General features: G+C 38.3%; 4 protein-coding genes and 1 long non-coding RNA gene across 7 annotated transcripts; 2 read left to right on the top strand and 3 right to left on the bottom strand.

Moving 5' to 3' along the window:
• Nucleotides 1-17496: 17496 nt before the first annotated feature.
• Spa17 (sperm autoantigenic protein 17) lies at nt 17497-28943 on the bottom strand. The gene is made up of 5 exons (XM_047518607.1): nt 28817-28943; nt 27557-27737; nt 22044-22114; nt 20188-20259; nt 17497-17813 (listed from the first exon to the last, which is right to left on the bottom strand). Exons 2-5 carry the CDS (start codon nt 27708-27710, stop codon nt 17673-17675), a joined length of 438 nt encoding a protein of 145 aa, XP_047374563.1. The 5' UTR covers nt 27711-27737; nt 28817-28943; the 3' UTR covers nt 17497-17672.
• Nucleotides 28944-29077: 134 nt separating this feature from the next.
• Nucleotides 29078-64013, top strand: Siae (sialic acid acetylesterase). 2 transcript variants are annotated; one of them, XM_047519591.1, is made up of 10 exons: nt 29078-29196; nt 32822-32983; nt 40338-40513; nt 44843-44981; nt 48713-48890; nt 50385-50494; nt 51168-51301; nt 58674-58831; nt 60171-60366; nt 61775-64013. In XM_047519591.1, the coding sequence occupies exons 1-10, from the start codon at nt 29130-29132 to the stop codon at nt 62006-62008; spliced, it is 1554 nt and encodes a 517-aa protein (XP_047375547.1). In that variant the 5' UTR covers nt 29078-29129; the 3' UTR covers nt 62009-64013. The 2 variants fall into 2 exon arrangements, with proteins under 2 accessions (XP_047375547.1, XP_047375548.1); XM_047519592.1 differs by lacking the exons at nt 29078-29196; nt 32822-32983 and adding an exon at nt 34608-34676.
• Nucleotides 64014-66462: 2449 nt separating this feature from the next.
• Tbrg1 (transforming growth factor beta regulator 1) lies at nt 66463-76157 on the bottom strand. 2 transcript variants are annotated; one of them, XM_047519260.1, is made up of 9 exons: nt 75790-76157; nt 74075-74145; nt 72972-73204; nt 71937-72073; nt 71514-71660; nt 68684-68781; nt 68337-68447; nt 67474-67616; nt 66463-66818 (listed from the first exon to the last, which is right to left on the bottom strand). In XM_047519260.1, the coding sequence occupies exons 1-9, from the start codon at nt 75937-75939 to the stop codon at nt 66673-66675; spliced, it is 1236 nt and encodes a 411-aa protein (XP_047375216.1). In that variant the 5' UTR covers nt 75940-76157; the 3' UTR covers nt 66463-66672. The 2 variants fall into 2 exon arrangements, with proteins under 2 accessions (XP_047375216.1, XP_047375218.1); XM_047519262.1 differs by lacking the exon at nt 66463-66818 and adding an exon at nt 66826-66987.
• Nucleotides 76158-80058: 3901 nt separating this feature from the next.
• On the bottom strand, nt 80059-87346 carry Panx3 (pannexin 3). The gene is made up of 4 exons (XM_047518099.1): nt 87166-87346; nt 85804-85946; nt 82403-82617; nt 80059-80698 (listed from the first exon to the last, which is right to left on the bottom strand). The coding sequence occupies exons 1-4, from the start codon at nt 87344-87346 to the stop codon at nt 80059-80061; spliced, it is 1179 nt and encodes a 392-aa protein (XP_047374055.1).
• LOC124959748 (uncharacterized) lies at nt 80106-86951 on the top strand. Its single transcript, XR_007103982.1, has 3 exons — nt 80106-80565; nt 82411-82575; nt 85772-86951. It is a non-coding gene; the product is annotated as an uncharacterized LOC124959748 (long non-coding RNA).
• Nucleotides 87347-102942: the final 15596 nt, after the last annotated feature.

The raw sequence follows: 102942 nt of genomic DNA, 5'->3' as shown, positions 1-102942 counted from the left end.
GAGGATTGCAAGTTCAAAGCCAGTGTCAACAACTTAGCGAGGCCCTAAGCAACTTTGTGAGACAGTGTCTCAAAATTAAAATAAAAAATACAAAGGACTGGGAATGTAGCTCAGTGGTTAAGTGCTCCTGGGTTCAATTCCTGGTACCAAACCAAACCAAACAACAACAAAACCACTATTTGGTACCCAATAAATATGTACAAGTTTATGTTCCTATGTAGAACTTAAAAAATAAAATAAAACTAAAAAAATCACTCTTGGATATCCAGGGAAGAGTGGCAATAACCATTAAGCTCTGCAGACATTTGACCAGTGATATGTCCTTTATTGGGGGTTCACTTCTCAATGTCATCTCAGCCACTGATGGCCTTGGCAGCAAATACTTACTTTAAAGCATTCAGACTCTCTGGGCATAGTGGAGCACACCTGTAATCCCAGTGACTCAGAGGATGAGGCAGGACTGCAAGTTCAAGACCAACCTCAGCAACTTAGCAAGATCCTAAGGACTTAGTGAGACCTTGTCTCAAAATAAAACATTTAGAAAGAGGTCTGGGGATGTGACTCAGTTATTAAGCAACAGAATACTACATTGGGTTTGGAGGGATGTGGTAGAAAAGCAAGTCTGTGTTCCCAATGCTAGTTATGTTGCTAGAGGACAGAAAACTCTGTACTTTGGGTGATTTTTCTAACTTAGGAGGATACTTCTGAGATCAGGAGTTTTGAAACAAGGCCATACAGAAATCTGTAAGCTGCTTAACTTTTTTGCAGACTAGATGGACTCACCTTCCTTTCTAGTATGGATACCATACCTCTTCTTTCAGTAAGATACTTTCCTTGACCATAGCTGTGCAAAATAATCCTTCTAGAGAATCTCTACCTGCCCCATTCTCTTTCTATTTGGTCAGTGCTGTCTGGTACAGTTAAAGGTGGCAGGAGAGCTTGCCAGGAGCTGTGACCAAGTCTTTTCCTGTTCTGCACCCACCTCAAAAATGACAGTCTTATTATGGGTTTCCTCATCAATGGGTAGAAGCAACACATTCTCATGTGGTATGTGTTGCTTCTAAAATCCAAAAAGTCTGGCCAAGAATTCTAGCTGTTTGGGACTGGGGTTATAGCTCAGTTGATAGAGTGCTTGCCTCTCAAGCATGAGGCCCTGGGTTCAATCCCCAGCACTGCAACAAACAAACAAAAACAGAATTATAGCTATTTTTTTTCTTTTTGTGGGTAGATACAATTTATTGTCTTTTACTTTAAAAAAATAATATGGCATGATCTAGATCACTAGACCCTTAGGACCTTCACTGTTGTGGTAAGCCTTTGAACTTTCTATCATGTTACCAATGAATGGACTAATGTGAAATTGCAAAGATTAACAGGACAATCGAGCTCTCTCCAGGCTATCATAGTACAAAGATCAGGAACATTGAGATAGGTGCAGGTATGAGAGTGAAGATATATTATTGTCCCTGCTACAAGTAGTCAATTTTCTTTTGATTATCTTTAGATATAGGAATGGGGGCAGTTGGGGAATTTATTTTTCTAGGCTAATATCTATGCGCCAGCTTCCAAGGGCTGCACTGTCTTGCTCCCCAGCATCACTACATCTGGAATCAGCCATGAATAGCACCCATGATTAAGTGTGTGATAATCTTCAGCTATTCTCCAAAACCATTCAGATTTTGCTGGAAAAAAGAAGGCAGCTAAATGTGGATGTGGATAGAATCATACCTCTGCCTCTATCAAGTTTTTCATGGTAGCACTGAGTCTGCAGTTCCTCTAGGGCTATGGGTTTGCTTTTGGGTTTCTGGTTTGGCAAGAGAGAGTGGGTTGGGATGGAGTGGTTCTAGGGGCTTCTACTTGCTACTTAGTACTCCCTTCTGGATATAGGCCTAACTCTGTGGGTAAAGGAACCAATATAAGGATTCTCCTAGTTACTAAGTACATATATATTCCAAATATACCTTCTGAGACTGGGAATCACAAAGTGGATCTATGATTCTATCAGACTTAGATCTAAACTTCATCATTTACCTGATTTTCATAAGCATACTCTAATTAGTGAACCGAGGTGGCATTTTGGGTTTTATCATTAGGATCAGTTCAATTCATTTCTTAATACTCGAAGAAGGGAGTATCCTCCTATCCTTCAAGGGAAATATGGCTAGGGAGTGGTTGATTAAGGTGCATATTTTAGATTCATTCTTATGTCCTTTAGCATTTAGACTTCTTTGTCATATGTCATATGCAACTTTACTGACTATAACTTAGTGTTGAAGTTGACTGTTAAGGCCAGTTCCCGAGTATACAAACCATGGTAGTAAACTCTGATTCCCCATTGTGCAAACGTTCCAATAAAATTTGGCTCAAGCAAATCTTAAGTTATATTCTTCTTGGTCTAACAACCTTAGAAACCATGTAAATAATGATCCCCAGATTACTGCTATAAGATAATGAAGTTTTGCAACTCTTTGTCATAAAGTCTATCTCCTCTAGCCTAGTTCTTGTACTTTACAATCTGGATTATGCTGACGCCTAATTCTCATGGGTCTGAAAGCAATGAGGGTTAGTGGAAGCAGTTCTGAAGAAAATCACAGCTCCTTGTAAGGCAAATTCCCAAGGCGCAGTCACAAAAAGATTTTATTCAGTGGAGATGGGATTATAGGATATAAACCTCCTTCCAGAGGTTTAGGAGTCTCATCCATGTCTGCACAGCTGTCTCCATCCCATATCTCAGTGATCTGCTACTTTCTCATTAGTACCCTTAGGTTATTGTAGGAGACAGAAACTAAAAGTTTTGATTATTCAATTGGGTTTGCAATTCTGCAACCACTGTAAGCATACTGTAGACCTGGTTTTCGTGGATATGAATCCAGTGAACAAAGGATGCCTCCTTCAGAGCTGCCATACTTTCTAATTTCACATCAGATTTTGAGTTGGGTATTCAAGACATTCAATATCTTTTTCCCCCTGTTTACTCTCTTTAGAGCCATCAAAGATTGTCAGCTTACTCTGCAATCTTTATAATCACTATGGTCACCATGGTGACTAAGTACCACAGTCATTTTATTTCCCTTGCCCTCCACCTGAATTTGTTTCTTGCTACCACCAATGATAAATTGAGTTGCTGTCATTTCACTGAATGCCATGAATTACCAGTGTTCCATTTCCTCCTGGTAAGGAGGTTAATTGTGTCTACTTAAATATATGAGCAGGATATATTTTGGGGATCTGTTTTCGTAGGCTCCTCCTGGTATCTATTTTCGAATCTATCTGTAGGATGGAATGCAGTCTGTGGCACACTCAAATAGTGGTAATTGAGGTGGATTTAATAAAGGAAATTTGTATAAAGTGCAACCAGGGGCAGAAGATTGAATAACTGACTTCAGTTCTTCACCCTCATATGTATCCATCACCTCTCATGCCCACATTATGGTGGTGTGTGCTTCCTGACTCATGTCTCTGAATGACTGTATGACTTGTTTTGGTCAATGGGAGTTGGAGGGAAGTGAATGTACCAGTTCCAAGCTTAGCTCTTAAGAGACATCACATACAGATCCTGACTTATGATAGGTTGACTTAGGATTTTTAAACTTTTTTGTGGTGCATGAGTGGTACACATTGGATAGAAACTATACTTCAAAATTAATTTTGATCTTTTCCCAGGCTAGAATAGTGTGGTACAATACTGTCTTGTGATGCTGGGCAGTGGCAGTGAGCTGCAGTCCCCAGTCCCTCACATGGTTAGGAGGGTTGACAACTGATACTCTATAGCAATACTATGTTGCCAGCATTTTTTTAAATACAGGTATTCAAAAAGTTGTTACAGGAGATATTCAACACTTATTTAAAATTGACTTTGTGTTAGATGGTTCTGCCCAACCATAGGCCAATGTAAGTGTTCTGAGTATGTTTAAAGCAGGTGGGGCCGTGGTGTCTGGTAGGTTAGGTTTATTAAATGCACTTTCAACTTATGAACATTTCAACTAATGAAGCTGGATACATTGAATGTAACTTCATAACAAGTTAAGGAGTGTTTTTGTTTGCTCTTACAGGCTCTCCCACTGCCAGGACAGAAGCACACTTGCCAGTCTAAGGAGGCTGAAAGATGGGAAGAGAGTTGCTCCAACCACTTGTAGCCCTTTAGTGGGAAGCATAGCTGTTTAGCTACTAAAGCACAAAGTAAAGATGTGCAACTGAGCCCAACATAAGCCAGCCAAGCTCTAACTGACCCACACTTCTATGAGAAAAAGATGGTTGCTCTGTAGCATTAGTGTTGCCATAGTTAATCGATACATTGGAATAGATAAAAACTCCAAGGAGCTGTTGATGAGAGGCCTAAAGGATCAAGGGGAGGAAGAAGTCACTGGAACCTGGAGAGAGTAGATGCATTAGAAGACTGTGTGACGAGAACTGTGGACATTTTATATAAATGGTATCATATTATATGTGGCCTTTTGTGTCTGTTTTCACTTAGCAGAATGTATTTAAGGTTCATCCATATGCTTGCAAGTATGAAGTATCACTTCATTCCTTTTTATGGTTGAATAATATTCCATTAAATACATGTTCTACATTTTGTTTATCCATTCGTCAATTGATAAAAATTTGGGTTCTTTCTACTCGGCTGTTTTAAATAATGCTAGTATATTGCCCAGACTGGCCTTGAGCTCCTGGACTCAAGTGATCTTCCTGCCTCAGCCTCATAAATAGCTGGGACTATAGGGGTGTACCCCCACACCCAACCTCTCCTATTTTCTATCTTTATCATTTTATTCTTCTTTCTGGGGAATTTTTCAATATTTTCCTAAAATCCTTCTATTGAGTTTTATTTCAATGACATGTTTAAATTGAGATATGCTTCACATAATATAAAATTCATCAGCATATGTTTATTTATTTTTAGACTTTTTTATTTTTATTAATACATTATTTAACTATTTTTAGTTTTTAGTTTTTTTTTTTTAGTGCTGGGGATTGAACCCAGGGCCTTGTGTATGTGAGGCAAGCACTCTACCAACTGAGCTATATCCCCAGCCCTATTTGGCTATTTGAAAACACTTTTCATACTCTTTTAATAGCATATTATTAGAAAATTATTTTTTCTACTATATCTAGATGATTAAGCAATTGTAGGCAAAAATTTTCCTATCCATTGACTCTTTTGAAAAAAAATTTGTTCTTTTTAGACATACATGAATGTATTTTGACATAATGAGTATAACTTATTTTAATTAGGGGTTTTCAGTATATTTATAATCAATGTTCGTATACAATGTTTTTATGTCAGCATTATGTTTTCAGGTCTCTTGGAGTATACCTTGAATACCACCAAGAATTGCTGGGTCATATGGTAATTCCATGTTTAACTGTATGAAGACTGCCAAACTCTTGTTTTTCATTTTTTGGTACTGGGGATTGAATCAGGGGTGCTTTACCACTGAGCTCCATCACCAGCACTCTTTATTTTTAATTTTGAGTCAGAGTCTTACTAAGTTATCTAGGCTGGCCTTGAACTCAGCCTTCTGCATTGCTGGGATTATATGCATGTGTCACCATACCTGAACAAACTCTAGTTTTAAAATTCTATTGGCAAGTTTTTATATCTCTGAGGACTTTTAAAAAATATTTTCTGCAGTTATATGAAAAAAATTGAATGTATCTCTCCTTCTTCTGATGATATTAGCAATACTTTCTGTTAAAGTTTTTATTCTTCTCTGTATAGTCTGTCTCACAGAGTTAACCTAATTTTAAAAATCTATTGCTGTTTTAATTAGTTTTTTTGCTGCTGTGACTAGAAGACTTGACAAGAACAATTTTAGAGGAGGAAAAGTTTATTTTGGGGTTCATGGCTTCAGAGGTTAAGTTCATAGATGACTGATTCCATTATTCTGGCCTGAGGCAAGGTAGAATATCATGGCAGAAGAGTGTGGTGGAGGAAAGTGACTCAGGACGTGATACCAGGAGCCAGAGATGGTGGGGGGGAGAGGGAGAGAGAGAGAGAGAGAGAGAGAGAGAGAGAGAGAGAGAGAGAGGGAGAGAGAGAGAGAGGGAGAGAGAGAAAGAGAAAGAAAGAGAGAGAGAGAGAGAAAGACACACACTAAGCTCAACTCAAAAATATATTCCCCAGGGGCTGGGGTTGTGACTCAGTGGTAGAGCACTTGCCTAGAATGTGTGAGGCGCTGGGTTCGATTCTCTGTACCACATATAAATAAATGAATAAAATAAAGGTCTATCAACATCTAAATATATGTAATATTATGTATATATAATATATATAATATATATGTATATATATATCCAAAGGCACATCCTCAATCACCCACCTCCTCCAGCCACACCCTACCAGCAAACAATCACCACTCAGTTAATTCCTGTCAGGGGATTAATCCACTGATTAGGTTAATGCTCTCATATCCCAATCATTTCAAAGCTAAGCCTTCTCACATTGTCTCACACATGAGTTTTGGGGGGACACCTAATATCTAAGCCATAATAGTTGTCTTTTGTCTAGAAATACCATCTTCCATAATTTGCCAAAATATGAAGATAGGGCTGAGGATATGGCTCACTGATGGAGCACTTGCTTAGCATGCACAGGGACCCTGAGTTCAATCATCAGTAACCCCTCCTGCCCCATGCACACTGACAAACAAAAAGGGAAAGGAGAGGCACTTGATACATGATCTTTAGGCCTTTTAGAAAACAAGGAGTTGTTCCTTTGGCCACATACATGTGAATCTACAAGTAAAATAATATTGTACACATCAAAAGAGTACATATTGATCAAAAAGGGATATCCCATGAGTATTACCAGGGCAAAACTGGAGAAACCTGTCATTTTACCCAGCATCTGTTGGCACCATTACAACAAACAAGGGCAAGATTCTTGTCAAGATTATATGCATATTGAGCATACGAAATACTCCAAGAGCTGAGATGGCTTCCTGGAATGTGTGAAGGAAAGTGATCAGAAAAAGGAAGTGCCAGATTGCTCTGTCCCCAGAGAAGTTCACCGTGTGAGCTCAGCAGCCTGAATCGCTGGACCCTCTTTCCTGTGAATTCAGGGCATAATAGGTGCTAACAACAACAGCAGAACTCAGGGCTGTATGAAATAACAAAAACAACCAACAAAACAAAACAAACCAAAAACCAAAAACTGAAAAACCTCTTGGTTTTCTGTTAGAGGCTTTCTCCTATTATCTCATAATCCTCTATGTATCAAGAGTGATTTTATTCAAGACTGAGGAACAAAAGCTGATTGGATCATGATCTTGACTGTGTGAGTGGTCCCATTGACTCTGAGTCAAAGTGATTTGATGGGATATTTGTTGAGAACTCTTAATGTCAGTTATTATCTTTAGATCAGATTTTTAGAGATGGACTTTCCAGTCTCTTTCTGGATGGTTAGGATCTTTCTATCGGTGATCTGGGGATGTCTGGGAAAGGGTTGGGAGTCTCTGTACTTATGATTCAGGATGTACTTGGGTCACTCTGTCTTCTTCTTTGTACTTGGGTCACTCTGTCTTCTTTGTGCATGGTATCTCTGTCCTCATCAGGGCCTGATATTGCCCAGTCTAGAAATTATTCTATTCTCTCTGGACTATTAACCTTCCAGATTTCTGCTAGGGTGGAAGAGTGACATGGAGTGGGAAAAGGAATCTAGGGATCTTACTGCTTCCCAAACAGTTTTTACTGTTTTCTTTCTTTCCTCCATTTTTTCATCTAGTTCTGGTGGTACCTGCACATTTTGTGAATTTTGTGGTGCAGTTGTGTTGATTTCCAGCCTTCCCCACTGTGGTTTTGGAATTTGCCTGCCTTTGTTTCTGATAGATAAATCTGTTTTCCAGCTTCACAATGTGTTGACATTGTCTCATTTCCTGTTGCCCTAACCACGTTTAGGTTTTTTTTTTTTTAATAAAATAATTTGTTGTTTTAATGGTGCTCAGTTTTCCATGTTAATTCAGAAGTTTCTAAGTAAAAAATATATTTTGATTCTCACTTAAATCAGTCACAGTCTAACCAGGGCTCAGAAACCACCATACTTATTTTAATACAGAGAATTGTTAATCAGGTAGAAAAAAAAAAAAAACAAAACTTTTAATACAGTGAGTAAAAATGCTAAGACAAAAAACTTAGCAGTTATGGACATAGAAACATAGGAAGCAACAACTATTTCTGGGTCTGAAGAGACAAAGGAAAGTTGGAGTTACTAAAACTTGGCCTGCTGGAGCTGAAATTCAAACCTCTGAGTACAAGCCTTGATGGGCTCAGTGCTGCCGTCTTGGATGAAGCCAAATGGGGCTGGCTTTGAGTGTTAGAAAACTGGATTCAAATTTGAATGTTCTGGACTGAATCAATCCTCTGGGGCAAGGAGAAAGCGACGTTGAGTGACACTGATGGGCAGAGAGCTAACGGAAAGGAAACAGGAGCACATGCCCCCCACCCCCAAGTCTTTTCTAAGGGGATCTATTGCCAGAGCCTAAAAGGGATTCAGGTAACAAAGGAGAAATGTGGTTTTCAGAGCCCAGCCCCAGCATCACAAAGCTGACTAGAAGGTGGCCTTGAAGCTGACAGATAATAGCTTACTAACTGGTAGAGTCCTCCCTTTAGGCTATTGGGGATCCATAGGCACTCTATAAATGTATTTGAATTTCCACAAAAAATCACAACATTAGCTTTGTTTCTGTGAACAAAGTTATTCTCACTTTCCCTTCAAATGAGGATACCCAGATTCCAAGCAGCAAATGTACTTATGTGGGGTAGGCAATCTCACTCTTTCTGGGCTGTAGTAATTACTGGTCAAATTCCACTCATTTTAATATTTTGTTTCTTTCTTTTCCCTTTTTTTTAAAGTTGTAGTTGGACACAATACCTTTATATTTTTAGATTTATTTTTATATGGTGCTGAGGTTTGTACCCCGTGCCTTGCAAGTGCTAGGGTGAGCGTCCTGCCACTGAGCCACAACCCCAGCCCAGTACTCTGTTTCTTAAACATTATCTTTTGACCATTCTTTTCCATCTTAGTTTTCCTCATCTGGTTCAGAATTTGGGTTGGATGGAAAAAGGGTGTTATATATCAACCCTCTTGCACCCCAAAGATATGATTACGCTTAAGTTTATGAGCTATTGTGCCCATTTATATTCCTAAGAGCAATATGAATGGGTTCCATTTGTTTCACATCATCTACTTAGTTATTGGCAGACTTTTTAATTTTGCCAGTCTATGAATGAGAAATTGTATCTCACTGTTGTTGAATTTATCTTTCCTTTATCAATGAGACTGAACATCATTTTTCCATATGTTTATTGGACTTGGGTTTTCTCTTCTGCTCGTGTTTTTGTCCAATTTTCCATTTTTTCCTTACTGATCTTCAAGAATTCTTATTTTTTTCTGAAACATACAAATAAGAATAGAGAATAACATGAAAAATGTCATGTTCCCACCACCTGATTTCATTAAATCTCAACATTGTCTTATTTGCCTCATTTCTTTAAAGTTTTTTTAGGGCCATGTCATGCTAGGCAATTGATTAACACTCAGCTATATCTTCAGTCCTGCCTGATTTTTTTTTAAAGAAATAAAACATTACGTTACATCTATACATATAGATGTATATGCATTTCCATATATATATACTTATATATATACATATCCTTTGCTCTCATTCCTCCATTTTAGCCTTCTCTATTCCATAATAATCACTACTGTGAACTTAGTATTTACCATACCCATGAAAAGTTTTTATACTGAGTAGGAGTTTATATTCTGGATAGTGATATTTTGTTAATTTTATGCATTTTGAATCACAATATCTCCTCTTACACTGTGCTGTGTTTTTCACTTTGCTTCTGGCGTTTTTTAATATATTAAAGTTTTAAATTTTAATGTGATCATATTTGTCAGATGTTTCTTGTGTGGTTTGTACTTTTGTGGTGTATATTAGAAACCCTTTTTCTATCTTTTCTGTGTACCTTTTGTGGAAGTGTGTCTTATCTCTTAGGGAATGTCTATGCTCCTCCACAAGGCTTATGTGGTGGGCAGTAGTGTGCTGTGTTTCTATGCATATCAACTGTAGTTGCTGCTCCTTCTAGCTGCTGTCTTGAATTCTTTCCTCCCTTTTTCTTCATCTCTACATTCCCTATTTTTTTTTTCCCCAGGATTTGCAGATTGAGAAGAAAGTGAACTACAACTCTTTTCTACAGGTTAAACTATTAAAAATAAAAGGAATTAATTGGCTCATACAAGTGAAAGTCGAAGGATATCAACTTTGATTCAGCAGGACACTAATGTAATCACAAAAGAAACAGATGTGGTGTCTTTCTTTTTACCCTACTTACTACTGAGTTAGACCTCTCCTAAAACTTGCTGTTCCTTGGAGCTACATGAAATTTTTATCCCCAATTCATATTTCTCAACCTGGTACTAGAGGCATTTGGGATGGATAGCTCCCTGTGGTGGTGATGGTTTTGTCCTGAGCACTGTAGGATGTTAAGCAGCATGCTGAGTCTACTCATAGCAAGTAATAATAGCATCCCCACTCCCCACCTTGAGCTATGACAACCAAAAGTATCCCCAGACCTTGTCAAGTGTCTCCTGAGGTGTGGAAACTCCCCTGGTTGAGTGTTTCTATCTTAGTTCATTTTCTGTTGCTATAACAGAATACATGAGACTGGGTAATTTATAAAGAAAAGAGTTTTATTTAGTTTTGGAGGTTGGAAGTCCAAAATTGTGTGACCTTTGGTGAGGACAAATGATATTCAAACCATAGCAGCTATTATCATAACTAGATGAACCTAAATTACACATTTAGTCCTGAAACAATCAGAGCCTGCTGCAGGATGGGAAGTGCTGATTGGCTTAAACCAATCTGGATTGATCTCCAGATTGGTCCAACTTCTGTTCTATGTCCCCGAAGGGTAGAAACCAAAGAGAAAAGCCATTTACTGTAGAAAGAAGAAAGGTGGAATTTATGTTGGATCACTTGGTCACCCTGGATGAATCTAATCTGAAGCTCAAAGTGGCAGCTAATGGAATATTATCACCCTTCTTTCATATTAATACCCAATAATCAATTGTAATCCATAATCTCTCAACATTCTCAAGCAGAAAGCTGGGATGAGTTTGCACAGTTGTTTCAATTTGAGGCGTATCAAGCCCTTGTAAGATAGCATTGAGTAGATGCGGCTGCCCCTAAGGAGGGTGCAACCTAAGGTACTGGAGTCCCTAAAGTTGAGGGCAATTCCTAGAAAGGAAGCCACCCTCAGTCTCAAAAGAGGCGGGACAGGGAGGCAGATCTGGGTAGCACAACACAGCATTCTCTATATTGCCAAAACGATCTGAAAGTCAGTGATTCTAAATTCATTCCGAGGGGAGTCACCACAGTGATCTTGCTTCCCTATCAGTGGCTTGTTAAGTCTTTAGGCAAGCATATTTTCTATTGTCTCCAACAATTCAAAAACAAGTTTTTCCAATAGCTTCCAAAACTGGGCTTAATGTCTGATTTAGCAAACAAGGTTCTTCTTCTTAGTAATCTAATTTCAACATAACAAGATGCTTCAGTTCTTGATTGAAAGCCTTCTGAGACAGGAGTGCGTCTTTAGGGGGAGAATGATGACAGATTTTCACACTTCACCATTACATCTCGACCCTCTTGGGATAGTGCATTTGTATTCTTTCTGTGGTGATCTGCTGTTCTTGGAGTATTGACAATCCTTTCTTAAGGTGTGTAGTAATGAGTGTGGTGACTCTGAAGATTTTATTTAGAATAACATTATTGCCCCGCAGTCTTTTAAATATCTTGGCTCTAAATAACAGAGGCTATTTGTTCCCAAGCATATTTCATTAACAAACACAATTTCACATTCTGAAATATTGTATTCTGTAGGTACAGTTTTCTTCTAAGAGCCTCACTGACATAATTGTCAATCCCAGTAGTCTTAGTTGTACAAAGCACTTCAGGTTGGAAATGAGTTTATCAACATCATGATATGACACGAAATGGGTAATCATTACATGTTCATCACAGACATATTCAGGAGAGGAAAATTAGGCATAAAAATGAAGTGATAAAAGTCTTAGTCTATGTTTATAATCCACTCTCTAGAAATATTCTCGAGCTAAGAGAAGGGCATGTAGGCAATTAGTACCTGGTTTCGTCCATACCTGCACCCACAAACAAACGAACAATCAAACAAAAACAGAAATGAAAAACTGAAAAATAAGAACTTGGAAAGAATTTCATGGGGAAAAAAACAAAATTTAAATTAAATATGGTAACTGCTGAAATGTTTCCAGGTGTTAGGAAGCTCAAGTTGTTTTGAAGTATAAAGGGAAACTGCTGAGTTAATTTTGAGACATTAGACAAGTCACTGTTTAGTTTGCTTTAGAACAATAGTGCATAATGTAATATGTTTAAGAGGCATAATGACAGTGACAATTTAGAACCTTATCCTGGGTTCATTCCTGAATCACAGATACTGATTGACTGAGTTCTGTATCACAGAGCAACAGAGCAGGTCCCTTTAGGTTATTATGGACCTACATTTAGTAAAAAGGACTGATTATAATCATGACAGAAGACTCCATTTCTATAGGTACAGTGTTCATAATGTTTTATAAGAAAAATTCATGTTGACAAACTCTCACACTTAGCTTCCCACAGAGCAGATTTTCCATGTATTTCTAAAACACTTTAAGTCATACGATTTTTCATTTTCTCCTAACTGGCAAAGCTTCTTTTGTGGAATTTTCTCTTGTTTGCATGACCCAACTCCAAGAAACACCCTTTCGTAATGCAATTTATGTGAAAAGATACCCAGATTTTCTTATTGCCATGGCTTGTTAACCTCTCATATGATGTTTTACATTTTTCCTTTCATTAACACTTCCCTAAACTTTGATTTTAATGACCATTTAATAAACCATGTGGTATAGCAGGAAGCCACGTGGTGGTTATCGTGGGATGTATTTGTTGTATGCTTGCCCAGAATTTACTGTCCCTTCTTCCCCAAACATGACTCTATTATCATTAGAGGCTTTTAAACTTGATACACCTCAGTCAGGTTTCTGGGGCAGAACTGACTTACTACTAGCAGGGGTGTGTTCTGATGGAGATAGGCACAAGACAATTAGCATATTCCTTTCTCAGGGCCTCAGTGATTGATTCAGAGATACATGTATAGCCCAATAGAAGTCAATTAGGTTAAAGGAGATACTTTGGCTCCTCCCACATGTGTATAAGCATCTAGAAATGACTAATGCTTTCCTGCTACATGTAACAAAGGCGCTAAGCAGCAAATAAAATACTGGGATCCTGACAGGACATGGATTTTACTAGGGGAAGTAGGCAATAAACAAGATACATGACATGGTGTTCAGAATTTAGAAGAAAAATTTAGAAGGAAAGGGGAAAGAGGAGTCCTTTTTTTGCAGGGGCGCTGTTTTAGATAGGGTGTCCCAGGCAAGAGCTCATCGACTTGTTCATTGGGTTAAGAGCAGAAGGAATGAGACGATGTCTGGTCAAAACCATTCCAGGCAGGGATGGAGGGAGTGACACATACAGGATCCCACATGAAAGCATGGTGGGGATGAGCAAGGAAAAACTTCAAGGTCAGTATGGTTGAAGCCCCATGAACAAGCAAGATGGGGTTGGAGATAGCAGGAGGAAAGATCTGCAGAGAGCTATGTAGACCATTCTGAAGACGTTAGCTCTTACTCTTAGAGAAATGAGAAGCTATTGGGGGGAGTGATAGGACTGCAATTATAATGGGATGCTCAGACTGGTATATTGAAAGGGGGAAAGAGTATGTGCTGGTTAATTTTATGTGATAATTTGACTGGGTTAACAAATGCCCAGATAGCTACAAAACATATGTATGGGTATTTCTGCAAGAGATTAGCATTTGAATTGGTATGCTGAGTAAAGATCTTGCCACACTGGGTAGAACTGAGGGTCTCAAGAGAATAAAAAGGCAGAGGAAGGGAGAGTTCTGTCTTCTGGAACTGGGACAAGTCCTCTTCTCTTGACCTTAGACATGAGAACTTAGACATGAGACTTAGACTTCTGAGGCTCTAGGACTTACATCAAAAGAATCTCCTCTAGCCTTGGCCTCAGAGTTACAATTTTGGCTCCCCTGGTTCCTAGACTTTCAGACTTAGATCAAATCATGCCACTGTATTTCTTGGTTCTCCTACTCACTGATGACCTATTGTGAACTTCTCAATCCCTGTGATTGCATAAGCCAATTCCCTGGTTACATATCTCTAAGTAGCCCACTGGCTCTGTTCCTTTGGAGAACCCTAAGACAGAGTGGAAGCAGGAGTACTGGTTGTGACAGAGGTTCTAGTATTGAAATAGTGATTTCAATTTTCCACTGTTCTTAATTGGGAGGTGGAGAGGAGAGAGAGAGAGAGAGAGAGAGAGAGAGAGAGAGAGAGAGAGAATCTTGAAAGAAATCGCAGGTACAGCTATAGCTCTTGTCCCATGGAGTTGACTGCAGCCAAATACATATAAAATCCATATAGTTTTAAAAAGAACTTTATTAGGAAAAGTACCACAACCAACTAAAAGAGACTTAGGCTGTGGTAGACATAAACAGACTCTTGGATTCTCAGTTTTCTATAGACGGGAATTAGTCTGAGAAAGCCACTTATCCACCAAAAAGGGCATATCTCTAATGGCAAAGGACCAAGGTAAGATGATGGAAAAATAATGATATCCTTGAGTATAGAACCAAAAGTTTTATGGAAGAGACTCAAGTCTTTTTTTTTTTTTTTCTTCTCTTTTTTTCAGTGCTAGAGACTGAAGGGTCAAATCCAGGACCTTATTATGAAACATTATTCCTCACCCCACCATATAAATTAAACTGACACTCTTCACTCAGTGGGATTTCATTGTTTCAGACCAGCAACTGCTATTTGCTATTTACTTTTTGAATCAGAGACCTTTCTATGATTATATTACCCATATTACATTATTTGTTGTATGTTGGGTATGTGAGAAAAAGGTATTTGCTTTTTAAATTCATAGGTTTCTATGATATAGGAGCTATATCTGGACCTGATGTAAACCATGAGTACCACACTTCAAAGATTTGATGGAATTTTTAGAGATTTTGGGATATTAGTGAGTATATTTTGCATGTGGGAAGGATATGAGTAATTATAAACAGGAGAGCGCACTATGGTAGATTGAATTATTGGTCCCTGTAGTTATGCACAGAAGAGGTCTTTGCTATGGTTGCATGAGGAGCAATTTCCTTACTCACTTGACTTTGGGCTTAGTCAGACAACTTTATTGGTCAATGGGATGAAAGAGTAAGTGATAAGAGCAAAATCTTGAATTCTTGCATGTTGGGTTTCCTGCATTTAGTTCTGTGACTACCATGAAAGGAGCTTGTCCTGGGTTATGTCTTTTGGCTTGGGTTCTAAATAGGACACATGGAGCACAGGCACTACTAATTGACTACTAGTTGAACCTTGGGTTCACAGCCTGAAGCATAACTTCTCTAGTAAACCCACAAACCCTCAGCTTAAAGGCATATCTGAACCTAACCTTGAGGCTGGGGTCCAGCCTAGTTCAGCTAAATTGCTGCTCACACAAATGTCCACGGGAAAAGACAATTGCTTCAAATCACTGACTTTGGGATGGATTGTGCAGCAGTAATGTGGCAATGATGGCCAATGTGAAGGTTAAACATTCATGAGAGAGATGATGGGAACTAGGAAGTGATGAGAGGTGTTTGGCTTCTGGGTATATTTTATACATAGAGCCAACAGGTTTTGTATGTGAAATGGAGGAGAAAAGAGTTAAGGATGAATTCAAGGCTTTTGGGAGGCAATATCAGGAGGTATTTTGGACATGTTCCTTTTGAGGGGAATAAATATTCAAATAGGGATTTAAGTAGGCAGTTGAACATGCAAGTTTGGAGGAGGAGGGGAGAAAAGTCTGGGAGTAATGAGTATGGAGATGGCTTATAAAGTCATGAGGTTGGATGAGATCAACAGGTAAATTTATAAAAAAGGGGTCCCAGGACTATTGGAGATCCTTTGGTGTTTACTGGTTGGAGAGTTGAAGAGTTACCAGCAAAGGAGATTGAGAAGGAGTAGCAGCTAGAGAGATAAGTGCTAACAAAATGTTATTGATATGTGTTCTTATTAAGACCACATCCATTGCTCCCCCATTTTCTCCTTTTTCTTTTCCTCCTTCATAAATATCATTATCACTAAATTGTGTGTGTGTGTGTGTGTGTGAACTGACTATATGGAAAGGACAGTATTAATTTCTTTACATTTATAACACAGAATTAATAAAAAAAAGCTAAATGGTATCTTTTCCTCACCTGTTATATATTCACTAAAGAAAAGTCTTTGCATTAATTCTGGGCTCCCTTTATAATTCTTTGAGTAGGATGACTTTGTTCAAGAAGGAAAGGTATTGAAAGTTGATGCTTTGAGTAGCATAATGGAATAAATAGCTGAAATCCTGGAGGAGAAATGATTTTTTTCCCATATCTAAGCCTGGAGGAGAGGGGATAAGGATGGGAGGAAGGGGTACGGTGGATATTAAGGATTGGGAGTTTAGGTAGCATGCTGTTCTCCAATGGCAGAAGGGAATTGCACTCTTTTTTTTGAATTGCACTCTTTGATCTAATCCCAAGTTTTTTGGACAAACAAGAGCAGTGAGGCATCAAAAAGGAGAGACTGAACTTTCTAAAAATAAGGTACTTAGGACTTGACTGGTTCACTGAAAAAATAACAGAGATAAAAACTTCTTATTTTGCAAAACATGTATTACCATTTATATATTAAAGATACTTGGGAAGTTTTACCTGAAGAAGGGAGTATGACATAATGATAGCTTTTGTTTTTTTCAAATACGATACTATTAGGCTAGTTCTGTGTGGTTTTAGAGAGCAAGACAATACCAAGCTGTCGGATGCATGAAGGAAAACATTTCACTATGAGATTTCAACACATGAATACATTTTTGATAAATGATTGAAAGCATGTATGACAAATGAAAACCAATGTAAAACTTATAAAGGAGGAAGATTTTTTTTACTTATCTTTCTAATAATTCAAGCTATTAAAAAATTAAGAGTCTCGAGATGTGGTTCAATAGTAGAGCACTTGTCTGGTAAGATCAAGGCCCTGGGTTTGATTCTCTTTCTCTCTCTCTCTCTCTCTCTCTCTCTCTCTCTCTCTCTCTCACACACACACACACACACACACACACACACACTCACTGAAAAGTATTTGAAGGGCAGTGGAATTCTTCATTACTAGAAGTGAAGCAGGGGCTAAAGAATCATTGTTTTTCAGCGATGCGATAGATTTATTCATTAGGTAATGGTTAGACCACACAACTTCTGACATCTCTGAAAACTCAGATACTCCAGTTCTATAGTTCTATAGCTGAATCCAAAGTGGTCTATACATAGACTTGGGGCAAGTATAAACAGTTCCCATGATCTTGGAGAAATCTTCAAGTGGAATGTTTCAATGGCATGTTTATTAAACAAATGCTCATGACAGATTTTCACAACAGCAACAAATGTTATTTCACAACATCAAATTTCCCTTACTAAGGAAAAAAAAAACCCCGATAATCCCAACAAGGTTGATGGATTTGGATTATTTTTTCAAGTTTTCTGGGGGGAAACCAGTGTCCTTACTCCATTTCGTCTTCTGTCTCATCTTTAACTTTATCTGATTTCATTTTCTTTACCTCTTCTCTGGCTACATGTCCCCGGAAGGCTGCTTGGATTTTGACAGCAGCAAATTCCTCTTTTTCTTTATCTTCGTTCAACTCCTTCATTGAAAGAAAAAGAGATTTTAAAAAGGTCTCATGTTTTTGATGCCATAAAAATAAGTGTATAAATTTAATCAATTTAGGGATACACTTTCAGAGATCTGTTGCTTCCTGAGGGAATTTTTATATATTGTCACATTGTGGATGTACTAAACAGCAAATGCCAAAATAGCAGACTTTTTGTTTTGTTGCTCTTTAATATGCCTCTGTAATAAAAGATCATTGCCAACTTTTGTTTTCCAAAATAGCTCCTATTTAACAGTTTTCCTGAGCAATAACATTTTTGGGGGTGGGGAATAAGTAAGAATCCTTGAAACATGGGTAAAAATGTTAAGAAGATTAGTAAAAGTATTTTTTTGAAATAATCATGATTACATAAGATGATTAAAATGTTAACTTTTTAATTTATAAATAATTAGATAATTAAAATCAGATATTTAAGAGTGGAGTGCCAAACATAAATTAATTGACTTACGTAATGTCAGGTTTATCATTGTTGGTTGCACTTTGGCATATTAAAAAAATTAGGTATAATTTACAGACAGCCAAATGCAGGATCCTAAGTGCACAATGGAATTGCCCTTAATATATTTTTCAATTATAAAAATTACATATACATATTTTAAATATCCAAATATCACTTTCAGTGAAAAGTTTTCTTCATTTTCCCAAATTCTTTCCTAATAGGTTAAGCATTATAATGATGGTGTGTGTGTGAGTGTGTATGCGCATATGTGTATCTTTCTAAAATTTCCCCATATACAAAAATGTTTATATGAAGATGTATATATATGTGTGTGTGTGTGTGTGTGTGTGTGTGTGTGCATGTGTATCTTGGTTCTCTTTTTCTATGGTATTATTATAAAACTTTGCCCATTCTTTTTTACTTTGATTTATTCTCTTTCTCATCTATTGATGGATTCTTTCCTGACCATCTCCATGGTCAAACAATGAGGCAAATGTAGCTATTAAATGAAAAAATGGTATAAAATCTTCTCAGATGGTGCCCCAAAATGTGCAAAAAAATTACTCTCAAGTTGGAAATTAATAAAATTCTAACTTGAACCCATGAAAACCTACATATAAGGACACCTGTGAAAGATGTAAGGAAATGACTCTCTTTCCTTCTTCCATGAATTCCCACTACACTGCTACCAATATTAGGCTTATTGGATTGCACTTATATAATTCTGGAATAATTTGTAAGTATTATAGGGAAAATCTGCTCCTCATTGTGTGAGAAGTAAGGTATTCCTTCAGGGGCATGTCAATTTTTAGGTGTCAATTATTGGATAACTCACTGGGACATCTGAACCTGAAAAGCAATTCGAAGTTTGGTCTTTGACATTATATAGAGTGGGTTCTTTCTCATAGGGTTTGGTCCTCCTGATTCTGGGCTTGAAGAATATAGACTGTGACATTCTGGTAAATGTTGAACAACTTGCTCTGCTCCTCAAAAAAAAAAAAAAAAAAAAAAAAAGAGCCCTGATTCCTAGTTTTTTTCCATAATCTTAGTATGCTCAAGTGGCTATTAAAATGATATTACTACTGGGCATGGTGAAGTATGCCTGCAATCCCAGCAACTTGGGAGGCTGAGGGAGAAGGATTGCAAGTTGGAGGGCAGCCTTAGCAATTTAGTGAGGCCCTAAGCAACTTAGTGAATCCTGTCTCAAAATAAAAATAAATAAAGGACTGGGGCTGTAGCTGAGTGGTAAAGTACCTTTGGTAGCAAAAAAAAAAAAAAAAAAAAAAAAAAAAAGGAAAAGAAAAGATATTATTGAATATGGAGTTAGGTAGAGATGTGCATAATCGTCTCTTGAGTGCTGGCTTTAGCATATATTTGAGTTATATTGAGGGCAAACGTCCCTTTGTCTCTGCACCTTGGTTGTAGGCTGTCCGGCGGGAAGGCATTTTGTAGAGGGCTATGCATGGAAGATGAGTAAGCCACATTGTGTGAGGTCATTTTATTTCCCTGTATGTAATTCTCTTTGAATTTCCTTTTGTAATCTCTGAACCTCTGCCATTGTGACATGGTGACAGTAACAATTAGTGAAAAATTCCCAAAGTGGAAGATGAGTCTGAAAGATCAAGATTGAAGTTCTAAGTCCTGTTTGCATTTCCCCACGGGAAGATTTTCTATCACTGGCAATCTTGGAAAATAAGATTATATTTTTAATAGGAAGAATGAGTTTTCCTTTATAAGAGGCATGGATGAAAATGATACACCAATTTATCACTGACATTAATCATCTAGAAAGCAAAATTATAATTTTAACAATATAGATAATAGACTGATTCATATTTGGAGTATAATTTTAAACTGAGTGATATCATTCTTTGTAGAAGTTGATAATAAATGGAAAATATTACATACTACGGCATTGCCTGGTATGTCTTCCCCTTTCACAGATGTCTGTGACTTTTCTTGAACAGATTGTTCTTGCTCCTAGAGAGATGGGAAAGGGTCAATATATATCTTTTATTAAATAAAAAAGGTAGAACAAGAAGAAATAAATGAAAGCTCTCAAGGGAATATGTATAAACAAATTTCAAAGACCAAGAATTTGGCAAAAATCCTGGCTCTTCTGCTTTTGGAATGAATTTGCCACTGATAAACATTAAAAACAAACCATTGTCTTATAGTAAAATTCAATAAAATGAGGTAATGAGTCCTGAAGAAAGTACAAAAAAGAGGTGCCAATGGTTTCTAAAATAGTCATAAATTAAATGCCATTGTGGTCCATAGTATGAAGTCAAATTGACTTAATGAAATTCATGGATTAAAAACTAAATCAAGAAAGTATGTTTCTCTGTGGAGAGTAATTTAAATATAAAAAGTGAAGCCAGCTCTGCCAATTTTTATATGGCTAATGAAGTGTTCTTTCAAAATAGAGGCTATGCTAATTCACCTCCTGTAGGAAGAACCTCTTTCACTTTAACCCATAAAACAGAAGATTGAGAATACATAAGCAAATCACATAAAGCTATTTGACACAAGGAAATAAATATTTTTCAATATTATCCCCTTTATTTCACAGAGAATCTAGTAAAATAAAAATAAATAGATCATTTGCAGGCACAAATGGATGGAACTTCACTTTTGAACTCAATGGAATAAATGACAGCTACTTCTGCAGGACATTTCCCATATCTACTGAAGAACATCATCAAAATTTGAACTTTGTTCATTCATTTTAATTCTAATCACTCAAAAGCCGGTGCTTTGTGGCTAGTGGTATTATCTCAGTTGTACAAAGTAGAGTTCTCAAATTATTATTATTGTTGTTGTTGATATAATTTTGAGAAAGGGTCTCACTATGTTGTCCAGGCTGACCCTGAACTTCTGGATTCAAGTGATCCTCTTGCATTGACCTCCTGAGTGGCTAGGACAACAAGTAGGCAACACCATACCCAGCTAGTATTCTCAAATTTTAATATATCTACAAATTACTTTGGGGTTCTTGTTAAAATAAAAACTCTGACTCGCAGAACTGGGGTAGAGGCTGAGACTATGAATTTCTATCAAATTCCCAGTTGATCCCAATAATCTTTCTCAATCATCCTTCCTCATCTGAACCACATAACACAGAGAATGTTTTGAGTGGTGGTTTTTCTTAGTTCTTCCAAAGATGGTACAAAACTAGAATCACATTAGATACAAAGGCAAGACACTGATTCTTTACATGTAATGGGTGCTTCAGTTTAGGGCTGAAGTTTTTTGAGGAACCTTGTTAAGAAAAGCTGTCTTTGAGAATACTGCTGAGAAGGGTTCAGATTCTGAAGAGATTAGTTTTATAGAGAAAACTTTATTCCGTTACCATCTTTAATTCTAATTAGTCTTTTGTAACATATAAGTGACAATGAAATAATTGAACTAGTGGTGTTTTACTTTATGAAATGTCATCCATTTATTCAACAAGTTATTTGTTTAGTACCTGCTCTTGCTAAGCATTGTGACATTCAATAAAATTTGAAGAATTAAAGATAGGATAATTTTTCTGTAACTTTCAAGCATCTTCTGCCTATTGATCATCTTTAAACTTAAGTTTAGTATCTATACTTGATTCAAATACTTCAGAAAAGAATTTCATTAGAAACAAATGCATAATTAAAAAGTTTTAATAAGTCATTTTTAATGCCTCACATAATTCTCACAATTTGGGGGAGAATTAATAATCTGTTTTCTGGATAGAATAAATAGCCAAATTCAACAGATACATAGATCTGTACCTTGAATGCATGGTTGTTATAGAAGCGGTCTTCAACCTTAGCCCCCCATTCTGCTGGATCGAAGTTGGTTTCTAAATAAGAAAAGAGAATAATTTCACTTATTTTGAGTTCATTAAAGTAAATCTTGAGTGGTAGCACAAAAAAGTTTCTTGTTCCAAGCCACAATTTCTTTACTGACAGTCAAAAGTCTTACTGACAATTCATATAGCCTAGTACTGCAGACACAACCAGTGATGATCAATTAAACACTAGATGAGCCCTTGGGAATATTTACATTAGCACTAAGAAACATACTTTCTGCCTTCACAGAATTTATAACAAAATGGGAGCGAGAGAACAAATGTTGATATTTAAATATGAATATAGGCACATATAAACATGTATTAGTAAATACAAAAAAGTATTTAAAAATAAATGCTAAGTAGTCAAGAAGTTTGGAAAAGTGAAGAATGGGAGAGTTTTTTTTTTTTTAAATGAGGCATGTTATTCAGACAATTGGTGTGATAGGGTGAGATATTTATATTTAAACAAATTTTTTTGAGCTTTCCACTATGAAAAATTTCAAAACCAGAAAGTAGAGAGAATAATATAACAACTCCCCATATGCACATTACCTAGATTCAACAATTATTAACTCATGATATATTTAATCAATAATCTTTTCTTCTGATTATTTTTAAGCCAAATCCAAGTACCCTATTATTTTATTTACAAATATTTGCATATGCATCTCTAAAAGATAAAGGATCTTTATCTTTGATATATAACCATACCATTATCATACCTAAATAGGAACTGTAATTTCTTAATATCTTCAACTACCTAGTCAACTATTCAAATTTCTCCCATTGTCTAGTATATTTTATTTATTTGATTGTTGATTCAAATTAAACCCCGCAAAATGGGGTTTTAACACAGCCTATTGTTATGTCTTCTAAATTGCTTTAATGGAACACCACCCAAACATTTTTTTCCTCGCAGCAATTTATTTGTTGATGGAATTGGGTCATTTTTCCTCTGGAATTTTCCACAGTTTGGATATTTATGACTCTATCTCCATGGTGGCTGTTAATAATTTCCTTTGCTTTTAAATGTCCTGTGGATCTATAGATCAGATTCAGGTTTGACTTTGGCAGGGCAAGGATACTTGATTGGTAGAGCAGTGTAATCCTGTCAGGAGATAAATAATATCTGCTTGTCTCTCTTTTTATAATTTTTATGGGTTCTTTGATGATAAATCACTTTAAGATCATTGCTTTAGGGGCTGCAAAATGGTAATGCCCTAACTTTCTCATTACCTCTTTATTTTCTGAAGAAACTCAATAAAGAAAGTGGTTGTTTTCTTCAACTATTTGATTACCCTGAAATACAGTTCTTACAGAAAAGAAAGTTTTTCTTTCCCTCTATCAAGTTTTCAAAGTAATCAGTTATTTCCTAGGATCCTCTTGAGGTGGCCAATGAGTGGTAGGTTTTGCTTTTAGAATTATGAACTTATGGATATTTAACAAACTAGATGAATTCCAATACTGATGCTGTAATTGCCCAAAATTTCGCCAGAAGGAGCTTAATTCAGGTGCTCATATTCTCCTGAGTCCTTTACAAACTCCTTTAGAAATCCTTGAGAGTGTTCTTGTTTTTTGGTATGACAAGATGGTCAGCCTCCTCTTCTGTATTTGCCCAGTGCCTAGAATTAGCTAGTTCTCCAAGAAGCGATGGGTCCTGGGAAAAGATATTCAGAGCTATCTAGGAACTAGGTGCCCCCTGGAACTGGACTGGTCATTGTTCTAAGGCTTTTTGAAGTATGAAGCTGAAAAAAACTTTCATTTTTCAAAAGAGAAAACATATCATGAGGTTACATTGATATTTTTTTCAATTAAAATTTAGGATTATATGGGGTCCTGTGGTACATGATGAAACCCCAGTGACTTGGGAGGCTGAGGCAGGAGGGGCGTACGTTTTAGGCCAGCCTCAGCATCTTAGCAAGACCCTCAGCAACTTAGAACTTTTTCAACATAAAAAATAAGAAATAAAGGACTGGGGATGTAGCTCAGTGGCAACACACTCCATGATTCAATCCCTAGTACCAATAAATATATAAAATAAAATAAAATATAGGATTACATAATTTTATAAACCTCTTTCATTTTAATAATTTTATGTCAATTTTCCTATACTAAAATTATTATTCCTCATAGCATAGTTGCTTACTTGCTTTATTCTATAATATATAAACAGGGTACAGAATAACACTCTATGTTAGTCAGCTTTCCACTACTATAACAAATACTCAAGATAAATAAACTTAAAAGAGGAAAGGTTTATTTTTGGCTCAAAATTTTGGAGGTTTCAGTCTATGACTAATTGGCTCCAGTGTTTGGGCCTATGGTTATATCACAGCAGGAGTGTGGAGGAGGTCTGTTTAACTCTTGGCCAACTATGAGAGACAAGAGTATCCCACAATTCCCTTCAAGGTCATGCCCCCAGTGATCTAAAGTTTCCCACTAGGCCCCACCTCTAAAAGATTCCACCATCTCCCAACTGTGCCACAAAACTGGGGACAAGCCTTAACACATGAACCTGTCAGGGACATTCCTGAAAACCATTATAGCATTCTACTATAATATTAGCAATGATTACTGAAAGCATTTTAAGATTTTTTTTGTTGTTGATTTTGGTTTTAGGATACACCTACCAGGTTTGTATAGTCAAATTACTATGTTATGTACTCACTTGAAATAATTCCCTTCTGTGTTGTGTCATCTACTTACTATTAGTTCATTTGTTTAACTTCACTTTTAAATTTTAGGAATTGCTTAACAATTTTTAAATGTAATTTTATTACTCTGCTAAATATTAATAAACCTAAATTTAAACTATATTTTATCTTACCTCTACCCTGTTTCCTTTTGCTAGAGGAAAATGATAATTTTAAAAGATTTATTCTTACATTAAAATAATGTATTCAAATCAACCTTTTTTTAGATAAATAGCATACTAAGCACACCTTCTCCCATCTTGTTTTTTTTTCCACTGATCCCTAAAGATCATTTCATAGCATTATCTAGAGATTGTCCTTATTCTTTTTAGAAGTTAAATATTATTCCATTTATTGATGTTTATTAAGTCAGTCCCTATTATGAGGGTTGAATATGTAGCTCAGTGATACAGAATTTGTCTAGCACGCATGAGGTCCTGAGATTGATTCCCAGCACCCCCCAAAAAATTTTCCATCATGGATTTTTAGGTTGTTTCCATAAATGATGCAAAGTGTAGAGGTAGAACTTTTGGGTCAAATGTTAAACACATATATAATTTTGGTAGATACTACTGAGTTCCTATCCTTGAGATTGTACCATTTTGCTTTTCCACAAGTAATGAATATGAGTGCATATCCCTCCAACCTTGCCCAGAGTATATTGGCAAACAGCATTTTGCCAGTTTGATGTAGGGGTGGTTGTTGCTAATAGTGTAGTTTTGATTTGGACTTCTGTTACTTACAGCATTTGAGTAGATTTTCAGGTTAAGGGCCATTTGCATTTATTTTAGTCTGAATTGTTCATATCTGTTGCTCATTTTTTCAGTAGGGTTGTCATTATAAATGAGTCATAAGACAGTTTTTACAAGTTCTTTATTAGGTTTATTAATCCACTGGGATAGAAATTACAAGTTTTTTTTTGTTTGTCACTTGCTGTTTTATTTTCTTTATGGTACTTTTTGTGATGTAAAAGTTTACTTTTATGACATCAATTCTATCAATCTGTTCATAATTGCATCTGGAGTTTGAAGCCATTAAAGCAACTTAGCAGTTTTCTTTCTTGTGTTGAGAAACTCATTCATATTTTTCTTAGTATTTACATGGCTTCTTTTTTAATATATGACTTTCCAACCAATTTGGAATTAATTTTGACATATGATGTATAAGGAACTGGTCTACTTTTATTTATTCCCTCTTTATCTCAATATCAATTCAAAAGAAGTCCTCTGTTTCCCTAGTGATTTGAGATACCACTTATACTATATACTGATAAGTTTTTTTGTCACAAAACAAATATTAAGACTAAAAATTACCTATGAGGAATGATAGTAAGGGAATTCTTACATTGTGTGGAATACTGAGCTGGAAGTCCATGATTTCTTTTGCCTTTTTGGAGATATATTTTGAAACTTGTATCAATTGGATAATTCACCTTTGGTTAACATGGGTGGAAGTGGGTGTGGTGCTTAAAATTTTTTCAAATAGTTTTACTGGTTGTTTATTACTGAGATAGTATCCCCAGGCCATTAATCTGAATAATCAATTGCTTTTGTTACTGTGATTTGGCAACGATGACTCAAATGTTTCTGTAATGGGATGTTTCTGAGTTCTAAAATTAAACAAATGACTAAAGACTTTTTACTGCATGAATTTGTAAAATGAATGTTATGATAACAAAATTAGTGTTCATAATTCACCTCTTTCCCCAAAGCATTTTTCTTACTTTTTCTCCCTAAATATAGTTTCTCAAATGTTTTTAGAGCAACTTAAAATTTCAGATTGAGCAACAAATATTCATCTTGACTGGAAATGGAAAAGACCAGCAATGGCCAGGAAATTGGCAGAGATTCCGAGCTTTACAAGGGCAGAACAAAGAGGGCAAGGGGTGGAGCTGTGCCATGCATGTGAATTGTTTGAATTCAAGCCTTGTGCTAAGTTTCCTCCTCCTGTAATGATTTGCAATAGAATGTCTGTGTGCTTGTGGCTATTTCTAGTTACCTTTACCTCTGTTGGAATACTGTCATTGACAATAACATAATTTATATGGAATGATTTTTCTAGTCAAGAATAGGTTTTTAGTACTAACTTGTAACTACTAATTCCCAATTTTCATTCTGAGTCAGGTTATGATAGTCATGAACCTTCAAGGTTGGGGATTTAGAAATTTTATTCACATTAGTGAAGGAACTTTGTTTTGGTTCTCAATCAAAGAGTTACTGTTAGAGTGGATCTTAGTCTCTATGTAGGAAGAGAGTTTTAGAGTATAAAGAATATAAATTACTTTCCCAAGTTCACTTTTCAAAACAGTTTGTCTCTGTGCCTTTATTAAAGAACAGTTTGATATACTCCAGTGAACACCAATTTATTTAATCTAAGGAGTGTTGATTATTTTTATAACACTTTCAATAATTTCAAGTGAGAAGAATCAAAATTTAAAGAAAATTGCTAATTACCCTCTCAGGAAGAATAGACAGTCAACTTTTGGGGAGGCGTTTTTGAACGTGGAGAGGAACACTTGTCTGACCTTTAGAGGTCCCCTTCCACACTGTGTGTCCATGAGAAATACAGTGAAGAAGGTCTGGATAATAAACTGGTAATCTTGAATAAGAGAACCAAGAGAAGGTTGTCAAAGAGGCACACAGTGTTTCAAATAACAAGAACTGTAACGTGAAGTCATCTGCTTCATTAAAGCTTTGCTGTAGAATGAAGATGGCCTTAAATAAGTTTTACCATAATGTCTATTTAAAAAAAAGCTTACTCTCTCTTTTCTCTAGAAGGTTCTCAAAATATGCTGCTGCAAAAGCTGGTATGTTTTCTGGTTGCTCCCTCAGAATCTCACGTGTCAGGCCTTCAAGAAGATTCCCAAATCCTTGTGGAATTCGGTAGTGGGTGTTGGAGAATGGAATCGACATCTCTTTGGGAGGAATTGCCTAGAGTACCTAGAGATTCATTAAAGAGCATTTATCTTTAAATTTGTCCGATGTTAGTTACATAATCACAACTATGACAAAATATTTCTGACACCCAAATTTCCTGAACTTCAACTCTTGTTTCTCTAAATATACTCCAAATCTATATATTTTTCCCCAGAGAATTTCAAATTCTTCATTCTGAATCAGAATAGTACAAATATAGACTCATTCAATTGACTAAATCATTTTTAAAAATTAAAAACCCCACAGTTTTTACTATGACACCAAATACTTTTTCTCTGTCTTCCTGTCGATGTGGGTAGTTTTTGCTATTCCACAAGTATTTAGAGAGAATGATTATTAAGAAAGCTAGTTTAACGGAATTCATTATCGATCACAGAGAAGACAGTGTTTAAAGTCAAAAATGAAAAAAAAAATTAAAGTAGGAATTAGGTACTGGTTCTAGTTACTGCAACTTGTTGAATTAAATTTCACACATTTTCTTAGTTGCCACTTCTGATGCTTGAAGCACCTCTGCATTCTTAAAAACAGGGTGGAGGAGGGGAAGAAGGTTTTTGGTTTTGAAATCCCAGGCTGCGAGGTTTTGGGATGCTTTTATTTTCTGGTTTTGGTTTGCCAGGCCTTCTCTTCCTGTCTTAGAATACAAGGGGGCTAGATTAAGGGAGCTGCCAAGCATTGGGTTGGACGGAGTTTGAAAAGACTATCCAGGGACCTGCCCTGTTTGTATGTGAGTCGGTGCTGAATAAGGGCGGAGGCCTTGGTAGGGGTCCAGGTTGGGAGACAAGAGGGTTTAACGAGGCCCGAGTCCTCCCCCTGCCCTTTTCAGGCTAAACAGGGGATGAGATCTTCATCCAGGGTTTGTGAAAAGGATCGGTGCGACCCTGACCCAGGCTGGGGAGCGAGGGCGGACGGTTTAAGAGGGACGTCGAGGACCTCGGATTTTAGACTCTCGAGGGAGGGGCTGCCTTGGCCCTCAATCTGATCCCGCCTCCCCAGGGCGTGTAGGGGATGCTGAGGGAATAAGAAAGACGAAGGTAAAAGGCGAGGTCTCGGTGTTGAACAGCGAGTTGGGGAAAGCGCCTCACCTCTGCTTTCTCCCCGAGCTGGTGCGGATGGTTCCGGTTGTTTTTTCTCGTTGCTGGGTAACCGTTTTTTTTCTCCTAAACTACGGCGGCCCGGAGGAAGAGAGGCGCGCCTCCCCCGAGGCCGCGGTTGGTGGCGCGAACTGAAGGTCCAGGGGAGGGCAGGGTCAACCTCACAGGCCCCGCCCCCGCCCCGCCCATTCACCGCCCGCCCCGCCCATTCCCCGCCCTGCCCCGCCCATTCCCCCGCCCCCGCCCCGCCCCCGCCGTGGTGCACTTCCCTAGTCCAGCGGTTTGCCGACCGACCCTCGCAAGCATGGTCGTCACGGGGTCTGCACTCGGGCTGGTGCTGCCATTAATCCTTTGGGCCGACAGAAGTGCAGGTGAGGCGGCCTGGCTCGATCGGACCTCTGCCCCTCAGACTGCGCCGGCTCCGAGGTCCCGATTCTCTTTGGGATCCCGATCTGCGCGGGCCCTCAAGGTCGGGGACCGAGCCCTTGGGCAGGAGCGGTCTTCTGCGACCCAGCCTGGCGTGCAGGTGTTTGCTGGACCCGAGCCCCAGCCCGTTGGCTTTCTCCACTCCCACCCACTGTCCTTAACTTGCGTGGAGGAGGGGAAAGAGTTGGGTTTATCAGAATGGGGAAGCTGAAATGTGCCCAGACCGAGGCCCTCAGGGGAGATAGGAGGGAAGGGGGCGAAGCTAAGTTAGAAACTATTTGGAAACAGGTGATTGAGTCATCCAAAACATTTCAGCAGCTTCCCCCTCAGTGGTGCCCTTGGGAGGCTGTGCATCAGGCTGTGTTCCTTGGGGGAATTAAATTTTACTCGTTTAAGTGGTTATTAGGGCTAAGAAATACAACCCCCTCACTCTCTCAGAATAATTTAAGGCTTAGCTTTGATTTCTGGTGCAGCTTGGAGATATTGGTGGTGGGATGATATACGTTGGGGGAGGAAAGTGACTGAAATTGGCCATTGTGCAGGTCAGAGCCTGTTGTCTGACTACCCTGGGCGACCCTGGGTCACAGCAAGAGACCAGAAAAGGGGATCTGTCTGCTAATACAAAGTAAAGTGATAGTGCTGAACTTTTTTCCTTCTTCAACCCACTCAAAGATTGAGTCCCAAAGATCTCTTTTAAATGGAAGTCGATATCGGAGAATTATATGACTGCTGCTCTACTAAAGCACCTGCAAAATACTCAGATTCACACCGGCAGCTACCCACAAATAATTTTTAGAGTTTAATTAGTAGCACTCTGCTTGTTGTTCCCTGACTCATCACCACTCGGTGACCATTGGGGACCATCACAAGTTGGGGAGAAAGTAAAGAAGAGTACAGCCATTATTTTATTAATTTTTTTCTGTTAAGGGTTATCTTTAGTATCAGTATTGATCTCCTTTCTGTTATATCATTACATAACCTTCACTAACATTGACTATATTTTTCATTCATTCATTCCCATGCTATAAATTTCCCTTCCTTCTTACTTGGTTTTATATTTTGCAGTCTTTCCTTTAAACCACCTAATCCTTTTTTGCCAATGTTTATCATGTAATATTTGAGGTGTAACAATGAATCAACGAAATGTCCCATGAACTCACCACTCAATTTGAGAACTAAAACACTGAGTTTTATTGAGCCAGTGTTGTCCTCCACAGTGCATCTGCCAGGTCCCCATGAGAGGTAACCACTAACCTAATTTTGTTAGTCCACTTGTAATGGTTTTCTGTCTATTCCCTGAAGCACTCATTCCTGTTTTTTTTTTTTAACTCCTGCTCCCAAATGAAGGGAGAAATTAAAGAAAAATAATCAAATGTTAAATGTGTATTATGTTTGACACAAGAGCAATTGCCAGTCTTGTTCCCTCATTTTTTAGTCCACTGCTCAATTCCTTGGTCTTTCATGTTCCACTTTCTAATCAGGTTGGAATTTGAACCTTGTAAGGACAGGGAATATGATTTTTCCTTGATTTACTATCATTATCTGTGGCAAAGTGGAAATTACATTAACTTTGGAATCAGGTGACTTAGTTTCTAGTAGTCCTCCCATAAACTACATTGTGATTTGAGTCCAGTTGTCAAAGATTAATATCTAGTGTCTTTAGCCCTGTGCTTGCCATAGTAAGCTCCCTACTAGAATGTCAGCTCCTTGCTGATAAGGATTTTTTAAATCTATTTTTTTCTTTTACTGTTATATCCCTAATTCTTAAAATAGTGCCTGGTGCATGGTAGGCATCAATCAATAAATATGTGTTGAATTAACGAATTTGCAAGTTATTTTTAAAAATTGCTTAATTTATTTAAGTCTTAGTCTCTTGGTCAGTACTTTTTGATCACTAAATACCATGATTATAAAGAGACTTTCTACCTCTAAAATTCTTTAGTCCAACATAATATAGCCATGCACAAAGATGTTCAGTAAGTGTATGTTGGTGAACACAGACTGCCTTGAAAAGGTACTTCCCCAGTCTATGGGCTACTGGCTGCATACTCAGATATGCAAATAGCAACCAGTTTTCTTCACTCCATTCTGCTACTCCTACCTTCTCTCTACTTAGCTCTTATTTATGCTTTTGATTTTTGGTTTTTGTTCCATGTGAAGTACCCACTCAAGACAGGGTCCTCCCACACATGTGCCTCCCCCTTCCCTTAGCAGGCTGCCAACCTGCTTATGCAATTCTGGGGTGTTGTGGTCTCTTAGAGTGTTTTGCTTATGGCAGCTGTTATTTGTAGCGTGTTAGGCCTTCTGGATGATCTCTGATTGTCACATAGGTATCATGATCAAGCTAGCTGGTGGGGGTGGGGGTGGGGAGCATGAGCGCTGGCTGAGGACTTTAGGACTGGGCTGTAATTCCAAAAGCTGTATAATAGGCCACCAAGGTTGTGTAGGAGACCCCATTAGCTGTACTGCTATTAAGTGTAGCCTAAGGGGCCTGTCATCATTTGTAGCTTCCAGGAAGGAAAATGTCAGCTTTGTTAATTCTGATTCTTTTTCCTGCCTATCATTTTTTGTTTAAAACCCTTAAATTTAATTTTGTCAATTATTTTCTTTTAGGGACTTTTTTTGGTCTTTTTTGTTCAGATGAATTGGGATATAAGTTTTATTATTTTCCATGTTAAAATTTTTGATGAGGAACTCACAGAGATCATTTGGATTTTATTAAAAAATACTTTGATATAGGCTGGAAGTTAAAAATAGAAGTGATCTTGTTAAAGTGAGTTATTCAGTTTTGTTAGAGACTCTCTAGAATAGAATCCACAGTTTCAGTTGTGCTTTCTCTTTTCTTTTTGTGTAATTTAGGTTGTGAAATGGGCAGATTGTAACAAAAGACCTTTCTTTAGACACTTTGACCTTTTGTCTCTCACTAACCTTATTTTTGTGTTTTGATTTATCTGAATTTACCTGAAAAAAAAGCAGACTTTTCAAAAATATTCATAAATACAGTACTGGGTTGTCAAAAAACCATAATAAGGGAAATTCTTTGAAGGAAATTAACATTGGTAAGAGATAAAAGGCGGTGGGGGGGTATTAGAGAAGCTGTGTTGGAGATAGGACTGCTTCTTTATTCCCAGCTACTAAAGGGTAGGTGTAGTAATGGAAAGTCAGGGAAAGAAGTGGATTATTTTTCTTATAAACATCATCTGTGAGGTACATTGAAAGGACCGTTTTAGTGATCTGGGGGGAGAAAGTAGTCAAGTATTAGGGCCTAGTCTGAGAGCAAAGGAAGATCAACAAGAACTCTGAAGGGGAGAGAAGGAAAAGAGGCTGTGGTACACTGGTTTCGTTAGAGGTCATCATGTATTATGATGTGATTGTTGGAAACTGTTCTTGTTTTATCACTTACTTAATTAAGATCTAGTTACTTAACTTACTTAAGATCTCGTTTTCGAAGATTAAAAGGTTTGAATATACTCGAATTCTTTGGTATAGACTGTATTTTCTTTGCTGTTTCACCAGATCTAATTGGTGCTGAATCTCCCAGATAACGTACCTGTCTGCTGGATTTTTTAGGTATTGGTTTTCGCTTTGCTTCATACATCGATAATTACATGGTGCTGCAGAAGGAGCCTGCAGGAGCAGTGATCTGGGGCTTTGGTATACCTGAAGCCATGGTGACAGTGACCTTGTACCAAGGTCAAGAAACCATTATGAAGAAAGTGACCCATGTGAAAGGTAAGGCAGCCTGTCTTCTGTTCAGCTATTGTCTTCTTCTGCCACCTGCTGGATTATCTGAAAATTAATGCTTATGCTCCTGCCCCCCAGGTCATCTATCTATCCATCAATCTTTCCATCCATCCATCCATCTATCCATTCATCCTTTCATCAGTGTTATTTGAGTATTTACTATGTGGTAGTAACTGAGAATACAGAGAAGAATAAGGCTCAAAGTCTCTGTGAAGAGCTTGTGGAACAATACAAATTGATACCAAGTCATATAGTGCTGTGATGAATGTTATGATGAAGATGTACATAGGACTGTCATGGAATATAGAAGAAAAACATCTAACTCTGGCACTATAGAGGTGTGGTTAAGAACTTTGGCTCTAGAATTTACTGGGTTTGGTTCTGATTGTTGTCATTTAACGACATGTTATTAAAAATCTGTGTCTTGGTTTCTTTAAATGTGAAATGGAGATAGTCATAATACTTATTGGATTATTTTGAGGATAAAATGAACTAACATATGTAAAGTACTTAGAACAGTGCCTGACACATAAGTACTGAATAAGTTTTAGCAGTCATTTTTGGTATTGTTACTACTACTACTATTATTATTTAGTTGGCACTCAACTATTTATTGAGTGTTCACTATGTGCCAGATACTGTGCTGAGTACTGGTGATAAAGTGATGAGCAAAACAGATATGGCTTCTCCCTTAATGAAGTCCTCTTCATATATTTAGGGGAGACAGGAAAATAATGTGTGATAAGTACTACAATGAGGAAGGACATAATGTATGGAAATGTTTATGGTAGTAGGGATAAAGAATTTGTTCTGAGGCTAGTCTTGAAAGATGGGTAGGACAGACCAGAAAGAGGGAGAAGTTGGGGCAAAAGCTTGGAGGCATGAGTGGAGGCAAGTCATTGGAGAAGTGCCAGGCAGGTAGGTAAGTGATTGGTGGAGGATAACAATAGGAGGTGAGGTTGGGAAGGTGAGGTGGGGAGGTAGGGAGGCTTGTTTGTCTTTACTAATTAGTAAATTCTCTATTTTGGATCAATCCATTTTAAGCAGCAAAATAACCTGATCAAATTGGTATGTTAGAAAGATCCCCTTGAAAGTACTGTGGAAAGTGGATTGGAGATCAGTAAGATAGGTAGCAGTGGTGGGACTTGTTAGCATGTTATTATATTATCCAGCCAATACAAGATGAGGGCTTGACCCAAAAGAGTAGCCATGAGGATTGATGGTCAAAAAGATGAGAACTAGCAGCTTTCATGAGCAGGGAGATATCATAAAGGGATCTCTTTCTAGAAGAGATGAAGATGTAGAAGATAGTGTGGATGAGGCAAAGCTAGAAGTTGCCAGATACAGAATGGTGTGCTCAGGGCTGGGTCATACGAGGTAGCCCTAGAACTTGGGAATGTGGAACTGACAGTGAGGCAAGTAAGAGACTACTGGGGGAGGAGGGTGTTGGAGTTAACATACGAATTGGTGGTTTTCAGCAATTAGAGTATACATGTGACAAGGAAGCTGGTGGAAATTTTCCTGGCCCCTAAAAACAAGGATGGCCTTGTTAGTTTTGTCAGAGTACAGAACTGATGATCTAATCCAGAGTCTTCCAGACCCAGTGATGTTGTTTTCATATTCCAGCAAATTTTCATTCAGCAAGCATTTGAAAATACTGCATGCCAGGCATAGATGCAAGGTAAGAACTTCTAACTCTTGGATTTTTAAGACTTTTTAAGGTAAGATTGTTGTTGGGTAGAATTAAGAGACCTGAAAGGGAAACTGAAGCTGATTGAGGCATGGTTGTCTGTTGATCTAAATGCTACTGGTAACACAGGATGTGCTGAAAATGAAGAATTCCAGGACTAGTGCTTTCTGTTTGTGCTGTGTTCCTCTTAGAAATGAGCAGCTTTGTGTGCAAAAAGTGGCCCTTTCAGTAAATGACATCGATTATAGAAATTTTCTATGGTTTAAAAATAAGAAATGGGGTTTTATTGGTGCTAATAATGTTACCAATAATTATCCAAGAGACAGAGACTGCATAATACTGTAGATAGATACAGAGAGCACATGGTATTAGATAGCGTTTCAGTTTTAAAGATTGTTCTTAGTGTTATTTTTAGAGTTTTTACCCCCTCTTGACTGTTTCAGGGTTAATATCTGAGGTGGGCAGAGATGAAGCTGGAGGGTAGGTGGTGATGGGAAGGCATCAAATGTAATCATTCAGAGATGAACTTCCTTTTTTATTTATAGTGATTGCAAACCTGCTAATTCATCTTAAGTTCAATTCTATAAACATCTATCAAGGGCGTAGTGCATATAAAACACTGTCACAGAAATCATAGGAAAATATAAAGAAGGATGAAAACAGTGCCCATCTCTCAGAAGCTCATTCTCTCATGTTGTCCTTTCATATTTAGTGGTTTAGGCTCAAATAATGCTCCAGTTGCCTCACTGTAAAGTGATATGTTCTTTGGAATTAAAATAACCAACAGACTTAAGGTAATCAAGTGATTCATGGACTGTTGATAATTTCACAGGAAAAGGGGTTGATGTTATTGGCAGTGGTGGTAGATCAATTTATCAGAATTCCCACATTTACTTGGTAAAGAATAAAGGTATTTTAGTTTATAGAGGTCAGAAAACCTACTTCTGTGGGCATCTTTCTCTGTTCTGCCCATGAATAAAAATGAATAAAACATTATTTGGAATAAGGAAGGTAGACATGTAAGAAAATTCATAGTGCAGACAAAAAATGCCCCTCAAAAGAGACACTCCAGGGGATATTGAACAGTTGGATTCTCTCTTAAATTTTGATGAGGACTCTGGGATTTTCTGTCAGACTATCTCAATATCCCACTTGGTCTACCTCTTAACTTTTACTTGTATTTGTTACCTGTAATCCTCTAGGGACCCAAAACATAGTGGAGTTTAACAACATGTAGGTTTTTGTCCAGCAGACTGACACTTAAGCATTGGGAAAATAAATACCTGAAAGATGATACAAATGTGGTCACTTACTGGGTCTGTTCAAACCTTGTTGTCAAGTAATGCAGACAGAAGGAATAAAGCTGGGGAGAATAGGTATCATCTCACTTTAACAAACCTAGCAGGGTGTGTGTGTGTGTGTGTGTGTGTGTGTGTGTGTGCGCGCGCATGTGTGTATGCAGATGGTCAAATGAGGGTGTTATCTGTCTGTATTTGTCATCATGATTGAGGAAAAAAGATTAATCTTCTCTTAGAGAAACACAAAAAACCTTGCATGCACAAGACCCTGGGTTCAATCCCCAGCACCACAAAAAAAAAAAGTATACAAGAGAAACACACAAAAATCCAAAACCTCTCCCCACCCCTGCTTGCACTGCTTGCAGTGGTAGCATGCATACTAGTTTTTTACATTACATAATAAATTACCATGGACTTAGGTCCTTTTAAAATAACACACCTTCATTCTCTCACAATTTCTGTATGTCCATGGCCTGGCCATGGTGGAGCTATGTTTTCAGCTCAGTTCTCACCAGGCTGAAGTCAAGATCAGGCTGTGTTCTTAGCTGGAGGTGTGACTGTTGAGTGATCCAGGTTCAAGCCCCCTAAGGTTGCTGGCAGAATTAATTTCCCTGAGGGGCAGACTTCATGGCAGCATCTCTGTGGCTTCAAATCTGACCTCTGAACCCTCTATTAAAAGGCCCACCTTGGTAAGTCAGGCCTACCCAGGATAATCTCCCCTTTTATTCACTGAAAGTTAACTGATTAGGGACTTTAATTACATCTGTAAACTCCCTTCACCTTTTCCATATAACATAACCTAATCACAAGAGTGACATCTCATCTTTGCTGTTTTCTTTTGGTTCGAAGCAAATCACAGATTCTTTTTGCTCTTGAAGGGAGGGGATAATGTAAGTCTGTGACTTTGGAGGTCACCGTAAGGGGTGTCTGCCACAGCCATGCTGTAGTTGAAGTAACTTGCATGAGCAATTTTATTGAAAGAAAAGTAATAAGGGATGGTTTAGGCAATAAACCTTCACCTTCAAGCCACTTCCCAAAACCACTGAACCACTTTGTAGTTGGTGAAAATCCAGGATTCTGTGAGGAGCAGTGAATAGGGCTGCTTCTTTCAGCTCTATGTTTTTCCTCTTGGGAAGGCAAAGGTCATGGATAATTTTTCTTTTTCTCTTTCTTGGCATCCGAGATTTTGGCACAATAACCTCCAAAATAATTAACATCTGATGTGAATAGCAAAAAGAAAAAGCAAGAAAGCACTTTATGACTAATCGTGTCTCTGAGCAAATTATTTTCATTTTTTTCCTTTGATTGTTTGCTGTTCTCATTTTGAAGTTGCAATTAATTGGGGAAATGGAGAGAAGATGGAGATTACATAGTTTTTCACTTATGTCCTTGGCTGGAATATGAAGAGCAACAGTAAGAAATAGGCCACAAAATATGCTGTTACACATGAAAACATAAAGCCCTAGTCAAATTGCATGGCTTTCTCATCAGTGTAACCCGGGACTGGGGTTTATTTTCTGACATTTACTTGATGGAGTGCCAGGCTTATGGTAAGCACTCTTAAGTAGCTGTATAATGAAGAAAGGAAATTAATCTTCCTAGATGGTAGAAGAAAGAATGCAAAGGAACAGAGATTTGCAACAAAAATTAGAATTTACAGACACCTGGGCCAGGATTGGTAAAAGGCATAACAAGATAGCAAGTGTTTGGATCCTGACAGAGGAACCAGTCCAACTAAGGCTCAGAAATCTTATCAGGATCAGCAGAAAACCAGCTGGATGGTGAACTTGGCATGTAATGATGGCGAACTCTTTGTGGTCAGTGGCTCAGTTTTATTATTTGTACTCAAAGTGGTGGGCTTGATAGTCAGCAGAGCTTCTAAAACCTCTTAACTGAACTTCACTGGCCTTTGGTCATCCAGTCTTGACCTGGTAATCCAAGGACCAGTCAGTTCCCTTTGAAACTCTGTGACTTTTACATAGAAGGAAGTCTTCTGGGGTCTTTGAAGATGTCAAAAGCAGGTTAAGACCTGGGCTCAGGTCTTAATGCTGTTTTCCCCTGAGGCTCTAGGCTCAACAGGGAGCCCACCTTCCAGCTGTATTAGATTGAAATTGCCATGTTTTACTCAAATTATTCATATTCCCACTCCCTTCTGGTCTTTTTATTCTTGGGCAGTAAAACTTTCCAGAAGTTCTGGTAAGGGTAGTTTTCTTCACCTGCCATGTGGCCTGGATTGAGGTCAAGGGTAAATCCCTAATTAACAGCAGTAACTAGGAATATGTTGTATAGTAGTGAAAGGCTAAGAAATAGTCCTATCCTGGATTTTCTGGGGGTTGACCCCATCACCTTATGTGAGTAATGTTGGTGGCAGAAGGACAGAGCTTTTAGTGAGATATGTCAGTACAGGAAGCCTGGAAAGACCTTGGCAAGACTATTAGGACAGATTGGAGCGTCTGCCTGCTCAGAAGTGTAAGCCATACGGAGCATATCACACCTGTGCGACACAATCTGTACTAGCTGCCCACTGTTTCCAAAACAGTGATTTTTCTGGTTTAGGTGACTTATACATTTAATATTTTGATGTCTCGCTATTGGTGATAGAAAAACAATTGTGAACATTTGGTTCTGGGCTTAATTGACCTCCTAGAGATGGCAGTTGCAAGCTCAGTGGATTATGCTTTCCAGAGGAGCAAATATGCATCCTTTCACTGATACCTCGTGGGTTTTTGGACATTTCCTCCAGGAAAGTCATCCTTTATGATTTAGGATTTTGCTAATCTCCTTATATGCATGTGGGCACCTTTTGTTTCTGCTTAGTTTTTGCTGATTAGAAAGAACTGCACAGTGTGTAGCACATAGTGTTACATAGTACTTGGATGGTATTTTTATAATTATTATTTCTCATGGGTTGGGTATAATAACTTCAGCATGCTGTTTCCAGTTTTTACCATTCTTTTCCTTCACATTAACATTGATCTGATGGGTATTATAAATCAGTTCATATTCTTTGAAAAAATATTTATTTTAACTTGTTCATTTCTCTATTTTTCTACTCTGATTTCTTCAACTTTGCTCATTGCTTCATCCTTTTAGGCATAATTTTATTATTTTGAAGGTATTTGCCTAAGTCTCTGAGTATGATGTTGGCAGTGGTGACCCCTGCAGTGTGTTTTAGAAGTAGGAAGATGTTGGTGATGGGTGTTTCTAAGGAAAAGGCTATGAATGTCTGAAATAGGGTTTTAGATAGCTTCTCAGTTTCCTAATTGAGTCCAAACATATTAAGTCTTGTGAAGGACTCTGAAAATATTTAATTGAATAAATCAAAATATTTTTTCATAGGTTAATTTGTGTCTTCTGCTTTCTTTCTTCTTGGTGCATTGTAATTATACATAATATTGGATTCATCGTGTCATTCATACTTGCGGGTAACATGATTTGATCTCTTTCACAATGTCTTCCCTTTCCCTCTTTGATCTGCTTGATCTATTCTATTGATCTCCCTTATATTATTATTGTTGTTTTAATTAATGCATTATAATTATATAGCTATATCTATTATATATGTGTATATATCTGTTATATATGTAATACATACATATATACATATATATATATATACATATATTATGTTACACATATATAAAATTCATTGTGGTAAATTCATACATGGACACAGCATAGTTTGGTAGATTTCATTCCATGCCCTTCCCTCCTCCCATCATCTCAATTCCCTTCCTCTACACTATTGGTCTCCTATTTTTGTCCCGCTGATTTTTGATGCATCAATTTCTTCATGCTCCTGTTTGCAGGAGAACCCAGCACTACTGGTGGTATTTATTGTTGTTAGGAACATGAGAGGAGGTGGAGGTTCATAACAAGGGTGATTGCACTCTCAGGGGAAGTTTCAGATTATAAGTGATTTTTCTCTAATCTGTGCTCACATTTGATTGGATGATTACAAGTTAGTTTGGGTGTACAGAGAAGATTAGATTATGTTAATATTGACAGTTGGATAGTGTAACAAGAATTTCTGTTTTTTTTTTTTTTTTTTTAGTAAATTCCCTTGAATTTTAATCTGTGTATATTTTTGTCTGTCCTCATTTAGGATTATAACTGGGCAACTTATTTTTCTTGTAAATGCTTCAGTTAAAAATAAGAAGGGATTGGTACAGATTAAGGATAAAAATGCTGCTTCTCTTGTCAGTTCCATCCCTTTTTCTGAAATATGGCCAATCTTTATAGCTTTGAATACAGTTTATCACAGAGGCTGGGAACAGCTATAAATGAGTATAATTGGGCTTTAATTTCATTTGAAGTGATTGATTAATTCCTTGGACACCTGTTGTTATTTCAGCACCCTCTAATACTTGGATGGTGGTACTGGATCCTATGAAGCCTGGTGGACCTTTTGAATTGATGGCACAACAGAATTCTGGGACAAGAAATATTACCTCGAAAGTCCATGATATCTTATTTGGAGATGTCTGGCTTTGCAGTGGGCAGAGTAATATGCAAATGACTGTATTACAGGTAATGGTTCAGAGTCTCTGCAATAATAAATAATGTTGATGATAAAGACAAAGAAGTTAAGAGAAGGGTACAACATGAGAAGGAAGGCTGTTTCTATTAAGTATTTACCATGTGCCAAGATCTGTTCTAAGTGCTTTCATGTGTTAATTAATTTAACAACCTTAATAGTTAAGTCACTGATTAAATTGGCAGTAATTGATTGGCACTAATATGTTTCTATGCTTTGTTTGCTTTAATGGATTTAGAACTTGGAAATGTTACTGTTTTCCCTAGCTCTTTCTCCAAATCTGAAGTTTTTTTTCCAGTTGATTTTTATTTTATTTTTTTACTTCCTTCATTATCCACTTTCGCATCTTTGAGAAATATTTAAATTTGAGGTTTAAAAATCTCTATAATTAGATCATGATCTCAATTCAGTTCTCTTTAAATTTTTTTTATATGAATCCTTTCAGATTAGAATTTCTTATTTTGCTTCTCTAGTTACTATTCCTTATAGTTTCTTCTTCCATAGCTTTTTTTTTTTTTTTTTAAAACCTATTACTAAATAATGCTACTAGAAAAGATCTTGCTTTGGACATATCTACTTTATATCATCATTAGTTTTCTAATTCAGACTCTAAATTCTCATATTTATATTTTCCTAACCAATATTTTATTTTTCTTACTCCTTGCCTTACTTAAATATATGGAAAACTTTGAATCAAAATGCTCATTGTGCTGAACTTTGGACTCTTTTAGTTTAGTTGAATGGACATAAAATTGAAGTTTTATTTCTTGATAGAAAGCCTGATTTTGTATAGAGGAATTGCTGTTAACTCACTGAGGAAAACAGTAATTTCCTTAATGCTCTAATTACAGTTCCATGTTTGCACAGAAAGGCATGGACCAGATCTGTTTGTATCTATATAGTCACTTTCTCAATAGCAGCCTATGCCAAGGAATTCCATCCCAATTTCTGTCAAGCTAAATGAGATCTTGATTGTTAGGAGTAAACACATTCTTTCTGCCTAGAATTTACTCTTAAGCATATTCTGTACTAAGCTAGGGCTGTGAGCTCTGAGATGTAGGGGAACAGAAAAAAGATTCCATCTGAAATATCCAAGTGTAAATTTTTTATTTTAAACCATGCACTTGGTTTGCAAGACAGAATTTAAGTGCTGATGGTATTGAAAGCCAAGTTTTCTAGTCTCTTAACAGTCTGTAGAATCTTATATTTTGATTAGAAGGATACATGATTCCCCTTTATTCCTTTTGCTTCTTTTCCCCCTACAGATCTCCCCGCCACAATCATGCACTCAAGCTTGCATCAGACACTGCGTATCTTTTCCTCCCTCCCATGTGACTTTTCTGAGGAGGTAAAATTCTCACTATAACATACACTTTTCACATTCAAAGAAGGAAATGGCAGATTGTATGCCCATCTTGTTAGGGTAAAGTGGAATTTTAAAATTGAATGTTATTTATAACACTGAGTGAGATGTTTATAAATGGAGAAAAATCTAAATGTTCATCTGTTGCCTCCTAAGTCAGGGTAGGTCTTAAGACTTGGCTATTTCTTGTTAGGTTTAGAAAAAGATGGCCATTGTCAGACAGGAAACCCATTTCTCCATAGCTTGGCACTCCCCATATTTTTACTTTACCAGTAGAGAAATTAAAATCCAGAAGGGAAGGGCTGGTATCATATCTCAATAAAAGATTCATAGGAGTTTTGATAACTGGCTTCTTTATAGTTATTATGTCAACTTTAGGATTACTATATTATGCTGTAGTAGAATATAAAGTAACTTACAGAATCTCCAAATTCTTTTAAGTCAGTAATTTTCTCTGTCCTTCATGTGCATTCATGTGTGTGCACATACACATTCACGTTTGCATGCTCTCACATGCATGCCTTGCTCCCACATGCAGACCCCATGCCAAGATTCTCTGAGGAAATAGATTCTTGACGCGTCTTCATTAATTCAAGAATGTGGTATAAAGGTTACAAAATGAACACCAGTGAGCAGCTGCTTTGATGGCGAACGGTCTGGTCCCTGGAGAGGCAGCAGTGCTCTCCCTCAGCCTCAGCAGCGTTAATGACTTCAAATACCTTGATCTTCATTTACATCCTCATTTAAATACTTGGTAGAAAAATAATTACACTGAGGTGTTTGATGAGATGAAATCTGATCTCAGCAGATGGAGTAAGGTTTCCCCTTTCATCAGCAGGGAAACCAAGTGTCATTTAAATGAAAATCTTCCTGAAATCTCTTTATTCCTAAGTTAGCTGCCAATATCCCTGAGGAAATGCTTCCATCAAAAAGGCCTAGTAATATTGGGAAAGGCTACCAGTTTCAGAAGTGATTGTCATCGGCTATAGCAGGAAAATTTTCCCCACCCCCATTTTTGTTAACACTTTCTGTGGTTTTCAAGTTCTGGCTTGAAATAATACAAAAGTGTGAGTTTGAAAATGGAAGTTTTCCAGGCAATGTTTTGGATCCAGTTCCATATGCTGGTAACAATACAGGAGAATGCCAGCCACTCTGACTCCGTTGGCCTGGCAGTACACTAATCGTTAGCAACGAGTCTAAAAGACAAGTAGCATGTTCTCCCATGCTGCCTCCCCAAGCTGGCATCTCATTGCCATGAGGCGCTTGAGTTCCCAGTCAGTGCGGAAGCTAGTGTGGGTGGAGAGGATGAAAGCAGTTTCATCCACTGTTTCCATGGAAGCAACATATGATCCTTCGTGCTTAGTGCAGAACTGAATTTCAAGGGAGGCGACTTTTTTACAGGTACTTACTTCTGAAAAATAATTTCCCTGCCAGAATGTACTGTGAGTGCATTAGCTTGTTTTTACTCTTGAATGTTTATTTCACATTAACCTTGCCAGGCAGGATCCTGAAGGAACAGGCTTGGATTTCCTGTGGAATTTTCCTGAGACCATGTATAATCTGTCCTGAAAGTGGAAAGAGCAGTAACCTGGACAGGCTGGAGCTGCTGCTACTCAGAAGGCATTTCAGGCCAGGGTTCCCACCGTGACCCAAAGAGCCATTTGATTTGCTTCTGGCCATCTCACTGGCCACAGCAGGCTCAGTGGCAAGTCAAAAGACGATTCTAGGGGCAGCACATTTCAATGAAATTCTCCGTGGGGGCACCCTGGCTGCTCCATCATTTCTTTTCCACTGTGGGCTGGAGGGCCAGCTGTATTCTCCATGGTGGGTGGGAGGGAGAGTGAGCCAGCTGCACACTCTGTGGCTGGAGGCCAATGGAAAGTATCCCAGCCTTCTGTCCTCCTTGCTGTGGCCATCCAGACTCAGCTGGAGCGCCTGTTCCCTGGGGCTAATGGTAACTGGGCTTCCTCACACTCCTTTGGCTCATTGTTTTGGGAGAAGCAGGACTGGTCCAGGGGGATGAGGAAGACTCAGAAGAAAATACATAACTAAAAAAGCAAAGCAAGATATTGCCGATCTGTTCTTTTTAAAATAAAGGAAAATCTTAACTAAAAAAAAATCAGGATTTAAGGAAATGGCATGTGTACCTCATAGAAGAATAGGGTTTAATAGGACTAATGAATAAACTACTCAATATAGTGCACATATTCTTGTCCAGAAAAGCCCTAAGCCACTCCTGTCATATTCTTGGTAACTGATGAGGATTCATAAATGATTTAGGAGAACCTGATATATCTTTGGACCACCTTCTTCTTTGTTTAAATTCTTGGGACTGTTCCAAATTGTTACCCTGAACACCGCCTTTCAGGTTGCCATGCACCCATGCTTTCCTCTGGTGATTTAGCAGGACAAGATGAGAAAGGAAAGGACTGTGAGATTGAGTCCAGTATGTTTCAGCTATCATTTCCTAGGTGTGTTTCTTTTGAATATACTTTTTTTGGATTATATGAATCTACTTCCCCATGGCCTTTTTGGCTCCACATAGGCTCTCCAAGCACCATTTTTTAAAATAAGTTACTTGCCATGGCTTTGCACTATCAGATACTCTTTGAGAGCAGAAATATTTTAGTTTCAAGATATCACAGTGGTCTCTACTTGATAGTCAATATTCTTTAGCCTAAAGCATTGCATACCTCCTTTTGTCTATCATAGACCTGCTTCCTAAGATCACAGGGTTTGTTATATTCAAATCCTCTTTGGAACATGATTCTTCATGGTCTCTTTTAGTCAAAGTGGATCAAGGTGGTTCAGTCCATCACACTACCAGTTTTGGTTATTTTGTTTAATCTCAGTGTATTGAAGACTCAGAAGAAACTCAGTGGGTTGGAAGTATTTCCTAAGAGGCTGCAGGCCAGTTCACCACCCACTAGGTTAAATGACATTTCACTTTCTCTTTTAGATACTTAATGCTACAAGGGAGCTGTCCAATACTGCTGCGTATGAGTCTGTTCGCATCCTCTCTGTCTCACTCGTTCAGGCAGAGCAGGAGCTGGAGGACCTTGATGCGGTGGACTTGTCATGGTCTAAGCCCACCTCTGGTACGTAAAAGCACTTCAGCATTTACTGTCTATTAAATGATGGGTTAGCACTATACGTGGAAGCCCCACTTATAATCTGTAAGCCCAATTTGGTTCTTATCTATTATTACTGAGTTATCCTTTTACTTATTTGTTCTTGATTCTTCATCCTATTCCTGATGGTCACTGATGCACATGTGTTTTCCCAAGACTCCAATAAACCTTCCCCCTCATGATGAAGAAAAGACTCTTCCTTCAACTTTGGTGAAAATATTGAGGCTATTCAGCATTTGCTGTGCTAGTATCTCTCTCTATTGCCTTGACCCTCTGTATTCTCTTCTCTTCTTTCTTTTCTGTGTTTGAGGACAACTGACTGGTGTCCCTTCAGGGCTAATTCTGATGGCTCTTACTTCTTCTAGGGCCTTCTCTTATCCCTAGGCTCAGTTCTCGTCCCCACTGTCCATTCATCACAGAATCTTTTATTTCATGCCTCCTCAGTGTCAAGCTCTGTGCTAGCCCCCAAGGACACAGCAGTGACTAAGACAGACACATCCCTGCTCATAGAGTGTAACCTTTTATTGTAACAAAGAAAGTTGAACATAACAAACATCCTTCTCATGAAGCCTCATCTCTCTCCTTTGCTTTGTTATACCTTTCTAGAACATCTTTTGTTTTCATCCTTTTCACGACCTTGCCATGGGTCCTTTATAATCTAGTTTCTGCTTCCACCTCAACAATTTGTTCACCTTGAGATTACTACTCTTCTCATTCTGAACTCCATAGACCTCTGTGGACCACCCCTGCTAGACACTGCATGTTCCTCCTAGCTTGCATGGTACTTCCTTTTTCTATATCACCTTTGTCATCTCCCTCCCTGTTCGTTGCTTTTCTAATACCTTCCTTCAAATATGGTTCCTGTGTTCTTCCTAGCTCCCTTTCTTTTTTTTTTTTTTTTTGGGTGTTGGGGATCGAACCCAGGGCCTTGTGCTTACAAGGCAAGCACTCTACCGACTGAGCTATCTCCCCAGCCCCCCTAGGTCCCTTTCTTTTCTGTCTGTATATGCTTTACCTTGGTGACCTCAGTTTTTCCTACATTTTCAAGAGTTAATGTATTCAGCAAATATCTGAGTTGCCCCTGTGGGTGAGGCATTGTTCTAATTACTGTGGGTGTAGTGGTCAGTAAAAGGCAAAAACACCTGATCTTATGGTACTTAGGTTGTAGTGTGAAGGAATATGGAAAATGAATACTTAGTAAATCACATATTCTGTCTCATACTGTCTGGACTCTCCCTATAAGAGCTCTGGAACAGAACTGATTCAGGTTAATTTTTGGATAACTTTTTGCTCTATGAACTCTTATTTTGTATTATCTAAAACTCAGGAATCAATCAGATTTGGACAATTATAATACCTTGCTATCTGAATTTCCTCTTGCTCTCTGAGCTCAGAGACTGAATAAATTTGGATATCATGGGATAGGTTAGATGATTATGTGTGCTAGTGAGACAAAAGTAAATCAACAAAATACCCCAGGGAAAGGAGGCCATATGGAAGGATGGGTAGGGAAGGTTAAGTTGGGATGGGGTAGTGCCTGCAATTTAGAGTGACCAGGGGAGTCCCAGTTGAGAAAGGTGACATTTCAGTAATAACCTGAAAGAGGCAATGTGCATCTCAGGGGAAGAGCATAGTGGGTCAAGTCTCTCCCACATTTAGAATCTCTTCTTCCTCTTCTGTTGGCACATTGCTCTGGCTGCACCTAGGAAAGGGTTCTCTGACTTTAACGACTCATGTAATTAGATTTGACCCAACTGGTTGATCAGAACACTCTCCCTGTCTCAATCTCCTTAACCCTAATCACATCTACAAAGTCCTTTAGCCATGGGTGGGTACATATTTGTAGGTTGCAGAGATCAGGCTGTGCACATATTTGGCATTCAAATCTGCTTGCCACACACTCTCATTTTCTAGTTGTTTTCAATTTTCTTTACTTCAAGATGTAGTTCCAGCCTCCCCTCCAGACTTACCTTCACTATTCTTTTTAAATCTCTGCTTCAGTCAAATGCTTTCAGACTATTTCCTATTACACATGCCTTTTAACAGGTTTTTTTTCCCTCCTGCCTGGAATCATAGCTCTGCTTATTAAATTTCTGTCTATCCTTCAAGGCTCTCCACTCCCTTTAGGTCTCCTAGTTACTGTTATCCTCTACTTACCAACCAGTGATCCACCTTAAACCAGCTACCACAGCCAATACATGGTTACTGACTCTTTATTATGTCCTAGACTTTGATGATACAGATGTGAGGAAGATGAAGCCCTGCCTTCAGGTGGCTAATGGTGTAGTGGGTAAGGGAAACCCTGAGTTGGTTATTGTAGTGAAGTATAGTGATAGAGCTAGGTATTGGGATTATGGAAGCACAAGGGAGGTGGTGAGTCTTTTTTTTTTTTTTTTTTTTTTTGCGGTGCTGGGGATCGAACCCAGGGCTTTGTGCTTGCAAGGCAAGTACTCTACCGACTGAGCTATCTCCTCAGCCCATGGTGGTGAGTCTTTATTAGGCTTTTTATGATCTGCCTTTTATTTAACATTTTTTATTTGGTACTAAAATTCCTTAATACTTATTTGTATCTTTTGAGGCACTTAATGTATTTTGCCTTGTATTTTATTCAGTGGAATACTTGTCTTATTCTGTAAACTGCAAACCTAAGAAGAGAAGTCTCTTCCGATCTCTTTCCTTGTTGTATCCCAACCATTCAGTAGTTCCTCACACATAATAGGTGCTCAATCAATTTTAATTGATTTGAATTTCTACTATTCTACTATCGACTTTTGGAGTTCCAGCATTATACTGTGTTGAGTTTGGATCTTTCAGAGGGCCAAACCAGGAGGTCTTTAATAACTTTGGATTGAATTGATTCTATCAGCTGGGTAGGCATGCATGCGCCCCTGTTTGTCAACTTTCCTATAACATGGAAATTGTTTACTCTGGTCTGTGTTGGTTACTGAATAATATGGACAAATGAGTTAGATTGCTGAAAATTTAAGCACTGGTTTTTGTTTCTCTTGCTTTCCCTTTTGGTCAGACTTCTCATCACTTATGTGTCCATGTCTTAATTACCATAGCTATAAAACCACCCAGAAAAAAATACACATTTCTTTTCTACCTACCGCATCTTTGCTTTTCCCTTCCACAGAGAAAAGTAGAAATGAGTGGCCAGATAAGAGTGAAGGCAGAAAGAGGATAGTATAGGAACCCAAGGGTCTTTATGCCATTTAACTACTGAGGAAGAGTATTAATATTCTGAGGAACCTGAGGGGATGCGGGAAAAATGGGCAGACCTGTTTGCCTGGCTAGAGAATCTTAGCTCCCTGATTATGTAAGTGAATTATTTATACTCAGATTGAGAGCAAAATAATTATTTGCCTCTGTTCCAGGCTGAGAGCACTATTTCCTCATTATGGGAAAAAGCATTTTGAGCAACTGAAAAAAAACTGAAGACAGATAAAAGAAAACTATCACTAAGGCTGTAGTTTTCCCTTTGGATAAGATTCTCCTTAGGGAAGATTTGAGAGATGCTTAGTCTTGCTGCTATATCTTCTCATTTCCTCTCAAACTTATCTTACTTTTGATGTCTTAGAAAGGTACAGAAGGGTTGATCCAAACTCACCCTTCTTACCTAGACCCCTCTAGTAGATGTAGTCCATATGTATCCCCTTCTTTCCTGACTCTTTTTCTTTAACTGTTTCTCTGGACAGAAAACTTAGGCCAGGGATATTTCACGTACATGTCGGCAGTGTGCTGGCTCTTTGGGCGTTACCTGTATGACACTCTGCAATATCCCATTGGACTGATCTCCTCCAGCTGGGGTGGGACACCCATTGAAGCCTGGTCATCTGGAAGGTCCCTGAAAGCCTGTGGAGTCCTTACTCAAGGGTAAGCAAGAATTTCTCCTGAGAGGAAAGCCTCCTGGAGAAGTATGTAAGAGTGAAGGTCATGGTCTTCGCTGGGGAGCTAAATATATGTTGAATACCCACATATGTGTTGAATGTATGGAATTTCTTCATGCACAGGTGAAGTGTGGTGTCATCTCACAATCATCTGAGAACATGGCAAGAAGGAATTATGATCCTTTTCCTTATTAATAACCATACCTCATGATGCTTACAGAAAGCTTCCTATATGCCAGGCATTGTTCTGAGCACTTTATATATATTAATTCACTTAGTACTCAGAGCAACTCCTTGAAGTATAGATACTGTTAACATCCTGTGGATAAAGATGAAGTCTCAGAGAGGTTTAGGAACTTGCTTATGGACATGATTAGTAAGTGGCACAGTCTGGCTCTAGTATGTGCTTTTTAACCATTTTGCCCTATTCCCCCAGAGAATAAACATCTAAGAACAAATGCATGAACATGCACTAAAAAATATGTTAGTATACTGATTGTGAAAGCCCATGTAGGAAAAGCTGAATCAGGAAGAATGTACAGAGGAGAAAGGGCTAGGATGGACTTTGTTCTTGATGTGGTTTGAGTAAAAGCTTCCCTGTGGGAGAGTGAAGACATTAACTGTGGGCAGAAAGAATGACCCGCAGTAGAATAAGAGGGAGCTTCAGATCCAGTACATGGTGGGGGGTCTAAAGGCCAGGCCAGGCATCCCTAAGGTGTAGGGAAGTGGGAATTCTCATCTTCAGCTCCTTGAGGATAAATTCATGTACACTTTTATAAGGAAATCTAGGGATATGTTCAAAGTTTTGGTACCAGGGATTGAACTCAGAGGCACTCAACCACTGAGCCACATCCCCAGCCATTTTTTGTATTTTATTTAGAGAGAGAGTCTCACTGAGTTACTTAGTGCCTCACTGTTGCTGAGGCTGGCTTTGAACTTGTGATCTTCCTGCCTCAACCTCCTGAGCCACTGGGTTTACAGGCGTGTGCCACTGTGCCTGGTTAAAGTTTTTTAAAAAAATGTTTTTTGCCCTAGTAATTTCATTTCTGGGAATTTATCTTAAGGAAATAATTAAGCATGCATACAGTAATTAAGCTATAAGGAAGATGATCACAGCATTGCTTATAAAAGCAAAAGTTTAAACCAATCTAAGCGTCCACCCATTGAATAGTAGAAAAACTTGTTGCCTGTGTGAGAAACTCACAGGAAATCACTTCTCCTTCTGGCCTTACTCATCTTATCTGGAATCTGGTATGGCCACTCGAACTCATAGAAAGGTGACTGGCACACTGAACGTGGGAAGAACCTGGAGGTGAAATTCAAAGACCGATGACACATTTTCAAGCGAAACCAATTTATTTCTATGTTGCTTTCATCAGAAGTTCGTCCCACGTGGAAGTGGACAGATGCCCAGCTTAGGGATCATCATGTGATCAATCATTAGCTTTCAGGTGATGCATGTGTTTCTTATTGATTGCAGGTCCATTCCTCAGGATTCTGTAACTGGTCCCAGTGAGCACTCTGTTCTCTGGAATGCCATGATCCATCCGTTACAAAACATGACTTTGAAAGGGGTAATATGGTACCAGGGTGAGTACTCAGTTCTCAGTTTGTTGATTCTCCATCATATACCTTTTTTTTTTTTTTTTTTTTTTTTTTTTTTTTTTTTTGGTGTGGTTCTGTGGATTGAGCCCACGGCCTTGTGTATGTGAGGTAAGTACTCTCCCAGCTGAGCTCTATCCCCAGCCCACTATAACTAGCTTTTGCTGCATAACAGACCATCCTGGAATTTAGTGGCTTAAAACAATAATTTTACAGATTCTATTTAGCTCACAATTCTCTGGGTTAGCAAGGTAGTTCTTTTGTCTGGGCTGCTTCAGCTAATTTCTCCTGAGCTTTCTTATGTGTCTCTGGCGACCTGGCAGGCCTCTTTCTCTGTTCTGTTGACTGGGGCTATCTGCTGGGTACCATGGTTCTCAGGTGGCCTATCTTCCTTCACAAGCTGGTTCAGACTCATTTATCATTTGCATAGTAGTTTCAGGGCTCCAGGTGCTTCAAGAGAGTGAAGCCCAAAGCTGAAGCACTTTTCACGTTTCTGCATCACTTTTGCTGAAGGCTTATTGGCTAGAGAAGGTCAAAAGGCCAATCCTAAGGACTGTGGGAAGGCTACTCTCTCAAGGCAAGGATAGAGGAAGGGTAATAATGTAAGCCATTCTTAGAGTCTACTCCAGACTCCTTTCATGATTTTGGCTGCTTTTTTTAGGGGAGTCTAATATGAATTATAACAGGGACCTGTACAATTGTACGTTCCCTGCACTCATTGAAGACTGGCGCCAAACCTTCCATCATGGCTCCCAGGGGCAGACAGAGCGTTTCTTCCCATTTGGATTTGTCCAGGTATGTATTAAGAGGAAGAGAGTTTATGGGCAGTGGCGTGGGATGTGCTATTTAGCTCTCTTTCCTGGAATTCATATTGATTTTTTTCCCCTCATAGTGTGCCGGAGTCTGTGTGTTCTAGGGTACTAGAACTGAATTAAGGCTTAATTCATGAGTTCATTGATGAGACAATTAATCTTTTTGAAAAAATCAATAAGCAACTGATATATTTTTCTTATAAAAAAGTTCTCTGAAAAAAATATTAAAGAGATAAGCAAAAAAAAAGAAAAAGAAAAAAGAAAAACTAAAACCATTGAGAATTCTACAATCTAAAAATATGCTGACCTGACTTTTTGCTCACATAATTTTGAAATAGGATCAATTCCACAATACTATATCATATCTTACTTTTTCTCTTAATGATGTATTGTGACCATTTTTTCATGTCAACAAATATTAATTTTCAACACAATTTATAATGATTGCAGAATATTCTGATATATGGGTGTATTTTAATGTATTTACTGAGTTCTTTTTAAAATTTTTTATACTTTGGCAGTATTGAACCTAGGGGTGCTCTATCACTGAGCTACATCTCCAGCCCTTTTCATTTTATTTTGGGAAAAAGTCTCAGTAAATTGCCCAGGCTGGTATTGAGCTTATGATCTTCCTGCCTTAGTCTCCTGAGTAGCTGAGATTTTACAGGCATGGGACATTGGGCCTAGCTTTGATGAGTTCTTAATAGATAGGTACTTACTTAAATTGTTTTCAATGTTTTGTTTTTATAAGTAGTGGCATGTTTGTTTTCTTTGTAGCCGATTCCTTGTAGCTTAATTATTTCCATAAGATAAATTCCCAGAAATGAAACTGCTGGGTCAAAAGGTACACCTTTATAAAGTTTTGAAAATATCCCCATTTTTCTGTAGAAATTTATGAATTTGTATACATTTATACTTTTAGCAACTTTCCATGTGATTTCCCATTCTCCCTTACTTGCTATTGCCCCTTCTACCCTCTAGAACATGCCACACTCTCTACTCCTAGGCATTACCCATGCTTCCTTGCTAATTTTAATCATTCTTTAGGTCTTAGCTTAGATATTAGTTAGTAAACCTTCTGTGACTCTCCAAAGTCTGGGGTTTGCTATACTTCCCCAGATAATGTGTTCTCTTAGCAGCCTCTATTTCTCCTTTTTACTTTTACTTGCATATAAGTTGTGCATATGGCCATATTTTACTGGGTCACATTTATTATATTCCTAGAACCTAGCTGGTTGGCACTTATTTAATAATGGCTTAACACATGAAATGAAAAAATAAATCAAGACAAACCATACTTTTGATTACAGGTAACTAGTTAGAAAGATTCAGCTTTCAGCCTTGCACAAAGGAATAAATATATTTGACCAAATTCATAATTAACTTGTCTTATCTGTTCATATGACCCAAGATTTAGACTTTTTAGAAGGGTGGTAGTTCTGGCTTTTTCAGAACATAGGAAATTAAACATGTAGTATTATGAAAACAAGGCCCAACTTACAGTGCAGTAGCAGAGATGGCTTTACTGTATGAATGGGACATACATAGTTTAGACATCTGCCTCCCTGAATCCCATAGACACTTTTCTTTCCATCCTCCCATCTCCTCCACCTTGTCCTGATTTATTGATCTCCCATTTTTTTGTGGTCCTGGGGATTGAACTTAGGGGTACTCTGCCACTAAGCTATGTTCCCAGTCCCTTTTTATTTTTAGTTTTTGAGACAGGGTCTCACAACCTTACCGAGGCCGGCCTCAAACTTGTGATCCTCCTGCTTCAGCCTCCTGAGTTGCTTGGCTCAGTGCGTGCCACTGAACCCTGCCCTCCTTTGTTTTTGAGTAAAGGTTTTAGACAGAATTTCTTTCCACTTGGGCCTTTATGGTTATTTCTTTTTTCTTATATTGTTTTGACTTTGAAATAGGATTCTCATTTTCCAAATAGCAGCTCCTGTTATCAGTTCTGTGTATTACTGTATTTTTCGATCTCTTAGGCTATGTACATGGTAGTTTGAACATGAATTGAGCAATTTAAACAAAAAATATGCATTGAATACTAATTAAATAACTGTGAGGTGCTGGAAATATGACATATTACTGAGATCCCCTTTATTTTATGCCTTGCAGTTTAGAAGTTCTTAACCTCCAGGCTTTAATTTTATCATCATGAACAGAGAAGTATGTTGGTTACGTGTGGAAAACTGGAAATATAAAAAATATATATATTTGTATAAATATATATATGTATATTCAGAGGAAAATAACCAATATGACAAAATAATGGTTCAGAGCCTGGGTCTGGAACTAGACAACCTGGATTCAAATTCCAGCTTGTCACCTTGAGTTTTATGATTTTGAACAAGATATTGAACCTCTTTGTTATTTAGGTATTAAATGACTTAATTCTTGTAAAGCCTAGTTAGGCAGGTTACCAGAACATGAGAGAATGATGAGCAGAAGGCTAGGACTGGATCCTTAGGGGTATGCTTTTTAAAACTGGGTTTGGAGGAACACACTGCAAACTGCAGTATGTTATTTGTAAAATCTTCTTAAGGTGGCCAGTTTCATATTCTTTGGCTGGCATATGCATTCATTAGTGGCAATATTTCTACTAATCACAGTGGGAGACTGAACAGTGCTCCACCTTATCTCAGATTAGAAAAAACACAAAAATTCATTTGGGTGTGGAGTATGCTGGTGCCCCCATGTGGCCAGTGTGGAGTAATGCAGTCAATTAAATAATAGACAATTGCTGTAGAAATTCTCTGCAAACTGCCATTTTTGGAAAAAGCCTTTGGCTTAAGGAGCTGTTATTAGCATGTCTCCTTGCTGAGCTTCAGGCTAGTACTCACTGTAGAATGTTTCTGGTGGTTTTGCTGCTGTGATTCTCATCATGGCACTGGCTGGTGAACATGGCTCTGTTTTCAGTCTTCAGGTGTGTGGAAGAAGTAGGATATGACTCATCGGATCTTTTTCTCCCTTTTCTAGTTTTCATGAGATTCCATTGTGAAGCTTCAGTGCCTTTTATCATTTGACATGGTAAGGCCGATTTTACTTAGGAGAATTTTAATAAAAGAATTGAAATATCCCCTAAGTTCCATGTCATAGCCAAGACTCTTTCCTGCTACTGTTGCCAACCTATCCAGGTCTTTCAGTCTTTCTGGAGCCACTCAGAAAGCAGAAAACTTCTTTTCTTTGAAGCTTCATTGGGCCAAGTTTTTAGGGCTGATGGCAGATATTTCCTGAGCTATGTGAGCAAAATGACCCGGTGGAAAAGTCTGCTTATAATGCAGTTCCTCTGTTGGGGTCAGAGATTTTGAAATGGAGTCAAAAGACAATGTGGATGCTGGCGCAAACTCCTCCCCAGTTTGGGGTCTGATTTACCATTAAAGCATGGTTGTTGAGAGAGAGAGAGAGAGAGAGAGAGAGAGAGAATAGGTTGATGCCTTTCACTGGCTGGAACTAGGGCTAAGAATGAGATGCTATCTAAATATAAAAGCAGGGTGACATACACATCAGAAAGGTAAATAAGGAAGAAATAGTGGGTTCACATGCATCATAGTAATGGGAAAGACTTTTCCTGGGAGCCTCTGTCCTCTCCAGGAATAGGCATATATCAGTTTTCAGTCTAGATGGAACAAATTCTGTTAATTCACTGGTCACTTCTCACTACGTTGACTGCTTCTTTACTAGTCTAAGCCTCCATCATTTCTCCCTTGAATTATTGTCTCTTACCTAGTCTTTGTTCATGCTTCCACTGTGATTCTCTATTTAGGATATTCTCGATACATCAGTCAAAGTGATCCTTTGAAATATGTTATATCAGAGGGCTCCAGTGGCCCCCATGTGACTGAGTCAGCAGGGCTATGCATGATATGGCCTCCTCACCCCGACTTCACTGTCTACTTTCTCTGTTTACTTCTGCCATACTGGCTACTTGACTTTTCTTCATGCACACGAGGCACAGTCCTGCCCTAGGGCCTGTCATTTTATTTTCCTTCTGTCTGCAAAGTTTTTCCCCCACTGTGTTCATTTTCTATTGTTGCATAACAAATCATTGCATATTTGGCAGATTAAAACATTACAACACACATTTATTATCTCACAATTCCATGGGTGGAGCTTGGCATGCATAGATTAGCTGGATCCTCTGCCTAGGGATGCAGTGAAGGTGTCAGAGTAGGGGTCTCATCTGATATTTGGCGTTCTCTTCAAGCTCACATGACTGTTGGTAGAATTCATTTCCTTGAAGCTACATAACTCATGGTAGCTTACTTCTTGGAGGCCAGCAGGAGAGACTTCTACGCCCTCTTCTAAAGGGCTCCCCTGACTAGGTTAGGCTCACTATTGTTCTTCCCCTTTTGATGATTTTGAAGTCACATGATTAGGGACCTCACTTACATTTACAGAATCCCATTATTTTTGCCATGTAACAAAACATAATCATGGGAGTGAAATCCCAGTGCCTTTGCCATGGTCTATTGGTTAAAAGCAAGTTGCAGGTTTCTGCTACAAAGGTATTATATAAGAATGGATCATTACATGTCACCTTAGGATTCTGCTTAACACACCCAGATATTCTCATATACTCCTTTCTTACCTCTTCCTAATCTGTGTTCAACTTGATCACTCTCCTCTTTTCCTTATTTTTTTCTAATGCACTTATCACTTTTTCATGATATATAATTTTGTAATTTTCTTGGCCATTGGCTTTTTCCTTCCCCACTAGAATGTAAGCATGGGAAGGGATTCTTTTTTTTTTTTTTTTTTTTTAAATATAGGACTTTAAAAATTTTTTTTCATTGTAGTTGGACAACAGTACCTTTTTTCTATTTATTTATTTTTATGTGGTGCTGAGGTTTGAACCCAGTGCCTTACAAGTGCTAGGTAAGCACTCTACCACTGAGCCACAACCCCAGCCCGGGAGGGGATTCTTATGTATTGTTCACCACTCTTATCTCTTGGTATCAATGCTTGATACCAAGTGGGGGCTCAGTAAACTTTTGTTAGAAGAATTAGTGAATAAATGAGATGATATTACATGAACTGTTGATCCTTCACAGGCTCCTTCTGGAACAATATTATTCCTCAAGTATTCTGGTACTGCTTGATGGTCCCAAGCAGATGTCATAGATTCCAGGTGATGGATTTAGTCCTTTCTCTGGTGCTTCATATTCAGTTGACTGTCTGGTTTTGTCATTTTGTCTCATTTCTGATCCCATTCCTACTAGTATCCCTCTGGGTTAGACCTTTGTCTTTGTGTCTAGAATGTTGTAGTAAGTCAGCTTTCTGTTACTGTAAAAAATACTGGAGTTAAGTTAAATTAAATGGAGGAAAGGATGGTTTTAGCTTACTGTTTCAGAGGCTTCAGTACATGATCACTTCATTTTGTTTGGGCCTATAGTAGCACAGTACATCATAGCATGGAGCATGTGGTGGAAGAAGCCTGTTCAACTCATGGTGGCTGGGAAGAGAGGAAGGTCCAGTGTCCCAATATCCTCTCCAAGGGCTTGCTTCCAGTAATGTCCTACTACACCCCACTTCCTACAGGTTCCATCACTTCCCAATAGTGCCACAGGCTAGGGACCAAGTCTTTAGTACATGGGCCTTTAAGGGATATTCAGAATATAAACTATAACAAATATTATAGTAGCTCCTTAACTAATCAGTCTTGTTATAATCATTATATTAATCTTTTAAAATGGTCCTTTCATCATGTTAGTAATTTCAGTGGTAAACTATTGAGCTGAAATTCATGTAAGGGTAACCATTTCAATGTTCAGTTCAGTGGCATTTTAGTACATTTACAATGTTCTGCAATTCTTATCTCTACAGTAGTTTACAGTTGCTCACAGACTAAAGTAGGAACTGTCCACACACTTGCCTGGATATCTTTCCAACTTTTGTCTTTCCATCACAAATATCCCTGCACTGCTAGATTGTACTCTCTCAAAACATCTCCTTATAAGGTTCTAACATTTGAAGTATGAGTAGCACTACTTGTAGGGACTTCTCATATTTTTCTTACATATTCTTAGGCTGTTTTCCTATAATAATAATCATCTTGGTCTACTTGAAATTGCTGTCTGTGCCACCAATTTATTATTTAATCCATACTATTTTATGCTATTATTCATTAACATTTCTTACATTTGTATTTATTTATGTGATCTGTCTCTCCCCAATAGAGTTATAAAGTTTTTATACTAGTTAGTTACTGCTTTGTAGCAAATTACCTCAAAAGTTCATGGCATAGAATAACCTTTATTATTATAGCTGGTGTGTCTGAGAGCTGGGTTTGGTGATATTGAGCTCCACTGGGCTCTCTCTGGTCTGTGGCTTTGCTCCAGTTGGCTGGAGTGGATTAGATGGCAGCTCTGTTGCACAGCTCTCACCCTTCTTCACAGAGCAGGAGGCTAACTCAGCCATGTCCTTTTCTTGATGATGGTAGATATGTAGAAGTGTAAGTGGATTCATGTAACGTTTGTTGAAGAGACTAGGAATCATCATACCATAACTGGTGCTTCTGTCTATTGGCCAAAGCACGCCACACGGCTGAGCTAAGATTCACGGGGTGGGGAAACAGACTCTTCTTAAAGGAGGAACTGCAAAACCACATGGCAATGTGGAGTAGATACAGGAAGGTATTTGATGGAAGGTACCATACACTAAAGAGCACATGCCCTTCTTTTTCCCCACAGGGCCTAGCCTTGTGTTATATACGGATGTATCAATTGCCTATTGCTTTGCAACAAACTACTCCAAAACTTAGAAGTTTAAAATATCCATTTATTTCCAGGATGACTCTTGGTTTCATGTGATATCAGCAATATCATTTGGGCTTACTCAGTGTGGTTTGATTGGAGAATCTAGAATTGGCATAATGGGTTGCTTAGCTGAGATTGCAGGAACACTAGAGCCTTTCTATCTTCATGAACTTTCATGAAGATCATATTTTCTGCACAATCTCTGTAGCAGGGGCTGGACTATTTTTCCATGGCCAGTGCATGGTTCCAAGAGAATGAAATCAGAACCTGGGTTTCTTGAGGCAAAGACTCAGAAGCTGTATATCAAGTCTGCTGCATTCTGTGGTCAGAGCAAATTACAGAACTGGCGAAGATTCAATGAGAAAAGAAATGACTCTTGATGAGAGGTGTGGCAAGCTGCACTGTAAAAGGGCATGTGAGAATGGGAGGGATTCTTGCTTCCATCTCTGGAAAGACACTACTACAACAGTCAGAAACTAGTAAATGCTGTCGAAGGAACATTTGGATAAACAAATGAAGCAGAAACAGTGTGCCAGTGGAAAAAAACTCCAGTAAAAATTCTGATGTAAAGTTAACAAAATCTTTACTTTCCAGTTATCTTCATATTTGCCTACGGAAAAATCAGATGATGGATTTCCTCTGATCCGTTGGCATCAAACAGCAGACTTTGGCTCTGTTCCTAACCGAAAGATGCCCAATACTTTCATGGCTGTAGCTATGGACCTCTGTGATAGGAACTCACCTTTTGGCAGGTATGGATGGATGCTTCTTGGTTTTGTTTGTTGTATGTTTTTTGCCTGTAGTCCTTCACTCTGATGTTCATTTGTGAGGGGATGGACTGGACTAGGACTGGAGCTTAGGTGTCTTATATATAAATTACTTATGGTGGGTTGTGTTGCAATAACAAAATCCCTCTGAATATCTCAGTGCCTTGATACAAGAAAAACTTATTTCATGCTCACACTTACATGTCCAAAGAAGGTCAACAGAGACTTTGCTCATTGCAATCATTCACAAACCCAGAAACAGAGGTTCCAAGTTGATCTTTGCTTCCATAGTCACCTTGTGCCTCATAATGGCATTTAAGTGCTTCCATCTAGAAGCAATGTAAGTCACTTTTGCTCACACTGTATTGGCCAGACCAACCCAAACCAAATCATATGGTCACAGCGAGAGCAGGCCATGGAATTCTAACATGGACAGTCCCAATGAATACCACACACTAGCTGTAGGATGCAGAGGGATTTCAAATATAAGAGTTCAGCATATAAAGTCTAGATTATTGTAGGAACTTGATAGTATTTACTGAAAGAACAAATAAAAGCTAGAGAAGACCAAATATAATGAAGAGTTGATTCATATGAAACACTTTACTTTTTTTAAAAAATATTTTTATTGGTTATTGCTGAGCCTTTATTTAATTTATTTATCTGCTTATATATGGTGCTGAGGATCGAACTCAGTGCCTCACACATACTGGGCAAGCACTCTACCACTAAGCCACGACCCCAGCCCTGAAACACTTTACTTTTAGTGACTGGGAATAGTCTCATGTTAGCTGTCGTGGGTTAGTTTCAATGTCTTTACTCTCTCCCTTTATTCCTTCTTTCTAAGCCATCTATTGCTTCAAGGTTTCTGAACCCATAGGAAGCCCAGGGCCTCATCTATAGTTTCCATTCATCATTTCTTGCAAGGTGACTAGCCAGTGAGCACCAAGTTTAGGCAACTCATTCTTACCTCCTTCTTTTTTCTTTTTTTGGTACCAGGGATTGAACCCAGGGGCACTTCTCCACTGAATGACATCCCTAGCCCTTTTTCTGTTTTATTTTGAGACAGGGTCTTGTGAAGTTGCTTAGAGCCTTGCTAAGTTGCTTGGGCTGGCTTTAAACTTGTGATCTTCCTGCCTCAGCCACCCAAGTTGCTGGGATTACAGGTGTCCACCACCGTGCCTGGCTCATTCTTACCTTCTTAAATGGTGCTCATACAGAGAAAAAAAATATTTTTTTGAAAAAAACACAAAAAAAACAAAAAAAACCCATGGATATCGCTAAGCTCAAACCCCAAGTTCTCTACTTGTTCTTTATCCTACAGCATCCACCCTCGAGATAAACAGACGGTGGCCTATAGGTTGCACTTGGGGGCTCGTGCTGTGGCTTATGGTGAGAAGAATTTGATCTTTGAAGGACCGCTGCCTGAGAAGATAGAATTCTTGGCTCACAAGGGGCTGCTCAACCTCACTTATTACCAGCAAGTCCAGGTGCAGAGGCAGGATGACAAAATATTTGAGGTGAGAATATCAGGGAAAAAAAAAAGGACTCATTCTGTGCCAGGAGTCAAGAGCCCTCCATACAGAGGCCCTTCTTTTTCATTACAGAGGCAGGTCTTGGGTGGTTGTGGGTTGGGGCTGGCCTTTTCTGAGGAACAAGTAAGCAGCTATTAATTTAGGGGCAACTTTGATGGTATAATCAAGGAAGGGAAAACAAGGCCCCTATTAAATGATATATTTTTTGTATTTTCCCTCACAGAGCAACCCTTTTTTCTCAAGGAAGGGTTTTATTTTTAGGTTACCTATTGAGAGATCCTTGCTCCAGTAAATTCCACTCATCCTTGGGTGTCTTTTTTGTTTTATTAGGCTAAGTTCAGACATTTTTAAAATCTGGTGTCTCCTTTGAAAGGCTTAAACTTGATGAATTATAACTCAGTATGAATTAGTGTAATGAGACTATTTTTTTGTAATACCTAGCAAGGATTGTTCTGCAGTGGAATTGGGCTACTGATTAAAGAGTTAGGAGTACTCTGTAGTTGAGGGTACAGGGTAAAGGCATTCCTAGGTGAAATGTTTAAATGAGTGTCTTGGGGAATTTTGAGGTCATTAGGCTGGGAGAGGGTATATGAAAATATGGCAACAGAGGAGATAAACCACTATTAGACGGACTTCACATAGGAGTCTATCTAGGGATGCAGCTTCTCCAGAATCCTAACTACATTATCCACCAGATGCCTGATCAGCACTTGTCCCACTTGGCTTCTTGCCCTGCTAGGTTCATTTGGAGTTAAGAGACTCAAGAAGGCTCTGTATTCTGAGTTCTCTGAACTCTGTCAGTTGTTGGCTATCTGCCCATCACCTGACCCTGGAATCATAGTTGGGGTCAGGGAAGAATTTAACTGTGGGCCCTAGATGATTTATGTTCCCTTTTCTGGATTGCCTTTGGACTTCAGAAAGGCATAGTGTCCAAAGTTCCTTTGTGCCCTTCCTTAGTATGCAGCTCCGCTGGGAGTTTCAGGGAGCAGCTGGGCTGCTTTGCTCACATTCTTGTCTGCTTTGCCATATGGCAGGATGTTCACACCCGAAGGATGTTCAGGGGAACCTTCCATAAATGCTTTATATGATTATGCTTCCTTGCTTTCCTAAGTTGATGTTTTATTTATTGATTTAAATTATTCAATCACATGAACATTTATTTATTTTAGGCCTCATGCATGCTAAGCAGATGCTCTTCAAACTGAGGCCACATTTGTTATCAACTTGTGGCTTTGTTAACCACAGTCAACCAGGACCAGGTTCTGGTTATTATAGGAAATGGGTCTTAGCTAAGTGTTGCTCCTTCCCTCCCTACTAGTCTGAAAGAGCAGTTCCCAGTTTCTTGAAACACCATTCTAACTGATCCATTTTTACCTTCTGACTCTCTTATTAGATCTCATGTTGCAGTGACCATAAATGCAAATGGCTTCCAGTTCCCATGAGCACTTTCTCCACCCAGACCGTGACCCTGGATATCAATTCTTGTCATGGCACTGTGGCTGCTCTTCGCTATGCCTGGACCACATGGCCCTGTGAATATAAGCAGTGTCCACTATACCACCCCAGCAGTACTCTACCAGCTCCTCCCTTCATTGCCTTTATCTCAGAGCAGGTCCCTGGACATTAGAACAGGTTGCCAAATGATCAGATCTTAGATATAAGAGTGACCTTTAGAATTTCGCATTTAGACGTTTAAATGATGACAACTGTTGCTTTTAAATGAGGAAATTGATAGCCTTGAACAGTTTCCAGCTAGCACACGGCTGTTTCTATATTCTGAGATGAACCATGGCTGGTGGGCAACTTGAAATGCTTGTGTTTGTCTCCTTGTTAGTCTGAGCCTGTCTTGGGCTAATTCTGAACTACAACCAAATTGGACCTCAATGTCATTCACTTTCCTCGCATATTATGGGGAGTGAAATGTTTTAATACTTTCCCCCCTTTTCATCCAGAACTATGGAATCTCAGGGTTGGAAGAAAATTTTAAAGGCCATGTAGACCAGGTTTTGTGTTCTTTATAAAACCTCTGACAAGTGATTGACTCTTTCCGTGAGAAGTTTCCATTCTAAACTTTCTAGAAGTTTTTCCTTATGTGATAGGAACTGAAATTTTTCTCCAAACTTTACTATTACATCACAGTCTTTCAGATAATTGAAGACAGACCTATTTGCATTCTCTTTAAGCCCCAAATAATTCCGTTCCTTCAGTCTAAATAATGATACTGTGATGTTTAAAACAAACCAAGCAGACACATGGGCAGTCATACTAGAAAGTGCTAAGGGTATGCCTTGAGGAATGGAGAGAAACGGCTGGTGGTAGGAGCCCAGTGCAGGCACATGGTGACAGTGACAGAAGGGGTAGGGGAATCAGGCCTAGGACACAAGAAAGTAGAGCTAACTGAGGCAAATGGGTCATTAGAGTTAAACCTAAGTCTCAGGCTCTTTAAAGGTAAAAGGTTTAACTAAGGATAATCCACCAGGAAGAAAGAAGTTAGCCTGAAAGTAAATCTACGTGATAATCTCACAGAAAAATAATGTAGATGAGACAAATATTTAAGAGGGCTTTTGTGTGTACTATTTTTTTTTTTTTTTTGGTGGTGCTGGGGATTGAACCCAGGGCCTTGTGCTTGTGAGGCAAGCACTCTACCAAGTGAGCTATCTCCCCAGCCCTTGTGTGTACTATTAAGAATCATAATGCAGCTTACTGGTTGGTTAAAAATAGCTTATAGCGCTTGAAAACCATATTGATTAGAAGTTGGGAATGAAAGTATTATGATTACTGACATGTATCTTTTTATAATCAGTCAAAATTGTGTTAAGAATGGACTTATAAATTGTCCTTGAAGCATGTAAAAGGAGTAAGAGTTATCTATGGGTAGCTTTCACCCATTTAATGTGAAAAATGAATACTACTAAAGCAATAAGCACCATTCTCTCCACATTAGTCTCCCGAAGGGTTCTAGTAACATCCCAAAGAGTAGGAATAGTTTTGTCAGTGTCAAGATTTTATTTGGCAAAAAAAAATTCTACAAATTATGCACTGCAAGGAAGTTTGGTTCCTCTGAGGATTTCTTAGTGCAAATTAACTCTTAATGCTTATACTTTGACCTCTATGCATCTGGCCCCACCACAAACCTAGTAACAGAGAGGCTCCCAAGAAGTCGTCAGGCTTCTGCCTGTCCCTCACCCAGCCCAGTGCACTGATACCCATGGCTATTCTAATTTGGAAGCAGCCTACAGCCAAGAACACTAAAACAAAGTTTCTTTAACACCCAATCACCTAGTACACAAAGGGTAAAAAGTTTGGTTTAGGTAATATATATTAATGAAGCCACATGTAAGGGAATTTTAGTGGTTGAATAATTTAAAACATTCTGTAGAAATTCAGTATATTTCCCCAAATGAAAAGAACTTTTTACTGTTTGAAAATGAAGTAATCACCATAGAAAATTTGGACACTGAAGAAAAGCACACAGAAGTAAAACTTACTCCCCAGATTATCATTAAGAGAGAAACACAATATTATGGCATTTGCAGATAAATGGACAGAATTGGAGAATATATCCTAAGTGAAATAAGCCAATCCCAAAAAACCAAAGGCCAAATGTTTTCCCTGATAAGTTGATGATGATATATAATGGGGGTGGGGAGTGAGAGAAGAATGGAGGAACTTTAGATTACATAGAGGGAAATGAGATGGGGAGGTGGGAGGGTATGAAAGATGGTAGAATGAGACAAACATCATTATTGTACATGTATGATTACACAAATGTTATGAATCTATATCATGCACAACCATAAAAAAGAAAATTTGTACCCCATTTGTGTACAATGGATCAAAATGCAGTCTGTAAAAAATTAATAAAATAAAAACGAGAGAAACACAATTTTGGTAAACATGCACTTGATTTGTTTGGCTTATATATTATACGCTATGTAGTATATTGTTTTGTAATCTATGTTGACTTATTCTACTAAAATAATTTTCTGATGCAAATAGAAATTTAGAGTGTTTCAGCTATGGACTCCCATACTTTATCTAACCAATTTCCTATTAATAGGCATATAAATATTTTGCAAATCTGCACTATTAAACTAATATTGTAAAGAGTATTACATACAAACATCATACCTCACTTGTCCAGTTATTTCTTAGGGTCCTTAACTCTGAATGACAGGTTAAAACGTATGTTTAAAATTGTGATACCTATAAACTTAACCCTCCCAAAGATTGAAACAATTTACATTCATACCAAAGTATTTTTTCCTTCCCCCTCATTGACATTGGATGTTGTCAAAAAAAATCTTTTAACAATCTGGTAGATGAAAAGATACTTTAAGTACATTAGGGTAGTGTTTTTCAAGTTTTTAAAAAACCATGGTCCATAGCAAAAACATTTAATATAATTTCACATATCCCCATATATATTTGTATATTTATATAAGTATATATATGTACACACACACACACACACACACACACACACACAGAGTTAAAACCAAAGTTACAATCTTTTTCCATGTGATGTGTTCCAATATGTTCTGTTTAAAGAAGTAGTTACTCCTTAAATTTATGAATAATTAACAGGTTGACTGTAGTTTGAAAAACAGTTCTAATAAACTTATATTAATTTATTAAAAATAATTTAAATGTCTAAGATGAGGTTCTCTTTTAGTATATGTTTTACTTAGGCTGAAATAGAATAGAAAGACATTTGCCATATGATAAAAGCAGCATCTATTATTTTGGTATAAGTGCAAATATGCTCCATCAATTTATTCAGAGAAACAAGATAAAAGAAAAACACTAAAACATTCAACAGCTTTGATCCCTCCCAACTGGATTTGCTACTATTCAAGTTTTACATTGTTTCATTTGTATTTTTTAAAAAAAGACTAAGAATTATGAAGTTACCACCAGTTGCCCAGTTGCTGATCATTTGTAGTGGCCAGCTTGTTGTGCTCTTAACACTGCTCCTTCGGATCCCTCCCCCTGCTGGTCACATTTATTACTATAAGATGCCAATCCCATCTGTGTTGTCTTCAGTTGGCAGTCATAAAATAAAGCACGTGAACAATCAATTCTCACCACTCTTTCCCCATTCTACTTTAGATCCTTTCATTCTGGCCATCCCTGGGCACCTGCTGGATGGGGTGCTGAGGAGTTCCACAGAGTGTAGAGTTTTAGCCATAGTGATTAGGTGATATAGTTAAACCTCCAAGAAAGGCTATAAGAAGTGTCCAAAGAATTCAGTTGTACAGAATGCAGAATCATATAATTAGATGGTTAAAACAAAATGATGGGTTAAATGAAATGAGGATGGAAACTAATCCCTGATTATATCTGAATGTGTGTTACCATGTGGTTTCAATTGAGTTAAAAGCATATTCTCCTAGCCTCAACAACTTAGTGAGACCCTGTTTCAAAAAACAAACAAACAAAAAGGGCTGGGAATGTAGCTCAGCGCTTAAAGGATGGTCAAAATATGAGTGTACCCTGGACTGGACTTTGCAACCTGAGTATAAGCAGAGGATTTGTCTGTCAATACTGCCATGAATAGAAAGCAGAAGTGTGGGTTGTAGAGGCTGGGGGATTTGGGAGTCCTCAATGGGGATCGATTAGAATCAAGAGTGGAAGGTTGCTAGAATCTTATTATCTCCTTCACAAATTAGTAGCTGCTACAGACTCAATGTCTGTGTTAAATCATAAGTTAAATCCTAACCCCCCCCATGTGATAATATTAGGAATTAGGGTATTGGGAGGGGATTAAGTCATGAGGGTTCTACATTTATGTCCTCATAAATGGGGCCCAAGATAGCTCACTTCCCTCTTCCACCATGTGAAGCTAGAGCAAGACAGCTGTCTGCAAACCAGGAGCTAGCCCTCACCATTGACTCTGCCAGCACCTTGAACTTTCCAGCCTCTAGAACTGAGAGAATAAATTTCTGTTTATAAACTACCCAACCAATGGCATTTTGTTGTAGTAGCTGAATACTCTTTCACTCCGATTTAAAAAGAACTAAAGTTTATGTCAGGAAGAGCTAAAGAAAAAAGATTATATCCTGATTACAAGAAGAAAAATAATGAGCAAAATGTCAAGAGAAATTTATTACTAAAAATAAATCAACACAGTTTTTTCAGGGTAACCTGTCACCATAGGAACCTTCATGACGAGATGCATTAATGTCTTCTTTACTCCTGAACTGATGCCTTCTTCCATATATTCTAAATTTTAGTTTAAGTTAAAAATCCATCCTGATGAAAATGATGTGGGCTCTGATCCCTCTTTGTTCAATCTGAAGGCTGAACTGGGCTGCACTGTGATGGAGACTTCAGGTGCTGCAGGTGAGTGTCCACCAAGGGTCCCTGTGTCAGGAACCTGGGCTGGTAAGATGACACAAAGGCTGCAGGCTGAAGCTCAGGGAGCTCCAAGGATCCTGGAGAAAATAATTCCTTAAGTTCCACTACTGCTTGGAAATTGTAGGAAAGTATTTTATTCAGGCACATAAATAGCTTTTCAATTCCTTAACACTCTTGCATCTGTCAGCCCAATTTTTCCCTTTGTTGGTAAAATAGGGCAGATATTTACTTGTATCATGAAGAAATCTGAAACAGATGAAGTCGTTTGCCTACAGTTAACAAAAATATAATCCTATTATGATATGAATGCCTGAATCCTGGATTAATCTTCCCATTTGTGGAAAGGAATCCAAGTAACATTAGTAGAACCAAGGCCATGAGGTGAATCCTTTGATTTCATTTGAAATTTTACTCCCTGTACAGAAACCCTCCCCTGCTGCTCCACTTAGGTCTTACTTTGGTTAGAGAATGAGACACTGTAATGTGCAAGTGAGTGTCCACCAAGGGCTGTGCAGGGTGCCCTGTCTTTTGCAATGACCACAGGTGCTTCGTGTGACTTCTGTGAGTTATCTGGGAACCCAAGCAGGCCTCATGTTCTCTTCTGATCCACTACCTTCCATGGTTAGATCAGTGAAAGCTTACATCACTCACTGCCCAGATATCTGGGGTACTCAATAATGAGTGCAGAGTATACACTATGTCCAAACCAGAAAGGTAAAGTTAAAAAAATACCTGGTAGAATGGGATCATTATGCTCTTCATCAAAGGTCTGTCTCTGAAAGGCTTCAAAACTCACAGCTACATCATTCTCTGACAGTCCCTGGGGTAGCTGCCCCTCTCCAGGTTTGCATACATCAAATTTCACCCACTGGTAACTGTAGGATCAAAGGAAAAACAAAAGTTGTCTGCCCATAATAACCCATTCTTACCTCCAAAGGGATCTTTAGGTCTCTCCCATATCTAAAAAACATATTAGCTAAGGAAAAAAAATAAATAAGGAGGCTTCTTTAGTGGTTTATTACTCTGCTAGTCTTCTCATTCTTTTTGCTGTCATGGTACACACAAAAATGATGCAAGTTAAGCATCCCAAATCCCCAAATCTGAAATCCAAAATGCTCTAAAATCGAAACTTTCCGAGTGCCCACATAAAGCCACAAGTGAGAAATTCCACACCTATCATGTGACAAGTCACATACCAAATACAGGTGCACAAAACATACTGCGTGAAACTGCCTTCAGACTGTGTGTAAGGTGCATGTGAAACATACATGACTTCTGTGATTAGGCTTGGGTTCCATCCCCCAATTATCTTATTGTGTGTATGCAGATACTCAAAATCAAACACCTCTGGTCCCAAGTATTTTGGATAAAGGATATTGAACCTATAATAATTAAGTCCAGGGGGGTTGTGGCTCTGCTCACCTGCCTAAAGCCTAAGAGGGTCAGTGTTGAGGCACTCTTGTTGAGAAGCAAGTATGCCTTGGATGCAGTAGTTCAGTAAATGTATGAATTAATGAAGTATAAACTGTGAGTTTAGGTCCCTGGTCAGCTGATCACTGAGCGTCTCTTAAGAGAATGAATCTGACCATGCTTACTTGACACATTTTCGAGCTCCAGGACAACTCTGGATCAGGTTGTGAATGGTTGGATGAGAAAATCCAAAAAAGTCAGCTCCAGATGGAAGCAGGTTAGGCATTAGTTCCCCCCTAAACAAGAGAGGGAGAATTTTAGTTTCACAGCTTAGAAGGGAGATGGAGATGAGTTTGACAAGGAGCAATGGTATGAATACACAGAATCATAAAAGATACTCTGGAGACTCTAGATGCTAGTATGTCTGAAGGACACAGGTTAGGTTTCTATATTAAAAAGGGATCTCCACTCACTGAAAGAAAATGTCTACAGGGATCCTTTTAATCTGTCTTTAAGCTGTTGGTCAACTTACTTAGTAGCACTTATCATCCTGAGCAGTTCTGCATGACAAGCATCTGCAGAAGAGCCGACAATAACATTCTGGGGGTCATCTTCAGGAACAATTTCAAACTGAGAATGACAAAGGAACAATTAATCTGCAAGGAGGAAGAAGTAAAGAGTCATACTACTCCTATAAATTTCTTCACCTGAAGCTGCTGTATACCGTACTAGAATATGGGTTACATACAATTTCCTATAGTGTTGTTAAAAATTCAAACAAATCCAAGTATACAGTAGAAATTCTGTTTCAATTCTACGCTTCTTGGTTGACTGCTTTCCAGTGGACAAAGTTTAATTTGTTCCATACCTTTTTGAACCCTTTCCTATCCACCTACTTATATCCTTAAGTACAAATAAAAATGGTATTTTTAAAAACAACTGAGATCACTCTCCATGTGCACTGTTATATATTATTCTTTATTCTCACTTGCACATTTCTCTAGAGAACATGAAATCAGAAGTATTCTGGGTCAAAGGATATATGCATTAAAATTGTTGATATTGCCAAGTTACCTTCTGAAAGCACTACCAGTTTTCATTCTGAAAACTGTATACATACTTGTTTTTCTACATCCTGGCCAAGACCAGGTATTACTAAACGCTGATATTTGCCTATAGGCAAAAATAATGTCTCATTTTTCTTTTGATTATTTTTATATTACTCTATAAAGTCTCATTTTTCTCTTGATTTTTAAAAATTTTTAAAAAATGTTTTTAGTTGTTGATGGACCTTTTATTCATTTATTTATATGCAGTGCTGAGAATCAAACCCAGTACCTCACACACCAGGCAAGTGCTCTAACACTGAGCCACTACCCCAGCCCTGATTGTTTACTTTTATACTACTGTATAGGAGCACTTTATCTGGACATCAATTCCATGGTGTACATGTTCTTCCTGTTTGTTGCTTAACTCTGATTATGATGTGTCATTCCAAAGTGTTTAAATTTTTAGAAGTTGAATCTGTTATTATTTTCCTTTATAGCTTCTGTGTTTCCTATCTTGCTAAAGGAAACATTTTGACCTCACCCTAAGACTAAAATTTTTTTTACATTTTCCTTTAACATTTATAGCATAAAACATACTATAAAGCTCAAGTAATTGAAACTCTTATTGGGGCTGGGCATGGTGGTGTATGTCTGAAATCACAGCTACTTGGAGGTTGAGGCAGGAGGATCACAAGTTCGAGGCCTGCCTCAGCAACTTAGCAAGATCCTGTCTCAAATACACAATGGAGTATCATTCAGCCACAAAGAATAAAATTATGGCATTTGCAGGTAAATAGTAGGAGGAGAATATCATGCTAAGTGAAATAAACCAATCCCCAAAAACCAAAGGCTGAAATGTTTTCTCTGACAAGTGGATGATGATACATAACAGGGCAGGGGAGGGGGTGAGGGAAGAATGGAGGAAGGAAGGATTGTGTAGAGGGAAATGAGGGGTGGGGATGGGGAGGAAGAAAGAAAAGATAATGGAATGAGACACATCGTTACCCATGTACATGTATGATTACACAAATGGTGTGACTCTACTTCGTGAACAACCAGAGAAATGAAAAGTCGTACCCCATTTTCGTATAATGAATCAAAAAAAAAAAAAGCAAAAGCAAAAAAGGTAAAGAATTTAGCTCAGAGGTAGAGTACCCAAGTTCAAACCTCAATGTCTAACACACAAACACACACACACACACACACACACACACACACACAGAGTCATATTGGCAATTGACAAACAGGTCAATGGAGTAGTATCATCTGGAAACAACCAAGTATTTTATGTATTTAGTTTGTATACTGAAGTTGCTTAATGTTAGTTGGGAAGAAAAAATTGAAGCTAGATTCCCAGTTCACAATATACCTAAAAATAAAGTCTAGTTGAGGTTAGTGACCTAAAAAACTCAAAATGTCACATTTTCTTTTTAGAAAATGTTTTTAGCATTTTATCTTTTGGTGGAAATTGAGACTCAGCTTATCAGTTTTCACCAAACTTCAATTAGAATTTTGATTAGATTAGAATTGCACTTATAGATTTCTTATACACATGACATGTTGTTAGAACAGTGGGGCCTCTGTGCTACTTTCTGAAGAGAACTGCTGCACGACCAAGGTCGCTTTAACTCTTCTGCTTCACCTACCAGCATTCAGTTGACAGGAGTGATACAATATCATGCACGTGCATTAAGCAGGCAGGATTTTACCACCTTCTGCTCAAATTCCTTACCTTGCCTCTAACCTCCTTCCATACAATTTTATAGTGATTTGTAACTTTATCTGACAGTGAAGCTTGGAACTCTGAAAATGGTCTATTCTTCCCAAGGATGAAGAGGTAATGGGTGGGTAAAGTGAGCTGCTTTACATCTTAGCAATAAGGATGAAGAAAGGTATGAGGAGTCAGGATTCCCAGGTCCTTAAGAGTATATGCGGCCAAAAACTGCTATGTCCACTTTGGTCCAACCTGAAATGGGGGTGTGTCAAACTAATCTTCCCTGTATCTGGGCCTGTACTTAATATAAGCAGGCCTGATCAAGCCTCATGTGATAACAAAATAGTGTGGTTCAAGGGAAAAGCATTAATTTGGGAATTAGACAGATACAGATTCATATCCCAGCTCAAGCAAGCACTTATTAGTAGAGATATAACTTAGGGCCAGTCACTTTTCTGGTATCTTGGGGCTATCCAAATGGTGATTATACAGTATCAACTTTGTAAAGTGTCAGAACTGGGAATACTTATTAAGTGCCTCGAACACAGAAGGTTCTTAAAAAAAGAAAAGAAAAACAGGGGTTCTATTTGAATGAGTACCTGAGGCTGCATACCGCCATCCTTGATCTGGCAGGTGTACAGACACTTCTGGTCTGGGCACCTCATGCTGGTGTAAACTTGAGTACTGCAGAAGCCCACAGGGTAGATGGCATTCTCATCATGGAAGCCAGGTCGGTCGGTGATGATCTGTAGAAAAGATTCCCCCAAACTGGGACTGAAGTCACTGAGGATTTAGAAGTCCTGCTTACTGTGGCAGTCTTTAGAACCACTTTGGGTTGCAAAGAAATGACTGAAACCACATAGAGAAAGTGTCGGCCGTGTAGCAGACAAAACTGACCTGGTTTCGTAGGGACTGGAGATTTTCTGGGGTTGGTATGGATCAGCAAGGGGCTGCTGCTAATGGGAACAGGGAGGGAAGGCTCAACCCCATTCCCAGATTTTTCTGATTCTCCTCTCACTCACCTCCCCCAGGCTATATACTGTTAGACCCCCTAGTCCGATGGGGAACACAGGCCGTCCTGAGGGATCCAGGGCAATGGGCTGAACCAGCTTGCGAGCACCTCCCTCCATTTTCTTTTTCTTGGATGTTTTCTTCAGAACTGAAACGCAAATCTGGGGTCACTCACTTTAGGCCCCTCCCAAATGCTGAGGGAAAGGGAAAAATTTATATGTGGAATGCTAAGGGCAATAAGTGGACCTGGGTTTTATATAAGATGCTCCTTGACTTAGGATGGGGTTATGTACTGATAAACCCACTGTAAGTTGAACAAAGCGTAAACTGAAGATGTATAAAATAAGCCTAACTTACCAAACACCATGGCTTAGCAATATAGCACAGTGTGGAGTATCAGTTGTTTCCTCTAGTGATTGTGTGGGTGCCTGGGAGTTGTGGCTTGCTGCCACTGCCCAGCACGAAAATAAAACATCACACTATATATACTGCTATTCCCCGAAAAGATCAAAATTCAAAGTATAGTTTCTGTTAAATGCATATTGCCTTCATACCATTGTAAAATTGAAAAATCATTAAGTTAAATTACTCTAAGTCTGGGACTATCTATATTCATTGAATGGACATATGAAGCTTTTTCCCAAAGCCCTGAATATCTTTCTAACCTGCCCCCAGGTGGTAACCAATTTTAATATTAGTGCTTAGGAGCTAAAGCATTACATTTTAAAGTCTTCTTCATTTGTAAAATCAGAAATTTCCCAAGCTAGTATTGTGCTCAAAAGGCCACCTAGCCCATTTCCCTGCCTCTAGGAAAGACGGAAGCAAATGTAACCCAGAGAGTTGGGGGAGAGGGAAAGAGAAGGTCTCAGTCTCTTCAGTCTGCTCCCTTTAACCAGGTCTAACCAGAATCTATCCATCCAAAGTGGCTCTAATAAGATACTTCTCAAGGGACTTTAAAAAGTGTTTATGTGGCCATATGTGTCTACCGGCGAGTAACATGTCTGTCATCAGTAGCTGAGCCATGGGAGCAACTGATAACAAAGTACCTTCCAGTTTGCTGTTTTCCTTGCCTTTTTCTTTTTTTTCCTTCTTGGATTTCTTCCCAAATGGTTCCTCTGCCCCAGTGCTGGGCCCAGAAATGGGTCCAGCTCCCTGTATAGTTCCCACAGAGCTGGCCACACCATAAGTCAGGGGCAAACTGGAGCTGTGGGAAGGAGCTGCAGCCTGTATTTCTCCTTCAGTTAGAGCCTGAAGTTGAAGGAGCTTCTTTAGCAAGTACCTGAGGTTGGGAAGGAAAGGGAGCAGAGGTATGAACTTCTGTTTTGTCTCAATTCAATACTTCACTCAAATACTGGGAAAAGCCAGAATTATATACAAAGATTATCACATTCATAAAATATTCATATTGGACTCTCAAGACAACAAAGTCCCAAATGATAATCAATACTTCAAGAAACCAAGGATAAGGATTGTAGCTTTTCTCTCTTGCACCTGGAGGGCTCCTCCACCTTGAGGTTGGAAAGTGTTAGGTGTGTGAAGAGCATACATCATCAATCACATGTATATCTACCCATTGTGGCTTTTTTTTTTTTTTTTTTGGGTGGTGCTGGGGATTGAACCCAGGGCCAGGTGCTTGCAAGGCAAGCACTCTACCAACTGAGCTATATCCCCAGCCCTATACTCATTGTGTTTTTTAAAAAAAAATTTTAAATTGTCAATGGACCTTTATTTTATTTATTTGCATGTGTGCTGAGGATCAAACCCAGTGCCTCACACATACTAGGCAATTGCTCCACCACTGAGTCACAACCCCAGTCCCCCATTGTGTTTTATATAGAGTAGTAAAGACTGAATAAATATTTGTAGAGTATTATCCCTTGGCTTTTATAACTTGGGAGTTATAATATGATTACTTATTAGATGTGTCAAGAAGACTCAGAAAAATGAGTAGAGGAGCTGTCTCATCATTATGGTCCAACATGACTTGAAGGTGTGGGAACCAATTTTACAGATTTTTCCTGTAAACATGATCAAGTGGGAAAAGGGTTGTGCAATACATAAAAATTGAACTGGAGAAAAATCCCCAGAGCAATAACTCCATGTTAATCACAAAAAATGTGATTCTGAACACAAAATGAAATCAGCTCACCTTCTTTCTTCTTTTGCTTTAAGAAATTTTTCCTCAAGACGAGCGATTTCATCACAAATAGCAGCATTTTCCTTTAAGAAACATAATAATAATAATAAACATAATAAAATAAAATGAATGAAAGGTCAAATCATTGTTCTGGGAAGAGTATTCATATTTCAAACCAAGGACTGCTGTTGCTGGATAAGAAGAGCTAGTCTACCTTGCAGACGAGCTATAAATAAATATATAGTGAAAGTCAGGTTCTACTGCAGGCAAGGTAATTATGTATTACCTAGACTAGGACACTATTGAGTGAAAAGGGGGCACTACTAATGCTTATACAAGAACAATATGGTAAAGCAGCATTGTCTCTGGTAAACTACTATAGATGGCCACTTTAATTAGAATAACCGTTAGCAGAGAAAAAGGCATACTAATTAAATTCACTACTACATAATTACGATAATAATGTCTGGGAGCCTTGGTTCTTGAGAGACAAAGACAACCTAACTCAAAAGATCCCATAATAACACCTTAAAGTGAAAAACTGGAATACAGTCAAAACTAGTGTTTAAAATTCCTAAACTTTTAAATTTATTTGTATATATTTCAGTGCCATCTTTCTTTCCAATGCCTGAATCTACTAGGTACAAATTGTGAAGGAAATGTTCCAATCCAGATGCCCCATAGATGGACCCTCTAACTCTGAATATTCAAAGCAGTATCTTTTTTCTTCACACAACCTCCTTCATGACTTTGGCATGTGGGGGATAAAAGAAAGGAAACAATCAGAAAGTCAAGCTCTCTTAATCCTAATTTTCTTATTTTTCTCCAGTGCATACAGAAACTACTGAGCATGGGCATTCTAATTTACAAAATCTTTTATGCTTTCAAAAATGCTGAGAGTTGTTTAAGCGTATGGTAGAAGGTAGAGGAAAACTATTGATTCAGATGTGACAGAACCTTTGAGGGCTCCACCCCTATTTCTAGGCATAGAGGCAAGTTAGAATATTTTAACACAAAGTTATGTCAGACAAACCAATTTATTCATTCAATAAATTCCATGCCCCTATGGTAACGAAAGGCAGGGACTGGAGGCACAGTTCAGAGATAGAACGCTCTAGGCCCTGGGTTGAATTCCTGGGAAGGTATGTGTGTGGGCGTTAAGAAACACCTGGGAGACTCAAAGCGGGTTACAAAGCAGAAAGTACTGAAAGGTTCATGTGCCTGTTTAGTTAAGGGATCAGTTATGGGACTGTTGGGCGCCTGGGAAATATGCTGTGTAGCGGAATTAATAAAGTGGAATTGATTAAAGTTGAAGTGAAGGCTCTGACACAGTGCCCCTGGGCAAAATCGTCCCTGAGCTTCAGGGTTCTCATATTTTAAAAAGTTCCTAATTCTCAGTTAAGATCGAAAATCAAATGCATTTTTGAGGGTTTTGCAGTAATAACGATAATGATTAAATAAAATTTATTGGCAGACCTTCTGAGTACCAAGCACTTTACTTTTTCATTTAATCTCCAGCAGAGTAACTAGTTACTAGCTTTCATTTACCGACGAGAAAACAGGATGAGAAAAATTATGTAACTTATTCAAGGACACAGGAGTAACAAGTCGTAATGTATACTGAAAAGCTGACGTTGTCACTCTGGGAAGGGAAACAGCTTGGGGAAAGATTTCACGAGGAAGCAAAGTTTCGAGGCGGAGGTGGGCTGAATGACCGTCAGACTCACAAACACCGTAGCCTTGGCCGCTTTTCGCAGCCGCAGGTACTTCAGCCGGTACTTCTCGTTCTGGCTTTTCTTCGGGAGCTTTTTCATCCTGGCCTTGCTGGAGTGCAGCGGGGCCAGGGGCGACGAGGCCAGGCAAACCAAAAGGCTCATGGTCCGGCCCCACTACGGGGGCTCCAGGATGCGGCCGACATCGGCTCCGAGACCTAGGGGCGGGAAGGAGCTCCGGTTTTGTCTGCTCTGATCTGGCGGAATCGGGCCTGCAGGAATCTAGTTCTCCAGGATGTCCTCAAGGAGGACAGCAGGGCCAGAAACCTTGCACTGGAACCGGCTGCCGGTGCTTTCTAACACTTCCGCGTCTGTCTCGGAAGTAAGCCCCGCCGGAAGTTGCGTCATGACGCCGACTGCGTAACTTCCTGGGCGAGAGGCGAAGGTGTTCCTGACCCGGCAGATTCTGGGACTGTAAGGAACTGAGCGCGGGTGGGTGGAGGATGTGGGATTCCGAGCGCTGGAAGGGACGGCAGCGGGTGACCCTTGTGACTTAGTACTTAGCGGAGGAAAGTAAATAAAAACCTATCGTCGTGAACTCAAGGTCGCGCTCCCCCAGGCCTCTGCGCTTCAACACGTTTTTCACATATCATCCTGACAGGCCTTCCTAGGTTGTAGGAAATACTTGAACGCAAGTGTTGGGACTACTTTTTTATGCAACTTGCACAAATGTTTCCTATGTTTGATTTTCCTAGAGCTGAGACCACAGTAGTGAATAGAAAGGCAGGCCTTGGCTCTTTTATAGCTTTGAATGTAGTGAGGAAGATGGGGAAGATGAAAGTTATTTTTTATTTGAGGGATTGCCAGTTCGTTATTTATATTTACTTATTGAAGATGAAAGATTTAACTAGCAGTTTTAATGCTGGCACAAAGTAGGCACTCATTAGATGTTTTATTAAAAGTGTGTTTCTGAACATATCCGTTCGTAGTTCTATCTTTATAACCAAGCTCTATCTGAAATCACCAAATAAGGAAGATAGACAAATCTGTAGTGTACAAAATTGTCAAGTGCCCAACGCCTGATAGCAGGCTTAAACGTTCTTTCAGCAGTGCTGCTAACTAGTTGAGTGAGGCCCTGATTCACAGTTGTTTTTGTCTCATAACAGTATACTCTAAAATAAGGTGGTGATTGGGATTTCTAACCTGTACTGATAAAAAGTATAACTACTGTTCAGTATTTTAAATATATATTTCTAGAATTGAATGTGGAAATTCAGGAAAATAGGTTACATTGTTGATAAGTTAACTGAAAATACTAGAGAAAATTGTTCTAACACTAATATAAACAACATAATCAAAAGTCATTAAAAGGTAGAATTGACTTAGTATACTTCATTTGTGAAAATTGTAAAAAATGGTGACAGAATTTTACACAATGGTATAGTAGAAATCTTATGGAAGTCTTATAACCATCCGAGTTGTAAGTTGCCTTTTTTGAACTTTACTGGGTTTTAACAATACAGTTCAGGATGCTGGTGAGCTTACACAAACATGCCTAAAATGGCCATGTAGGTTCAGTTTTGGCAACTTCCAGGACTATTTTCAGCTCATGAAATACCCATATTTATGCCTTTAATAATACTGCCTAGCATTGTACCTTGGAACCTGAAAATAGTTCCAGTAATAGGAAAATAATTTCTTCTTTTTTCTTTTTAAAATTCTTATTTGTTAATTGAGTGTTCATTTACTATCCTCCTGTGTTTTGTCCCTGTAGGCTTTGGGATCTGACTATATTTTTATTATTCATCTTCTACATGTATCTTACGTATCCCTGGACAGAGAAGTGTCCTCCTTGTCTTACTTTGCAGGCTGCTCTGACCAATGGACTTCAATGGAATTAGTTTAAAAATGTTTATTGTTTCTTCTTCATTACAACGTTTTTTTTACAAGTCTAAAACACTTCTTGCAAATTTTAGAAATTTAAAGATTACAAAGTGTAGAAACTTAGAAATTTAAACATTAAAAACAAGGAGGATTAAAAACAAAAATCTGGCTTTTCTCTCCCCCTGACTTGCTTTCTCTCTCCTCCTCGCTTTTCCACTCTCTCTAGCACACGCCCTTTCTCTTTCCCTTTCTTTTCCTCTCATTTTCTCTCTTACCCTGCAGGGAGACACTCTGTTTGCTTAATAAACTCCTTTATGTGATAGAAAAAAAAAATCTATGGGACTGGAAATGTAGCTCAATGGTAGATCTCTTGCCTGGCATATAGGAGTGCTGGATTTGATCCCCAGCTCTTCAAAGGAAAAAAATTATTCTGAAGACTTGATCACATAATTCAGGTTAAAATTTTGATTCTCAGCACTGCAAAACAGCAAACACACATGCACGCACTCACACACGCACACACACACCAAATTTATAATGCTGCCACTTATGGAAAACCACCAATGTGTTAATATATGTATTTTTATCTTTTTCATGAATTTTTATATAGGTTAGACCATACTAAATATTATATTTTCTTTTTGCTCATTACCGTGACTGTCATTATTTTATAGTGTTATGACTTATTCGTAAGTATAATTTGATTTTTTTCCCAGTGCTGGGGATTGAACCCAGGGCCTTGTACATGCTAGGTAAGTGCTCTAGCACTGAGCTACATCCTTAGCCCTGTAAGCATAATTTTAAGTGGCAAGTTAATATTCCAGTTGTGGCTACATTCTATTTTCCATAATTATTTTGGTGTTGTTTGACTTTTTGGTTAATTGCTGTGAAATGCATCTTTGTGCACAGGGCTCTTTCCATATAGGACTATTTAGAGGCTGAATTTGCATGCTCCAAAGAATGTGATGCTACTGAGTATTCTTTTACTAATTTGTGTAGAAGAATATTTATTTAGTGCCTGTTATGAACCAGACTTTAGCAAACTTAAGAGAGAAAGACAGACAAGTGAATTGGCAGTATTAATACAGTGTAGTGAATTTATTTCAGAGGTAGGTTCTGTTTGATATGGCAGCACGCAGTACAGTAAGGAAGAAGGGAGGAAACAGGAAATTCTTTGAAGAAAATGTGTCCAGGTACAATCTGAAGGAGAAGTAGTGGCTGGCCCAGTGAAGAACAGAGGCAGGCATCCCAGGCAGTAGAGACAACATATTGAAAAGCTGAACATCATGAAAAGCACAGGAAATGCAAGTAGCTGATACAAATGAAAGCTGTGTATGGGAAGCAAGAGGAGATACTTAAGTAGTGGGCAGGTTTTAGATCATGAAAGGCTTTGTGTATCAATTGAAGAGCTGGCCTTCTCTTAATGACAATAGAAAGTCCTTGGTGAGTGTCTGTATATCAGTGTTAGCTTTTTTAAGGTAATTTATCTGAGTTAGAAGCAACATAGCTTTTTTACTTGTATGAAGAGGGGAGGGTCCATGCAATAATTTTCTCAATGGTAATGTGCAGCTTTAAAAGGAATATGAAATGTTAGACAGGTATTGTGGGCTGAATGTGATCTTTGGAATTAGATCAAGAATCCATTAAATCCAGGCATAGGATTAGGAATTAGGTATAAGTATGAATTGATGAGTAAGAGAAAAGAGAGAAGGGCCTCAATAGCACTTTACTGTTTATCCTGTTTATTTCTAAGTGGTTCCTATTCCGTGGCTATAGGTGAAGGTATAGTAGCCCATAATCCCAGCCGTTAGTGAAATGAGTCCTTGATTTAGATGATGAAAAGTGTATCTAGACACTTCAATACTCCACTCATGGCTATGCATGGTCCTTGCCTCTTTCATCTTAAACTGTAAGACCAGATTACAAATCGAAGCTGTCATTATCTCTTGAATTATTTTACAGACCACAAGGGCCTGGTAAGGCTGATGACTTCCATGAAGCAATCTGGGCAAATTTCTAGGATTTCAGGCCACACCAAAGAGTTTCACATCTTTATTAATATCTTACCAGATCTCTCTACTTTCTCTTTGAGGGATGTCCAAGTATGCATCCTAGAAGGGCTATGGAGTGAATATAGTGAGAAGAACTAGTTTTTATAAATAGCCTTTAGAATCTAATTTTTTAGTTCTTTAACTCTTCTATTTCCAGCTTTCACATTTGTTTCCATGTATTGATTTTATCTTCTTGTAAGAAGAAGTTACATAAGTCAGGTGATACAAGCTTGGCAGTTCTAACGTGGATTTTTTTGTGTGTGTGTGTATTGCTATGTATGGCTTGTAAAGAAGGTGAAAGACTTGCTTTCCATAAAATTTTTCATTGCATGGTTTCTTTCTAAGCTAACTATGGATGTTCGTCACACATTTGTTGGGTGAGATGTTTGGGTTTTGAGGGTTCTAAGCCAGCCAATAATGTCATGAAATCGACCACTGTGTCAATGTTATGCTTCTGGATGGCAGTGTCCTTCAGCACACATAAGACACTCAACCAGCTAAAAGAGATGAGCTCAGAGATGTTGGCTCGGAGGAAAAGAAGGATCACATTGAGGTCATTGATGGGACATCCCAGCATTTTTCTGCTGAGGAGATCAAAAGCTGGGAGCATCTCATATACAGATAGCAGTCGTTTGTCCCACTGACATAGTCGTGTGAAGTTGTATATTATCACAGGAACCAACAGGGTGTATATTGCTGCACTGGAGAGGCTGACAATCTGAAAAATGGATAGGGAGGTCAGCCTGCATGTAATCAGTTCGGGAACGTGAGTTTCATCATGTAGTAGCCCTGTCTTGATGGAGCAGCTGAATTCTTCTTGGAAGAAGACATCCAGATGAAAGTGACCAAGGTACAGGTATGTGACCGAGGTAAAGAGGAGCAAAAGGGAGTTCCTCAGGAGGTAGGTGGCCACTAGTGAATGTGAGCGCTGCTTACATGCCAGGTACCGCTCTAGCAGGGGAAATTCAAAGTATCGTTCTTTTCGGGCCCTGGGTGGGGAAAGAAAGGAGGCAAGGTTAGGAAGTACCATGTAGAACCATATCCCTAGAGTCATGTGGGAAAATAACAAATGTGTGCATTCGTTATGGAATTCTTGGCTCATTGAAGATCTATCTGCCTTCCTCGAGCATAACCATGATTCTTCCCCCAAAAGATATGAGTATAACTCATTTCTCTAAGTACTGAATGCAATGTGATAAACCTGGGGAATGATTGATGAATAATGAATGGTCACTTTGGATTTCTGCCCAGCAAGGCACATTAAAGCTGTAAGCAGAAATAGGACCCTTTGAAAGTAATAGGCTAATGAAATTAACACTGGACTGAGAGTCTAAATGTGTCCTAGTTCTTGGCCTGTGTACTCTTGTGTTTGGTTTTTTGGACCAATTCATTTATTTTATATGAATGAATGTGCTAAGGAGTATTTGTTGAGAACTGTGGTGTTCAGGTAGGTAAACCAATCTCTGTTCCAAAGAGTTTTAGAGTCTTGTTTGTTGGAGAAGGAGCAGACAAAACATGCAAATATGCAATGAAATTGTCACTTGATTTGTTGCTAAATTGATCGATACCATAGTCATTATAAAAGTTAGGCGATGGATTAACAATGTAGGTTGGAATGTGCAGAAACCTTTATAGAGAATATTGGCTTAAAGCTGGGTTTCAAAAGGTAGAGGGAAATTTTTTTACAGAGGATATAGTGTGTGTATAAACATGAAACAATATGATTTCAAATCATGACTCAATTATTGTCACTCTATTTAAAGCTACTATTAATTGTTCAACTTTCCAGAACCCCTTCCCTGCCTTATTTTTTCTCTTCTTCATTTTAGGCATCATCCCCTAACGTATTTTTGCTGCTGCGTTCTGCTTACTTTTTGTCTCTTTTCCCTCTGGAGAATGTGAGCTCCACATGAATAAGTTAGCTTTGTTGCCACTGCCCCGCCCCCAGACACAGACAATGTATCCAAAGTAACCATCACAGTCCCTGATACTCAGATGGATAAATAATGGACTAAATAAATTATTATTATTATTTTTTTGGGTGCTGGGGATCGAACCCAGGGCCTTGTGCTTACAAGGTAAGCACTCTACCGACTGAGCTATCTCCCCAGCCCCTAAATAAATTATTTGTTCAGTGGAAAAGGGATAGACTGTGTAGGTAGAGTGAAAGGTTTCTGTCATCTGGTTGAGTATCCCTTATTTAAAATGCTTAGGACCAGGAGTGTTTCAGATTTTGAAGTTTTTCAGTTTTTGGAATATTTGCATAGATTTTGCTAACAATGCTCAAAAATTTTTGGATTTTTGACTATTATGGATATTGAATTTTGGGATTTGGAATACTCAATTTATAGTTAGGTGTTTGAAAAAGTAGTTGGTAACCGTATGTTTAGGCAAATATTTGGGAGAATTTGGGTAGTTTTGGTAGACTTGCGGGGAGCTATTGAAGGTTTCTAAAGAAGAGGAATAGTATACAGAAGTGGCATTTTAGAGAGATTAATCCCTTTGTGGTTCAGTGTGTTCATCTATAAACTGCAGGTAGAGACCTTTCTCTATAAGAATGACAGTTCATGAGATGATGAGAACTTTGCTCCCTTAGGAAAGATGACATATAGAAAAATTTAAAGACTACTGTGCATGTATACCATTTTATGCTTGACTGCATCCTTCAGAAAAAGACTGAAGAAACAACTCACTTCTCTAGCTCATCCCAGAAGACATGAGGGTCAGAGCTCTTCTGCCGAATCTTCAACACGTGCTGCACCAGGCGGATGGAACGATTATAGGATTTGTCCAGTTCACTGATGATGAACAGCAGATCTGAGCTGAGGGCTGGAACAGCTGCATACTGCCACAGCAGCACTGGCAGGTACATGGCCATGGCCAGGGCCAGAAGGGAGTAGGGGAGGGCCTGTCAAACAAGAATTGGCTGAGCAGGTGGCCCAGGGTTTTGAGCCTTGAGTGATAGTACTGAGTGAGGGCTCTCCTCTCCCTAGTTTCTCTTTCAGAAGGGAAAGACAGCGTGGGGAGTGGACCATGTAAGGCTCTTTAACAATATGAAAGAATATAGTGAGGTCCAGTAGGAAAAGGGTGGCAGATCTTTCTGTTCCCCATATCCATATAGTTTTTCTGATCTATGGTCTATCTAGGGTCCCAGGGGAAAAGAAAGAGTGAGAGGGCATGGTGTGTGTGAGTGCATGTATTTCCCTCCTGCCATCCCTTCAAATATGTTGGGCTGAGTAGCTAACCTGAGATCACAGCCAACCATGGCTATGACATCCTAGGGGAGAGAAAATCCCATTTCTTTCATGAAACCTTCTGTAATGCCCTGACTTTTCTAATGCACACTGGTTATTTCTCATCTTTGGATTTTTTGGTAATGCCACATTACACCATCAGAAACCATCTTGGAATTCTTTCAGGGTTCTATTGTGTATGTAGATCTGTGAACTGACTTTCAGGAATGCCTAAGTCTGTCTCTTTAACTATACTATTAGCTACCTGAGATGAGGAACTGAGATGGGTTGAATTGTGTTTATGTCTCCCTCCCCCATATGTGGGCATCTTAATCCTTATCTCCATGTGAAATCATATTTGGAAATATGCTTGTTGCAAATGTAACTAGCTGATTTAAAATAAGGTTAAACTGGATGGGCTCCTCATCTATTATGACTGATGTTTTTACACACACACACACACATCATGTGAAGAGGTGCACACAGAGAGAACACCCAGGGTGATACATCTACAGGCTGAAGAGAAGGGATCCAACTGTACCGACACCTTGATTTTAGACTTCTGACTACTAAAACTGTGAGACAGTACATTTCTGTTCTGTATGCCAGAGTTCGTGGTACTTCATTACCACAAACTGTAATAAGAACTTTTCCTTAGATTGCCTCATCATACTTACGACCTGAAACTGGGTTGGGCCCACCATTTTGCTTACAGTAAAATCTCTATTTGTAAAGGTTTTTAAAGTCATGTTTTTCGTAGGCACTTAGCATTCATTATTTTATTTGATTTTCACAAGGATGCTATCAGGTAGCTATGATTAGTATCTTTATTTTATAAATAAGGAAACTGAAGCATGAGAGGATTAAGTGCTAAACAGGGTTACACATCCAGGAGGAGTGACAGGATTTGTAGCTGTGCTGGGTGATTTGGGAGCATATTCTCTTAATGACTACTTGACCAATATCTTCTCCTGAACTGGGGATTTTTTTTTTATTTTAGAAGAGAGTTTGGAGAGAAAAAGGGAGGATATGTATTTGATTGTATCTATCTATGAGAAGAAAGAAGTGTGTGTGTGTGTGTGTGTGTGTGTGTGTGTGCGCATGCTTTCTGAACTAAAAAAGAAAGGCTAGGAATGTGAGACTACAAGAGAAAGTTAGAACCTTTTTACTCCTGTCCAAGAAAACTTTTCTTGAAACTAAGCTCTTTACCTCTATGGAATGTTTCTATAGGTTTGAGGTGGAGCTGGAGGATCTGGGTTTAAAGAATTTACCATTGACTTTAATGATCAGGCATTTGATTCTTTCTTGACTTGTAAATTCCCTTTGTGACATCTTGAACTTGTTACCATCTAAATTTTGCTTGAACTGCCAGTGGCAGAGGCCTCCTGGGCTCTCTCCATTGTCTCTAGCCTTGTCTGGGTCTTAGAACTGTGGTATTTGGAGGCCTTGCAAGTGATTATCACTAGGGAATGCCTTGAGTGACTTCTGATAACATGGTGAATTGAACAGACTTGTTAGCATTGTTCCCTCATAGAATCCATTAGCAGCTGGGCATGGTGGCACACACCTGTAATCCCAGTGACTCCAGAGGCTGAGGCAGGAGGATCACAAGTTCAAGACCAGCCTCAGCAATTTAGCGAGGCCCTAAGTAACTTAGTGAAACCCTGCCTTAAAATAAAACATAAAAAGGACTGGAGATATGGCTCAGTGGTAAAGTACCTTTGGGTTCAGTCCCTAGTACGATCAATCAATCAATTAATCAATCAATCAATCCTACTAGTGTAATGCTAAATTATTAAAAAGAAAGACATGATTTTATAAGAGCAAAGAGAATTAGAGAGGTTGGGCACAGTGACACATGGCTGTAATCCCAGTGATTCAGGAGGATCACAAGTTTGAGGCCAACCTGGGCAAGTTAGCAAGCCCTGTCTAAAAATAAAAAATAAAAGGGACCAGGGATGTGGCTCAGTGGTAGAATACCCCTGGGTACAGTCCTTAGTACTGGGATCCCAACCTCTATTATCTATATGCTAACAAAAATAAAATTTTAATTATGAAAGTAATATAAAATATGAGGAAACAAAAAAGCAAACAAAAAACAGGACAAGAGATGAGCAACAGAATGTTGAAAGCTAGAAATCAGAAGACATCAGAGAGTGGGGAGTTAAGGCAATGAGAAGAGGGCTCTTTGTGCCTCAGAACCAGAAAGGAATTGGGGATATGGAGGAACTTGAACAATGAGCGTGTAGGTGAGCTGACAACAGAAAATTGAAAAATCTGTGTTGAGAAATAGACCAAAAGGTCTTTTCTGTAATGTAATGTATTCCAGCGACCACCCTGGCCCTCCCTGACAGGTTAGAGGTTTACTGTGGAGACAGTAAACCAGATTCATCTCTGTATTTGAGCCCACTGAGGGCAGAGGAACCATACGAGAATGGGGGATCAGCTGAATGAATACTGAGTGGCTGAATTCTCCGAGGGCTGACAACCAGGCTTAAAACCAACTGTGCCCTGCTCTTCCCCACAAATTAAGAACTGAACGACTCTTCTCAGAGACTAGTGACCAACCCAAGAGAAGGTCAATAATAGATACTGATATTTGAGTTTTTTCCCCAGTGGAATAGACCAAAGGGTTCACCTTCAGCTAAAGACTGCTTATCGATGAGCTTCACCCACAGGTAAAAAGTATCTAGTCAGATAAAAGTGGGCAGTTGAAGATCAGCAGGAATTTGAAGAATGCCTGGAACATGAAAGTCAGCCACTGGGGCAAGGTCAGGGGAAGGAGGTAAGAAGGAATATAATGATATAGCTCTCTCTTCTGTCACCCAGCTGTGAAGCCAGCCTGACAGTCTCTGCTTTACCTTGTGGGGCCAGAGTGATTTTATCTTGTCCTGGCCAGCCTCATCCTGTTCATGGTGAACCAGTGAGTCCCAACAGGAACTGTCCACGTATGCAGCCTGCCGGATACTGAAGTTACTTGGAGAAAAGCAGCTGATTGGAGACCCTGGAATAAGAATACAACTTGGAGGCGAGAATGGGAACTTGAAGGGGTCATTATCTAAGAATTTTGTAGGGGTAATCTTCACAACTCTGAATTATGTGTCTGGCAGACACTGTCTTCTTCCCATGCTTTAGTTTTGTGGGCTTGGCACTGCTGTGTCTTGGGAAGACAGGGCATGATGGGACAGCACCCTACTGTTGGGTCTTTGCCTATCATTGCACTGACTCAGCCTGATCTGGTGGTTCTTTGCTCTCAAAGTACTCCCCTGGATTCCCAGGGGATGGGCTATCCCTGTACTCCTGCAGTTTCTCACCAGAGGGCTTGCAGTGTGATGGTAACATCTCCTTCCTGAAAAAGCTGACATCTTTTAGATTCTAAAACAGGATTGATTACCTGGACTTCTGAACCCAAAAGAGAAAGGACAGGCAAGTGGTACTGGAAGGAAAGTAGGCTTGGGGGACAGTCACTTACTTTTTGTTTTCCCATCATTTTCCAGAAAGAGGCAGAGTGGGGAGCCAATACCTTTTCCCTTCTTGTGGATGGTTGTAGGGACAGTGGGAGGTAGGCACATGTCACTGGGAAATGTAGTAAGCAAATGGAATGGCTAAAAAAGAAAGCCAGAAGTCCCAGTCCTCAGAAAATCCATATTCTCTTTAACAGAGGTAGTGGATTTTCTGGGTTAATTCAGTGCTAAAACACTGTAGACCTGCATGTTAGTGTCCTGTCTGTGACAGGATTTTGGAGAAAGTAGTAGGCTTATTTAGCACCTCTGAATGTGCTAAGGGCTGTATCAGGCCCTTAACATATGTTCTCAAATCTTGTTCTCAAATAATATATGTTCTTGGAGGTGAGGGTGGGAAGAAGGCTCAGAGGAAATAAGACACTTGTCAACAGTGTGGCTAACCCTGAAAAGATTATGGGGCCCCAACCTCTATTATCTATATGCTAACAGAAATAAAGTTTTAATTATGAAAGTAATATAAAATATAAGAATATTGAAATCATGACTATTTCTTATTGTAAAGCGTCAAAGGTGACATTTAAAACTTCTTGGCACCTCTGTTTTGCTGGTGTCCTAAACTCATGCATGGTCTGCCCCTTGGGTAAGCCAGCCCAACCCAAAGTCACGAAACCTAGTCAGTGTGGGAGCTATTTCTCTTCAGAGCTCATGCAAAGAGTAAATTGAAGTGGGGTCTCTCACCGACTTTTGGAAGCAACTTACCGGAGGAGAACTCTTGGGCAAATGCCAGGGACATCAGCAGTAAGGGAAAGCCCACAGCAACAAACTTGACCATCTGGTCCAGGGGCAGTTCCAGGCGCAGTCCTTTGAGGCGGGAGCCTCTGCGGTCAGGCAGTAAGGCATCAGAGAGCATGTACTCTGCAGCTGTGTGTGCGAGCGACATGATGCTGTGAACTTGGGTGTACAAGTGGCCCAAGGTGGTCCAGGATAGTAGAATGAGGAGATGACAGCTTCAGGCAGCTGGCTTTGAGCAGAGTGCTGCAGCCCCAGCCTCATGGATATCTGTGCTTGGAACAGGCGATGTTTCTCTAAATAACTGCCCGGGCCCTGAGCCAGGCACACTGGTAATTAAAGGGAGGCATAGCCTCGGTAGGTCCTTGCTGGAGGAGGGTCGGGCTTTACTTGTGGTTGGTGCCAGGCTGCTCTCTTTGGATTGTCTCCGAGTAGATCAAGCCTAGTGGCTTTATGCTGCCCTCTCATTAATAAAGTATTTTCAGCGGGGTGGAGGAGAGAGGAGGGCTACAGAGCTGGGCCCCCATATAATTGGTGTGGAATTTGGGTGGGGATTGCTAAAATGTGTTAAAGGCCATCATTTTGTGGTTTGGGGTGGGAATGGAGCCCCCAGGATTCAGTTATGATTTCTACCTCTAAAAAGTAGTCTTTGTTTCAGTGATGAATTTTGCTCAGGGCCCAAGGGTGTTTCCCAGATACTGCTCTGTATTTGGTGTTAAATTTCCTTCCTGATTGGTCTTCCAAAACATTTCAACCATATATTTCCAATTTTCAATTCCATTTTAGCCCTATAAGTTCTCTAGAGAACTGGGAAATGTGTGGCAGTGATGAATAATGGAAAGAGTATGACCTCTGAAGATTGGAAGAAAAAGTCTTTCCCTGGAGACTTAACAGTGCTCACATTTTAATTTAATTTTAATTTTGAGCAAGTCACTTGGTCTCAGTTTTCTCATTTCTCAAGTGCAAGTATGTTAGAAACTTACAAGATTGTGGGGACTGATTAAGAGCATTATATGTATAGGTGCTCCATAGACTGTAAAGTATAGAGCAAGTGCTGTGGTTTGAATAGGTGACTTCACTAAAGGCTTGTTCACTAGCCTGTGGTGCTCCTAGGAGGCAGTGGAACCTTTTTAGAGATAAAGCCTAGTGGAAGGAAGTTAGGTCACTGGGGGTATGTCCTTGAAGGGAATATTAGGATCCCAACCAATTCCTGTCTCACCCTTTTGCTTCCTGGCTGCCATGAGGTGAACAGCTTCTTCTGCCTTATAGTCCTGTCATGATGAAACTGTGCTGCCACAGGCAAAAAGCAAGAGGGCCAAGTGATTATGGACTAAAACCTCTGAAACCATGAACTAAATTAAACTTTTCTGCTTATTAAGATGCTTGTCTTAGGTATTTTGTCAAAGGGATGGAAAACAGACTAATATAGCAAATGTCAACTCAGCTCAATTTAGTGAGGTTGGGTGTCCCTATTGCCCTTCAGCTTGGTTTTCACTTGGGCCCCTTTGGCTCTGCCCTTTCCACGAGGCCAGGAGTTTGTGGGCCTAGGGGATGTGTCCATCCTGAACCTGTGCAGAATCTACACTATTGAAACCTCTCTCCTAGTACAGTTGACTCTGTAATTTCTGCCCATATGACGTCAGTCTAATTTCAGTGCTTGTGTGAGCCTTTTCCTCTTGTGCAACCTTTCAAGGGAAGATTGTGCCCCTGGTGTGCACCCTCAGGCCTAAGAATTGGTTGAATGCAGAAGTTTGGATGGAATTTAGAAGTACTGAGGTGTCCACGTGTGCACTTGAGAGGTTTTCTGCAATGTGGGACTTAGTTGAACTGGGAAGAGAAGGGGATTGGGCCATAGGCCTGGAATAGTGTGAAGATTCTAAATTTGAACTTGGCATTTCTGATCATTATGGTGTGTGTGTGTGTGTGTGTGTGTGTGTGTGTGTGTGTGTCTGTGTGTCTGTGTGTATGTAGGTAGGCAGGCAGGCAGGCAGGCAGTTGGAACATATTTTACTCACCAGCTTGGTTTAAAACTTCTCATTTTTTAGATATTTGGTATATGGTATATTGGTCTCTATTTGAAATTTTTTCCTGGTCCCACAAATGAGTAGGCTGGGACTACCTCTCTCCCCATTCCACAGGATAGAGGCCAACTCTGATTCAGAGTTGCTGCATATGTACTAAATGGAGTGATCCAGGTATGGGAATAGCAGAAAAAATCCTTTATTTATATTCTCCATTTCCCTCTCTACATTCTCATTTCTGTATCTTTTAATTATATGTGTTTTTGCCTAATGCTTACTGTTAGTTTGTATGCATGTATATTCTTTTGCTTTTAAAAATACTTATCTATGAAGTATAACATGTAACCATTAAAATGCACATATCATAAATGTGCAGTTCAATATATTTTCATGTAATCAAGAAACAATATTTTTAGCATCCCAGAAACCCCCTCTGTGCTCTTTCCTAATAATTATCATTTCCTGAAAGGTAGTCATTATTCTAACTTTAAACAGCATAGATTAGTTTTGTCTTTAAAAAATAGAATCATCTATGTATACTCTTTGGTGCCTGCTTGTTTTGCTGCATGCACATTGTATTTATGAGAATCATCCGTCATGTTGCCTGTTTTTGTACTTCATATGCAAGGATTTATATACATGGTTTTTTGTGTTTGGATTTTCTGTCCAAATTATTTTTGAGTTACATCCATGCCATTGAATGTATTAGAAATGCATTCATTTTTATTGTATATACAACAATTTGTTTATCCATTCACCAACTGATGGACATTTGGGTTTCTGGATTCTGGCTATTATAAAATAATGTTGCTATAAACATTCCAAGGTTTTATGGTGAATACATGTATGCCTTTATGTAGTGTACCTACTGAGGAGAAGGATTGCTGGGTCATAACACTATTCATATGTTTATAGTTTTCCCAGTAGTTTTATCAGTGTACACTTTGACCAACAGTTTATGAGGATTCCAGTTGCTCCACATACTTGCCATTACTTTTTTTAATTAAAAAAATTTTTTTAGCCATTTTAGAAGGTGTGTTAGTCAGCTTTCATTGCTGTGACAAAATACCTGAGAAAAGCAGCTAAGGGAGGGAAGATTTATTTTTACTTATGCTTTCAGAGGTTCATAGTTCATAGTCAGTAAGCTCCATTGCTTTGGAGGAGGGAGGGAGGGAGGGAGGGAGGGAGAGAGAGAGAGAGAGAGAGAGAGAGAGAGAGAGAGAGAGAGAGAGAGAAAGAAAGGGGGAGGGAGGATAGAAATAGGAGGAAGAGGAGGATAAAGGAAAGGAAGGGGAGGGAAGTGGGGAGGAAAGGAGCAAAGAAGGGAGGGGGGAGAAGTGGAGGAAAGGAATGGAGGGAGCTGGGATAAGATATACTTCCAGGGTATGCCCCCAGTGACTTACATTCTCCAAATTGACATCATCACCTAGGATTTCCACCACCTCCTAATAGTCCATTAAATTATGAACTCATTAATGAAATAATCCATTTATAAGATCAGAGCCCTTGTGAGTCATTCATTTCTAAAAATCCCACCTCTGAACATTGCTGGATTGGGGACCAAGCCTTCTACACATGAGCATTTGGGGGGCATTCCAGATTTAAACTATAACAAAAGGTGTATATAAGCATTGTATTGTGGTTTTAATTTGAATTTCTCTGATAGTATGAAATTGGATATTTTGGACATTTGCATGTCTTCTATTTTTAAATCTTATTTATTTAAAAATAAATAATATTTTTACATACCATATAAAATATATATGGTGTGTCCAGACATTGGCATTAATGGAGTAATGAAAATGATTAGACTAGAGGTATGGTAACATGGATAATTCCCAAAACTATGTTGAGCAAAACAAAAAAACGAAAGTTGCAGGGTATTTCTAGTACAGTCATTTTTATAAACTTTTAAACATGCTAAAAAACAAATTTATATATATGTCTATGATATCTGTATTTCCATATCCCATATATGGATATCATCTTTTATGAATTATATATTCAAGTCTTTTACCTATTTTTTCTTTTAAGTTGTTTGTCTTTTGCTTATTGATTTGTGGGAATCCTTTTAATATTGTGGCTCTGAGGCCATTGCCAGAAATATGATCATATTTTCTCCCTCTTCATTGGTCACCTTTTCATCCTCTTCATGGTGTTTGTTGTATTTCTAGATGTTCTAGAAGTCAATGTATTATTAATTTTTATATATGACTAGAGCTTTATGTATACTATTCCAGTAACCTTTAGTTATTCCAATATTAAATAAGTTTCTTTTAAAATATTTTGTTTTATATGTCTCATTTAGGCCAGAGTTCATCTAGAATTGGTTTTTTAACATATGAGATGGAGGTGAAGGCACATTATTTTCTGCATGTGTATCCAATTGACTCAACTCAATTTATTGAAAAGACAATCAATTGCTCATGGTGATATACTGTTATTATTATCATAAATCAGAATACTATGTTCTAGTTGACAATTTGTCTTCTTGTACTACAACTATATAACTTTAACCACTGTAGCTTTATAACAGGTCTCAATGTCTGCAATGTAAATCTTCCAGTTTTTGTTGTTTTTCAAGATTGCCATGGATGTTCTTGACCTTTTGAATTTCTATATGAACTTGTCAATTTCAGAGAGAAAACCTACCAGAACTTTTTATTAGAACTTTTAAATCTATAGCTTTATTTGGGAAAATTGAGATCTTTACACCTCAAAACTTTGAAACCCATGAATGTAGCATATCCCTTCCTTTGTTTAGTTCTTAAATTTTTGTCCAATGGAATTTTTAGTTTTCAATGGATTTCTTACACATCTTTTGTTGAATTTATATTGCTAAATAATATTTCTTGATATTTTTGCTAACTGAATATTTAAAACTATTTGATTTTCTAATTGTTTCTAGTATATATAGAACTGACTTTTATATAATGATTTTGTTTCTTGTTACATTTATTTATTGATTCTAATGTATATTCATTTGGACTTTGTATCTATATAACTACATATCTATATAACTATATCATCTATGAAAAAATCAGTTTTTTTCTCTTTCTAATCCTTATGCCTTTATTTTTCTTGCCTTATTGCATTGACTAGGACCTCCAGTACAATACTGAATATAAATGGTCACAGTAGGTATCTTTTTGTCTTGTTCCTTTTCTTATGAAGAAATTTTATAATATTTCACTATTGTAGGCTTGACTGGGCTGCAGTATGTACTTTGTAACTCACACAGTGATTATTAGCTTAGTGTCTCTTTGTAGGGTGACATGGCAGCTGTTTTTTCCAGAGCAGGTAATCTGTGAGAGAGAGAAGAGAGACAGATAGATAAAGAGACAGACAGACACATACACATACAACAGCAGGCCATAATGCCTCTCATGACTTAATCTGTGAAATTACAATTACTACTTCTGCTTTTTCTTCTTCACTAGGAGGAAATCATTAAATCTGGCCCATGTACAAGTGGAGGTGAATTTTGCTCTCCAATAATTCATATACTATTTTAAACCACTATGTTATATAAGTGAGATTTTTTTTTGAATAAATCATCCATTTTTTTAATCCAAATTTCAAATTTATTGACATACCATCATTCATAATATCTCCTTATATCAATACTTTAGTTTGTAATTTAAATATATAGAAAAGTTGGAAAAATTTCCAGTGAACACCTGTTATCTGTAGTACTATCATTAGCATTTTACTTGGCTTGCTTTGTTATTCGTTTATCCATCCCTTCATCCACTCATCAGTTCATCTCTGTAAAGATAGATTTCAAAGTAAATTGTACACACTGATACTCTTCTCCCTAAATATTTCTGCATGTATACAATTATATTTCTGCATTTTTATAGTTTATTTTTTTAGAGGTAAATTTTACATACAGTAAAATGTACAAAGTTTATGCATACATGGAGTTTGAAAAATGTGTATACTTGTGTAATTTGTATTCCATTAATGTTCATGCATTATCAATCATTCAAGAAAATTTCATTTGATTTTTTTATGGAGATCCTCATTTTCTGCTGAAAATCTCCACACTTTCTTCTAATTCACCCACCTTTTATTTTCTTATTTATACTAATCAGAGTTATTTAAAAATCTCTGTCACTAACTCCAAAACCTGGGAAATCCTATCTGTTTCTACTGTCTACTTCATGTTTTTATTATTGGTCACTACTGTAGTTTGGATCTGGAGGGTTTCCCAAAGGCCCATGTGTTAAAGTCTTGGTCCTCAGCCTGGCACTATTAGGAGGCAGTAGAAACTAAGAGGTGGTGCTTAGTGAGAGGTCTTAAGTTTTGTGGGTGTGCCCCTTCAAGAAGATTGTGGGACCCCAGACTTTTCCTCTTTCTCTCTCTCTTTTGCTTTCCTGTGATTAGGTAGGCAATTTTTCTTTGCTACACACTCCCATCATGATATGTTGCCATAGGCTCAAAGTAGTGGGGATCAGTTGATCATGGACCAAAACCTCCAAAACTGTGAACCAAGGCAAACTTTACTCTTGGTGAATTATTTCAGGTGTTTATTACAGTAACAGAAGGTTGACTAACATAGTCAAATATGTTTAACTCTTTACACATGTAGTAATTTTGTATTATATCTGAACATATGGTTCTTATGGTTTTTAGATAATGCTGTCTTTCACCAAAGGTGATTCTCCTTCCGTTAGGCATCAGGAATGAGAACTGATCATAATTCAGTCGGGAACTCAGTATGGTTAGACTGGTGTTCTAGTAAGATTCAGTCTACTTTTAGTTTTTTACCATTTCTAAACTTGAACTTTTCCGATGTTTTATTGAGTCAGTTAAACTGTTGTGGTCTCTGTCTCTTAACTTTCAAAAGGCTTAGAAGTTCTGTTATCTTCTCTAGAGGATTTCCATTTAGCTATTTTTCTACTGCATGTAGCTTCAAAATATAGCACATGTTTTGAAGGGGAGACTAGCTCAGAGAGTATATCACTGAGATTAATGCCTGCCCCTCAAACCTGTTTTCTAAGCACCACAGGGTATAGGTGTAGGAGATTTCACTTTGTATTTTAGAAGCTTTTGTTCTAGTCCTCAGTCCACACAACTCCAGCATTCAGCAGATGTCTTATGGGGAAAACTGGCCATGTGTTTGAAGTCCCTCAAGTTTCCAAATGTCACACCACTTACTTCATTTACAACCTTTGAAAGCTTTGATGGCTCATTTATCCCCAACAGGGTCTCTGTGCTTGGATCAAGGTAATGACAAGTTGGTGCTCAGATGCAAAAGATTCCTCTGTGATAAAAGTTCCAGGAGATTGTCATTTTACCTCAGCATGATTCTGTCCTCTCAGAAATTTCCATTTATCTCACCCTTATTTCTTCCACAGCTTCCTGATAGCCACAAAATACAATTTTTATAGCTAATATACTTTTTCTATTTGTTGCTTCAGGAGCATTCACCTGCCATTCTATATTGCATTTTACTCAAAAGTTTGTGCTTTACCATTTTAACATACATCTGTTTTATATCTCATTCTTTTTCTTAGTTTTTAAAAACTTAGCATTGTCCCTGTAAAGTCAATCCCTGTTGCTATGTCTATAGCTATTGGTTGTTTCTACTGCTGTAATGCACTTCATTTTATCTACTTACTTGTTTGTTAACAGACATTCATTTTGCTTCTACTCCTTGCATCATGACCAATGTACATTTCCTCTTATGGTCTCACAAAAGAATTTAGTTGGGATACCCATCTAGGAATAGAATATCTAGGTTCTATAGGGAAACTGATATAAAGTAGTATTATTTTAATTTAAATTTCTGTTCATAATTAGTTAATTTGAATATCTTTTCATATGTGCCTTAACCATTTACTTCTGTTAATTATTTATCATACTTTAAAACTTGATGGCTTTATACACTAAACAGCTATGATTTTCCAGTTTCTATAGATCAGGAGTTTGATAGCAACTTGGCTGGGTTGCTGTGGCACAGAATTGCTCACAAAGTTGTGTTCAAAAGATTGACTTTGTTCATTGAAGGCTTGGCTAAGTTTGCAAGATTTACATCCCAGATGGTTCACTCGTGTGGTTTTTGGCAGAAGAGTTCAGTGTGGCAGGAGGCCTCGCTTTCTTGCTGCATGCCCCTTTTCATAGGGGTGATTGAGAGTTCCTACTACATGGCATCTGGCTTTTTCTGAAATGAGCAATCTGAGAGAGAACAAGGCAGAAGCATTAAAAATTTCAGCCCATAGATAGAAAAGTCTCTGAACTGCTGTTGATGACTTTGGATTTGCCTTTGTAAAACTGATGAGGAGGATGCTGAGGAAAACAGGCATAGGAAATAAGTACTGTTAATCTACTGACTACAATATTGAATTAAGCCAGGAAGAGCTTTGTCATATCAATATCATATGTGCTAGTGCATGAGAAAAGTAATGGCTGATGAGTAACTCAGAAGGATAGTTTTACTACAAGGCACAAAGTCTGTTGAACTAACCAATCCCATTATAAATTCTAAAAAATTGGCAGGGAGCTGACTTGATGAAAGGTTATGACAGCAGCTCTTGGTCAGCATGTAATGCACAGATGTGACCAATATAAGGATGTAGAGCTGTGATGTGCGGTCCTCAACACAAAGTTGTATTCTTCTCTAATATAAAGTTTATCAGTGTTTTAGGAATAATAACAAAACAGTTATAGATATCCACAAATGATTAATTGCTGATGAACTAGTACATGGGGGTGTGGAGCTGATGAGAAAAAAGAATGATCAAGGTTTCCCACTATGATGCTCAAATAGATTCCTCCCCACAAAAGAGGAACTGGATGCCTGCTTGGCTTGTTCCCTGGGGATGAAGTCTGTCCCTGTAGAGTGATATTCTGCTTCCGTTCTCCTTTAGGTTAGAGGCCTCTGCTAAGGCCAGGTCATGGTCAGCTCCCCCTTGGGACTGTGTTTTACTCATTTCATTTACTACTAACATTTGCTAGAAGACAGGCTTGCTAGGGAATGTTTCAGAAAGAGGATGATTAGAGGAAGTGGACAGCAACTGGGGTTTATACTGCCTACAACCAGATTACATATTTAGAGATAAATTTTTTATGTGTTTCTTGGTTTTGCATACATGTATTTTGCTTCAGAAATCTAATCTTCTCATATAGGTGATCTTACAATATTCATCAGAATGTAATAATGTACAATAAACATCTCAAATCTGCTTAGGGTGATTATACTTATTCTTACTGAGTGACAAGTCATATTCCCTTTTATCAAAAGAAGAATAAAAATAGCTCAAAGTATGAACATTTTTTTTTTTTGAATGCTTAGTTGCTGTAGAAATGTGAGTTGTCCTTAGGCATCTGTCAGTCACTCTTGGTTTTTCTCTATATGTGAAGCTGTGTGACCTAACATAGCAGGTGTCCTTCCACTTCTGGAGGGTTGGTTAGCAACTGTATCAGAGGGAAATAGGGTGAGAACATGATGTGGTGGTTTCTGAGAAACCATTTCAGAAAGAGCACAGGGCTGTGGATATATCTTAGTGATAGAATGAGTGCTTAGCATGCACTGGGTTTGATCCCTAAGAAAAAAATGAGATACAGTTCTCTACCCAGATAGGTCATATGGGTCAGTATTGATGGAGCTTGGATAATTTAATTTTGATGCACATAGGTATAAAAGTTAAAAGACTGTGGAGAAATTGTTTTAGGTGCTTATATGTCATGTCTGCACAATATCACCAAAGAAGAAGGAAAAGAATAAAGAACAAAGGATCATACACATCCACAAAAACATTAATGTTATTCCAGTTATGTATTTATAAAACATTGTGTATGTGTTTGTGGATATAGAAAATGAAAGAAAATACAAAAAGAAATAAGAGGTCACATTGTGTATTCATGCCAGTAACTAGGTTTGCTTTGCATATGAAATTGGATATAATAAATTGGTAGTTGGGCTCAAGTCCTAGGATTGCTGGAAAACCAGTCTTATGACTCTAGATAGGAAACAGTGTTCTGCTACAGAAGAATCAGATTATAGCAACTGAGAATTTTGTAGCTTAAAAAATTGGGCATATTATACTTGGAATATAGTTTGTTTTCAGTAAAATAAAGGAGCGGAGGAAAAACAGATGAGATCTGTTATTGCTCCTTCCTGTGTTCAGAGGGTCTCAGGAAAATTCAGATTAGGTCTGAGTTAAAGGTAGGCAGAACTGGAAATAGAATAGAGCACTATCACATATCAAAAGAAAAATAACTTGATTTGGGGACTGGATCTCTCTCCTATGTGTGTCCTTTATGTTGGAGTCCAAAAAGTCTGTCCTTGACTTCTCATGTTATAGTTTTCCACTAAAAGTTTCAATCACTTTTGTTGCTTCATAATTTTATATTTTATACTTTGAGTCCCAAATCACTGTTTATTTGGTTTCCATTTTTAGTGTTAACCTGTGGTCAAGGCAGAAAGCCTTTAAAGCGATGGTAATTATGTTGATACCCAAGAGGATTGTTGGGAAGTCTTGAGACATTTCAAACAAAAAGACAGATTAAAGTCCGATCTTTGAAAAACAATTGATTTTAAAGTTACAAAACTCTTGGAAGAAAACACTGGGAGAACTTTTCATGACTTTGGATTTGGCAGTGGATTTTTAGATTTGACACTAAATGTATAAGCACCAAATCTGAAAATAGATGTAAGACATTTCTCCAAAGAAAAAAATATGAAAAGATGCTCAATATCATTAGCTATCAGGGAATTACAAACTAAACTCACAGTTGACACCACTTCACATCCAGTAGGAAGGTTGTAAAAAGAAAAAAAAAATGGGAATAATAAGTATTGGTGAGGATGTGGAAAAATTGAAGCCCTTATACTTTATTGTAGTATAATTCCTATATCTTCACATTTACCACCTTAAAGTGTACAATCCAATAGTTTTAAGTATACTCTCAGAGTTTTTTGTAACTATCACCACAATCAATTTTACCCAAGAAACTCTGTAACCATCAGCTGTCATTCCCAGTTTATCTCCACTACACACCTATCTGCCTCCTCCCACACTACTCCACATCTCCAGCCATAGCCAATCACTTATTTATTTTTTCTCTATTTATGTCCCATTCTGGCCTTTTCCCTTCTTATAGAACTGTTACATATTCTTTGACTTCCAGTCTTTCTGCCCTAACCACCAAGCCTTTTGTAACTGTCATTCTATTTTTTATGAGATAAGCTGTTTAAGCTTCTGTGTATGAATGAGATCATGTGGTATTTGTCTTTCTGTTTGTAGCTTACTTCACTTAACATAATGTCCTGCAGGTTCATCCATGTTGTAAATGCCAGGATTTTGTTCTTTTTAATGATTGAATAGTATTCCATCACACCCACACACACACACCACATTTTCTTTTTGCAGTCATCCATTGATAGACTCCTCGGTTGATTCCATGTCTTGGCTATGGTGAATAGTGCTGCAATAAATGTGGGAGTGTGGATATTCCTTCAACACATTGATTTTATTTTCTTTGGATATATACCCAGTGGTGGGATTGCTGTAGTTCTATTTTTAGTATTTTGAGCAACTGCCATGATGTTTTCTCTCTAATGACTACAAATACACATTTCTGCCAACAACGTATAAGTATATAAAGATGTATAAGGATGGAACTCTCACGTGATGCAGCCATCAAGAAGTTTGGCAGTTATTCAACAAGTTAAATTTAGTGATTCCATGTGACCTAAAATAAAATACAGTAATATTACTGTATGTTAGAAGTACTTTAAAAATATACAAAAGCAGTATTATATTCATGTAAAATGATAATATATAGATAAGACAAAGTTAGAAATTAAAAACATAATACTTCCTTTAATCAGTGATTATCATTCTTTACTACTCAATGTCTACCTTTCCAGATATTTTCCTGTGGATTCATACGCCTTTTTTACCCTAAAGTGCGAGCATATTATATATACTGCTGGTATTTCTTTGTAGTGTTGCATTTTAAAATATATAGTTTCATTTGATTTCATCTAACTCCTTCATACCCAAGCCATTAACTGTATCTGCCTTGTGTTCCTTTTCCTTAGGTATAGGAAAGTCTCCAAACTTCAGGTTGCAGTAGTAAAGACAAGGAAATCTACTTTGCATCATAAGCTCTGTACCTTATATTATGGTGCCAAAAATGGCATCATTAATAAGCCCTCTTTGGGTTGTAAAATTATTATCCCCATGTTAAAATAAGAGATTGATTTGAAGTTCAGAGACTAAGTTAAACAAAAGGGTTGAACTAGAATTTGCACCAAGATCAGTCTGATTCCAGTTTATTGTCTGAGTACTTACTGGGACCACATAACTTGTCATTCAGCTAAGATATAGCTGGGAAAAAGTCACAGCAGGATGCTTCTAGAGTGATGTCAGCAAAAATGAAGGAATATGGAACTCCAAAATCTCTCCCCCATCCACAGAAGCACAAATAAACTCACAAAAATGTTTATAATTAACTTTATTAGAACTCCGGGAACTAAAACTTTGCAGCGACCAGGGGAACACATAATTAAGGAAAACAAACTGCATCTCAGTAAGAGAGCTTTGTGGCATTTTAACTTATCCTGGATGCCTCTACCCTTCCTAACCAGTTGGCAGAAGCCTTGAAGACTCAACCCACATTTCTGGCACAAGTCCTCAGGATGGAGGAAGCATAACGAACCTCATTCTCAAAAAAAAAAAAAAGGGAAGGTTTTTAACTGTAGAAGCTTAAGGTGAACAACATGATTATGTATTTTTGGAAATTTTTTTAGATATTGACAGATCTTTATTTTATTCATTTATTTATATGTGGTGCTGAGAATTGAACCCAGTGCCTCACACATGCTAGGCAAGTGCTCTACCACTGAATCACAACCCCCGCTCACATGATTATATTTTTTCACTCAAGGTTTCAGCTTTATTTGTCATATTTATATTTTCCTCACGTAATTGATGGACATGAGAGTATCACTTTTAAAAATATATATTTAGTTGATTCATACTAATTATACATATTTATTGGGTTCTGTGTGGTATTTCAATACATGTGTACAGTGTATACTAGATCAGATCAGAGTAATTGGCATTTTTATCATAGACATGTATCATTCTTTGTGTTGTGAACATCAAATTAGCAATTTTGAAACATTCAAGTAATTGTGTGAATCATAGTTATCTTACTCTGCTATAGAACATTAGGAGTTATTCCTCCTAGCTAACTATGCCCTGTATCCATTAGCAATGTGATTTTGGATATATCTATGCCTGGTAAAATGATTACCACAGTAAGCAATTTAACAGATTCACAATCTCAGTTATTTTGTTTTGTAAGAACACTTAAAATCTTTCTGGTACAGCTTCCAATATACAATACACTATTAGTAACTACAGTCTTCATGCCATATATTAGTTCTCCAGACTTATTCATCCTACATCACTGAAATTTGTACCCTTTGAATTACCTGTGCCTGTTGCAGGCCTATCCCACCTCTGGTAGCCTCCATTCTGTGAGTTCAGCTTTTCCACTTAGATTCCACATATAAGAGAGATTACTTGGATTTTTCCTTTCTGCATCTGACTTATTTCATGTATCATAATGTCCTCCAGGTTCATGTTCATCCATGTTGTTGCAGATGGTGGGATCTCCTTTTTTTCAAGCTGAATAATAAATATTCCAGTGTGTGTGTGTGTGTGTGTGTGTGTGTGTGTATCTAGAAGGTCACATGCATGCCTAGGACTGGATACTACTTAGAGGAGACTTGAAAAGGCCCTAAATTCTAACCTTTGGTTGACTTTCAGGTAGTGTTATGTATAATAGCCTAAAAGAGGAGACAATCCAAATGGCCATCAACAGATGAATGGATAAATAAAACCTGATATATTCACACAATGAAATATTACTCAGTCATAAAAATGAATGAAGTTTTGATATTTGCTACAACATGGATGATGCCTGAAAACATTATTCTAAGTGAAAGAAACCAGATTCAGAAGACCACACACATTGTTTAAATCCTTTAAAATGAAACATTCAAAATAGGGACATCTATAAGAGACAAAAAGCAAGTTAGTGGTTGCCAGGGGTTGAAGGTAGGAGGGAATAGTGAATGATTGCTTGATATGTATTGGGTTTCTTTTTAGGTGTGTTAGAATGTTCTGGAAGTCAATAGCATTGATGGTTGCATAGTGTTGTGAATGTACTAACAGCCTTTGTATGTAAACTTTAAAATGGTTAAATGGTTAATTTTATGTGAAGTTCACTAAATAAGAAGAAAAATAAAAACAAAAGAGAAAAGTAGAGTTCTAGTAATTGTGAAACATATTTGAAATGAAGCCTCCATGGCAACAGTTTCTGCAGTTACATCAGTATAGAGGAAATTTCCTAGGTGTTGCATCATCCACACAAGAATCCTCCAAGGTTCTTAGAGAAAAGTTAACTTTTAATGAATCCCTAAGGTCTCTTTTGCTCTTGAGTCTTGAGGAGAGTATTCCTTGTGGGGCTAATTTGAAGTTTTTCATAATGAATTGTTTTTTACATTTGTCACTTTTATGCAATGGGATTGAGAGCAGGGATGAGGATTTATTAATGACTCCAAAGGATGTGTCAACATTCTAAGTAAAAAACTCTGTAAACGAGACACTGTTACCACTGAGCTTGGGTTTAATGTGGGCCACAGAAAAAGATAATCAATTCTAATAAATGTGTATATATACTAATAAGCATAAACACTTTCTGAAAAGGACATGGGCTTTGCTGTTTGTTTTATGATTCCCTTACTTTCTGCAAGAAGAGAAGTTCCAGCTTCACTCTATTCAAATATATATAGCCCATGTACTGAGATTTGAATTTCCCCAAGGAGAGATTAATTGCTTTGGCTAAAAAGTCTGCTCATTTTTTTTCTTGTTTTTCTGAAATAAGTAAATAAACTCTTCTATTTCAAGTGTTTTATTACCTGTATCTGGATGCAAACAAAAGGGGTGACAAAAATCATGGATGAGAGCAATGTTGTAAAAATTTCAAGCTTTCTCAGCATTCTTTTGATGATGTTTCTCATTCTTGGATTTTTCTCCTTACAACTATAATGGATTTGTGTGTTTTACTGGACTAAGGTTCTATTCTTATGGTTGTGTGAGACTGGATGAGACCCACCACTATGTTTACCTTTCTTAAAACCTACCCATAATGAAAATGCATTGTTTGACTGATATTTATTCATGAATAGAAATGGAATTCTTACCAATTTTCTTCGTCATCTGTGGATTTTGTCTTTGATTTTGTTTAAAAATTGCTTAATGATGGAGACAGAAGATGTTGGAGTAGAAGAAAGCTGCATCCCAAGCTGTGCCATGGCATGGGAACAAAGTAGCAGGTATACAGCTTCTCAGAAAGGTGGATGAAAGAGGGATTTAATTTTGGACTCAAAAAGAGTCTTAGGGACTCAGAAATTTGGGTAAAATAAAGAAGAAAGAATACCTTGGCGCTAACCTGGTGGCTCCATGGTGCTGCTGGTATGGATTCACCACAGATGGAGGGGGCACATAGTCTTGGTATGGAGAAACCTGAGATAAAAAATGCAACTAATCTTAGCTGATCCAGAGGCTGCACTGAGTGCTGGGGCTTGAAAAGTGCACTGTGTATTTCAACTGGCCATGGAGAGCTGAAGTGGGGAACCATTTTGGGGTGTGTGCAGCTGAAGCAACTGAAGACTGGAGAACTGAACTAGGAGATCAGA

Source organism: Sciurus carolinensis, chromosome 11 (genome assembly GCF_902686445.1).
Source record: "Sciurus carolinensis chromosome 11, mSciCar1.2, whole genome shotgun sequence".
In the NCBI taxonomy this organism is placed as follows: domain Eukaryota; kingdom Metazoa; phylum Chordata; class Mammalia; order Rodentia; family Sciuridae; genus Sciurus; species Sciurus carolinensis.
The sequence above is the reverse complement of the archived record's forward strand: the minus strand, read 5'-3'. Positions and strand labels throughout refer to the sequence as shown.

Bases quoted from the DNA above. Each gene is read 5' to 3' on its own strand.
- Spa17 (XM_047518607.1), bottom strand. From the start codon at position 27,710: ATGTCGATTCCATTCTCCAACACCCACTACCGAATTCCACAAGGATTT. The intron at 22,115-27,556 runs GTAAGCTTTTTT...TTTCTTATTTAG, and splicing joins CCTTCTAGAGAAAAGAGAGA to AAACCAACTTCGATCCAGCA. The intron at 17,814-20,187 runs GTATGTAATATT...CTTTCAATGAAG, and splicing joins ACATACCAGGCAATGCCGTA to GAGTTGAACGAAGATAAAGA.
- Siae (XM_047519591.1), top strand. From the start codon at position 29,130: ATGGTCGTCACGGGGTCTGCACTCGGGCTGGTGCTGCCATTAATCCTT. The intron at 44,982-48,712 runs GTACGTAAAAGC...TTCTCTGGACAG, and splicing joins ATGGTCTAAGCCCACCTCTG to AAAACTTAGGCCAGGGATAT. The intron at 58,832-60,170 runs GTATGGATGGAT...TTTATCCTACAG, and splicing joins AGGAACTCACCTTTTGGCAG to CATCCACCCTCGAGATAAAC.
- Tbrg1 (XM_047519260.1), bottom strand. From the start codon at position 75,939: ATGAGCCTTTTGGTTTGCCTGGCCTCGTCGCCCCTGGCCCCGCTGCAC. The intron at 74,146-75,789 runs GTGAGTCTGACG...TGTTTCTTAAAG, and splicing joins CGGCCAAGGCTACGGTGTTT to GAAAATGCTGCTATTTGTGA. The intron at 73,205-74,074 runs GTGAGCTGATTT...TCCCAACCTCAG, and splicing joins AAAGCAAAAGAAGAAAGAAG to GTACTTGCTAAAGAAGCTCC.
- Panx3 (XM_047518099.1), bottom strand. From the start codon at position 87,346: ATGTCGCTCGCACACACAGCTGCAGAGTACATGCTCTCTGATGCCTTA. The intron at 85,947-87,165 runs GTAAGTTGCTTC...TTCTTATTCCAG, and splicing joins TGCCCAAGAGTTCTCCTCCG to GGTCTCCAATCAGCTGCTTT. The intron at 80,699-82,402 runs GTGAGTTGTTTC...TTCCCCACCCAG, and splicing joins TTCTGGGATGAGCTAGAGAA to GGCCCGAAAAGAACGATACT.